At 48.8% G+C, this 103,738-nt stretch overlaps 2 protein-coding genes and 1 long non-coding RNA gene across 5 annotated transcripts; 2 read left to right on the plus strand and 1 right to left on the minus strand.

Moving 5' to 3' along the window:
* The first annotated feature begins 1,354 nt into the window (after positions 1-1,354).
* On the plus strand, positions 1,355-32,747 carry COL2A1 (collagen type II alpha 1 chain). The gene is made up of 54 exons (XM_046676928.1): positions 1,355-1,646; positions 5,775-5,981; positions 7,446-7,462; positions 7,695-7,727; positions 7,831-7,863; positions 7,962-8,015; positions 8,150-8,251; positions 9,250-9,327; positions 9,959-10,003; positions 10,102-10,155; positions 10,579-10,632; positions 11,377-11,430; positions 11,840-11,893; positions 12,020-12,073; positions 12,384-12,428; positions 12,984-13,037; positions 15,692-15,736; positions 16,193-16,246; positions 17,800-17,898; positions 18,183-18,227; positions 18,318-18,416; positions 18,590-18,643; positions 19,038-19,145; positions 19,538-19,591; positions 19,677-19,775; positions 19,979-20,032; positions 20,487-20,585; positions 20,951-21,004; positions 21,374-21,427; positions 21,783-21,836; positions 22,042-22,095; positions 22,334-22,378; positions 22,580-22,678; positions 22,897-23,004; positions 23,331-23,384; positions 23,700-23,753; positions 24,153-24,206; positions 24,599-24,652; positions 24,968-25,075; positions 25,695-25,748; positions 26,219-26,272; positions 27,016-27,177; positions 27,435-27,542; positions 27,684-27,791; positions 28,118-28,171; positions 28,343-28,450; positions 28,677-28,730; positions 28,885-28,992; positions 29,276-29,329; positions 29,773-29,880; positions 30,184-30,472; positions 30,927-31,114; positions 31,441-31,683; positions 32,232-32,747. Exons 1-54 carry the CDS (start codon positions 1,562-1,564, stop codon positions 32,376-32,378), a joined length of 4,464 nt encoding a protein of 1,487 aa, XP_046532884.1. The 5' UTR covers positions 1,355-1,561; the 3' UTR covers positions 32,379-32,747.
* A 3,455-nt stretch (positions 32,748-36,202) lies between these two features.
* Positions 36,203-41,673, minus strand: TMEM106C (transmembrane protein 106C). Of its 3 annotated transcripts, none has more exons than XM_046680116.1 (8): positions 41,620-41,673; positions 40,881-41,092; positions 39,935-39,998; positions 39,296-39,455; positions 39,063-39,203; positions 38,567-38,616; positions 37,825-37,878; positions 36,203-36,952 (listed from the first exon to the last, which is right to left on the minus strand). In XM_046680116.1, exons 2-8 carry the CDS (start codon positions 41,062-41,064, stop codon positions 36,856-36,858), a joined length of 750 nt encoding a protein of 249 aa, XP_046536072.1. In that variant the 5' UTR covers positions 41,065-41,092; positions 41,620-41,673; the 3' UTR covers positions 36,203-36,855. The 3 variants fall into 3 exon arrangements, with proteins under 3 accessions (XP_046536072.1, XP_046536066.1, XP_046536080.1); XM_046680110.1 differs by having other exon boundaries at positions 41,556-41,658; XM_046680124.1 differs by having other exon boundaries at positions 41,624-41,644.
* A 74-nt stretch (positions 41,674-41,747) lies between these two features.
* Positions 41,748-70,921, plus strand: LOC124249229 (uncharacterized). Its single transcript, XR_006891303.1, has 5 exons — positions 41,748-41,902; positions 58,680-58,899; positions 66,678-66,735; positions 67,811-67,901; positions 69,301-70,921. It is a non-coding gene; the product is annotated as an uncharacterized LOC124249229 (long non-coding RNA).
* Positions 70,922-103,738: the final 32,817 nt, after the last annotated feature.

Genomic DNA, 103,738 nt, shown 5'->3' on the forward strand with positions numbered 1-103,738 from the left:
AGCATGAGGAGGTGGGGAGGAGAGAGGAAGCCTAGAGCTCCCTGTGGAAGCAGCTTCTTCTAAGTGCCCTCAGCTTCCTGGAGAAAGGGCTGCGGAAACCCCACTGCTGGGGAGGGGAGTTCTGGTTAAGTCAGACCCCAAATTCTGAGTTTCATAAAACTTTGCATTTTGCCTAAAGTTCTTTGGGGGATCTTACAATTCTCAGGGACAGAAAATCATCTTCTCAAGAGGAAGAAGGTCTGTGTGGGGGCTTTTCCTCCTGGTATCAAAGGAGACACCATGAGTCAAGAGAGGAGCACACCGGAGTCCAGACGGCAGAGTTTGGGTCAAGGTGCCAGAGGGCGCTCACCGGGGAAGGTGAGGTGAGGTGGGGAGCCGAGGGCCAAGGGGCCAATTAGGAAATTCTGGCTTCTCCCCTGGCTCACAGAACTCGGTCCAGCTGGAGCGGCGGCCTCGCTCCCTGGCCAGAGCTGCTCAAGCCGGGCCGGCAGGGCCCACTCCCCCCGGGACTCCGGACTGGGGCCAGGAAGAGCAGACACCACGTCTGAGCCTGGAACTAGACAGTCCCCCACCTCGGCAGCGTGCACGGTTTAGTCTCGGCAGCCTCCGTCCTCTGTGGCTCCTCGAGCCCCCTTCCCGGGGCCTGCCCCGCCCCCACACCTTCACACAGGTCTCCCTCTGTGCTGTAACACACTGGCCCCTTTCCTGGCGATCGGCTTGGGCCAGCGTCTGCCGAGGCTCTTTCACCGCATAGCTGGACGGGGGAGGGGTTGGGGGGCTGTCGTTACGAACCTCCAGGTGGGACCCCCGGGGCCAGGTACTCGGGGAAGGGGTTAGAAGACAGGTCGGGGCAACCTCCCAAACTTGGCCTTGCTTGCCAGCCTCCAAGATCTAGGTAGGACTCCAGAGACCTTCGAGGTCTCCCCATGCGCCCTACCCCCCATCCCCGCCCAAGGTCCCAACGCAGTGCCCCCTCTCCTTTCCCTGCTGCTCCTTTCTACCACTTTCCCTCCTCCTTCCAGAGTCTTTTCCGTCCACGGTCTGGGGCTCGCGGCCTGCGCCTCTGCAAACAGCCCCCGCCCCTCCAATCCGGGCAGAACTCCGAGAGGAGGGGCCGGAGGTCCCCCTTCCCGCCTGTGGTCGAGGGGGCAGCGCTGCAGCCCCGGGTGGGGGCAGGACAGGGGCCGTCTCTGCGCCCCGCCTGATCAGGCCACTCGGCACACTAGGGGTGGGGGGCGGGAAGCAGGGCTGGCGGAGAGGGGGGTCCGGCCCAGGCAGGTGCGGGCTCTGGCTGGGCCTGGGCGGGCTCCGGGGGCGGGGTCTCAGGTTACAGCCCCGCTGGGGGCCGGGGGCGGCCCGCGGTTTGGGCGAGTTCGCCAGTGTCGAGAGGGGCCCGGCGCATATAACGGGCGCCGCGGCGGGGAGAAGACGCAGAGCGCTGCTGGGCTGCCGGGTCTCCTGCCTCCTCCTCCTGCTCCAAGAGCCTCCTGCATGAGGGCGCGGTAGAGACCCGGACCCACGCCGTGCTCCTGCCGCCTCGCTGCAGGCCCCGCAGTGAGCCATGATACGCCTCGGGGCTCCCCAGACGCTGGTGCTGCTGACGCTGCTCGTCGCCGCTGTCCTTCGGTGTCACGGCCAGGATGTCCGTAAGTCGCCCTCCGCCCCTGCCTGCCACCCTATCGTGCCGTCCCTCTGCATCCTCCTTCCCGGCCCTCTCCCGCTCTGAAGCCCGCGGGTCCCAATTAGAGCGGCTCCCGGGGGTCATAGTGCGCCGAGACTTGGGCGCAGGATGCGCAGCAGCTCGCCGAGCGGAGTTCTGCGGCTGGGGGGCTCTGTCCGAGCGTCCTCGGTGCAGGTCGCTGTTGGAGGCATTTGCAGGTCCCGGCGTTGCGCAGGAAAATTAAACATGTAAAGCGCAGGATCGGAGAGGTTTGCGCACAGATTTAAGCGCGCTCTTTTCCACCAGTTTGGCTAATTAGGCGCACACGCACACAACTCGCCTCGCTGAAGCACTCGGAGTTCAGCAAAACAGGTCGTGGCCCATGGATCTTGGGAGGAGTAGGAGAGCAAGAGCAGGAGCGAAGGAGCGAGTAAGCTCCAAGGGACTGACTTCGCAGTCGTGTCCAGGGGTTGGTGGCTAGGGGTTCAAAGGGGATTTAGACAAAGGAGATGCTCTGAAACTGGTGGGCTGAAATCCGAAGCCACAAAGAAAGGCTTCGGAGAGGCGCTCTGAGACCTCAGCACCTCTCGCGGGTTCCCTCCGCCTCCTGGCTGGCCCAGGAGCAAGGTGCAGCCCCCATTCGCATCTCGGCTTTCTCCCGGCCTCTAAAGGGGACAGAAACTTCCCGTAGGAGAGGCCATCTGAAAGGCGATAACATTCCAACCAGACTGCTTTTCAAACGTCCCGGAAAATAGCGCCCCCTCCCCGCGGTCTTTCCCTCCAAGCCGGCGGAGGTACTACAATGAGTTATTTTTCTAAGTTTTTGAAACTCTACGAGCCAGGCTGCGGGCTGTGTGTGTGTGTGTGTGTGCGTGTGCGTGTGTAGCAGGGGAGGGAGGCACGGTTGGTCGATTGCTATAACTATGTCAACTGAATATAGTTAGAGATGGCAGTTTTACAGTGTGGTCCAAAGGCGGCTCGGGCCGCACCTTTCCGTCGCCTCCTTTGGTAGAGTCCCTCTGTCTGGGATTATATTCAGGACAAACGAAGCCTGGAAAGTGTATTAGGTAGAGAGGATTTTTTTTTTTTCCCCACGTGTTTGGGCACGTTTCCTACGGGGCTGGGATTCCAGCCCTGTCTTTGTATGTTACAGATTGTAAATCAATCGCAGGGGAAACTTTTTTTGGGGAGGTAGTGGGGAATCAAACTCCCTTTGCCGACGAAGCTCTATGCGGTCTCGCCTGCCACCAGCTGTCTCCGGAGACGGTTTGGAAGGCTACGCGCCCGGGAGGACTTTCCGTTCATTAGAGCGGCTGACCCGGCGGGGGCAGGACTGGAGACCGCGGCGCAGCCTCAAGGAGCCCGGGGCAGGAGATTCTGGCCGGTCGTCGGGCGCTGCGCTAAGCTGGCGGCGCGCTCCCGGACACTTGTTGGAATATGGTGTGTCTATTAGTGGCCCGGCTAGAACTGACTATATTTCTTGTCCTAAATTTGCATGAACACATCCACAAAGCTGTCTTCTTGACTGACCTCTGCCTTAGTGCGCAATGGAATTAGCTAGGTGACGTTAAAATAATTCCCAAATTCTCCATCTGGTATTAGAGGCGCTCATTTAAGTGGCAGAGCGCTCTCACCGCCGCAGCTTTCTCGGGAGGGAATGAATTCCACCGTTCCTTGGGCCCGAATCTTCCAGTCGCTCCTCCTCCCCAGGGAGGGGAGCATCCGAGCGGCCGACTGTGCGCCTCGGCGAATCTCAGCTGCGTAACCCCCTCCCCAGGTCAGGGGACCCAAAGATGTGACGTGGGGAAAGGCGCAGTCTGCGTGGACGTCAGGAATGTCCGAAACCTAGCGCTGGGGCACGCCCCTCCTCCCCATCTTTCCACAAGGTTGAGAAACTTATTGGCGGCGGCGTCTTTGACCCACATCTGCCCTTCGCAGCCTTCGCCTCCGAAAGTGCTCCTCGGTTCAGGGGAGAGACCTCAATCCTCCTTTGTGAGGCTTGTTTGCGTTGGGAGATTGGCAGCGATGGCTTCCAGATGGGGCTGAAATGCTGCCCGTATTTATTTAAACTGGTTCCTTGCGGAGACCTGTGAATCGGGCTCTGTGTGCGCTCGAGAAAAGCCCCATTCATGAGAGGCGAGGTCCGGTGGGTTCCCCCGGACTCCCCGACCCCCTCTCCCACAATGCCCTCCTGTGCCCGCCCGCCGCCACCTCCCGGGCTCCAGCCCTGCGCAAAGCGGCGGCGAAGCAAAACAATTCCCCGAAAGAGGTAACTTTTTAATTGGCCTGCTACAAAGAATCACTTATACGGCGCTGCGATAATGAGCGGAACCCGATCAGGCGCGCCGGGATGCTATCGGCAGCCGTTTGGAACTGCAATTATGGTGGTGCTGGGCTCCTCCGTCCACACCTAGGGGATCCGGTTACGGTGCTGGCTCCTTTCTGGGGCAGTCATTTAATCCCACTTTTCACCCTCCCAGTGTCTGTGGGCGAGCCGTGTCCAGAGCCGCAGCCATAAAGAGTCACCCAGCGGCTCTCACACCCAGCGCTGCCCGGCCCCGCCCCTGCGCTCGCTCACCGCGGGGCCGCCCTTCCAAGGGAAACCCGATCCGCATTCGGGGTGCACCGCCCCCCCCCCAGCATTTTCCTCTCTTTCCGCCCAGTGCCCTCTTGGGTGAGGGTGGGCTCTTCCTTAGTCCGGACGGGAGACCATTAACCTCTCCTCCTTCCCTTTTCCCATCGCCTGCTTTCTACAGCTCCTTCTGTTTTAGCGGTGGGTGTGTCCAGCAGCTTCCGTACATACTCTTGGATCCCCTACCCTCCCCGCGATTATTTCGCCGAGGGGCTCAGTGGCTTTCTTCTAGTGGAAAAAAAAAAAAAAACGAGAGAGAGAGAGAGATTTATCTTTACATTTTTTAGCGTCTCCTTAAAGAATGAATGATATCTTTAAAAAAAATCGTTTTCAAGTTCTCTACGTTCGTGTCTTCTCCGCCCACCTAGTTTATGGCTCTTTCCTATATTCATGCCCTGCAGCTGCCACTGCTTTGGGGATTCTGATGAGAAAAACAGCGCTGGGCGCTCCCTAGCACGTGGTGCGGCCTCTTCAGCCCTTGGCCTCTCCGGAGCGCTCTTGTCAGCACAGGTTTCGTTTGCAGGGTGAATTCCAGACGGCAGGGCGCTTGTGGAGAGGAGCTAGTCCGTGCGTTCTTGGTCTGCATTCTTGGAGGAGGCCCGGCCTGGACTGGCTAGTCTTAGCCTAGGCCGGGCATCAAAGCCCCCTGCACCCCCTCAAGTTGGGGTGTTGTCTTCAGGTGGAGGCAGGGTCTCTCCAGGAAGGGCCACAGCTGGAGATCAGCACTTTGGTCTTGCTTGTGTCCCAAGGCGTTTTATTAGTCTGCTTAGGTCCCAAGTGTCTTGTTTGAAAGGGCCTATGCCCCTCCCCCAATTGGTCCTAATCCTAATATGGTTTAAAGAATGGGACAAGATTCTAATTCTAATAGCTCCTCCTTTCACCAACCCCCTCCTTCATATATCCACTTTTGGAGCCTGGCTGTTTATAGAGTCTAATTTTTGTGGGCAGAATTTTCTGCCTGCCTTCTGAATTTTAGCTGTCAGTTGTATTCAGCAAATCCCATAATTCCTAAAGGAAGGCAGAGAAAAGAAGGCCTGTGTTCCTGTGCCAGGGGGTCTCTCCATTTTCCCCTCTCCTCTATCTTACAGTCCCCGAGTTTCCGCTCAGCATCCCATCTCCTCCTGCTCCCACCCTAACCTGCCCCCCACATCATCAGGTCTCCCCCATACTGGATGCATGCATGAGGAGAATACCGTACAGTAGCCCCCCCTCCCCCACCTTCATTGCTGGGTCAGGGTTTTCACTGGTGAATAGACAGCAGAGTGCAAGGCACACAATAGGTCTTTGTTGAATATGTGGAAGAATGAATGATGTCTTAGAAAAATAATTTTCAAGATCTCTATGTTCCATTGGCCCAAGCCCACATTCTTCAGCATTTGAATTATGTCAAGTTGACTGCAACCTCTTTCTCTTTTTCTCTTCTGGCTTCCCACCCTCTCCTTCCCGTCACTCTCTGCTTCCCTTGCCCCACCCTTGGTGCAGAGAAGGCTGGCAGCTGTGTGCAGGACGGGCAGAGGTATAATGATAAGGATGTGTGGAAGCCCGAGCCCTGCCGGATCTGTGTCTGTGACACTGGGACTGTCCTCTGCGACGACATAATCTGTGAAGACATGAAAGACTGCCTCAGCCCCGAGACCCCCTTCGGAGAGTGCTGCCCCATCTGCTCAACTGACCTCGCCACTACCAGTGGTCGTAATTTATTTATTTCCTGTTCCACATAAATAAATTACTTGCAGGTGCAGCAAATGCCCTCCCATGGATGCTGGTCGTCTCTGCTGAGCAGAGGGACTGGTTATCCATGGGACCCCAGCAGCTGAGGCTGAAAGGAAAGGCCACTTCTCGTTTACAGGTTGAAACTGAGTGAGCTTGAGGCGTTAGAGGGGTCCTTCCTCATTTACCTCCAAAAAATACACTTCCGAGACACACAGAAGGAAGGACAGAAGTCATTCCACAAAAGTATCTTCTCTGGAATCATCCCTAGAAACTACTGGAGCCACAATGGAGATCGAATTCTCCATCTGGCCCAGCCACAGATTAATTCCTCCTCTGTTACCACACCTTGTCTTCTCCATAGAAGATCTTTAAATATACAGTTTTCAGTGTGGAGAAGCCTCTGCCAGCCAGCAGGGAGACCCAGAGGGCAGGCTCCCTCCCCGAGATGTGGAACATTGGTGGCACTTTCCTTCTGTTTTTACCACTCATGGTGTTGGCTGCCAATTAAGAATCAAGTTAATCGGAGCAGGAGGAGCTGGGCTCTGGGAGTGCTGGTGGTGAAGGGTGGAGATGGCGCTGGGATGGAGCTACAGGTGCCTGCGCTCCAGCGGGTAGTTACTAACTCCCAGCTGGAACCAGCACTGGTGGATGACGTGTGTGCAGGTGACCTCCCCAGCATTCAAACACGTGCCCTGTCCCCCTGCAAGGTGGGTGGGGACACATGTCTAGGACTCTTGGGTGGCTCTCACTATTCCCTTCGTGCTCAAGTAGAGAAGGTAGTTGAAAGAGAAGCGAGAAGTTGCCTTTCCTGAACACTTCACCAATGCCGGAGAGCTGCCCTTAAGGTCCAGATTCCCAGAGCGTTTCTGGGGGGCCTCTGTGAGCGAAGTGTTGATTGCCTTTACGGTTTCATTGTTACAAAGGGGGAAGGGGTTACTGATTTGGGATGGCACTGGCTGCAGTGCCCTTTATAACTCCTATGTCCTGCTGTTTCTTTTTGTGCTTGCTTCAAGGAGACCCAGCTTGAATGTAAGACCTTTCTAACCACCTAACTCTTCTTCTGGGAGGGCTTGGGCTGTGGGAAGGGCTTCCTACTCTGTGGGGGAAAGAAGAGATGGAACCTTCTGGCAGTTTCTGGTGCCTTCTTTCTCCAAGGCTGATTAGATCTTGAGCTCTTCACTCTGCTCCACTCTTTTGCATGCTGACTGCTTTTTGAATAACAAAGTCTGGGTCATCTCTATTCCTCCTGGGACCTCAACAACCCCCAGGACCCCAGTGACTCTAACACCCCAGCAGAGGGGTTCAGCCGAGTAACAGGAAGCTGCCTCCTTCCCTGGTTGTGTCCTTTTCTTTGATCACTTAAAGAGTGTTTGAGTGACAAGAGCTTGTACTTACCCATCTCAGGAATCTTACATTCTTCTCTGTTTTTTCCACTCGCAGGGCAGCCAGGACCGAAGGTAAGGGTTTGCTTTTTGTCTTTTGGGTTTTTTTTTTTTTTTTTTTTTTTGCTTTTGCCCTTATATATCCTTCCTTGGAAGCAACACTGTGCTCACCCAGCCTGTGAGGTCTTAGGCGTCAGTCGAGGTCTGTCTCAGAGGGCACCTGGACTCTGGGGCTCCTGGGCAGGGTTTTGTGCTTGGGGCTTGGTGGGCTTGCTCAGCTCAATCCTGCAAATGTGTCATGTTTCAGGGACAGAAAGGAGAACCTGGAGACATCAAGGATGTAAGTACAAATTATTCTCACACCACATTGCATCTACTTCTCTGATTGAGTCCTTTCCCTGGGCTCCCTCTAACCTGCCACCCTGTGGGTCTCTCTCTCACAGATTGTAGGACCCAAAGGACCTCCTGGACCTCAGGTGAGAAAGGGAGAAATCCCTTCCTCCGTCCCTTCCTCAAGTTACTGCTCTGCAGGCCCCTGGTCTGGCTGTCATCTCAATGTTTTCTTCACCTTCAGGGACCTGCAGGTGAACAAGGACCCAGAGGTGATCGTGGTGACAAAGGAGAAAAAGTGAGTAGAGAAACAGTGCTGCCCAACTCTTGTAGACCCCCCCATGTGCCTGATCACCTCAAGGGCAGCCCTTGGACAGATGGTTCTTGCATAAACACTGCTTCAAATTGGTGCCTTTTTCTCTTTCTGCCAAGGGTGCCCCTGGACCTCGTGGCAGAGATGGAGAGCCTGGGACCCCTGGAAATCCTGGCCCCCCTGGTCCTCCTGGCCCCCCTGGTCCCCCTGGCCTTGGTGGAGTAAGTATGCTTCTGTCCCCTTCCTTCAAGTTGTCCCTCCAGAAATGTGGCTTCTAAATTGCCACTCACACTTACCTGGCTGGCTCCAAGGGCTGCCGGCAGTGTGTACATAGCCTGTCCATGGGCTTCTCCCCCCGGCCTATAATTTAGTTGAATCACATATTAGGCATGAGACTGTGGTGCGAAGGGCTGACTTTTTTCACTCATTGGGTTTCTGCAAAGAAAGTCTTCTGTTACCTGGTTCCCTGGAGTCTGCACTATGTGGTTGATTCTTGGGAGTGGGTGTGGGGGCTGGGGGAGAGGATGACTGGGTACTTGTAGTTCCCTGGAAGAAGAGTGACCACTGTCCTTGGAAGACATTTAATCTTGGTCCCTGCCAAGTACATTCCAAGCAACTATTCATTCTCATGAAAGAGCCCCACTCAGTGAAGGTGTGTGGCGAAAGTCATTTTTGGAATCAAACCAATCAACAAATTATATTATTGCCCAGTTTATGCAGGTTTGCCATTTTGATGTTTGCTGTGTTTTAAATTTTTAAACTTAAATGGCTCACAGACACCTACTACATCCCTTGTTAAAACATTTCAAGACTATTGATTTTGGTCTTTTAAGGCTGGGCATTAAAGTCTTAGAAAATTTAAAAAAAAATCTCCTTTAAAAGTGATGTTTTAGTTCTATTTCTCAATATATGTTAAACAATGTATTTAAAATTTTAGAATTAAAAAAATAATTTTATAAAACGAAATGCAAGTAACTGATACTCCTCCAAATAACACTTCGTCTTCCAAGGAAATGATTATGCCTCTGTCATCTAATAACACATTTCTAAAACTATTTTTCAAGAATCTTTGGTAATTCTAATCAATGCCAGGTTAATCTCCAACAATTAGAGTTTATCTAAATAGAGTTTTTTTTTTCTATCCAGATATATCTTACCTAGACAAGTAGGAAAAACCTAGGGCCTCTCAAGGTCCTAATGTTGTTGGGTTTATTTGCAGAACTTTGCTGCCCAGATGGCTGGAGGATTTGATGAGAAGGCTGGTGGCGCCCAGATGGGAGTAATGCAAGGACCAATGGTAAGAAAAGACATCAGTTCTTTGCAGCCAAAATGGCAGGAGGTGGCCCTTAGCTGAGCCAGAGACTCTGACAACCTCACTTTCCATATAATTGCTTAGAGCAGCCCTTCTCCATCCGTTATGTAACCTCCCATTTAGTTAGCCCAAAGCATTTGGTTTTTAATGGCGATGGATGCCAGTTTTAATGATGCGCTGGAGTGACTAAGAAGAATGAGGATGGAGAGCTGCATATAGGCTGATCTGTTAGAAGGCCAGTTGCTATTGCTCTTGGAATGAGAACTGAAGAATGCAGACAGCAGCCACTGTTCTCCAGCATCCACAAGACTTCCAGCAGGAAATCTCAGCCCTGGAGCTCTGACTTGGCACATGCTAAATGAAACTCAGACTTTAGTAAACATGGCTGCTGTCCAGGAGAAAGCAAGGCCAGCTTCTCTGTCCAAATGGTGCCTATAAATAAAAATAGATTGTTGTGTGGGGAGGGGGAAATGAGAGGGAGCAGCCATGGTAGGCCCCCTGCCCACAGAATAGCTCCTTGTCCTTTGTCTGGGCTGTTGGCCGGGAGGAGGTGGCCCACTGGAGGCTGCTGTTGAAGCATTGCCAGTAAACCTCCTTATTTTCTGTTCCAACACAGGGCCCTATGGGACCACGTGGACCACCAGGCCCTGCTGGCGCTCCTGTAAGTACTGGGTCTTTCTTCTTGGCATTGCAGTTGCTTTCAAGCTCTCTGATGTCAGCTTGTGGTGGTTAACCTGGTATCCTCACTTTCCGTTTTAGGGACCTCAAGGATTTCAAGGCAACCCTGGTGAACCTGGGGAACCCGGCGTCTCTGTGAGTACCAGCACAGCCCTGCCCTCTTCCTCAGGAGCCTCCGATGATGTACCACTCAGACCCCAGCACTGTCACCTTCCCGGCTCTATCTGGTGCTTCCCCACAGCAGAGGGCCCAGAGGAAATCCAGATGTCACTTCTTAGCTATGGGGGAACTCTGACAGAACCAAAGGTGGCAAGGACCACCAGGAACTCTGTTCTACCAGTCCCCTTTCTAGGTCACACCGGTCTGTGCTGTCTGCTACCTCCCGCTATGATCTCTGCTATGATGTGTTTGCTTTCTCTCAGCACAAAGTGGTTTTTTCATCTTTCTTCCTTATAGGGAAACCAGCTTCCCAAAGCTATAGTCCCAAAGTTTTGTTCCCTGATTAGGTGCCTTCTCCCTCCAACTGTCTCTTAAACTCTCTTACTTTGTATTTCATAGGGTCCCATGGGTCCCCGTGGTCCTCCTGGCCCCCCTGGAAAACCTGGTGATGATGTGAGTATACCAGAGCCATCAAATGTGGGGCTGCCTCATCTGAAAGGGCCTGGAGAGGGTGTGTGCTGGGGCGGGGAGGTGGAAGTGCCCTTGGGTTGGCCCAGCAGAGACTCAGACTCTGTCTACTGTCTACATTCCCACTTGCAACTTAGCTTGCAAGTGCCCTGGGGATGGCTTTGGACCCGTTAGGAAGGGAAATAATTAAAACATCATTAGCTCCAGGAAGGGAAATTGAGAAGTGAGAGAAGGGAAGAGGGAAAACACAAGGGGAAAGATGTAGAGAAGGAAAAACAAAGAAAGGAACACTCGACCTCTCAGCGTTATCTTAATTGTAAATGAGTGAGGAGAAGCTCAGCCTGACTCAGGATGTCTGTGAAGGATGCAAACGAAATGAAGAGACAAGAGTTGGCACTGGAGCTGTTCTTATGACTCGTCTTAGACAGTAGAAGACTCTGGAGGTTAGGGAGTGTAGCCAAGTCAGTGGAGCCGAGGAGAGGAGACGGAAAGCCCACTAGGGGAGCTGAAGGTGGTGGGGATGGAGTAGGTTGCCCAGGCAACATGCAGCTGTCCGGAAGAATACATGGTGATGCAGGAAGGCATTCAGGGAAGTCTGGAACCTGAAGGAGGTGAGGGAGATGAGGAAGCAGGTGGGCAAAAGGCAAGGAGGGCTGGGAGGAGAGACTCCCTCTGGAGTGATGCTAATGTGTCTTCTGAGGAAGCTGAGGTGCGTCTCTCCCCCTTCAGGGTGAAGCTGGAAAGCCTGGAAAATCTGGTGAAAGAGGCCCTCCTGGCCCTCAGGTAAATCCCTATCTTTCCTAGCCTCGAACCTTATTCCCAGAGTCTCCCTCCTTGCAACCAAGGCAGTTGCCTCACGGCAGCTCATCCAAGTTCAGTTAGCTCACTTCTAAAACAAAATTCCAACAGTCCCAGCGTATGTCAGCCCTCCTGCTGATGATCAGGTTTATGAGCCTACCACAGGCCCATGTGGGAGGCTGGGCTGTTGTTGTTTATACCCACTTTGCATAAGATAAGGTGAGGCACAGGAGGGGGATTCTGGGAGGTACTGAAAGAGCTGTCCGGGTGCTGGGCTTCTCGCCTGCTCCTTGGCTGCCGCGGGGAGCTGGCTCTGAAGGCTCCCAGCAGCCCAGAGCAGCCTCTGCCCGGCTCTTCTGCTCTGGGCCCTGAACATCTCCTCTTTGGATTGCAGGGTGCTCGCGGCTTCCCGGGAACCCCAGGCCTTCCTGGTGTCAAAGGTCACAGAGTAAGTATCATGGGTGAGGGTGTTAGAAGGAAGGGAATGCCAGGGGAGAGAAAAGCATTTGGGGGCATGAATCTTCCTATTTGGGTTCCCCAGAAGTGTGATTGAACATTTTCTCTTGTCTCCTAGGGTTACCCAGGTCTGGATGGTGCTAAGGGAGAAGCCGGTGCGCCAGGTGTGAAGGTAAGGCCCGAGAAGCACAGGGCATGGGGGATGGAGGGAGACAATGAGGAGCTCTCTTTCCAGTCAAGGAGATGCTATTGCACTTAGTGGAGTTAGGTCATCAGAGCAGCTTTGGTTGGGAACACCCAGTCCTATATCCTGATGGATGAAGAGCAGGCCTGGAGAGCTGGAGGAATTGTCCCTCATAGAACAGAAGTTTATGGGTGTCAGTGCTAGCTGAGATGACCAGAGCTTTCAGCCTCTTCCTTGGGAGTTTTCTGGGGGCTGGCAACAGGGTCCCAGTCACTGACACTGTGCATCTTTTTTCCAGGGCGAGAGTGGTTCCCCGGGTGAGAATGGTTCTCCGGGCCCAATGGTGAGTATAAGCATCACCCCTGGAGGACCTCCAGATGCTTTTCAGATACCTCCGAAAGCCTAGCAGCTGGTTCCACTGTGAGCACACTGCTCCCTTTGTGCAAAGTAGATAGTTGATTTTGTAGATTTGAACCAAGTATGAGCAAAAAGTGAAATGTATCAAGTAGATGATTTGTTCAAGGTTTCACCAACACATCCTTGAAATAGCCCTGTTAAAACACTTTTAAGGTGGGCTTCAGTTTTTAAAAAGTCTGTTTATTCTCAGTATTTCGGGGAGCTCATCTATTGCAAGAAGCAAGATGTGCCTGTAACAAGGCTCCCAGTAGGTAATGCCAGGAGCATCTGAGTGTTCTCCTTGGGCAGAAAAGCCTTTGGTGTGAAAGGAGGAGTCCTGGATGAGTCAGGAAGGTGGAATCAGGGGCATCCGCACCTTGGCCTCCTGGGCACGTGCATGCTCCCTCCCCTCCTGTGTCTGGGAAGGGCCCACAGGTTGAAGTGATGGTGCAGAGTGTCATTGAGCCAACTCATGCTTACGCTGTCCTGGTGTGTTTTCCAGGGTCCCCGCGGCCTGCCTGGTGAGAGAGGACGGACTGGCCCTGCTGGCGCTGCAGTGAGTAATTGACACAAGCCACCATTTGCCCAGCACTTTACAGTTTACAAGGCATTTTCATGTAGTGTTATTTCCCTTGACCCTCAAAACAACCCCGTGAGGTGTAGAGTACTGTCATCCCTGAGGATTCCCTCTGAGTGTGGCCGTCACAAATTCCAGGCCGGGTCTGCACAGTCGAAGGAGAGGGGTGGCCTGTAGGAGAGTTGGTTAGTGACAGCAGACTCTCTCTTAACCAGTCTGGATTATTCAGGTAACCCCCTTAACAGCCCCCACCCACTCCCCAGTCAATCCAGTTTGAATTTATGGGCAGACTTAAATTGGCTACAATACTGTACCACCTTTTGTTGTTTCTCCTTGCTCAGATGATGCTCTAGAACACTATAGCAGCCTAGCATCCGCTCACAGGCCTTTATGCTTGATGCTGCTGCTGCTCCTGGTGACACTATGATATCACGCCAGGGGCCACCATCTCACAGGCACTTCCTATATTTAATAGCTTATATGCTTTGTCTCATCTAATCTTCCCTCAAATCCTCTGAGATAGATTCTGTTATTCTCCCCACTTTAGCGAAGAAGAAACTGAGGCACAGAAAGCTTAAATAGCTTATGAGAAAAAAATGCTTTGCAGCCTCAGACTCCAGCAGCCTCTCATTCATGTGGGAAGTTAAGAGTGTGGGGATTTGCAGCCGATGGAGGGTGCAGGTGTTCAGCTCTGGTTCTTAGCAACAGAGAGCCCTTATAGGCGCTTGGTCAGGCGAGTGATATGATGAAAGCATGTTCAAGAAAGATTATGCTTTCTGTGGATTACATACCCCAACCACCCAGGCTCTAAGGCCCCTCCCCACAGGTCCTTGCAGGGCTGGCCAAACTAAATCAGCTTTACTCAGTTGTGCTACTTTCCAGATAACGTATCTGTTTGGCAGAAATTTCCCTCAAAAGCAGATCTGTTAAATAACAGGCAGCCTCAACCTCCATTTGTCAGCCAGAGCTGCTGAAGTGCCTTATCCCCGGGTCACTTTGTGTGAGGGGATTAGAGAGTGCTGGGCCTGCCAAGAAACACTGCTATTTCTGCAGATTAGCAAGACCTGGCTCGTGGCTTTTTGGCCAGACTTGGAGCCACGGTGCCCACGCCCCATGAGGGGCAAAAGCGAGCTGCATCCCCTGCTCTGTTCTTCCTCCTTCTTGGGCACAGCGGGTCCTGCTTCTTTGTCCTCCTTGCTGGTTGCTGCCCCCATGGTAGTCAGGTTGGCAAGCTGTGCATTGGATTTGGCATAGAAGGTTGACAATGTCACGTAGTTCCGAAGGCGGGCCTGGTGTGAAGGCTGGGCCAGGGACTGGGCTGGATTGACCTCCGCCTGCTGCAGTCATGTGCCCCTGTTGGGCCAGACTGCTCTCTCCCCAGCCTTGCTGCAGGAAGAGCTGCGGAAGCCAGCCCAGCCCTGGCCTCTCACAGCAGTACTGCAGCTCCCCTTCGCTCATGCCCAGCCCCGGGCCTCTCCTCTGGCCAGCTCCTGGAGGGAGGGTGCTCCAGAGCTTCCAGAAGCAGTTAGGCCGGTCCAGAGGGGCTGTGGCCAATGCCAAGGCTTTATATTCCCTCTGACATTTTTTCTAAGTCTTCTCTTGCTTTCCTGTTTAATGCCAATCTGGAGAGTCTCAGTCAGGAGAAATGGACCATAGCCAGAAAGAAGACCTGAGTCTTATTTAAGACATGAGCTCCCCCTAAAGCATCCTTGATCTTCAGCTTCTGAGGAGGGGCAGAGGCAGGCAGGAGGGGCTCAGCAGGGGAAAGGTCTCCTTCTGGCCTCTCCGGTCCCCTGCCAAGGACCAGGTGCCAGGCCCAGCTCTGCCTGGCCTGATGGTTCCGAGTTTGAGTAGAAGTTCCTTAGGCCCTGAGGGGCCTTGAGAGAGAAACTTGGGGGTGCTCACCACAAACCTGGGGAAAAGACCCTCAAAGCTCAAGTCATATAGAGAAAGAACTGGCAGCCTTGCCTTTCTGTGTGAGGAGTCTCAGAGACACGAGCTCAGATATGGTTCTCGGACCATGCCCAGTGCCCTGACCCCATCATGAGGCCTCTTCCTGGGCTGGCGGCAGACATCCTGCGGGCATCTTTGCGTTCCTTAGGAGCAGGTTGTGGAGGTGGCAGAGGGGTGGAGGCAGAGTGCAGAGGCATCCTGGAGTTAACCAAGGAGAGGCGTTAACCAAGGAGGTCAGACAAGCCTTAACCAAGGAGGTTAACTAGGCCCTGAAAGTACTTCCCACTGTGAGCAGGCGGGAGGAAGTGAGTTAGGGTGGCTGCTTGGCTGTTTCGTTTTCTTTTGTCTCAATTTGTTGTCTTTAAATGATAACTCAGCCTTGGAACTGGGGATACTTGGGGTCTAAACGGAAGTTTAGAAATTACCCAGGCTTCGTTTAAGCTGAGAACAAGCCCGCCACTGTCCCTGAGCACCCATTCTCACAGCCACCGTGGAGGGGGTCTGGGGCCGCTCCCTCCAGAGGAGCTGTCCTGCAGCTCACACCTCGCCAGCTTCATGCTCAGCGCTGGGGCACCCTGGGCATGCATCTCCTACATTTTCTGTGTGGTTCGGCTGTGGGCAGGGGGGGACTGGATGTGTGGGCACCTCTCACATGGGTACTTCCTTCTTCTCCCTCATAGGGTGCCCGGGGTAACGATGGTCAACCAGGCCCCGCAGGGCCTCCGGTAAGTGCATTCTCATCCTCATCCTCATCCTCGGCAAGTTTTCTAGAGTCTCATTCAGCAGCCCAGTGAAGTCTGCAGTGTTTATTCAGTGTAACCACAGCAGTGCTCTGACTTATACTGGAAAGGAGGAAGAATAATGTTTCATTCTTACGTGAGCACGTTGATAACAAGCTTTGAAGCAATGGTTCTCTTTTCTCAGTTTTTCTGAGGAAGGATAGATAGGGAATCATATACTTACCATATGTAGTCAGAAACTTGCTTTGCCTTGTGAACCCAGGCTTGGGGACACTGGCAGTGGGGATGGTTTTCATCCAGGGACTTTCAGCCACAATGGATGTAGAGCAAAATCAGCCCAAAGGTGCAAGGAGTGTGAGGTGTCGGGGTGGCTCGCTTTGGAGGCTGGAGAGATTCTGCTGGGAAACGACATTCACCTCTCCACCCTCTCCCTTCCTCCAGGGTCCAGTAGGTCCTGCTGGCGGTCCTGGATTCCCTGGTGCTCCGGGTGCCAAGGTACGTGCCCTCCTGGTTAAGTCGGGAACTCCCCTTTCCCCATAACCCTTGCTGATTGCCCCCTAAATGATCCCCCCTTCCCTTCTGAGGATTCCCCGCCCCACTCCACCCTCCCACCCCCTCCACCCCACCCTCCCACCCCCACCCCCGCTGCTCTTCTCATGGAGGCAAGGGAAAGAGTCAGGCATTTCGCAGAGTCACCAGCTGGAAGGGAAAATAAGATGGAATGATAAAAAGCTGGAGGTACAGTTACAGCTTCAGAGAGGGGAAAGGCAGAAAAAGATGGGGAGACACCAGAGCGCTGGGAGGGAGCAGAGATGAGGAACCAAAAGCATGCAGAGTCGGCAGACCCCAGACCTGGCTAGACCCGGAAGAGAGTTGAGAGAAGTGGGCAAGGAGCTGTTCCATGCTTCCCCTTCTCCCCTGCTTCATTTGAGGGGCTTGGCTTTTCCAAACTGTGTTACTAGAGTTCTTCCGAGGATTAATAGAGGCCAGTGGGAGGCCAGCCAGTTCAGGGAAAGGCTCCTGTGGCCCAGGAGGGGTTCCAGTGCACACATCCCTGGGAATTCTCTCCCGTTGTGGCCAGGAGATGAATAAGGAGCCTCCATGTGGTCACTGGCATCAGGTTGCCTTTCCCCTCCTGGGGGTTTCCATGGCAACCAGACAGTGTCTGAGGCCCAGGGAGCCAGCCGGGTGAAGGAGACCCATTGTGAAGAGGGGCAGCGGAAGGTGACGGGGCCTGACCTTTAAGAAAATAATAATTACAGAAGTGAGGCAAGAATGTTCTGAGAGGAAACCTGAGGAGGCTCCGCCCTCCCTCCAGGTCGGCAGTCCTCCCCAGGGACTCTGCTGGTCAGAGAGCCCAGGTCTCAGCCAGTTGTAACTTTCAGGAAAAAATGGAAGTAAAAGCAGAGGCCATTTTGGGGGTTGGGGAGGTGACAGAAGCCGAGGAGCATTGGATGCAGACACAGCCGGGAAAAATAGAGTTGGGGCTCTTGTCCTAGCTTGTTTTTGCTCTGGCTCTCTGGCTCACTTCAGAACAGGCTTGGGCCAGAGCCTGGGGCCGTGGTGTTCACACATCACCAGATACAAGCAGAGTAGTGCCCTGAGCTGAGATGCTCGAGAGCCTCCATTTCCTCAGAAAAAGAGAAAATAGCTGCAGACGGGGAGGTAGAGGTGTTTGCCCATCTCAGCCGTCCATCCCTCTCACCACGATGCTAGGCCAGCAGGATCCCCCAGCACAGGCTTTTCTGTTGGTGCTGATGGGACCAGCACCATGCCCACTGCTGTAGCGTGTAATTGTGCATTTGCTTGAGGTGGTTTACAGCATAGAGGGGAGACGGAGAGTAGGGGAGGCAGGGAGAGGAAGTCAGCAGGTCGGCGAGCTCAGTCCTGTGGCCCGTGTGGAAACACGTGTGGGAGCAGGTGTACTCACGTGCAGGGTGGGGGCAAGCGCATGACGCAGCTTGTATACGTGCATGTATACTGCTGGCCCGCAAGAGGTCCATGTCCCCCTGTTGTCTCTTCATTCCATCCCTCCTGTCTCTTCCCAGGGTGAAGCTGGCCCCACTGGTGCTCGTGGTCCTGAAGGTGCTCAAGGTCCTCGTGGCGAACCTGGTACTCCTGGGTCCCCAGGGCCTGCTGGTGCTGCTGTAAGTGCAGCTTCTCTTTGCCCTGAAGGGTCTGGGGTCTGTCGCCTTGGCACTCTTGCCTCTGTGCTTAGCTGTGACGCCAGTGGAGCCCTAATCACCGGACCTTCCTTCTGGCCCAGTGCCTGCCCCCTGATCTCTAGAGACGTGTTTCTCTCCATTCCCAGTCCTCCCCTGGAAACATCCAGCGGGACCATGCCTGGAATGGACAGCTGCGGGGAGGGCTGGAGGTGGCTGGGATTTGTTCTTTGTTGTTTATTTTATAATGACACCATCTTCTTTTTCAGGGTAACCCTGGAACTGATGGAATTCCTGGAGCCAAAGGATCTGCTGTGAGTGTTACCTGGCCTTGGCTACTCCAGGTGGGGCCGGTCCTCCCTTGCTCCCTCTCCTGATGCCCTCTCTTCTGCCCACGCTGACAGGGTGCTCCTGGCATTGCTGGTGCTCCCGGCTTCCCTGGTCCCCGTGGTCCTCCCGGCCCTCAAGGTGCAACTGGTCCTCTGGGCCCGAAAGGTCAGACGGTAAGAGCCCAGAGTCAACCCCAAGTCCTATGGACACCCCTGGAGTCAAACCCCACCATCCCTCCTTCCTGCGCTCACACCAGTGTCCTCGTGGGCATCTTTAAGGGTTTCCTGAGGTGGGACAGGGCCATGGCGAGAACCCAGTGTGAGACCCTGCCTCTCTCTTTGTCAAGGGTGAACCTGGTATTGCTGGCTTCAAAGGCGAACAAGGCCCCAAGGGAGAACCTGTGAGTACCTGCCCCCTTGAGACCAGCCCTTGTCTTTCCACACTTCTGCTCTGTGGGCCCAGGGCTGTCCCCTCGCCAACTGCCCACCTCCTCTGTAGCCCCATCTGCTAATCTGGGACCTCTCGGGTTGTGCCCGGAGAAGGGGACGTACTAGGTTGAGAAGCTGATACACCTCCAGCTCCCATCTTTGGCTTAAGCAATTTCAACACTGTGAACTTTACACGCTCTCTCTTCCCACTGGGCCACTTCTGTTCTTCCCCAGCTTTCCCTTTATGGCCTCCCTTCCCCAAGTCCCCCCCCAGCCCTGAAACAATTGCCGAGGCCACGCTGGGCCAGTGCTTGCCCCAGGGCCAGGTGAAGACTCATCCTTTTTCTCTTTCGTGTCTGTTCTCAGGGCCCTGCTGGTCCCCAAGGAGCCCCTGGGCCTGCTGGTGAAGAAGGCAAAAGAGGTGCTCGTGGAGAGCCTGGCGGTGCTGGGCCTGTCGGTCCCCCTGGAGAAAGAGTAAGTGGTCTAGGGGTCCCCACTTTTGCTGGGTGTGACCTAGAGATGGAAGCCGAGTCCTGTGGCTTTGTGTTCTACCAAGTCCTGTGGGCTTCTAGATACCATACTTCTCTTTTCCCACCTGCCAATAGGGGCATAGGGATCCCTTCTCCTTATTTGTGTCCCCCACCCCCAGGATGACATGAAACAGTTTGAGCTCCTTCCCAGGAAGGTGGGGACAGGCTCAAGGAGTTAATCTCTCAGAATCTCACGAGCTGTAGCTACTGCTCCACAGAAATCGTGGTTGGTGCGTTGGTGGGATGGATCCCCTGGACCCTGGCTACACTCTCTGCAGCCATGGTTGGGTCAGGGGCCATTCTAACTCACTGCCTCTCCATCTCTCTTCTTCCTAGGGTGCTCCTGGCAACCGTGGTTTCCCAGGTCAAGATGGTCTGGCCGGTCCCAAGGTGAGTAGGGGAAGAGGGGTGGGGATCCCTTCCTGCATCCCTGTTAAATGGCCTCCTGCTGACCCCCTTGCCTCCTCTTGTATAGGGAGCCCCTGGAGAGCGAGGGCCCAGTGGCCTTGCTGGCCCCAAGGGAGCCAATGGTGACCCTGGCCGTCCCGGTGAGCCTGGCCTTCCTGGAGCCCGGGTGAGTACCAGAGCTGCTATTGCCCACGACTTCCTACTTTTAGAGCAGACCCCTCCTGTCCCTTCCCACCTGCTCCCTGCAACACTGTGCTTCCAGGATTGCAAAGTCTTGGGGCCTGCCCTGACCCATCCTGTTTACAGCCATACCACCCTGAACTCGCCCGAGCTTGTCTAACCCCATCGTCTTCTCTTTCCTTAACACAGGGTCTCACTGGTCGCCCTGGTGATGCTGGTCCTCAAGGCAAAGTTGGTCCCTCTGTAAGTCCATCATCTGGAGTCGTTGGAGGGGTTGGGGGAAATCCTTAGGGAGGCAGGTGGGAAAAGAGACAGGAGTTTGAGTGGGGGCAGCCTGTGCATTTTGAGAACTGGGGAGGGGGACAGATGGTAGGTACTGGGGCCAGTGGCTGGGCAGTGGCTGTGAGGTGTGAAAAATGCCACCCCCTTGTGTATTTGGGCCTTTCCTTGGGCGAAGATAAAGCCTGGTGTGTACTTGCACGGGCAAAACTTCTAAGCTAAGCAGTGCCTTGTCGCTGATAGAGTCTATGTGTGTGGTGTGGGCTGCTGGCTGCAACTTTGGTCAACCCTCATGCTGTGTGCCTGGCCGGTGCCTAGCCCTGTGCTGGCCTCATAGCAGGCACTTAGTAGATATTGGATGGACAAATGTGGTCAGAGACGAATGTCTCTGTTCTGAGAATGATGTTCTCTCTTTCAGGGTGCCCCTGGTGAAGATGGTCGCCCTGGACCTCCAGGTCCTCAGGGGGCTCGTGGGCAGCCTGGTGTCATGGGTTTCCCTGGCCCCAAAGGTGCCAATGTAAGTAACAACTTGCCCTTCCATTTCCTCCATGTGGCGCTTCCTCCTTCCCTGCCCCAGGGAAAGGGCTGGCTCCTGAACAGAGTTAACCTAAGGGCAGTGAGGGAGCCATCAGCAGCTCGGGCTTCCATGTCCTGCAGAGGTGCATGTGGCCTGGGGAGACCCAGGGCTGCTTAGAGCCTCAGGGCATCTCAGCCATGACATTGTTCCATGGGGCAGTGCTGTCTCACCTCTGAGCATAAGAGAAGGTGGTGATACTTGGCTTTAGCCTTTGCTGTGGCCCCAAGCCCCAGTCTTCCCAGTCTGCTCTACCCCCGACTCCCACCAAAGCCCTCCACCTCATGGTCCTGCACTCTTTCCTCTAGGGCGAGCCTGGCAAAGCTGGTGAGAAGGGACTGCCTGGTGCTCCTGGTCTGAGAGTAAGTACCCTCCCCACTGCCTGTGGCTTGGTGCTGGCTGACACCTGCGAGGGGAGAGGGGTCCCTCTGGCATGCTCCCAGGCTCCCTAGTTAGCAGTGTGGATGCCTGTGGCTGAGCCCATGCTGCTCTGGCTCTTTGGGAGTCCACATAGGGAGATGAGGAAGCTGCCCATGCTGAGAAAGACTTAGGGAAAATGAGGGTCCAACCAGGGAAGGAAGGAAGGGAATGGGTGGAAATGGAGTTCGGGTGGGGGATGGTGGAGACCGGAATCTGGAAACTCTGGACCACAAAGTGCACCTGCCCAGCCCTGGGGGTCTGCAGACTGAGGAAAAGTGTGTCCTTACACCACCCTTTTCTCTCCTCTCTAGGGTCTTCCTGGCAAAGATGGTGAGACAGGTGCTGCAGGACCCCCCGGACCTGCTGTAAGTACCTGGCCAGCCTCTCCAGGTGGCCCTGTGGGCAGGGGCTTGGTGGGATGGAGGTGGGAGGGACCTCAGGCCACCCAGTAATGAGCTGACAGACAGATGTGGATCTGGGCTGATCCAGGACACCTGACCACCCTGAGCCGAGGCAAGGTGGCCCAAGAGGCAGTGTGGACCCCACCCTCGTTGTCAGGGTTGGGTCATTGGTGGGAGAACAGGGAGGCATGCACATCTTGCTTGGGCAGTGTGGGAGGATGTCTGTCCTGCCCTCCTGCTGGCCACCCTGGGCCCCCCCAGCTGAGGCTCTCAGGTTCTCTGGAGCGCTGGCTCAGCTCACCTTTGTTTTCCTCTGCAGGGACCTGCTGGTGAACGAGGCGAGCAGGGTGCTCCTGGACCGTCTGGGTTCCAGGTAGGCGGCTGGACCAGGCTTTCTCTTCAGTCCCTTTCCACAGCCAGGGCTCTGCAGGGCAGCAGTGGGCAGCGGGCACCATGCGCGAGGGACCGGGGGATCGAGGCTTCCCTGCACCCCTGGCTCTGGCCCTGTGCCAGGCCTCCCTGGAGTCCTGGGGCAGCCAACTTACTCCTTTTCTAACGCATGTCTCTTTGGGTTCTAGGGACTTCCTGGCCCTCCCGGTCCCCCAGGCGAAGGTGGAAAACCAGGTGACCAGGTGAGTGTGGGCTATTTGAACCTGCAACCTGTTTAGATGGGAAGATCTATTCTGATGCCCAGGAGACAAGGGCAGGAGGGCACGAGGAGCCCCAGGAGGCCTGGGAATGTCTGGGACCTGCATCCCAACTCTCCTCAGATGACAATCTGAACTCAGTCCCCTGGTGGGAAGGATGGTCAGCCAAGGCTCTGGCACAGACAAGCCTTCACTCTCTCACACATCCTTCCTTGTTCTTCAGGGTGTTCCCGGAGAAGCTGGAGCCCCCGGCCTCGTGGGTCCCAGGGTGAGTGTCCTGTCGGCCATTTCTGGGGGTCTCCTTGGGCCTCCTCTCGCCCAGTGCAGTTCTGCCAGCACATCCCAGCAGCCCGGCAGCCCCGGGGCCTGGGGCCTCACTCTACTCCACACCTCCCTGCTTCTCCCCTGGTCTCCTCTCTCCCTGGGCCTCCGCCCCATCTCTTGCCTGATTTTGGTGTCTCTGCTGCAGGGTGAACGAGGTTTCCCAGGTGAACGTGGCTCTCCCGGCGCCCAGGGCCTCCAGGGTGCCCGTGGCCTCCCCGGCACTCCTGGCACTGATGGTCCCAAAGTAAGTGAGGCTGGCAGGGGTCTTCTGGGTGGGCCCGGGAGACCCTGTGGAGGGAGGAAGAGGAAGGGGAGAGGGCTCAGAGGAATGAAGATAGAAGGATGGAGGGTGGAAGACATGACACAAAGGTCTGGACAGAAGAGGAAGGGAAGGAAGGGGCCTTGGGGCACGTGGGTCCTGGCGGAGGAGCTGCCCACCACAGACTCCCTCTTCCCTCACAGGGTGCATCTGGCCCAGCTGGCCCCCCTGGGGCTCAGGGTCCTCCAGGTCTGCAGGGGATGCCTGGTGAGAGGGGAGCAGCTGGTATCGCCGGGCCCAAGGGAGACAGGGTAAGTACCAGGTTGACTGTGCCTCCTCCAAAGCCATGCTTCCCTGCCCCCACACTCAACCCTCTCCCCGCAGTACCTGGGGCTGAGGTTCCCAGGTACCCCTCTTGAGGAACTTGGAGACCCCCCTCCAAAGCTCTCTGTTTGCCTTTTAGTGACATGCTCCCCGACCTTCCCCTCCATCTCACTCCTGTTACTCCTGAGACCACAGTGAACCCCTCTTGGCCAGGGTCTGAGCTCTGCCTGGAGCCCCAGCCAGGGAGAGACTGAGCTGACAAAGGGTGGCTTGGAGTGCGCCCCTGAGGTGGCCCGTTTTCTCCATTCCACAGGGTGATGTTGGTGAGAAAGGCCCTGAGGGAGCCCCCGGCAAAGACGGTGGACGAGTAAGTGACTGCGGGTTGCAGGCTCCTTGGGAACTGGGATGGGGACAAGTGCAGGGGGCCCCATGGTCTCCAGCTCTGCACCCAGGGGAGAGAGGGGCAGTGTGTTAGTGCGGCCCCTGGTCCTATCTCAGTTTTGCAGATTGGGCAACCGCAGGGACTTCCCTGTCTAAATCGGGGGCCACAGGGTGACAGGGAGATCTGGGGGCCCTGGAAGGGGGCACCACGTCCATTGAGGGTGGGACCCCAAAGTCCCCGCTGGGCTCCAAGTCCCTGGCCGACTCTCCCTCACCTCACCTCCGCCGTCTTCTTCCCCAGGGTCTGACTGGTCCCATTGGCCCCCCTGGCCCGGCTGGCGCCAACGGTGAGAAGGTAAATGGTGGCTCCCTTCCATCTCTTTGCTTCGTCTACCCCATCAAGCTTCCCTCACATCTCCTGCCAAAGGCTGCTATTTCTTCTCCTTACTTGCCCTCACGCCCACGAGGGGCTGCCCACAAGAAGTGAAGGGTGGGGGTCTTCTTAGAATCCAAGTCATTGGCTGAGCCCTGTCAAGCAGTAGTTGGGTGGGGGTGGGGCTGGGGGGAGTGGGTGTGCATCCAGCAGGGGCCCTGAGGAGGGTGCAGGCTGAAGCGACAAGGAGAAGACAGGCTGTGGGGGGATCCAGAGCCCCCATCCATTGTCGGGGCTTCCTGGGTGCACTGTGCTCTTGAAGGGCCACACTCTCAACCACACCTCCTCACCCATGGCTCTTGTCCCCCCGCCCCACCTCAGGGAGAAGTTGGACCTCCTGGTCCTGCAGGAACTGCTGGTGCTCGTGGTGCCCCGGTGAGTATCTGCCCCTGGGCCTGGCTCTGTCCCCAGGCCCCTAGGAGCCAGGAGAGGCTCTTCCTCTCAGCCTGGCCCTGCAGCCGCCGGGCACTGGCTCTCTCGCTGCCCTTTGGGTCTGGGGGTGGGAAGAGAGATGAGAAAGGACGGGAGAAGGCATGTCACCCCCATGATGTGGTCAGGCTAGAGGGCCTTCTGCTCACCAGATCCTGTGACCAAGAGAGGCTTTCTGACCTGGGTCCCTTTATTTTGGACAGAACTTCCTGAAGGCTACTCTTCGATGCCTTGTCTCAGGGGTGGGGAGGTTACCGTGCAAGAGGCTGGGCTCACAGGAGGGAACAGAAGCGGGAAGGCAGCAGGGCCTTACTCTCCTGGGCCCCTTTCTCTCACAGGGCGAACGTGGAGAGACTGGACCCCCCGGACCCGCTGGATTCGCAGGTCCTCCCGTGAGTATTCCTGTCAACCCTCTCTACCACCCTCCCTCTCAGGCCAGGCTGCATCCCTCCCACCCAATGGCACCCTCCAGCCTGTGGGAGAGGGAGGGACAGAATCTAAAGAAGAGGGAAATGGCCTTTCTCGTCCTCTCCTTTCACATCCCCACACTGATACAACAATCCTGTCTTAGAGCCAGCTTTCAGGCCCTGGGTGACACACACACACACGCACACTCACACACACTCACTCAGAGCCTCTGGCCCCTTTGGGGAACCTCGAGTATTTGGCTTGCCCCTCCCTCACCTGCTTCCTCCTTCCTGGGACAGGGTGCTGATGGCCAGCCTGGTGCTAAGGGTGAGCAAGGAGAGGCCGGCCAGAAAGGTGATGCTGGTGCCCCAGGTCCTCAGGGCCCCTCTGGAGCTCCTGGGCCTCAGGTGTGTAGTACTGAGCTCCCCCAGGAGCTGTTCCCATGGGTTAGGGATGGCTGGGTGCAGGGTGAGGGGCCTGGATAGGCAGAGAAGGGCTGGGAGGCCTGGGGGACGCCCTGCCTGAGTGCAGGGCCCTCTACCCATCAGACTCTGGAGCCTGCTGCTGCTGTTGCCACAGGAGGGAGAGGCTGTGGGGAGGAGGACTTTGTACTCAGGGATGAAGGTTCCTGTAGCTGAACTGGCTTTCATTGTCTTGGCTGTGGGTGCGGGATGTGTGGTGGGGGTGCTGGGGGACTGACAGACACTGCAGGCTATGTCTCCCTGAGGACAGGCAGCCCTGGACGGAGCAGCCAGTCTCCTGGGAGGGGCAGGGGAGACCTTGGACTGGCTCCGTGGGTGCCTGTTGGGCTTCTCCTCCTTGAGTTCTTCTAGAACGCTCTCTTAGAACACGAGTCTCCTGTTGGCCAGGGTGGTCGGGCTGCCTGTGACAGCTTCTCCAGGCTGGGATTTTAGTACCAGGAAAGTAATATCTGTGAAAGCCTAGCCCTGGGAGTCCCTTATTGGGGCCCAGACAGGCTATCCCCCAGGGAGATCAGGTCTCACTGTTTCTCTCCTTCCTCCCCAGGGTCCTACTGGTGTGACTGGTCCTAAAGGAGCCCGAGGTGCTCAAGGGCCCCCGGTAAGTGAGGCCCAGGTTCCCTCCTGGAGGGTACTGTGGGGGCAGTGTCTTCTCTCCTGCCCCTCACCTCAGGCGTGGCCCTAGAGGTTCCTGTGGTGGTGGTCTGGGAGTCACCCACTTCCTTCTTTCTCAGCCCTGCTTTTGCCCCCAGCCCAAGCCCATCCCACAGCCAGGTGGGGGAGAGGGTGCCCCCTCTGCTGGTGCACAGTGATCCTGGGGGGCCCCAGGCCTGGCTTGGCCCCTTGCCCGCCTCCCCGAAGAAGCCCTGAATGCCCCGGCGTGATGGCCCCCTGCAGGAGCTGGAGGCAGAGAGGCTGCAGCCGCCCAGTCCTATGGCTGGACCCCTGGAGCGCTTTCTCCCTCTCTACCTCCCCTCACCCCTTTCCACACCAGCCTCTGAGACCCCCACGTTTGATTCTTGGACCTCCTGTGGACCCGAGGTATTCAGGGGCTCTCCTCTCTTCACATAGGGAGCCACCGGATTCCCCGGAGCTGCTGGCCGTGTCGGACCCCCAGGCTCCAATGTAAGTGCTGCTCCTGGCAGGTTCCTACCTTACTTCTGGTGTGCAAGGCACAGGCAGAAGCCAAAGAGTCTGGCCCGGTCCCCCGAACAGGGCCCAAAGAGCCCAGGCTGGCCTCCACCCCTTGTGACCCTTCCCACTCCCGGGAGGATAATTGGTTGACCATGGGATCCAGCCCCCTGTAGATAGCTGGGAGCAAGGGTGTGAGCCCCTTCTTGGCCAAGAGCAACCTTCCCTGCTGGCTTGGGCTCAAACCCTCAGACTTCTGACTCAGTGGGCAGGACGGGGCTGGAACAATTGCCTTCATGGACACGCATTTCTTGAGCATGCATGTGCAGCTGGCCCTGTACAAGTCGTGCACCTTGCCCTGGGGATCCTGCAGTGGAGGGAGGAGAGATGACAAAAAGTCACCCAAATCACCAACACCAAGTGCAGAGGGAGCAGGTGCAGAGGCTTAGGGGTCAGAAGAGAGAGGTTTGAGCTGTCCTTGAGAAAGGGGGGATTGAGGCTGAAGGGGAGGAGGCAGGAGGGGTTCCAAGTAGATCAGAAAAAGTAAAGTGCACAGGGGCTGGAACAGCTAGGCTGGCTGCCCGGAGCTCTCATATGAGAGAGAAGATCCAAGAGGCAGCCTGGGGTGGGTCAAGCCCCCAGAGGGCAACCGCTGTCCCTGGGGCCACGGCTTTGGCAACCTGGATGGATGGAGAAAGGTGAGATGAGTTCTCATTTCCCATGTTTGCTCCTTCTAGGGCAACCCTGGACCCCCCGGTCCCCCTGGTCCTTCTGGAAAAGATGGTCCCAAAGGTGCTCGAGGAGACAGCGGTCCCCCCGGCCGAGCTGGTGACCCTGGCCTTCAAGGTCCTGCTGGACCCCCTGGCGAGAAGGGAGAGCCTGGAGATGATGGTCCCTCTGTAAGTTCCTCACCAGGCCGGGCCAGCCCAGGGCCAACATCCCTGAGGCCAGGGCTGTGAGAGGCTTCTGAGTGACTCGAGCAGAGAGTGGGAGGGTGCAGGGGTTTTGGGGGTGCCGGGGAGGGAGCCCTGCAGGCGGAAGTGTCCTGTGAGGGCAGGAAGAGCCGATCCCTGTGGAATCAGTGGCCAGGCAAGTGTGGGCGGCTGGGCTGCTGTGTCACTTCTCAAATTCTCATCTCTCGCCTCTCCTCTCTTAGGGTCCTGACGGTCCTCCAGGTCCCCAGGGTCTGGCTGGACAGAGGGGCATCGTTGGTCTGCCTGGGCAGCGTGGTGAGAGAGGATTCCCCGGCCTGCCCGGCCCATCGGTGAGTGAGGGATGCCCCTCCCTCTAGACGAGCTGGGCCCAGCCTGGCTCAGGCCCGAGTGCAGCCTTTTCCCAGGAAAGGCCTAGCGGGGCCCTGGGCAAGGATACTTAGTGCGCACTCATCCCTGCCACTGTCCCTCAGGGCGAGCCTGGCAAGCAGGGAGCTCCTGGAGCATCTGGAGACCGAGGTCCCCCTGGACCCGTGGGTCCTCCTGGCCTGACTGGTCCTGCTGGTGAACCTGGACGAGAGGTGAGCAGTGGGACCCAGCATGGGGTGGCCCTTACTAGGGAGACAAGTGCCAGTGGCCAAGCCCTAGTGCCCTGGAGAGGGGGATAACAGGATGGGCTGATAGGCGAAGCACCTGGGGGCGACGGAAGGTCATGATGGGAGAGAAAAGGACATGGAGGCTAAGAACTGGGTGAAGGGGGAGGAAGGCAGAAGGAGGCTTGGGGAGAAAGCTTTGGCTCCAGTGGTTGGATGGAAGGAACAAGCCTGGGGCTTCAGAGGGGAGGACGAAGGAGCAGAGCGGGAGCTGGGTGGGCAGCTCTAATGGCGTCCTGTTTCCCTTTGCCCAGGGAACGCCTGGTGCTGATGGCCCCCCTGGCAGAGATGGTGCAGCTGGAGTCAAGGTGACTATCTGGGTGTCTCTGTGTGGTGGGACAGGGAGCACATTCCCTTGGGCCTAACAGGTCAGCCCAGGGTGGCAGGTTGGGGTCAGTCTTGTGTCAATCTGGAAGGACCTTCTCTCCTTGCCTCTTCTGGAACATTCTTCTCTGAGCCTGAGACCTCTCTCCTGACAGGGTGATCGTGGTGAGGCTGGTGCCCTGGGTGCTCCCGGAGCCCCTGGACCCCCTGGCTCTCCTGGCCCTGCCGGCCCAACTGGCAAGCAAGGAGACAGAGGAGAAGCTGTGAGTATCCTTAATTCAGTAACAGCTGGAAAGAGGAGGGCGGCTGAGTGAGCAGGGAGCTCTGTCACAATCCCGCCTCCCCACCCCAGGCCCTGGAGGCATAACTGGTCCAGGTGTCTCTGGGCCATGGGGGCAGCAGCCTCAGTGCCCAGCCCAGGGCAGACGCAGAGGGAGGGCATCCGTGTCCTGGCTTTGCTCTGACACTGCTCCCACTCTCTCCTCACAGGGTGCACAAGGCCCCATGGGACCTGCAGGACCAGCTGGAGCCCGAGGATTGCCAGTGAGTATCTGCGTGTCCTGTGCTGGGTCCCTGACAAGGGCAGCTTGGAAGGCAACAGGGACCATGGATCCTGGATCTCCTTGGCTTGGTTGAGGCCAGCAGGAAGCTCTTGCCCTGACCTGACCCAACCAGTGTCTGTCTGTCTTCTTCCCAGGGCCCTCAAGGTCCCCGAGGTGACAAAGGAGAAGCTGGAGAGGCTGGCGAGAGGGGACTGAAGGGACACCGTGGCTTCACTGGTCTGCAGGGTCTGCCCGGCCCTCCTGTGAGTGTTGCTGTCTGTGCTTGGCTCCCCGTGGCGTCCCACTGCTCAGAGCCCACTTGAGTTTCCCATGCTGCTAAGACAACTTGGGATGATCCAAAGAAATTTCCAGGACTCCCTCAGGGTTGGAGGGAAGAGCAAGTGGAAAAGGAATGGGGGTGGGACATGGATCTGCTCCCCAACTCCCAAGAGAGATATATATATATATATTCAAGGAGGCCTTCCATCCTGGAAGATGGAGCCTGTCTGTGCTGACGTCTGACCTTTGCCTCTTCCTTCTGCACAGGGTCCTTCTGGAGACCAAGGTGCTTCTGGTCCTGCTGGTCCTTCTGGCCCTAGAGTAAGTGAGATGGAGTGAGCCCCTCCTTGGAGGGGTGGGGCCGGGGCACTGGCCACATGTTCTGATGGGGAGGGAACCATTGCCGCTTCTCGGGAAGCCTTGGGCTCAGGGGGCCTCACTCTGCAGTGGAGATGGGACTGGCTTAGGGTGACTGTGGTCAGAAGAGCACCCACCATCACAGGCAGACAAACATGAGCGCAGCTCTCAGCTGTCAGACAGACTCCCTGTGAACAGGATTTTATAAGGAGGAGCTTAGGAGCCTAGGAGAGCCATGAAGCCATCCTGCTGGTTCTTGGCCAAATAGAGACCAGTTTGGGGTTCTATGACTGAAAAATGTGAAGAATTGGGAGCAAAGTGGCTGGTGCTATCAGGATGAACACCTACCCAGCCCCAGCCACTCTGACCTGCCCATTCTCACTGCCTCTCTCTCTCCTGGCCTGCAGGGTCCTCCTGGCCCCGTCGGTCCCTCTGGCAAAGATGGCGCTAATGGAATCCCTGGCCCCATCGGACCTCCTGGCCCCCGTGGACGTTCAGGCGAAACTGGCCCCGCTGTAAGTGTCCTGACTCCTTCCCTGCTGTCTGAGGCATCCCAGCATCGGAGGCTTGAGCGTCCTGGTGCCAAGGACCTCTTTGGGGCATCAGCCTGAAGCTAATGGCCAAGGCATCCTTTATCCTGGGGTCTCAAATGAAGAAATAGGAAAGGCGCTATGGTTTTCTTGGTCCTGACCTGCTGCAGCCCTCTCCACCCATGAGACTGGAAAGAAGACACTCCAGTACACTCTGGCACATGGGGATGGATGTAAGAGGGAAGTCTCCTCCCAATTCCTGGCTGATTTCTCTGTTTCCTGCTGCAGGGCCCTCCCGGAAATCCTGGACCCCCTGGCCCTCCAGGTCCCCCTGGCCCTGGCATCGACATGTCCGCCTTTGCCGGCCTGGGCCCGAGAGAGAAGGGCCCTGACCCCCTGCAGTACATGCGGGCTGACGAGGCGGCTGGCGGCCTGAGACCGCATGACGAGGAGGTGGAGGCTACACTCAAGTCCCTCAACAACCAGATCGAGAGCATCCGCAGCCCCGAGGGCTCCCGCAAGAACCCTGCTCGCACCTGCCGGGACCTGAAACTCTGCCACCCTGAATGGAAGAGCGGTGAGTCTAGAGGGCCGGACGCCTACCCCAGAGAGTAGAAGTCAGCCTGTGGGGCAGGGACCCCTTCCAACCAAGGGGAGAGATGCCCTTTAGCGCAGGGCAGAGCTAGGCCTGGAAGGTCCTGGCAGATGGTTACTCCTCCGTTTCACAGCAGAGAAACTGCTGCCATGGCTCCATAGGAGAAGTGACTTTAGTGCAGAGTCCTATCCACCAGCCAAAGTGCTCCTGTCCTTTTGCTTGTGTCCCTGGTTAGCACTGGATATTCCCATTCAGGTCTCCTTGCCCCTGGATCCCTTGTCTCCCCTCACCCTGGCCACACGTGGCCCTCACACCTTGCTCCTCTCCCCCTGGTGTCCCCGGAGGCCTTTCTGTCTCTCCCAGGCAGGCCTGGCCTTCCCGGGAGTATGTGTCTGTGCTTGTCTGAGCCTTGATGGGGTTGCCTCCTCCCCTGCAGGAGACTACTGGATTGACCCCAACCAGGGCTGCACCTTAGACGCCATGAAGGTTTTCTGCAACATGGAGACTGGCGAGACCTGCGTCTACCCCAACCCAGCGAACGTTCCCAAGAAGAACTGGTGGAGCAGCAAGAGCAAGGACAAGAAACATATCTGGTTTGGAGAAACCATCAACGGTGGCTTCCACGTAAGTACCTGGTTGCTCTAGGCCAGAGATGGAGCCTCAAAATCTTTCTCTTCTTTCTCTCTGGAAGTTTTTAGCACCTTGCCCACAGTCTCACCAGTTTTCTTTGGGGCTTAAGAGGAGGAATGGTACTCTTTCCCATTAGAGGTGGAGGAAGAAGCCCTAGGAAGCTTGGTTCACACCCTGGAAGCAAAAATGTCCTCCCAGCGACCCACTTCCCCAGCCCCCTTCAGCTGCCCTGACCCCTGGACAGTCAGCAGCCCCTGCAGCCCCCCCATTCCATTGAACGCTGGTCCCAGGCCTCATCCCACTGCCTTCTGCCCTAACAGTTCAGCTATGGAGATGACAACCTGGCTCCCAACACTGCCAACGTCCAGATGACCTTCCTGCGTCTGCTGTCCACCGAGGGCTCCCAGAACATCACCTACCACTGCAAGAACAGCATTGCCTACCTGGACGAAGCAGCTGGCAACCTCAAGAAGGCCCTGCTCATCCAGGGCTCCAATGATGTGGAGATCCGGGCTGAGGGCAACAGCAGGTTCACGTATACTGTCCTGAAGGATGGCTGCACGGTGAGTCAGGCCAGCTTGAGCCACCAGAGAGATGAGCTGCCTGGGACCTGGGGCTCAGACTGGAGTGGGCTGAGAGGTGGTCCACGGCAGGTGCCATAGTTCTAAAGTTCTGGGATCATGAGAGGCGTGAGTGTGAGGGATTACGTAGACAAGACATGCAGATTAACAGGAGAGGGAAAGGCGCATGTCGTCCTACCTCCTCCACTCCCTTGGTTCAGGGGAAATAAGACCCTACCGGGCATGTCCAGTGACTCTTCTAGGAGTATTCATGTAATGTGTCTTGGCCTGCCTACGAGATGGAGCGAAGAGGGAGTCCCAGGCAGGGAGCTCACTGTGGGGACTCTAGGGGAAGGAGAAGAAGGGCAGGGTGGAGGAGGCCCTGCTGCTAAGGACAGGAGTTACAGCGGAGGGGGCATTGGCAAGCTGATAAAGGTCTAGGGAGCCCCCGAGTGAGTTTTGTACTTTGTGTTCTATGATGCTCACTCAGTTCAGCTGGCACTGGATAGCAAGGCATCCACTGAATACTGACTGCTCTCTTTCTCCCCTAGAAACACACCGGTAAGTGGGGCAAGACTACGATTGAGTACCGGTCACAGAAGACCTCGCGCCTGCCCATCATTGACATTGCACCCATGGACATAGGAGGGCCTGAGCAGGAATTTGGTGTGGACATAGGGCCCGTCTGCTTCTTGTAATAACCTGAATCCAGAAACAACACAATCCATTGCAAACCCAAAGGACCCAAGTACTTTCCAATCCCAGTCACGCTAGGACTCTGCACTGAATGGCTGACCTGACCTGATGGCCATTCAGCCCACCCTCTCACAGTTTGGACTCTTCTCCCCTCTCTTTCTAAGAGACCTGAACTGGGCAGACTGCAAAATAAAATCTCGGTGTTCTATTTATTTATTGTCTTCCTGTAAGACCTTTGGGTCAAGGCAGAGGCAGGAAACTAACTGGTGTGAGTCAAACGCCCCCTGAGTGACTGCCCCCCAGCCCAGGCAAGAAGACCCCCCCTTCAGGTGCTGGGCGCAGGAACTGTGTGTGTCCTACTCAATGGTGCTATTCTGTGTCAAACACCTCTGTATTTTTTAAAACATCAATTGATATTAAAGACAAAAAAATTATTGGAAAGTACATATTGACCTGTGCTTTGTTCTTTATTTGCCATTAGTCCTTGATTCCATCTGCATGACCGAATAGCTCTCCCAGGCTGCCTTCTGTTGACTTTTCAACCAGAAGGGAGGACACTGAAGCCACACTGCCTGGTTTAGGGACCTCACCCAAACACAAACTTGCCTCTTTTTGTAAACTTTGGTGCTGTGTGGAAGCCAGGGGTGAACTGGGACCAGAGACCAAGATGTGGGAAGGGAGGCACAAAAGAGGGATGGCCTTGTTCTTGAGAGTAGACATGGAGCATGACTCTAGGGCAGATTGGTGGAAGAGAAGTGAGGCGCTCTGAGCTCAGGGGATGGGATGCTGGTTGGGAGAGTTGAGAGACGCTGCTGAGGAGAGGGGTGTGGGGTAGCAGAGGAGGGGAATGAACCCACAGGCGCCTGTGATAAGGGCACACTATCAGACGATCCTGGTGACCTACTTCAGTGTGTCTTCTTCTAAGACTTTCAGGGAAAGGTGGAAGTATTAAAGGCTCCCCATCCTTATTCCTTTGCCCTCCCTGTCCCTCTGGCCCTCATTCTTCACTTCCTGGGCCTCCACCTAAAGCTTCCATGGACTCCTTCTCAACACCAGGCTTATGAATGGACAGACTCCCATTTTTCCTGACCATCGGGTGTCCCTTACTTTCCAAAGACTTGTGTCTGTGTGGCAAAAACTGAGGACTCTGTCACCTCTCCACTAGAGAGGGCTAGTTTGTGACAAACTAAAAGAGTAAAATGAAAACATAATTAAGGACACATAATTAAGATACTATCTCACAATCTAAAATAAACAACCCTACTTCTACCCAGACAGCTAATGAGGGCAAAGGGGAGAGCCGTGAGGTGTGCAGACCATTATGAAATCCTTTCCTTAGACAACAGGTGGAGCTGAGCAGTTGCACAGTTGAGTTCCAGCCCATCAACCCCACGCAGAGCGCCCATCCAGCTTCCTAGCCCACCTCACTGCCCACAGCAGCATCAGAGCCACCTACCCTCACTAAAGGAGGTCTGTAGATTGTGACCATCTCCTCACACCTTTGTAAGAGAAGTCCCATTTGCCCTAGGATATCAAGGTGATCCCCCACCACCCATCACTTTCTGGGTACCTAGTAAAACCTAGAAATAATAGCACCTGCTGCATAGGTAATTGGGGAGTGAACCAGAAGGCAGAGCTCAAGGCAACTGAAGCAGTGGACAGAAAACCCTGCATCTGCGGTCAGATGGAAATGCATGACCCTGGGCAATACACGACCCTGGGCGGCAGGGCTGTACTGCTCCCTTGTCCCAACCTGGCCCCAAGGAGAAGGTGAGAGGAACCAGGTTCGTTGCTAATTCCCGTGATGCCCTAGGAAAGGCAGAATAACCTCTCAGATAAAATCCTGACTCCAGCAAGACCGAGTGGACAGACCTGGCTTACCAACTGTGAGGCCTCAGTCAGGCTACTTCTCCTCTCTGGAGCTTCCTCACCTCTATCAAAGTGTCCAGCCTCAAAAGGCTTTAACCAGGATGCAGGAGTCCGAGCTCCAGCTAAGACTTAGTCAAGCCCCTTGGATCCTGGGTAAACCATAGAACAACTTCTGAAATAGTTTCCCCTTCTGAACAAGCAAAGGAACACAGAATCTTAAGAGTGCTCTTTAGGTGATGAAGAATCTTACTTATAAAGGCAAAGAATAAGGATTATTTTGTCCAGAGAAAATACTTGGGACCCCTTAGATTCATGTAGAGCTTTGATAAACAGATTGATTCTTTTCATCGTTTGTCACACTTGGGCTAGAATCCCCAGAAGGACAGTTGACCCAGACATCTCGGGGATCCTGCTTTGGGGTTACTGGAGTAGGAGAATAGATGGTGGAGGTAAATTGTGGCCTCTATGGGGCCTGGTGAGCAAAGGCAGCTTGAGATGGAGTTTTAAACTTCTAGCTGTATCTCTGGACAAAACGCATCAGCAAATGCAATCCTTAGCATACAGCAGGTGCTCAATAAATAACGTTTTTGGAATGAGTAAATGAACAAATGGAGATTTCAACCAGGTGACATGGTGTAAGTAGTTTGAGAACAAGAAAGAGGTCACAGTAAGGCCAAGCCAGAAGCCACAGAGAAGAGAGCTCTCTGGCGAAGCCTCATCTCCAAGAAACACATTCTTCCCAAATCTCAGTTCACCAGAAAGACAATGGTGACATCAGTGACCCGTAAGTCAACCACTTCCCTTTTCTATTTTGGTGTTGCAGAGGGCAAATTCCATGCATGCGCTGAAGAATTGACAGATAGTATGATACAACTATGCAAAGCATCCCCAGGTGCTGTTTGGGATGCTAAAAATATAAAGAAGTATGAGAATTCACAGCAATATGAGATCAGACACTGCTGTATGTTTAAAAAATGTAAGCGCTGTCATCTGAATATCACAGCTGGATTTAAAGGTCATATTGAGAAGAAATGCTATTGAGGCACATGGCCACAAAAAATTATTCAAAACTGAAGTACCAATATGAGTAGCTTCTTCAAAATTATGAAAAACACGCTAGAGGCTCCAGTATTTAGAAAATGGGACAACTACAGAGAAAATGTAGCAATGTGAACATCTTCATGTGTGCAGGGCAATGTTCTCAGAACTGGTACATAGCGGCTTGCATACAAGTCGTGTTCCATCCTGAATACACAGAACAGTCGTTGCTATCACGTACCTACAGACCCTTAAAGGGTCGAGTGTAACGCTGAAACTCAGCTTTCAATCCCCAGCTTTTGGGTTACTTAATCGTGGTCAATATCAGCCAAGTAGTCATGAAATTTAGCCTTAGTTTGAAGATTCGGGGTGCAAAAAGCAACAAGCAAATATTGAAAATCAAGCTATGGGAATGGGGACAAAAACTAATACAGACCCCCTGTGTTGCTGTTCCCGAGGCCACCAGTGCTGGGGAAGGAGCTGGAGCCCACTCAGTCGAGTTCTGAAACCTGATCACTCAAGCTTTCCAACTAGATTCCCTGCCATCGTGGGGCTGTAGTCCACTTGGTGGAGGCCGAGACAGTGGAGACAGTTCAAGAAACTTTCAGCTTCAAACCAGGTCCTCTTCATCAGCACTACAGCCAGGGAAGCAGCTTCTCATTCCTCAGGCATCTCTGCCCTACCTCTCACAACCTCCAGGGGGCATTGATTGCTCTTTTCTGGAACAGCCATAGTGCAGCCTATCACCACTAGAGGTAGAGAAGGAAGGGACACTGCTTTGGCAGGAAGCTGCTTTCTGTGACAGGAGCTCACGTGACAGCACAATCAGGGCTCCTTCCCTTCCATCCTGTGCTGACCCACTCAAGCAGCAACTACTCTATGGTCCCCCAGGCATCCAGGCAATCAGAGGAGACGCAGATGAATCAAAAGCAGGGTTTATTTTTCTACCAAATCCCCAATCCATGTTCCAGCCAATGGATGAAGGGTAAATCAAAGCCCATAAAGGTTCTTGGTAAAAACAAGTGTAACTCTCTACAGGAAAAAGTTTGCTTTTTTTTTTCAAAGTTCCTAGGCATTTGGGAACACATGAAAAAACTTCATAGGCTGAACGGTCTGTGCTTGCTTCTACTATATATTCAAACGTTCCCTCCCCACTGCCTCTCCTGGGCAGATGAGGCCCCGAAGACAGTTCTGGAGCTGCACTAACTGTCCTGTCTCCATGTCACTCTGTGGTCTGATAACCTAGAACCACAGTATGATTTCAATTTATAACGGCCCAAGAACAGCTGAAAAGATCTGAATTACATTCTTCAAACCTTCTTGGAGTGCCTATTAATTTGCTGGGCATATGGCCAGGCACTGGGCAGTGATTCTGCTGGTTCTCAGAAACAGAAATGGTGCTAGAGAGAGGAGTTTTCCTCCCAAGTGGTAGGAGGATGTTTGCTGGGGATAAAAAGAACCAATTTCTCCTCTCCTTCTACCACCTGGGATAGGTATGGAACTCAGGTCCAGGGGGAACAGAGGCCGTGTTTCTCCTCACAGGTGCTGCCATGGAAGAACCAAGAGGACTTTCTAAACAGCTGTAGAATTTGCTCCACAATCCACATAGTGATGGGTCTCCAAGGAGCTCTGGGTCACATGGCCAATGTATGAAATCTTCACTGAAGTTCTACGCAAAAGAAACCAAGAAGAATTAATTCTGGTTTTTAGATGAAAAAAGTAAGAAAAATTACCCACATAATTTCTTGCAAGCTCAGGCAACAATATCCAAGGTCCCAGATGCATATCTTTATGGTTATGTAACCAGGGGGCCAGAGGATCTTTCCATATCCACAGAGCTGCTATGGCATGAGGTGACCTTCTGAATAACTGATTCTCAACAGGGGACTTCTAGCAACACCTGGAGACATTTTGAGTTGTTACAACTGAGGGGGAAGGAGGTGGTGAGTGTTACTGGCATCTAGTGGATAGAGGCCAGAGAGGCTGTTAAATATCCTACAATGCACAGCACAGCCCCAACAACTAAGAAGTGTCTGGCCTAAAACGTCCATAGTGGCGAGGCTGAGAGACCCTGCTGTAAACTCTCATATTTCAAATATCTGCAGCAGACCCTGATCACTTGCAAATTTAACAGTCATGGTTCTAGGAATAACCCAGAAGTTCTGTGACACGGTAATTTGTGTGGATAGAGTGCAAATCTGGCCAAATGCCCAGTACTTACGACTTGAGAAAGCTTTTCTGTTCTTTACTAGCCTCATTAGGATTCTTAAGGGGTCACAAAATTAGACCCCATTTCACGGAGAAAATTATATGCCTAGCTGTTCACTGTGAAACTGATGATTTGTGAAAGGGACTCGGACACTGCATCTAGAGGACACCAAGGGTCCTCTGTGTCTGTGCCTGGAAGGCATCCCCTCTTTGGCTAGGTGCCTCTGCCTTGTGGGTCACACAAGATCTTCAAGCAAAGGTGGCGAGCTCACACAGCCTGACGGTCCAGGCTCAAACACAAAGGCCATGGGGACAGGGAGAAGTGTGACATACCGCATGAAGATCACTATGTTGTGAATCAGGATATCCGGCAATGTGCAGAAGAAGCTACCAAACAGCAAATATGGAAAGGGTCAGTGTGATTTAAAAAACGAAGCATCAGCAGAAGAGTCCTGAGCTACACGGTCACATTGAAGAGCAGTCAGCCCTGTTTGGGGGCCTCCCCTCCCCCACATCTACCTTCTGATCTTAGTTCTGCCATGGCTCACTAGTTCCCTGTCCCCACACATGTCCTTTCACCCTCCCACATCATGATACTTTGGGTTTTTGTTTTTTCTTTTTTTTTGCTGAGGAAGATTCACCCTGAGCTAACATCTGCTGCTGATCTTCCTCTTTTTGTATGTGAGCTGCCACCACAGCATGGCCACTGACAGAGGAGTGGTATAGGTCTGCACCTGGGAACTGAACCCAGGCCACCAAAGCAGAATGCACTAAACTTAACCACAATGCCAACGGGGCTGGCCCAATACTTTTGTTTTTTCATACACATCATATAAATGCTGGAGTGTGGAAATGGAAATGTTTCCAGTGACCCGATGTTCTCTTTTAGAAATTCCAGCATTTCAGTTCCACATCAAACAACACATCCTCCAAATAAACCTGTAGACAGCCAAAGCCAGGGAACCTACAGGCCAAAGCCTGGGACTTAAGCCAGGACCAGCCCCAATCAATTGAGTATAATTCTGAGTCCCTTTCACCCAGTGGAGAGCACACATATAAAGAATATTGTCCTTACTACACATAGGAATACGGTCCTCCCATCTCAGCCTTCACGGTAAAATTCACCTGAAAATAAGACACCAGAGTCAGTCTGTGGCCAAGCGGGTTTGACACAGAACACTACTATCATTAGCAACCCAAAGACCTGGGAGCATTCTTCCATCACATATAAAATATTTCCCTAAGACTGTCCACCGTAGACTATGAGCTGCTAACAAATGCGTCCAGGCTCTCCCCTTTTGAGAGGCCAACGGACCTGAGACTATCATATTGCCTCTTCTTGATTTGCAGCAAATTGTTTCTCTTAGAAATTCTCTTGTTCCCTTAATACTTAAATGCTAGCTGATTTTTTTCCCTAATTTTTCATAATTACAGAGCCTGTCAGGTCTTCCTCATCAACTAGTTCCTACAAATAGAAATGAGGAGAGGAAAAGGAAAGTAACGAGGTTATGGCATCCCCACCACTCCTTCTCTGAGGCCTGTGGGGCAAGGATCCTAAAGGAACGGCATACCAGGTGCTCGCTCCGAGGTGGAATAAGGGAGACATTTGCTGTCACGTATGCCCCAACCACGGTGTTCATGTACTGAACCTGGGTGGACAGGCTGGTCACGGCCACAGAGTAGAAGTTGGAGTTCCTGATTTTCAGGGTGGCCTGGATCGGGGCAAAAGAGGAAACAAGTGTTAAGTGTCCTGGGTCTGAGACTTGCAGGTGCACAACCTGGGAAGGGAGGCCCAAAGTCTTACCGTGATGGCGAGGATCACCAGGGAGTCCTGCTTATTAAACGTGACTTTCACCACTTTGATGCCGTCGTCATCCACAAGGACTGAATGTGGAAAGAGGAAGAAAACCACCAACCCAGATGCCAGGAGACACAGCAGGACAGACAGGAGTACATATTGCTTACTGCAAAGGACACAGTACATGAACGACCCAGGCAGTCAGATATCAAGGTCCAATCCGTCAAGATTAAGTGCAAAACCAGGAAGGATGGGGGAGGGACAGGAAAGTACAAAGAGCCAGGAATCACAGCCCATGCGGAATGAGTGGAGTGGGCGAAGCCTCTTAAACCCATGTGAATGCCGTTTTCAATGTGGGATGAGAAGCTGAAGACAGGAGTTGTGTGGACAGAAACACTTCACCTCCCAGGCCACCCCTTTTCTCCAGTTCCTTCCAATTCAATTCCTTCACCTCAGAATGTTTCCAGCTTCAAGTCTTCTTCCCCAGATTGTGATGGGGGCAGAGACATCTTGCTTGAGCAAATAGTATTAAAGGAAATAGGGAATTTACAAGACTAGAGTTTTCAAAAAGTTAACGGGCATTTGTAAGTAGAAAGAGACTAGGGACAGGTGTAGGGATTAACAGGGGAGAGGCAGGTGACTTACGTTCTCTGAGGGCGCAACCTCTGATCACTGTGTGGGATCAAAGCCACCAATTCATTTACTTGCTCTAGAAAAGAACCAAACAATTATCTTGGTAAAATAAATCCCAAGTGTTCGCAGCACTTCCCTCCACATCGCACACCATCCTGCCACAATATGCCCGTCTGCAATTAGGCACTTCTAAGATACTAGCTTCACATTTTGGGTCTAATGAACAAGGAACAAGTAACTCAATAAAGAGTGTCAGAGATGATGTGCCAGAGTAGTGACAAGGACGCTGAGAAATCCTGGATCTTGTCTGGCTTTACTGCATGGCCTTGGGGAGGTCATTCCCTCCCTAGGCCACTATCTCCTCATCTGTAACACAGATTCAGACTACATGGTTTCTAAGGTTCTTACCAGCGCTAAAGCTCTGTGACTCTTCATCGAAACTGTTAAGACTTTCTGAGAGACAACTTAGTAACAGACGATCCTGCGCCTAATCCAGGCTCCACTCCTGAGCAGTTGGTTTTTCTCTTCCCACTTGATATATTTTTCAGACCTTAGGTTGTTAATGATTCACAATCTGCTTCCTTGAAAAGACGCTTCCAAGATGGTTCCCACCACCCCCAAAGCCGTGCCAGGCCTGACGAGTGAGAACAATAAACAAACGTGCCTGTCAACAAACCCCACAAAGAGAGCAAACCAAATGTTCCAAGCCGAGGAAACAAAGAACAAAAGAGTAGAAGTGAAGAAAAGAAAGGCTTTCAAATATAAGGAAATCAAGAGAAGTTGTGGAACCTGCCCACGTTTATCAAGTCAGCTGAGCCGGCTCCTGTTCAGGGCATGGTCTATGATTATGGTATTGCTGCCTAGAAGAAAACTCTGTCTAGAAAACAAGAGAAGCCCTGCGGTACCTTGGGATTCTCATTGGGGAATCATCCTTCCCCTGATCACCAAAGATTCTCACCTGTTGGAATGTAGCCGGTCCCTTGGCACGTGAGACAGGTGATGCTATCTCGACCAGTGAACTCCACATACGGAAACTGAGCGATGGCTTCTTCCTGCTCCCGTTCAGCCAGAAAATCCTCCCTGTCATCTTTCTTTCGCCTGCAGGAAGAGGGGCGAGCAGAGGCGGAATGCTGGGACCCCATGTCCGGGATGTGCCACTTGTGTCATGTCCTAGGATGCAAAGAGGAAGTGAGGGCCCGTTAGTGGCCACGCTGTGCCAAGAGAAAAAAAACTGCATCCTTCTACGAGAAAAGTGAGAACACAATCACGATCAAATTGCCGGCCTGCGTGTGATCCCAAACACCTGCACAATTTCTACCAGGACCCTCATTTTGTTCCAGTGCTCTCCACCCGCCTCCTACCCGCTACATACAGCTGGAGAAACAGGGCCCGCTTTCGCCAACCTGCCCAGCCTGGCAGCTTCCTGTCCACTACTTGCAAACTCTGTGCTTTCCTCGAGAAAACCTTCCTGGGCAAACCACCTGCACCAAACGGGTTAACAGGCCTTAGAGGTCCCCATCCCCCTCCACTCACAGCCCCGGGAGGCGGGCTCAAGTCACGCCCCCTGACAAAAAGCGACGCTCGGAGCCCACTAGAGTTGCCCAGGCGGGAGCGAACGCCGGACTCGCCGGACCTGCAAGGCGCGAACTCCCGGCAGCTTCTCGGCCCCCGCCACCTGTCCGCTTCGGCGGCTTTACCTGCCTCTTCGGTCCTCGGAGCTGCAGGCACTCGGTGCGCACGCGCCGAATGGCAAGCTGGCCGGGGTGGGGGGAGGGGGGACACGCCGGCGTGCGCTCGCGCGTGCGCTCTTCGCAGCCCAGCTGTCTGCGCCGGTAGAGGGCGGCAGAGAGCAGAGGAGACCGGGACCCCGCGCGGCTTGTGGGAGGGGGACTCGGGCGAGAGGGTGATGCTCCGTGGTTCCTCAGAAACGCTGGGAAAGGCTCCAATCAAGTGTCCGAAGCAGAATGTCTCTCCGCCAAGGTGGGGAGGTGGGGAGGTGGGGGGTGGGGTGTAGAGGGGTGGGGGAGGTGTGGCGGGGTTGGCGGGGGTAAGGAGCTGCCGGCGACCGAAGCCATTCTCAACAATTCTTTGAGCGCAGGGGCTGTGTAGACGCTCAGGGGACAAAGATGCAGAAGACAGAAGCTGCCCTCATCCTGCTTCAAGGCCTCCCCTTCCCCAACACTACACACACACACACACACACACACACACAATTAGAGATTAGAGAACTCTTTTAAAAGCGTGGGTTTCTTTGTACAGACTGCCAGGTTGAGCTTCGCCTGCAGCAGAAGGAAGTGCGGCAGACATTAAGCAGGTGAAGTTACTAAAGATGATGTTGGAGGCCGGCCGGTGGCATAGTGGTTAAGTCCGGCGCGCTCCGCTTCGGTGGCGGTGGTTCCAGGCGGGCGGCGGGCGGTGGCGGGGGCGGCGCGTATACCCACACCACTCATCAAGCCATGCTGTGGTGGCCTCGCACATACAAAATAGAGGAAGATTGGCACAGAGGTTAGCTCAGGCTAATCTCCCTCAAGCAGGAAAAAAAAAGAGGCTTGGCAACAGATGTTGGCTCCGACAAAGACAAACCAAAAAAGATGATGCCGGGGGGTGGAGGGGGGAGGAGAGAGAGATTCTTAACTGGGTGAGTGAGGGGCCTGCCTGGCAGGGCAGAGTGAGGTTGGCAATCTCAGAGGTCTCTCCCTCCTCATTCTCCTGTGGGAAAGGCTGGTGCCCCTGCAGCTGTCTAGCCACCTGCCCAACTGCTGGTCAACCCACTGAGCCTTTACAATAGAAAATGTTGAAGAGAAAAATATCGAATGACAGTTGTTGAAGATTGTAAGGAAGACTCTGTTCAAGGGGGCCATGTTAATAGTTGTAGGGACCAGGGCGATGGGGTCTTTGCAGTGAGAGAGAGAGATTGGGCTCAACTCTGAATACAGCATGAGCAAGTGGGAATTTATAGCCAAGGGTAAGGTTCAGTGGACGGAAAATTACTAAGAGGAAACATCAGGGGTGAGGGGAATTCTGGCTAAACCGACCTAACAGGATTCTTGCTGAAGACAGGCCAGGCTGATCAGATATCACCTGGGGGGTTGTGGAGGATGAGGGACCCAATCAGATATGGAGGGTGACGATCAGATATGGAGGGTCGGGGGTTCTTGCTAAAACTGGATTTTACAAAGAAGCATGCAGATGGGCCTAGGAGAAGATTCAGGCGCCTGACTAAAGTTTGGTCAAGCAAAGAATCTTCGTCAGAAGCAACAAGGAGCCGTTGCTCCTCTTTTCCACCTCCACCCCACACCTTCTCCTTCCTGAAATCTAGTCTTCATCTCGCTCCACGCAAACTCTATACCAGTTTATATTCCTTACTAAAACAAATCTGCTTTTCTTGGGGACAGCAATATGCTCAATTAAAGACACTTCCCAGCCTTTCTTACCATGTGACACAGTTCAAGCCGATGAGAGGTAAGCAGGGATTGTATGGGACTTCCAGGAAAGCTCTGTAAAAGAGACGGAGACTTAATTGGTGCTTTGACCTTCCTCTTCCTGTTTGGAATTTGGTCTTGATGTTGGAGATGGGACAGCCATCTCGTGCCCATGAGGCAAGAAGTGCATGCTAAGGAAGGCTGGGTGGAAGGATACAAAGGAGCCTGGGTCTCTGATGGCATTTGGAGCCACATGTAAGACCTGGATTACCTCGCTTCTGACTTCTCATTACATGAGAAAAATAACCACCCCCCAAAAATGTGGGGGTTTTAATTGCCTCTTTTTCACAGTGGGGTGCAATCCCAAAAGATACAGACACAGAGCTAGAGAAGGGGAAAGCCTGGATTTTAACACCAGGAGTCTGACTGCTTTTACCGCACGCTGTGTAGGCCACACTTAGGTTTCTGTCCTCTTCTAACGTCTGCCCTTAGGGCACACACCCTTAGAGAGAGGGGGGCCCCTTTCCTGTCCGAGGCCTGTCTTCCAAGTTCGACTGGCTTGTCTGAGGGGAAGTCACTGGGAAATCTGACGGGGAAGTCACCTGGGAAATCTGGGGGCTGAGCCCATCCTTCAGTCACAGGGGTGTCACCTCACTTTGTGGCCTCTGTTGGAACCCTGCCAAGGACGGAGGGCATTAAGCTAATGTCTACACTACAGGTGGACATTACAGAGGGTTGTCCAGGCTGTCCCAGAAGCGGGGAAGGTGAGGTGGCAGCAGCCTGATTCATTCCACCCTAACAGGAAGAGGAGGCCCGAGGAGACTGAGGGCTGTGGGTGCTTTGGAAAGGACAGGAAACCCGCTAAGGGCTTTGGCCTGTGGTGAGGAAAAGACAGGACTTTGCCTGGCGGGGACTGTAAAGGGGGCCTGGGGCTTAGCCAGCAGAACCCTTGAGGCCTTCTGACAGCCTGCTTCCCGAAGTGTGTCTGGGACAGTAGACTGTCCTCTCCAGTGTGGCTCTTGTTCCTCCTCGTCTCCCCAGCACCCGGCTCCTGGTCTGGTGCATAGTAGGCCCTTGATAAATGCCAGCAGAACGGCTCAGCCTGGAGGTGGGCCAGCACTGTGTGGGGGTGTAGTCCCAGCATCCGCCAGAGCCCTCCACCCGCATGAGCTCTCCATCCGGGAAGCAGTTTTAATTGGGCAGCACATTCCTGAGGAGACACCCATCACTTCTCGCCCGTGCCTGGCTTCCAGGTTTGTCTCAGCATCCTGGTTATGAGCCGTGGGGTTGCTGCAGCCATGAGCTCACTGGGGCTCTCCAGATAGGCTGGGGAAGAGTGGGGCCAACTGGGGACCCCTGCACTCCCAGCATCCTCAGTTTTTCTCCATAGGCATTGTGTACCGCTGGACCCTCAGACTGAGGGGAGTAGAGGCCCTGAAGGAAGGCCTGTGGTCCTGAAAGGCCCTGAGGGGTGGGGGATGGTCAGGGATGAGCTCTGCTCTGCACCCTGCCCCCTCACGCACAGGACAGGGCTGTGCAGGGGGATTTAGGACTGAGGTGACCTCCCTCTGCACTGACAGGGAGGCTGAGGGCTTAGATTGGAAGTGTTCTTCATGCTCTTCATTCTGCCTCCTTTCTTTATTCCACAGTTGGGAAAACTTGCTTGAGGTTAAATGACACCCGGTAAGTGAAAGAATCGGGATCAGAACCAAACCCGCCACTTCCTTGTTTGGTATACTTTCCAAAGTGATGGGGAGACTTGCGAGAGCTCGGGGACAGTCCAAGGCTGAGCCAGGTCCCAGCCCCATTGCTGCAGCCTCTGTGAGACACAGCTGGCGTGGAGGGGCACACGACCCTCTTTATTTAATAGATTCTATGTCTATTCTAATGTGAATCTGAGATCTCAGTGTGCAAAGCTCTGGCTCATGTGTTGTCCAGATAAACAGGAAACAGTCCCTCCCTCTGAAGTTCCAGGGCCAGTTCTCTAAAGGGGGCAGGCGCAGTCGGTCCCTTGCATTGAGAACCTCTCACAGCACTGGAGCCATTCGCCTCTCCCCATGGCCTCTCCCTGGTGCTTCCTTTCATGCGAAGCAGCTGTTATTTCCATTTCACACTGAGACCCAGGGAACCTGATTGCCCCGGCTCTAGTGGTCAGGTAAGAACGGCATCATGGGTTTTCTGCTCCCAAGTCCTGTCTCTTTGTACTTTACTGTGCTGTGAAGAGTGGTAGTGGGAAGAAAGTTTACAGACCTGTTGTAGGAAAAGGAGAGGCACAGGGGCTGCTTATATACGAAAGGGGTCTAGGCACGGGCTGCACCTGTGGGCTGTGCCTACAGCGTTGGTGGCAGGGAGCTTTGCTCAGAGAGGTCATCTATGATGGGGAGACACAGTGAGGGTGCAGAGGCTTGTGTATCCAAGGAACTGACAATCCACCACGACCTGGTAAAGGGGAACCCTGAAGCTACAGTCAACCAAGGTGGCCCACAAGGCCAGGCTTGCTTCAGCTCCTTCCCTTAGGGTTGTAGAGGCTGATGGTGGGGCTCACATTCACCTGGCTCAGGGATGCATCCTGGAACAGCCAACAAAGTGTTCTGAGTGCTGGCTGCAGTAGAAGATATGAATCTTCCTCCATAAACCCAGGTGGACAAAAAGATGTCCTATTTGAAAAAACATTGAGACCAACCTAGCTCCAACTCAGAGCCCCATGCTGACTGGTTGGCAGGAAATTTAATCCCCTCTGTTACTGAGCTGCCTTCCCTTTCCCAAGGTCCCACAAGAGTCCTAGACACTTGCTCCTAGAGCCCAGGAAGCAGGAGAAGGAAGGAGCTCTCACACTCAGCCGATCGTGTCACGCTCTCTCCTCCTCGTCCAGGGCCCACAGGCCTCTGATTTGGGTGATGTTGATGCTTCCTTAGGGCTCAGGAATCCTTGCCCAGGCTGGCAGTGTTGGTGTCCAGGGTCGGACATGCCCAGTGCCTGGTGCAGCCACTTCCCACGGAGATGCCAGGGCCAGGGTTTCAAAACCTCACGGACCCGCCAGCAGGCTCGACCACAGAGGTCCCTTCCCCGCCTGGTACAAGCCCCGTCTCCCCCTGCTCTCACCTGGTTTTCCTTTCTCTCCTCGTGGCACCTCAGGAATACCCAATATCATCTCTCCAATGAGCTGAACCATCCATGGAAGATAGTTCAAGGGGTGGCCTCAAAGCAATCTTTAAGAGATATTTCTACCCTATAGAAATCAAAGAAAGCAAACCAAAGGGCTAGTATCTCCTTGGAACAGGGGACAGAAATACAAGGAAAACCAAAACACAAACTAACACCTTAAAACAAACCCCTGAACCAGACTCTCTGGTGGAGGGACTTGCAGCCGAGGAGACTACTGCCTGGCCCCTGACTAGTGACAACAGTCCCCAGGATCCATGTGATGGCTGTGGGGGCCTTGGTCCTTAATAGTTGCCCAAAGTCCCTCCACAGCTGGCAACCTCAGATGAACACATGCTCTAAGTGGCACCCACAGGCTGCTATACACATGTAATGCAAACTGCGTGGCCTCCTCCCCTCCCAGGATTGCCAACCTTGAGCACCCCCGCCCAGAAGTTCTGGATGACGCTCTGAGTGGGATCTGTGTGAGGAGCTGGTGCCCTCGAGGCAGGTGAGGGAGGCAGGCTGCTGGGCTGGAGAATGTGGGAAGCCATGCCTGAGGGGTCAGCCAGGGGGGCCTGCTGGATTTTTGCTCTGCAGTGAGCATTTGATGAAACCAGGAAGAGTCAGCCAGCCTTCCTGGTGGTCCCAGCCCTGCCTTTCTCACCCCCTCTGTCAGCTTCTGGGACAAACCTGGTGGCTGAGCACATCCACATCTGATTGTTGTCAGGAACCGCCATTAAACTTCTGTGTCTGCTGCTGACCTGGGCCTCGTGCCTGGGGCCTCAGCCAGCAGAGCCTCTGCCCAAGCAGCTTCTGCTGAGACCCAGCCAGACAAATGAGGGGGGACAAGCATGGAACGAGTGAACACCCTGTGCAGAGCAGGCGGCGAGATGCACGGGACAATGATAGGAATGAGGAGCTGTGGGGCAGAGCCTGAGGACTGAAGGCAGAGATGAACTCCAGGGGGCTTTAGAAAAACAAAGTCCATACTCAACTCCATCCCCAAAGTCAACTGTCTGAACTAGCTCCTGGTGTCTTCTCCTCCCCACCCACAGTCAGCAGTTGAATTCAGGCCCTCTACATCTTTTGCCCAGGCAATTGCAATAGCCTTCTTAGTAGGCTTTCTGGCTCAAAAAAATTATAATTCACTGAGTATCTTTTATGTGTCTATTATGTGTGTTTGATGGATGAGGCGTCTGTGGCTCAGAGAAATGGAGTGGTTTGCCCTAGTAGCACCCAACTGGAATACAATTGCCACACCATCTCTGGCCGCTTGCCCTTTGGCCCTTCCTCCACACTCTACTGGTCTAGTGGTCTGTCTAGTGGTCCTTTCCTAAAATGCAGATGTGGTCATATCACACTGTTTCTTAAAACCTTCGGTGGCTCCTCACAGGCTGCAGGAAAAGACCCGAACCCTTTCCACAGCTTGCGAGGCCCTTTCCACTCTCCTGCTACCCTCTTCCCGCTAACCACACACTCCGGCCACAGAAGACTATTTGTAGCTCCCTAAACATGCCGGTACTTCATGTTCTCGCTCATTCTGTCCTCTCTGTGTAGGATATTCTTTTCTCCCTGCCCCACCCCACTCCACACCCCATTTCCTGCACCCAGAGAGATCCTACCCAACCATCAGACCAGCCCAGATGTTGCTCTGGAATCTTCCCTCAAACCCATCTCCTGCCACCCCTACACACACTGCTCAGTGTCGCTACAGCTGTTCCCGCATCTGTCTCCTCTGTTGGACTCTCCTCTGGCACCTGTGCTTTTCCACTATATTATAATTGTCTGTGAACCAGTCTGAATGCCCTGTTAGACTGTAAACTCCCTGAGGGCAGGGATGGCATTCCTGGTGCCTAGGGGAGAGCCTGGCAGACAGTCAGAGCTCCATAAATGTTTGTTGATTGAGTTGAGTGAATGAATGGGAAGCACCTCAGGACAGGGACAGTGTCACAGTCGTAGGACACAGTCTGTGTCCTCATCTCATGGCATGTGCCTGGCACCCAGTGGACGTGCAGTCAGGGTAAATGAATACAGGCGAGAGAGGATGGAGAGGAGGAGGGGAAGGGAAGGCTGGATTCAGAGGCAGTACAGGCACGGACACAGCTCTGTTCCTTCCGCCAGGGGGCGCGGGAGGCCCGGGATCTGGGACCTCCAGACTGGAAGTTCTCTTCTCCCTGAGGCTCAGCTTTAAAACCTGCGGAGGTTTGGGTTGTTCACCTCTGCAGAAAGGATCTGAGGGAAGGAGCCTATCCCAAGTTGGGTTAGCGCAGCAGCAAGCCCAGGACTGGCCTGGCCTGCCCGTGCCTGGTGGGATAGGAAGGAGCCAGCTGTCCATCCTGGGATCTGGATGCACCTGGGCAAGGCTCACCTTGGGACAGGTAGGTGCTTGCAGCTGGAACCTATGGCTGGAGTTGAGTTGGTCCAGAGCTGGGAAGGCCTCAGAGCCCTTCACACTGTGGGTCTTGGGGGAGGTAGTTTGCACAAATTCCTGGACATTAGCAACCCATTGGAACTCAAGCTTTGTCTCCCCACCACTCCATGCCAGTCGAGGCCAACCCAGTCCCCCAGGGAGTCAGGGCGGGAGACAGTAACGAGCAGGACATAGTCCCTGCCTTCTAGATGCTTCCTCTGGATTGAAGCCCCCATGTTCTTCCAGTGGCGGCTGGAGATAGGCTGCCTGCGTGGGAATCCTGGCTCAGCCCCTCACTTACTGTGTGACCTTGGGCATCATCCTTAACTCTTTCTGTGCCTCGGTTTCCTCATATGTAGCATTGTTGAAATGAGGTAATAAGTTATTCCATGAGAGCCTCTGAGAATCGTGCCTGTGAGGGCATAAGCATTCAATCTGTGGCAGTTGAGATCATGGTGATGCTTCTCTAGCAACAGGCCCTTAGAAGCTTGCAGTTGAAGGCACACAGGAGACCGGCCAGGGCTGCGTCCTGGCAGTCTTGCCACCATCTTTAGATCAGCCTCGAGCATCCACCCAGCTGGTCGTTCTTTGGCAAGTCGTTAGGCATGGAGAAGAGGACTGAGTACTCTGAGCTCACAGGGCTTTCAGACCTGAAAGAGAGCACCCCAAACTGATCCAGAGAGAGAACTGAGGCCCACAGATGCCAAGTGACCTGGAAAAGATCACAGAGACAAGTGGAGGGAGGGCAGGGAGAAGATGGGTCAGGTCCACATGGCTGTGTGGCCGCCTCCTGGGCCATCCATCCCAACCAGGGCAGCCTGGTGATTTCTGTCTAAATTAGATGCTACCAAACATTTGTATTACAAAGAGTTTTTAGAGTGCTGTGACTTTTGTCTTTCCCTCATCCTCATGAGCAGGTTTGCAAGGGACCAGTACAAACAGAGGGAGAGACTTGAGCAGGCAGGGAGGTGTCGGAGGCGGCTGAGAAAGCAGCCCGGGGTGCTAGATGGATGGACCGTGAATCTGAGTCACTGTCCACAATGGCTGAGCCTGGCCTGGCTGCTCATCCTTCCCCTCTGCTGGGCTACTGTGAGGACAGCCTCTCGAGTGATGGTGGTCACATGTTGGGAGCTGGGCCTCCTGGGTCCTGTTTTTGCCTCTGCTCCTGCCTCAGCTTTCTCTGCTATATGCCTTCTGGCCCTGGCCCTGAGCATAGGCACAAAATCCCCAAATTGCTTCCAGAAGCAGCACATATGTTACTTCCTCCGTGAAGCACTCCTAGATTCTGACCCTCTGTCAGAGACCATCTCTCCCTTCTTTGAATTCTCGTTAATTTGTTTATACTTCTCTCCTGGGGGATTGGCCCCCCTTGCATGATCCTACAGTGGCGGCATAGCACAGCGGCTGAGAACATGGATTCTGGCCTCCCTGGGCCCAGAGCCTGACTCCACCACTTACCAGCTGGATGATGGGGTAAGAATTTCTTAACTTCTATGTGCCTCACTTTCCCCCTCTATAAATGGGGAGAACAATAGTACCTTCTTTATAGAGTTGATAGGGCTTTACATGAGTTCCTGCATGTAAAGTGCTTAGGCAGGGACCTCGTACTGTCTAGGAAATCCTCTAAGTGTATGCTGTTGTCGTTGGCGTGTTTGTGTCTGTGCCTTACCTCCTCACTAGGCCTGCAGCTCCTTGAGGAGAGGGTCTGTCTCTTTAAATTAAGCCAATTTGTGTCCCCCCAGGGTCCCAGCACAGGGCCTGGCCACAGTGGGTCCTCACTGACTGTTTGTGGAGTGATGATGGGGTCCGGGTGCCCTCTCCCCTGGCCTGCTGTCTCCCGCGGGCCCCTGCAGAGCAATGCTGTCTCCGTGGCTGAGGCCCTTCCTCCCACAGCCCCGCCTGAGCTCCTTCAATTTTCCCTGGCAGCTCCCACGTTCTGGACTAACTTTAGGGTTGGTTTCCAGCTGTGGTTGGATTTTTCTGTTTGAAAAATATTTTAAGCAGCTGGTGGGGAAGGGGTGGAGAGGTGGGAAAAGAATAATAAATAAGCTTGTGAAAGGAAGATTGTCTAAATGGCTTGGAGCCACCACTGCCTGCAACTTGGTCTCTGGGTCGTGCCCAGGACTGGGGAGCTATCAGGTGGTTGGGGGTGGGGAGGGGGCACCCTGGTGGCTTCACAGGCTGAGGAGAAAGACTCTCCGCCCCTCACAAGCACCTCTTGGACATGCTTTCACTTTATGCCCCGCATGAATTCTGAAAATGCAAGAAATAGACGGGAAAGAGTGGTTCTGCAGCAGCCAGGATTGAGGTTAGACACTGAAAAAAACTGACTGTCAGAACTATCCCTGAAGCCCCCCTTTATTTCACCCAAGACTGATGTTTCTCCAGAACTCAGCTTCCTTCTTGGCTCCTATAATGAGACCTCACATAGCCTCCCACCCACCCCAGCTGCTCTTCATTCCCTGACAACATCCTCTGCTCCTGAACTTCCCTAAAGGGAGGGTCCCTCCTCCTGTGCCCCAGTTTTCATCAGCTTCCTCTAAGACCCTTTTGGCTCTGCTCTACCACTGAGGCCCTCAGGCTCTTTTCTGAAATCTTCACCTCCATCGCCTCCCTGGGTTGAGGTGGAGAGACCTCCTGAGCGGGCAGAGGCTCAGGCCCCCCCAGAGGCAGATGGAAGGTTCGTGCTACCCCTGTGCTGGCTGGGGAGGATGGTAGAGACAGAGACCCACAGAAAATCAGAGATGGGAAAGAAACTAAATCATAGAGTCGAACAGAAGCCAAGTCAGAAAGCGAGTCAGATGTGGGGATAGGGAGTTGACAGTCACCAGGCAGTGCCCCTGGCCAGGCCCGCATGGAAATTCCTGTGGACTCTGATGGCAGGATGGGCTCAGCCCTGAGGGCTGCCTGGTGCCATCGTGTGCTGGGGCCCAGGGGTCTCGGGCCTGGGCGGCAGGGAGGCCCTGCCCTCCTTACCCAGTTCTGCTGAGGACTCCCTCCACCTGAGTCAGAGGGGAAAGTGGGTGATGCGCTTGTGCAGACGGGGCTCTGGAGCCTCGGGGAGCTATTGGTGGCAGAGCATCTCACTTAGAAGTAGGCGGCTGAGCTTCCAGGGGCAAGGCAGGAGGCCAGTGGAGCCAGGAAGTGCTGGGCCTGAGGACCGAGGATGGGGCTGTGCTGTTGAGGAATAAGGAGTGATGGGTGAGGGTGGAAGGGAGCCTGTCTGGGGATCAGGGAGCTTTGTGGGGGCGAGGACTGCCCCCACCAGGAAGTCTGGGTGGGGAGCTGTGCCTACAGTCCTCAGCAGCCTGCAGTGGGGAGGAACCCTGGGGAAGGGCAGGCTCCGTTTTGACTGGATTGAGAGCTTTCTTCAAGGTCTCCCCAGTAGCGATCCACACCCCTTCCTCCCCTCTGCCCTCCTAGGTTTCCCCCAGCAAGGAGGACAACATGGGTCTAAATCTATCACTGACATCTCTGCTTATTAGCTGATCCTTGCCACCTGGCTAACTCCGACCACAGCAAAACTGAGAGTTCCGAGGGCTTCTCAGAGGGTATGAGAATGGGGGTTGTACTTCCTAATACTACTTTTGCTTATGCTGAATGTGAAACTTTCCAAAGCATTTTTTTCTTACTATGAAACATACCAGACATATATTAAATATAGATGTCCAGTTTAGTAAATAATTATAAATCACACATCTGTGTTTCCACAGCCCAGGTCAAGAAATAGACTACTGTCAGCACCCCAGAAGTCCCGTGTCCTTCCCTGATCACAGCCCCATCCTTCCGCCCTGGAGGGAACCAGTGTCCTGACTTTTGTGATCCTCATTTCCTTGTTTGTCTTCCAAAGCATTTAGTCTCTTAGATGTTATCATCTTTGAGTTTCACAATAACCTTCTTATTCCCATTTTACAGATGAAGAAACTGAGGCTCAGAAAGGTTAAATAACTAGTCCAAGGCCACCCAGCAAGTAAGTGGTAAAACCAGGATCATATTTGGATTGGCTGATGCCCAGGGCAGTTTCTTAGTCAAACCAGAATCCACAGGAAACCCTGAGACAACCTTGGTGTTGGAGCCCGACACCCCAGTGCCCCTGAGAAGGGGAGGCCACCTTCACAGCCTGCCCAGGTGCTCCCCTCCCAGATGTGTTGACTCACGTGACTCCGCAGGGTCCTGCTGTATGAGTACCTGGCAGGATGTGATAGAGCCCATTGGAAGTTGGGAGAGCAAGAGGAGCTGGGGGCTGATCTGGGACGGGACCGATGCCTAGAGAGAGCTTTGGGCCCTGCCTGACACATGCCCAGGGAACCCGGGACTGAGAGGATGTGCCTGAACCAGGTGTGTGCCCAAGTTTTTGCCAGAATTACCAGGTGCGCCCTCCTTGGTGGGCCAGGTGTGCTTGGTGTGAGCATGCAAGTGTGTTGTGCACCTGGCATGTCCGTGTGCATGCCCAGCTCTAGCTACACACTTGGATTGCTCTGAACCATTTTCCCCATCCTCATCTTTTTTCTGTTAATTATAAAATTATATGTGCTTCTTATAAAAAGTTCAAATGTAAAGTCTCTCCTCTTCTCTAATTCTAATCCAAATGATCCTAGACTTAATTTCTTTGAACAATTTGGCATTTATCCTTCTTTCTAAGCACATTCAAATATATAGTTATTTAGAAAGCCACATCCAAATGCAGTAGTTTTAGGTTTAATTATTTTTAACAAAATAGTATCAGAATCTACAGATTGTTTTTCAACTTTTTTTTTCACTTCGATTCCTTGGTCGTCTTCCCTGTCACTGTGTATGGATTTACTTCACTGTTTTTAACAGCTGAAGAATATTCCAGTAAATGGATGTTCCATCGTTCATTTACCTGGGTGGACCCCTCTGTGTCCTGGCTCCCCTGTTCTCCCAGAAGCTGAGAGAGTAGGTGTAAGAGGAAGGGGAGGACAAGGAGACTGGCCCTGCCCTGGGAGGCAGCCCATCCCAGCTGCCCTTTGACCTCCTGCAAGTGGATTCCCTTACAACCCCCCCACCCCAAGTCCTCATCTCCCTCCCCGTCTCCTGTCTCCGGTCCCCTTCCTTCTCCCTCCTGGCCCTTGACCTCTGCGCAGTGCTGCAGGTCTGCACAGTGCTGCGCAGTACTGGGCGAGTTCCTGGCCTCTGAGAGGGTCTGATCTCCGAGGACTGGGAGGAATTTGGCTTGGGGGACCCAGAGTTCAGGAGGTTCTGCACAGCCAGCCTGCAGGACAGGGAGCGTGCCTCTTATCAACGCTGCCCCTGGAGAGGGCACCATGCTGAAGGTGAGACTGGCACTGCCCCCTGCCCAGATGGCAGCTTCCTGCTTCCCAGAGGGCATGGGTGATGGGAACTGTGCCAGATAGGCATGGTGCCCCCACCCTACACAAGAGTCATGGAAAATCCAGAGCCTTGATCTTTGCTCTTGATCACTCCTCCCCAGTTTTTACAACTGGAAACTTGCGGCCTCTTTGTTCAGGTCAGCTTGAGAGGGAGGTATTGGGGAGGGGAGGTGGTTGAGTCAGCAGCGGGGGATACAGAACTTGGTGCTTCTGAGGACCAGCCACGACCCTTCTGTCACTCACATTCCAGTTTACCTGTAAACAGATGGCACTTCTGGGCACTTCTGTGCTGGGAGCAGAGGGGGCAGGGATGGGCACAGCTTCTGTGTCCTTGCTGGGGGAGTGGTCTCCTCTCATCCAGCATCGGACCCCCAGCTGTACAGAGCCATGATCCCCTCTGCTCCAAACACCGCTAATTCCTCCGACGTCCTGGTGGCACGTGGTTCCCGGCCCTCCTCATTCCTCAGGGCAGGTCCAGTGTGTCTGTTTGCCGTGAGATCCTATTAGAAGTTTATGGTAAGGAAACCACTTTACGAGGTTGCTTTCTTCCTCCTGCGCCTTGCTCGGCTCCTGCTGCCCTCTCCCCCCCCCTTCTCCCTCATAGCCAGAGTTCATGGAAACTTCTCAGGTCACTGATTCTCACCTTCCTTTCCTCCTCAGGAGAGAGGGCCCAACCCCCTTCTCTGGGGCCTGCCAGCTTCTTTCCCCCAAGCCCTGCTCTTCTTGGGGGGATGGCATGCCCTCGGGGCTGGGGGGCTGAACCTAGAGCAGAGCGGTGCCCTCGGCCTTACCCTATCTTCCAGCATTGTCTGCTGGATGAGCACATGTGTCTCTTGCTTCCTGTGATCTTAGAGGGGACCCTGGGGAGGGGGAGGTGAAGCAGAGAGTTGTGGCAGCCTTCACCCTGAGGTGAGGGGGGACAGGGGTGCTGAAGCAGAAAGGGAGGTGGCCCAGATCCTCACTCGGCAGCTTCTGCCCTCAAAACCGACCCATCACTCAATCAGTTCACTGATGCTGTTAGATCAGCACCCCCTCTGAGGAACCTGTAATCCAGCGGTGTGTATAGGTGTGGTGGGGGGACATGTGGCACAAGCTTGTGGACCTCCGAAGAGGGAGATCTGAGAGAGGCTGGAGCAGTCAAGGAGGGCACGAAAGTGAGCTAAGACTTCCAGCTGGTGTGGTCACCGAGGGGTGGTAAGTGGGGTTGAGGGAGGTGGTGCTGCTTATCTGGAACCCTCTGCTTAGGCCTTCCCTGCCTGGCTGGGGCTTGGTGGGGCTCTGCTCTGTCTGTCTGGGTGGTACGCTCACCTGGAGTCCAGAGCAGGCAGTGCAGGGCAGGGGCAACCGAGCTCACAGGCCTGGGCTCTGAGTGCATGGCCTTAACTTGATGCTCTGTCTACGGGGAACCTAGGCTCCAGGCCTGGCAGGAGCAAGACTGAGAAGAGCACTACTCGCCCCTGCAGGCCAGGGAGGGGCACTGGGGGCTGAGGGACCGCAGGCCGGGCCTCTCCACCCCCCACATCCGATCCGCCTGGCTGCCCAAGCGGGACAGATTATTTTTGCTCCTTCAGACTCTGCCGGTGCCTTTGCCCCCTTTACAGGAGTTACTCAGTTACCAGTGTTGGTTTTCTATTTCCAGAACAAGGCAGGGCCTCCCCTCCCAGCTTCCTCCACCCTGGGCCTCGACATTTCCCCTCCATCCAGCCTGGGGAGGAGCCCTGTGCCTGTGTCCAGGCCCAAGGGCAGGGACTCCCTCCTCTCTGATGGGGAAGGCAGCGGAGTGAGGGAGGGTTCACCCCCCCTCTCCTTTGTACCCCGCTCTCCTGCTTCCTCCCAGACCATTCCCATCGGCCAACGTGCTCTCTCTCTCTCTCTCTCCCAAGACCCTGGCCCCTCCAGCCACAGTCCCACTGCTCAACTCCTTTTGCAGCCACTCTCCTCACAAGAATGGTGGACACTTGCTGCCTCTGCTCCCTCTCCAGCCTAGCTTCTGCCCCACCACCCACTCCGCCGCCCCTGTTCATTCTAGATTCGCCTCCCTCCCTCCCTCTGTCAGCAGCATTAGCTCAGCCGCCCCCCGCCCCCCCCCCCCCCCCCCCCCCTGCCTCTCTGCCCTCCCGGCCCCCCCCCCCCCCCCCCCCCCCCCACCGCCCTCGCCTCTCTGCCTGTCTGCACTCAGGGCTCTCCTGGTTTCCTTCCCGCCCACTGGTGGCTCCTCCTCGGCTTCTTCTCAGGTTCCTCTTCAGAGTGACCTGCTGCGAGTGCCCTTGGTCCTCTCTCCACGTCTCTGTGGCTGTAGATACCACCCGTGGTGGCAGCCTGCGTTTCTGAGTCTAGCCCAATCCTCCTCTTTGGGTGCCGACCTCCAAAAGCTGTACCCCCCTGACATTTCTGCCTGGGGTCTCCTGGACGTTTTCAACTCAGCCTGTCCAGACAGGACCCTTGATTTGCCCCTGTTTCCCCTAGGTTTCTATCACCTCTACCTTCCTATAGTTACTAAGGACTGATCCCTGAGTCCTCCTCTTCTTTCACAGCCAATTTATCCTCAAGTCTAGCAAATTCTACCTCCAAAGTCTACTTCTAATTCCACCATTTCTTTCAATTGCCACCATCACCCTTTTTTTCTAAACTACCGTCATCTCTTACCTGGATTCTGCAGTGGCCTTGTAACAGGTGGTCTGCCTGCTTCCAACTTGAGGATCCTTCATTGCAACCTCCACGAAGCATTAAGAATTGTCAGGTTAAATGTCATTCAGCCTTTTAGTGTGCGCGTGCATGTGTGCGCGTTCATGCGTGTGTGCATGTATGTGTGGCTGCATGCGTGTATTCAGAACGTTCCTATAGTCTATTAGGCCCTGAGGGATTCTGGACCTTTCCAATTTCCCCAGCTTCATCCTATGCCCTCCCCACCCGCCAGGCACTCCTTCTTCTTTCAGTCAAATTTCTTTTCCTCCCTCACAGCCTAGAATTCCTCCCCTGATCCATAGCCAGCCCCCTTCTCATTCTTCAGGTTGGCTGGGGTGTCATCTCCCGAGAGAGATTTTCCTCACTGTCCTGTCCAAACCAGCCCTCTTCTTTTCAACAGTCCATTTAGTTTATTTTCATAATAGCACTTGTTACATTTGTAATCATTTCATTTATTTGTTCACTTACTTTTATTTTATTTTATTTTTTTTGGTGAGGAAGATTGTCCCTGAGCTAACATCTGTTGCCAATCTTCCTCTTTTTGCTGGAGAAAAGTTGTCCCTGAGCTAACATCCATGCCAATCTTCTTCTATTTTGTATGTGGGATGCCCACCAGTGTGGCTTTATGAGCTGTGTGTAGATCCGTGCCCAGGATCCAAACCTGTGAACCCCAGGCTGCTGAAGCAGAAGGAGTGAACTTAACCATTGCACCACTGGGCCGGCCCCCTCACTTACTTTTACTTTTGTCAATGACTAGAATGTAAGCCCCATAAGGGCAGGGACTATGACAGTTTCACCATTGTACCCACGTTGTACCCCAATGTTTAGCGGAGGGCTTAGTGCTCAGTAGACATGCAATACAAGTTTGTTGAATGAGTGAATGAATACATGAATGAGTGGTCTCAGCTGTTCAACTCAGTTAGGTCCTGGTGGGGCTGGAAGAGAGGTATGGAAGAAGGGAAGGCTATGGCTGGTAGAAAGATACTCCCTAGGTGGCATGGCCAGATTTAGTAAGTAGGATGCCCAGTGAAATTTGAATTTCAGATAAACAATCAATCCTTTTCTCTCTCCCTTTTTCTTTTTTTTTTTTTGCTGAGGAAGATTCACCCTGAGCTAACATTTGTTGCCAATCTGCCTCCTTTTTTGCTTGAGGAAGATTGTCCCTCAGTTAATATCTGTACCAGGCTTCCTCTATTTTGTATGTGGAACACTGCCACAGCATGGCTAGTGAGTGGAATAGATCTGCACCCTGGATCTGAACCCACAAACCTGGGCCACTGAAACAGAACATGCAGAACTTTAACCACTCGGCCATGGGGCCAGGCCCAACAAATCATTTTTGTATAAGTATGTCCAAAATTAAAATTTAATTGGGCATGCTGTATTTTATCTGGTAACAAAGTGAGTGAGGAGAGTAGGGTGGGAGGGGGCTCAGAGCCTGATGGTATAATGGGGCCGAGGGACAGTATGCAGGGAGACTGGAGTTGGCTGGAGCTGTCCTGAGACCTAATCAGGTAGGAACAGAGCACATCAACAGCACACCGGTGTGCAGGCCCTCAAGACGAGGGGAAGAGACAGCTCTGCGAGACACCGACTGAGACCTGGGCGGGCGTAGGGGAGCTGGTCCTGGGCTGGTGGTGGGGATTCAGGTCCTTGCCCTTCTAGGGTCACGGGCAGAACCTGGCAGACCCTCCCTTTTCCATGACCTTCTGACTTGTTCTCAAATTTAGTTCGTTTCAACACAGGTTTGCTGGATACCCTAGGGCATGCTGGGCACCGCGCCAGGTATTGAGGGCACAAAGATGGGTAAGACTTCCCCCTGCCCTCCGCTGTTCGGTGCCTGAGCTCAGGACAGCATGATCCGGCTCCGGGAGGAAAGCCATCACCAGCACCCACTGTTCCCAGACACAAGGCTGGGCGCCCTCCGTGCTTTATCTCATTTAACCCTCCTAACACCCCCGCAAGGTAAGGTGTTGCTGCTGCCATTTCCTAAACAAGGAAATAAATGTTCAGGTGATTCTGTGACTTAGCAAAGGAAGGGAGCGATGCGGCTGGATACAAACTTGGTTTTCTATCCCTTGGAGAAGAACTCATCCGTCGTGGAGGGTCTCGGCTGTCAGAGCCAGGGCAGAGTTTGGTGGGGCTGGAGGAGGCGAGTGGAGGGAGGACGCGCCCGGACGGACCACTGCTGTCCTGCAACAAGGGGCAGAGCACAAACTTCCTAATGGCCTCTTTACACGCAGGCCCAGCAGAGCTGCTGGACACTTGATAGGGCAGCACACATCCCCTGGTGTCCTGGTCTCACTGGCCTCTCCTAGTGACATTAAACATGTTGTCCAGTGACCTCAGTACCCTTGAGGCTTCTAAGCCTGTGGAGGAGAGGCAATATAGGGGAAGGCGCTGGTGAAATGCTAACCCCACCGGACCCCTTCCCACCCCAAGGGCCCGCATCCCTTCTGCCTCTGGGGCTACAGCTGAGCTCACATTCCTTTGCTTGGAAATCCCATGTCTCATGGACTGTCGGATCAGGTGGGGCTCTGAGAGGGCTCCCTTGCCCTTCTCCCTCCAGGAAGGCCAGGCCCTTCCCCACTTTGACAGGTAGGCTATGGTTCGCAGAGATCCCTGTGAAGGAGAGGCCGCACAGCCCATCTTGCTCGTCCTTCCCAGGGTCTTCTGTGCCTAAGGAGTCGAAACTTCTAACCAGCTTTGTCCCTCCCACTGGTATTTGTGGCAACTTACAAAGCCCAGATCTCTGAGAATCTCGATGACCTTGGAAATTGCCGTTCAACGAATTCTTTTTCTTTAAAATTATTTTATTGAGGTCATATCAGTTTATAGCATTATGTAATTTCAGGTTTACATTATTATACATCAGTTTCTCTATAGACTACATTGTTCTCACCACCAATAGTCTAGTTTTTATCTGTTACCATATATGTGTGCCCCTTTACCCCTTTCTCCCACCCTCTACCCTCTTCTCCTCTGGTAACTGCTAGTCTGTTCTCTTTGTCCATGTGTTTATCTTCCACATATGAGTAAAATTGTACAGTGTTTGTCTTTCTCTGTGTGGCTCACTTCGCTTAACATAATACCTTCAAGGTCCATCCATGTTGTTGCAAATGGAACCATTTTGTCTTTTTATGGCTGAGTAGCAGTCCATTGTTTTATATACCCATCTTCTTTATCCAATCATCAGTTGATGGGCACTTGGGTTGCTTCCATGTCTTGGCTATTGTGAATAATGCTGCAGTAAACATAAGGGAGCACGGGTCTCTTTGTATCATTGATTTCAAGTTCTTTGGATAAATACCCAGTAGTGGTATAGCTAGATCATATGATATTTCTACTTTTTATTATTATTTTTTAAAGATTGGCACCCGAGCTAACATCTATTCCCAATCTTCTTTTTCTTTTTCTTCTCCTTCTTCTCCCCAAAGCCCGGCAGTACATAGTTGCATATTCTAGTTGTAGGTCCTTCTGGCTCTGCTATGTGGGACGCTGCCTCAGCATGGCCTGATGAGCAGAGCTAGGTCCTCTCCCAGGATCCAAACCGGTGAAACCCTGGGCCACTGAAGCGGAGTGTGTGAACTTAACCGCTGGGTCACAGGGCCAGCCCCTCTATTTTTAATTTTTTGAGAAATCTCCATACTGTTTTCTATAGTGGCTGCACTAGTTTGCATTCCCACCAGCAGTGTATGAGGGTTCCCTTTGTTCCACATCCTCACCAATATTTGTTATGTTTTGTCTTGTTAATTATAGCTATTCTGACAAGTGTAACATGATAGCTCATTGTAGTTTTAACTTGCATTTCCCTAATAATTAGTGACGTTAAACATCTTTTCATGTGGATGTTGAATATCTGTATATCTTATTTGGAAAAATGTCTGTCCATATCCTCTGCCCATTTTTTTGATTGGGTTGTTTGGTTTGTTGTTGTTCAGTCGTATGAGTTCTTCATATATTTTGGAAATTAACCCCTTGTCAGATATATGATTTGCAATTATTTTCTCCCAGTTGGTGGGCTGTCTTTTCGTGTTGTTCATGGTTTCCTTTGCCTTGCAGAAGCTTTTTAGTCTGATGTGTCTCATTGTTTATTTTTTCTCTTGTTTCCCTTGCCCAAGTAGACATGGTATTTGAAAAGATGCTGCTAAGATGCTAAGACCAATGTCAAAGAGTGTACTGTCTATATTTTCTTCTAGGAATTTTATGGTTTCAGGTCTTACATTCATTTAAGCCATTTTGAGTTAATTGTTGTGCATGATATAAGATAATGGTCTACTTTCATTCTTTTGCATATGGCTGTCCAGTTTTCCCAATACCATTTATTGAAGACACTTTCCTTTCTCCATTGTACGTTCTTGGCTCCTTTGTTGAAGATTAACTGTCCACAGATGTGTGGTTTTATTTGTGGGCTCTCATTTCTGTTCCATTGATCCATGTGTCTGTTTTTGTGCCGGGATCATGCTGTTTTGATGACTATAGCTTTGTAGTATATTTTGAAGTCATGGATTGTGATGCCTCCATCTTTGTTCTTTTTTCTCAGGATTGCTTTTGCTTTTTGGGGTCTTTTGTTGTTCCATATAAATTTTAGGATTCTTTGTTCTGTTTCCATGAAGAATGTCATTGGGATTCTGATTGGGGTTGCATTGAATCTGTAGATTGCTTTAGGCCATATGGACATTTTAACTATGTTTATTCTTCCAATCCATGAGCATGGAAAATCTTTCCATTTCTTTATGTCTTCTTCAATTTCTTTCAATAATGTCTTATAGTTTTCAGTGTATAGGTCTTTCACCTCCTTGGTTAAATTTATTCCCAGATATTTTATTCTTTTCGTTGCAATTGAAATGAGATTGTATTCTTGAGTTCTCTTTCTGCTAGTTTGTTATTAGTGTATAGAAATGCAACTGATTTTTGTAAGTTGATTTTGTAGCCTGCAACTTTGCTGTAGTTGTTGATTATTTCTGGTTTTCTGGTGGATTCCTTGGCGTTTTCTCTATAAAAATTCATGTCGTCTGTACAGTGAGAGTTTTACTTCTTCCCTTCCAATTTAGATACCTTTTATTTCACTTTCTTGCCTAATTGCTGTGTCCCAAACATCCAGTACTACGTTGAATAGGAATAGTGAGAGTGGGAACCCTTGTCTTGTTCCTGTTCTCAGAGGGTTGGCTTTCAGTTTGTCACTGTTAAATATGATGTTGGCTGTGGGTTTGTCACATATGGCCTTTATTGTGTTGAGGTACTTTCCTTCCCATTTTATTGAGAGTTTTTATCATAAATGGATGTTGGATCTTGTCAAATGCTTTCTCTGCATCTATTGAAATGATCATATGATTTTAATTCCTCATTTTGTTAATGTGGTCTATCACGTTGATTGATTTGCAGGTGTTGAACCATCCCTGCATTCCTGGTATAAATCCCAAATGGTCATTGTGTATGATCCTTTTAATGTATTACTGGATTTGATTTGCCAATATTTTGCTGAGATTTTTGCATCTATGTTCATTAGCAATATTGACCTGTAATTTTCCTTCCTTGTGTCATCCTCCTCTGGTTTTGGGATCAGGGTAATTTTGGCCTCATAGAATAAGTTAGGGAACATTCTGTCTCTTCAATTTTTCAGGATATTTTGAGAAAGATGAATATTTACTTTCCTATGAGTGTTGGGTAGAATTCTCCAGAGAAGCCATCTGGTCCTGGGCTTTTGTTTTTTGCGAGGTTTTTGATTGCTGTTTCAATCTCTGTACTTGTGATTGGTCTGTTCAGATTCTCTGTTTCTTCTCGATTCAGTTTTGGAAGGTTGTATGAATCTAAGAACTTATCCATTTCTTCTAGGTTATCCACTTTGTTGGCATATAGTTTTTTATAGTATTCTCTTATAATCCTTTGTATTTCTATGGTATCCATTGTAATTTATCCTCTTTCATTTTTAATTTCATTTATTTGTGCCTTCTCTCTTTTTTTCTTAGTGCATCTTGCTAAGAGTTTGTCAATTTTGTTTATCTTCTCAAAGAAACTGCTCTTATTTTCATTGATCCTTTCTACTGTTTTTTAATGTCTCTTTCATTTATTTCTGCTCTAATTTTTACTATTTCCCTCCTTCTGGTGACTTTGGGCTTTGTTTGTTCTTTTTCTAGTTCTGTTAGGTGTAGTTTAAGATTACTTGTTTGAGATTTTTCTTGTTTGTTGAGGGAGGCCTGTATTGCTATAAATTTCCCTCTTAGTACTACTTTTGCTGCATCCCATAATAGTTGGTATGTTATGTTTTCATTTTCATTTGTCTCCAGGTATTTTTTGATTTCTTCATTCATCCATTGGTTGTTCAGTAGCATGCTGTTTAATCTCCACATATTTGTGCCTTTCCCAGCTTTTTCCTCATAGTTGATTTCTAGTCTCATAGCATTGTGGTGAGAAAAGATGCTTGATATAATTTCAATCTTCTTAAATTTATTGAGAGTTGCCTTGTTTCCTAACCTATGGTCTATCTTTGAGAATGTTCCATGTGCACTTGAGAAGAATGTGTATTCTGCTGTTTTTGGATGGAATGTTCTATAGATCTTTTTTCTTTTTTTGAGGAAGATTAGCCCTGAGCTAACTGCCACCAATCCTCCTCTTTTTGCTGAGGAAGATTGGCCCTGAGCTAACATCCGTGCCCATCTTCCTCTACTTTATATGTGGGATGCCTACCACAGCATGGCTTGTCAAGCAGTGCCATGTCCGTACCCAGGATACGAACCAGTGAACCCCAGGCTGCCAAAGTGGAACATGCACACTTAACCACTGTGCCACCAGGCCGGCCCTAAGTCCATCTTGTCTAGTATTTAATTTAAGGCCAGTGTTTCCTTGTTGACTTTCCATCTGGATGATCTCTCCTTTGATGTAAGTGGGATATTGAAGTTCCCTACTATTTTGTGCTGCTGTCAGTTTCTCCCTTTAGGTATATTAGTAGTTGGTTTATATACTTTGGTGCTCCTGTGTTAGGTGCATATATATTCATGAGTGTTGTGTCCTCTTGGTGGAATGTCCCATTTATCATTATATACTGCCCATCTTTGACTCTCATCGTCTTTTTTATCTTGAAATCTGCTTTCCGATATAAGTACGGCAGCACCTGCTTTCTTTTGCTTATCACTTGCTTGGAGTATCATCTCCCATCCCTTCACTCTGAGCCTACGTTTGTCTTTAGAGCTGAGATGTGTCTTCTGGAGGCAGCATATTGTTGGATCTTGTTTTTTAATCCATCCAGCTACTCTGTGTCTTTTGATTGTAGAATTCAATCCATTTATATTTAGAGTGACTATGATATATGAGGGCTTAATAGTGCCATTTTATCTCTTGTTTTCAGGTTGTTCTATATTCCCATTGTTTCTTTTCCCTTGTATTTCTGACTGCCATTTCAGTTTGGTGGTTTTCTGTGATGCTTTTCTCAGTTTTCTCCTTATCTATGATTTGTGGCTCTGCTCTGGTTTTCTGTTTTGTGGTTACCATCAGGTTGGCATAAAAGATCTCATAGATGAGATAGTCCATTTTCTCATAGCCTTTTATCTCCATTAGCCTAAGCAGGTTCCATCCCTAGCCTCTTCCCCTTCTGAGTTTTTGTCTTCACAAATTCTTTTTGTTTTGTGAGTTTGTGACTAAATTGAAGTGTTTATACTTATTTATTTATTTTTTGCTGAGGAGTATTTGCCTTGAGCTAACGCCTGTTTCCAATCTTCCTCTTTTTTTGCTTGAGGAAGATTAGCCCTGAGTTAACATCTGTGCCAATCCTCCTCTATTTGATATGTAGGTCTCTGCCATGGGATGGCTGATGAGTGGTGTAGGTGCACACCCAGGATCTGAACCTGTGAACCCCCAGGCCACCAAAGTGGAGTGCACTGAACTTAACCACCAGGCCCTGGGGCTGGCTCCTCTAGTTATTTCTGATGCTTTACTTCCCTTTATGTTTTATGTTATAATTAAGTGTTTGCTAACCTGTCCTGATAGAGAGCTATGGTTTTCCTGTTTTGTCTGTCTATTTATCTCCTTGCTCAAACCTTTGTAGACCTTTGCCTTTTTGTTTCAGGTATGAGGGCATCCTTCATCATTTCTTGTAAAGTATGTCCGGTGGTGATGAGCTCCCTCAGCTTTTGTTTATCTGGGAAAGCTTTTATTTCTCCATTGTATCTGAGGGATAATTCCACTGGATAGAGTATTCTTGGCTGAAGCTTTTTTCTTCAGTATTTTCAATATATCATTCCATCTCTCCTAGCCTGTAAGGTTTCTGCTGAGAAATCAGCTGAAAGCCTGATAGGGGTTCCTTTGTAGCTTATTTTCTTCTTCCTTACTGCCCTTAATATTTTTTCTGTGTTGTTGACTTTTGCCAGTTTTAAAAATTATATGCCTTGGAGAAGGTCCTTTTGCATTGATGTAGTTAGGAGTTCTATTGGCTTCATGTACTTGTAAGTCCAGTTCTTTCCCCGGGTTTGGGAAGTTCTCAGCTATTATTTCTCTGAGCAAGCTCTCTGCTCCTTTCTTCCCCCTTCTCCCTCTAGAATACTATAACCCTCAGGTTGCATTTCCTAATTGAGTAGGATATTTCTAGAAGAATTTCTTCATGTAAAAAGAATCTTAGTTCTCTCTCTTCCTCCACCTGAAGCATTTCTCTATTTCTATTCTTTAATTCATTAATTCTATCTTGCATGATGTCAGCTCTATTTTTTTTTTTTTTTTGAGGAAGGTTAGCCCTGAGCTAACATCTGCCACCAATACTCCTCTTTTTGCTGAGGAAGACTGGCCCTGAGCTAACATCCATGCCGTCTTCCTCTACTTTATATGTGGGATGCCTGCTACAGCATGGCTTGACAAGCAGTGCCTAGGTCCGTATCCGAGGTCTGAGCTGGCAAACCCCAGCCTGCTGAAGTGGAACATGCGAACTTAACTACTGCACCACTGGGCCAGCCCCTGTCAGCTCTATTTTTTATGGTTTTTAGATGATTTTTTATCTCATTAATTGTGTTGTCATATCCAGAGTTTTGTTTGGTTTTTTTTAGAGCTTCATTCTCTTTGGTGAAGTATTCCTTCTGCTCATTAATTTTATTCCTGAGCTCACTGAACTGTCTTTCTGAGTTTTCTTATAACTTGCTGAGTTTCTTTATGACAACTATTTTGAATTCTCTTTCATTTAGATTGTATACTTCTGTGACTTCAGGATTGGTTTCTGGAGACTTGTCATTTTCCTTCTCCTCTGAAGTGTTACTGTAGCTCTTCATGGTGTCCGATGAATTGAGCTTTTGCTGGTGCATTTGTGATAGTGTCAGATCGCAGATTCCACCTGCCACTGTTGAGGGGGCAGGAGCTGTGTTTTTTGATTCCACCCTGTCTGCTGCAGTTGTGCCAGTAGGGCCACTCTGCATTTGCACAGACTGGCCACAGTCACTTGGCAGGTTGCATTCACATAGGTAGGGCCTCTGCACTTGGTGGGTGGGTTGTGCACTGCAGGCAGGAACTCTGTTCTTGGCAGGCAGGTCGCTCTTGCGGGGGCGGGGGGTGCCATCTGCACAGGTGGGCCCACTGCACTCAGCAGGGGACCAGCTGAGCTGCAGCACTTGGCAGGAAGGGTGCTTTGCAGGGACAGAGCAGCTGCCACTCAGTGGGGAGCGTTCCCGTGGGTGGGGCCACTGTGGCATGATGGGCGCTCATGTGGGCTAGGCTATCCCTCCAAAAGCATTCATGCATGGCCTGTCTGCCCCACTCTCCACTTACAGTTGCTCCAGGCCACTGTGTGAGGATCCAAGACCTGGATTGCTGCTGCTGGGGAGTCAGGTGGGTGCACTCACCTAGTTGCACCACTTCCTGGGGATCCAGTCCACCCACCTTCAGATGTATGGCTGTGTGGATCTCTCAGCTGTCCTTGTTGTGCTGTGTAGGGAATTTTCTGTTATTTAATGAATGTCTGTTTAGTTTTAACTTGGAGAGGAGAGACAAAGGGAAAAACTTATTCCGCCATGATGCTGAGATCACTTCTCCAAATAATTCTTTTTCTGTCTCTCCAGTTCCCTATGGCCCTACTTCTTTATTTTCCTTTATATCTCTATGCTTTTTCACAATTAACTAATTAATTAATTAATTTTCAAGGAGATGTAGCTTGGGTGTGGGGGATCCCCTCCTTGAGGGCTTCATTGGGCTGACACATGGGATTTCCTGGCATTGGATCCAATACCTAATGAATGAGTCTGGACACACACTTTACACATTTTCCCAATCACATTTGGTCTAATCCTAGGGCTACTCCCCACATGTGTGTGCACACACAGTCACATATATAGATGTTTGCATACTCATATTCTCCCACACATGCTGGCACATATATTCACACACAGATACCAGCATCTGGATGCCGTCCATCTATTTATCCTGTAACAGAAGGCATCGGTGTATCAGGACAAGCCCTCTGCCATAGGCAGTCTGTGGGAGAATTCATCCTTGGGCGCTTTGTTGAAAAACATCATGATGGACAGTTTGGATCATGGAAGGCAGTCCTTGAGTGGGATGGGCTTGAATGAGATGAAGATAATCGACATAGGAATTTGTGGGTGAGGGCTGTTTACCTTAGAAGAAGTGTGGATGAGAAAGGAGCCACAACATATTAGGAGGCTTGAGCCCAAGTAGAAGACAATCCTCCATGGTGGGCATGTGGAGAAAGGGAATCATTGAAAGATTTTTAAGGACGAAGATTCTGTTCATCAACATGATGATCTATTTGATTTTGTGGCAAAGAACTGCGCCTTAGTTTCTTTCACATCTATAGGAAAAGTCTACTGCAGCTGCTTAACTTGGTGAGTGATGTTTTGGAGAAATCATGAAGACTGGACTGAATTAGATGTTTAATTCCATGCAGGTGGAGAGTGGAAACGTCCGTAGAAGGCAGGACATAAGAGAGAGAAAATTCCACAGAAGCAAGAACTTGGATCCACAAGTGACTATGGGAGGTGGGGACGCAAGGCCAATTGCCTTCCCACCCTAAACATTCCTAGAGATATTGGGAGAGACCCTGCATTTCCCACTGCCGTGGGATGAATGTTTGAGTGGATATTATTTCCTCTCGAAGAACAAAATGACCTAAGCTGAGTTACATGTCAATGCACATATTAAAACAAGTGTGTGTTCACACTCACATGATCATTTCTTTCTCCTTGATAGAGTGTGAATGAGGCAGTGATTTGGCAAGTGTCAGGTTATAAACAAAGAGAGCCAAACCAGAATATTTAGGTTCAAAAATCTACTGGTGGCCTGAATTATCCGGTTTGGCCATCTAGACTCAGCAAATTAACCAGAAAATTGCCAGGATCCTCATTTGTGCTGGACAGACACAGTTTTAGGGTGGCCTGCCTCCATGCAGATACATAGATATCCCTCCACACATTATTATTAAGTGTATCTCTCCACATGTTATTATATCTAATATATATTTGTAACCAACTCAATAATGTCCCAGATTATCTGGAACCAATCTTTCATACCAGACTGGTTTTCTACAGCTACCTATCGTGTGAGTGAACCAAACACTGAAAAACTAGGACATGCTAAACAAAGAAAAGGCCATTACTGCTTCTCTTCTCATTATTGTTTTCATTCTCTATTAACGTGAGCTCAGAAAATGCAATGAAATCTATTACCCAAATTACATATAACTGGCAAAGAAAGCCTACTTTGAAAACAGAACCCCAAATAAAAAACGCCAAATAGGAAAATAAAAAAATGAAGGAAAAAATAGGAAGAAGCCAGGTATGATGGAAACCTTTTGAGCCAAAAAAGAGGAGATTCAGGTTTGTACCTCCATTTTGCTAGGGCCTTGCGTTTGAAAATTTCGGTGTTATTGCTGTTACCCTGATGGAGTGGGTGTAGGTGCTTTTGAGAAGTTCCTTCCAACTCTAAAATACTGAGACCCCAAGAGTATAGAACTCAAGTGGATCGTCAGATGTTTGTGAGGAGTGGTCTGATATGGTGGAAATAATGCTTCTCAAATTTTAATGTGCATATTAAAAGTTAGTTGTCTGAGAATCTTGTTAAAATGCAGATTCTGATTCACTAGGTCTTACTTTGAGATTCCTTATTTCTAACCAGCTCCCAGGGTAGGCCAATGCTGCTGGTCCGTGGACCACACTTGGAGAAGCAAAGGCATAAAACATGCTGGGTCTGGAATGAGAAATCCCAGGTCTGCCCATAGTTTCTTATCTTTGCTGAGCCTCGGTTTCCTCTTTTGCAAAATGAAAGCAGTCTTAAATACATACTTCCCAGAGGATCTTGTGAAGCTACAGGAGATAACACATTTGAAAGCCGTCTCTATGTTGTAAAGTGCTTTACAAATGTTTGTTGTTATTGTTTCAGGGTTGCCGGCTTTACCGGGTGTGCTGACACGGCAGGTGGACTGATGGAGCGATAGTGGTGCGCATCCCCACATCCGCTGCATGGCGCACTCACGTGAAGCTGTTTCCTTGGAAGCTGTTATTTACAGCGCCAGATGCTCTGTGTGTCTCCTTCTGCCCTCTGATTGTCGGTCTGCCTGTGTTCCTGGCCCAGGACCCAGAGAGGCCGCATGGCTTCCAGCTGTGCTGGGGCATCTGTTTGCGTTCCTCCCCCTCCCTGCTTGTGGGTTCTCACCGCACAACCAGGACTGGCCCTGAGCAGAACTCTGCACTAGGCAGTTTTTCCTCCCTGATTTCCCCTCAGGCAGCCAGTGCCATCACGCCCTCATGCTCTCCTGTCCTCAGCTCACTCCACCCAACCCGCCCCCATCAAACCTCATGGCAGGAAAGCATCTGATGCTCAAACTCACCGAGTTAGCAATGGCTGATAAGGCAGGGTGACCTCTCCCTAAGGGACAAAGCCAAGCTGGGGGTGAGAACCACAAAGCAAGGGTTCAGGCCACAGTGCCTGGAAAGGGCAACAATTTTGGAAGGGGTTAGGAGGCCTCTCCAGTACCTCTGAAATCTGAGACTTCTGTGTCAGATCTGTACGCCTTGCCATTTTCCATTTCCAGCCAGAAATATCCCAACCTTGTGTTCCTGATCTTGCTCCTGACCCGCTTGGTTCTTGGCCACATAGAAACGTGGGCACAGACGTCCACGGGGGTTCTCAACAACCTCGGCAATAGGTACTCACGTGAGGGCACAGTCTCCTCCAAGTCCACTGGGCAATGAGTACCACCTCTCAGCTATAACTCTATCCTTTTCTTTCTTATTCAGGCCAATCTCATCCAAATAAGGGAGGAGAATATTATTGTAAAGATAACCTTGATTTGCTCTGATTATTAGTTTTTCAAGTACAGTGTTCCTAAACTTCGATGCTTTATTTAACATTAATAACAAAACGGTGACATACAAATACTCCGTGGAGAACTAGACTCTGTTGCTGAACATTGAGGCCCCGGACTGCCCGCTCGTGAAGGGGATTTGACTTGATGCAATAAACCCACTGCATATCTATTATGTGCCAGGCTGCCAGCCTTTAAAGGTACAAAGGTAAATAAGACATGAGCACAGTAGCCAGCTGGAAAGGGAGGCAGCCCTGCCCGCCCCGGGACACGGCATTCTCTCAGGCTTTTATCTTAGGACACTACCTTGGGTCGCCACTAAGGCTGTTTCTAACACCTCTTTCATTCTTTCTTTTTTCTTCCTTAATGGATCTTGCTATTTTATTTTTCTTTAAGTTTGTCAGGTTTAGAAATCTTCTCAGAAACCGGCATCTGAGTTTGTCAATTATGGCTTGTATCCGGATTCATTAATTTTTGCTTTTATTTTTATGTTTCTACTTTCTTTGGATGTCCTCTTGATTTTTTTAATTGAATATTAGCTCATTGACATTCAGTCTTATTATCAATGGATTTTAGACTATATATTTTCCAATAAAGACAATTTTCACTGCATTCACAAATTTTGGTGTGTATTATTTTCGTTATTATTGTGTTGTAATTTTCACAACTATAATTATTTTTCTTTGACCTGTAAATTATTTAGGAGAGCACTTGAAGTTTGCCAAATAAAAATTTTATTTATCTTTTTGAAATTGAATTTTTATTTTACTTCATTGTGGTCACAGAACATATAAAAAATTTTTTTGTTTTTTTTTGAGACTTGCTTTATGGTCTTTTGTAAATATTTTGTTATGTGTTCTTGAAAAAAATGTGTATTCTCCAGTTTGGGCATGCAAAATTTTGTATATGTCCTTCAGACCAAGACTTAATAGTAAGTTCTATTTTAATGATTTATGATTTCTGTTCTTATTCAATTTTTGACTTCTTAAGCTTTGAGTTTATGAAAAAGATGAAAGGAAATCTCTTACTCTGGTTGTGGGCTTGTTAATTTCTCCTTGTAATTCTGTCAATTTTTGCTTCATGTATTTCAAGACTATATTGTTAACTGCATGCAGATTTAGTTATTATTGTATCTTCTTGATATAATATCTTTAAGTAATGATCCTCTTTAGCCCTGTAATGGTTATTTTTTCCCTTGCTTTAAAATCTATTTGGTATTAATTATGAATTAATAATATTATTATTGCTGATATTAACATTGCTACACCAATTTTCTTTTTATAGCATTTCACTTTCAACACTTTTGTGTTATTATGAATTATGAACAAAATATAGGCTGACTTTTAAAAGTCCAATCCGAAAATCTCTGTCCTTTAGCAGATCCATTGTATCTATTCGCACTATATACATTTAACTTTTAGTTTCCTTGGGTTTTAAACAAGAGGTATCCAGAGGAACTGAGGATGCCAGTGCCATTCCCAGGAAAATGAATGTGAGTTCTTCTCTCACAACTCTCCCGAGTCCTGGCCCTGGAAGCTACCTTACCTTGCAATGATTTTACCTTTATCTTCCATCAAAGGTGCGTCATCTTCAGTCCAGTGTACCTCTGTCCCCTACTGCTTGGTTCACACAATCCACAGGAGGATATTTCACTGGGGTGTGTATTTCCTTCAGCACGTAGGAGGGATGCACAGATGGGTTGACTTGGTTCAGCACAGTGAGCCCCACTGGCATCAGCAAGTCTGAGCTAACCTATCGGCTCTCCCAGCTATTGTCCACCTGAGTCTTCTTCCATCCTCTTCTCCCTGTGTCACTGTGCTTTCTGCTATCTCATAGTTCCCGCCACAATCCTCCCACCTTGAATGCACAGGCAGACACACACATACACACATGTGCCCAAAGATTCTCAGTATAAACTGACTAGGGAGAATTTTACTCTGGTCAGCCCTGTTAGCAGGAATATCTCTGCTTTTCTTTGAAGGCAGCAAAGCAGATATTCTTGTTTAGGGGTGTGAGTGGAGAAAGGGGAAGTGTAGGTGGGGACGTTGATCTGTTGTCCAAATGATGTTGGTGGGGGAGATTTCAGAAGCACCCATATTTACTCAGTTGGGAGTCCTGTGTTTCCTGCCCACAACAGGGTTGAGCTTAGGGTGTCCAGGCTCTCTCCCCGTCCAACCTGCTCTTAGACCTCAAAAGGCTGCACAGAGCTTGAGTGGGGAAGTGGTATCATTTCTGAAAGTCCCACTCTAGTGGCTTGGGTGTTGGAAAGTGTGGAGGCTGCGTGAATGTCTGTGGTCTGGGGAAAGCCCTGAAAGGTAGGAGGCAAGGGCCCTGACGTGTATGCAGCACATCAGAAGTCTGCAGGTGATGCAATGTGGGCAAGTGAAGGGAAGCCCCAAGAGACCTTGGGAGCAGAAGAGCCACATTACCACTGTGGGTGGGAGCAATGACGGGGACTTTGTGATATAATCAGGGCCATGGCCACCATCCAACCTTCACAGAACAGGCAGGATCTGAAGATCAGCTCATCGTAGACCATACTGGGGGTGGGCACAGGGGATGGCTTCCATTGCTTAAAGGTCTTCTTGCTGGTGGGAAACATTCAAAGGAACCAGGTATTCTTGGTAAAAAGAGAATTCCAGAAACTCTAGCCTATGCTTAGGAACCAAAAATCCCATTCAAAATGTATGTTCACACAAATCAATGACCCAAATGATACATTGAAACAATTTCTAAACAATGTCCTATGGCCAATCATCCTCATTTTCCAAAACTCAAGGAAGGGATAAAAGACAGTGATGGTGTGGGTGGGCATGTCTGTACAATACCTTCTGCTGCTTGAGTTAAGGGATCAAAGCTTCCACATGAGCTGATGGCAAGTGAGCTCTTCGGCCCTCTCATCTACAACAGGAACGGGGGCGTAGTCTCATTTGGTAACTTCCTCCTTTACTTCTGTTCCTCCACAAGCCCACCCAGATATAACCAAGACATCTAGCATCAGCTGGTCAAGACTGACCTGGATGGACAGAGCTAGATAAGGACAGTGTTCTCGGCCCTGGGAGCAGGGCAGCAAGACCACTGGACTGGGGGCAGCAGCCCACAGCATAGGGTAGTATGGGTCTTAATTTTAGAATCCCTTTGTCACCGTGGATCTCAGGTTTTCTCCAGGCAGCTCAGCACAAACCCAGATCTTTTGATTGACTCTGTGCAGACGTCACCCCTGCGTCACCCACTAGCTCAGCTGAGACAGACTCAGATTTGTCTGTAGCATCTCGGGGCTGAGGAAGTTCTCCCCGTCCCCTTTGACTTGCCTCAGGTCCTGTCTCCTCTCGTAGGGGTGAGGAGGGGAGTTGCCGGGATCAGTGGGTACACTGAGTTCCCGGAGAGCACCCAGGTGTCAGCCCCACTCAGAGCTCTGGAAGAAAGTAGCTCAGCAGTGGGTGTGTGAGTGGGTCCCTTCCTCCCCAGCACCGGCAGTTAGAGTAATTGGCTCGATTACTGATTACTGCCATGGCAAGTGAGGTGTGTAATTGTGCTAGGGTGGGTGTGTGCTGAGGGAGGCCACTCCTGAACCTAACAAAGAGTTTAGGAAGTTGAAAGCTGGCTTGTTGACGGGGAGGGCACTGCTGCACCTGGTGCCTCCAGGAGGAAGAATCTGCTCCAGCGGGCCTTGGGCCCTGCAGTTGGAGGGTAGCAGGAGGATGGAGGTACTGGTGGTACCCAGAGGCCCCAGCTTTGGGTCACTTGCTTACAGTGGGTTTATCTTGCTTATAGTGAAGCTGATAAACTCTAAGTCATGTCTGGCCCTTAGTTCGCCTTTGGACATCAAACCAGGGAGGATCTGATGATGACTGCCGTCCCTGCCCAGCCCGCATCGCCCCACTCAGCTTTCCAGCCTGCACTTCATGGGTACAAAGTCTGGCTGAGGGCTTCATGCCAAGCTCATGGGCTCCAGGAGTCCCTGGGGAGCTGTAGAAGGCCTGGACAGCAGGAACTCTGACGCCTCTGTGTGTGTCTCGCCTGTGGTCTCAGGCAGGCTGCAGATACCACAGGACAGCGTGGTCTTGGGCTCAGCTTCCACCCTCCCCAGCAGCCACACTGACCCGGGTCTCCCACCTCCACCTTGGCTTGGCCTCCCTATGTCTGGGGACACAAGAAAGAGGGCCTGATTGTGCAAGTGTGGGGACAGATCTCTGCTGTGGGGGCTTTCTCTGGGCTCAAGAGGGAATTTGGACCGCGGGGTAGAGTAAATAGGCTGTGTTCCTGGGAAGAATTGCCCGGACCAGCCGCTTGAGGTTGAGGGAGAGGGCCCAGCATCCAGACCCAGAGAATCTGTGTCTAGGCCGCACAGAATCATCTGGAGTGAGGAGAGACTGCACTCAGCCAAAGGGTGAGTCTTCTCCTGTGCCTCACATTTGAGACTTCAGTCTGTCTTATCTTTGCACAAAATCGCTGACCTGGTCCTTAAAGTCCCATAGGGCTGCAGAAACTGACAACAGTGAGGCCAGGGACTGGGCCGGCTGTGGGGTTAGGCCGGAAGTGAGAGATAACACTTAACCTTTCTGAGCCAAACATGGAGAGGGATCAGGGGGTTGTCCAAACTGGGCAAGGAAGCTTGGTGGTGCGTGTGGTAGGATTTGGGTGGTGCAAGGGCTCCATCTGTCCTAATAGTACTGACTTTGACTCTTCACCAGAATTAATTTTTAAGTCTCTGGTTGGTCAGAAACTTTCCTAGGACCATTCTAAGCCTAAGGAGGGTATTTTGGGAAAGGAACGTCCTTATTTAAAGCTGAAAAAACCAGTGTAATTCTTGCTGTTCTAGTAAATTTATCAATCCCCTATAATTTTCTTGACCCAAAAGATAACAAGCTGTGCTCTTAAAGAAGGACTTAACCACATCCTTCCTCTGTGCAATCTCTTTGCTGCCCCTCTCCCTTCAAAACACAGCCTTACAGCCTGGCAGAAATGGTCAGTCCATCCCACAACTCTAAGCATGGTTTCTCACCACTCTGAGTATATCAATCCTAAATAGTTCAGGCTCCCATCTCTGGGAAGCCCCTAATGTCCTTTTGCTAGAAGCTCCCACAATGACATATGATACCCCTGTGTTTTTCCTCCCAGACTCTCTCCTGTTCTGGGAGGTGATTGCCCTCATAGAGGGTCCCTGAACTGGAGGGCCAAGAGGTGAGCTTTGCTGTCATGTGATCTTTCCCCCTTTCAGATTGTCCCTCCTCTGGGCCCCATCAGCAAGAGTATAGCCATAACAAGAGTCCCAGGGTTAAGAGTGGGTATGGTCGAGCCCATACATGGCCCAGGTCATGGCCCAAGTCAACATCATGGCAAGGCCAATGAGCCTCTTGGTTCCCTTATGTGCTGATCATTCTCTGTTCCTCACTCTACCTCTCCCCTACACCCACTCTCCACCTTTCTCTGCTCTGTTCTGTGTTGACCCTTCTGGACTCCGTTTTCCTGGGCTCCTGTGCCAACCGGCTTATGATTGAGTCCTGCAAGGGGAGGCACTTTCAGGGGATCAGAGGGAGGAGAGAGAGGTTGGGTATTTTTCCCTGCTCCTCCTTGTTTCAAAGTAATTCTTTGGCAATAGTTTCACACCTCCATGACTACAGTTCCTGCCACGTGGCCCATTCTCCATGGTTCTAGCTCTCATGGAGATCTGCCTACTATTTCTTCCCTCATTTCTCAGGCCATCGAAGTCAAGGTGGTAATGATTTCCTGCCATTCCTACACTCCATTTTCATTCCCCTAACCTTGCAAACACATCTGCCAATTGACATTTCTTCAAAATCACTTCATTTGAAGCCTCTGGGATAAATTGTGTTTCTTGATGGGGCCCTGACTGATACATCTCACCTCCTCCATTTCCTAAATAGACAATGCTTATCTGACTAATAGGATACTTGGGTCAGTGCTCCACAGCCTTGTTCCCCACACTTCTTCCAAAACTGCCTAAATGAGACACAGGATCTGGTCTACTCTGTTCTTTGCATCTGGAGAAGCTTATTCTGCTCCCTCTCACCATCAGCCAGTCCCTTTGGAAGGGCCCAGTGGTGTACTTTGATGGACATTGTCAAGGCTACAGCCACACAGCTATTCTTCTTTTCGCACCCTCAGACAGAACTCCTGGGCATCCTCCTACCTGAAGGGGACAGTGCCAAGAGTGAAGAGCAGGAATGATGTAGGTGGATATTGAACAGAACAGAAAAGAAAAACAGAAGCATAAAAAACTGTACGGACATTCCAGACATTAGTCAAATAAGAGAAGTAGTTCCATGTTGGGCAGGAGATGACGTAGCTGCTGAGGGGAAGGGGAAGGGAAAACCTGGTCCTCGAGAATAAAGCCCAAACTCCTTGACATGCATGAAATTCATGACTTTCCCAGGCTGGCTCAAACTCAACTTTGTAGACTTTCCATGCCACTCCTTCACCTTCATGCACCCCAAGTTTTCCAGTTATTTGCTCTCCCCTGAAGTCTCTGAGCACTCTAACATCGTTGTGCTCATGCTCTCCCCTCTGAATAGAAACCTCCTCTGCGTTATTTTTCTATTGCTGTGTCTTAAGTATCACATACATAATGGCTTAAAACAACACCATTTATGATCTCACTATTCTGTAGGTCAGAGTCCACATGGGCTCCACTGTGTTCTCTATTTAGGGTCTCAGGAGGCCAAAATCAATGTGTCCTCCAGGGTGGGCTCCTATCTGGAGGCTCTGGAGAAGAATCTGCTTCCAGGCTCATTCAGGCTGTTGGCAGAATTCATTTCCTTGTGGCTACAGGACTGAGGCCACTGTTTCCTTGCTGGCTGTGCACATCAGGTCTCTCTCAGTCTCACCCACGTCCCTTCTCATGCGGTCCCTCCATATGCAAATCTGCAGTGGCCCATTGGGCCCTTGTCATGCTTCAGATCTCTGACTTAGCCTTCTGCCATCAGCTAGATAAAAGCTTCCACTTTTAAAGGGCTTGTGTGATTAGATTAGGCCCACATAGATTATTTCCCTTTTGCCATATAATCATAAGAGTAAGGGGGGGGGGGGGACGGGGTGCAGGGTGAAGGTCATGGGGCTATCTTAAAATTCTGCTCACCACACCTTCTCTCCTTGGTTCAAATGTTACCACCACAGTGAAGCCTTCTTGATCGCTTCACTCAGCATTAACCACTCTCCTGGTACTTCACTAACATTCCATTCAACCTCTTATCACATTGTATTATTGACCAATTTGAGAATAGGAACCATGCCTTACTCATCTTTGTATCTTCTATTGCTCCAATGCCTACCCCTTAGGGGCTCCATAAACATTTGCTGAAAGGCAAGCAGACAGGAAGGAAGGCAGGGAGGGAGGGGGGGAGGGAGGGAGGATGAGGTAGAGGCTATAAGGACATAATGACAAGCACCTGAAAGGTCACGTGGTTTCTATGAAGCTACTGAGGATACTAGGATCACTTCATTTTTTTTTTAAAGTTTCCTCTTCCTCTTTCTCCTTCTTCTCTTTCTTCTTCTTCCTTCTCCTCCTTCTCTTTCCAAACTTCGTTTGGAAAAGTTTCAGACTCAGCAATTACTTACTACCCGTGGAAGGCAAGAACTAATGTTTTATTCCTTTATTTCCTACCAAAGTCTATAATCTGTTCATCAAAAGAACAATTAAAGAAATTCGTCCTAAATCGTATAAGCCCAGTGGTCATTCCCTCTCTCACAGGACAGGAACCAAGAGGACAGGCCACAGAGGAGAAAAATCTGGAAAGTGTGAGGATTTTTCCAGTTCAAACAGATTTGAATGAGGCGAGGTCTCTGAGTTTAGCACCAAGGTTTTGAGGCGAGTGAGAAAAATCCAATCCTTTCTATTTGGAGAATCATACATTTCAATAATACGGTATTAGATTTCTTGCTTGTATTCCACCAGTTGAGGTGTGGGGGCAACAATCCCATTAATGTGGTCCTTCTCTTTCTTTAATAAGAAGGCGTGGCCTGCCAGGTACTTCAGATAAGGCAAGTAGCACCAAACTGAAGGGTTTAGCCAAGCCCCAATTCCGCCTGCAGGAGTCCAAGTCGGCCCTTTCTGGCTCTTCCCATATGTTTCCAGTTTCTTCTTCTTGCTACCCCAGACCCAGGTACCAAAACGAAGAGAGGTGACCCAATTAAGCAAATGCATCCTTTTCATGCATTGACATGAAAAAAATAATAAATGTAATACATGTATATGGCAAAAACCCAAGCTAAACAAAAAGATTAGATGAAAAGTAAAAATCTCCCTCCACACATTGCTCACCCACCCCAAGTTCCTCTCTCCAAAGGGTGTCATTGTTGACAGCTTCTTATAACTCTTTCCAGAAAAAAATTTTTATGAACCTGCATTTTAAGGTCAGTCATAATACTTCTGCAGCAAGTACACAGTTTAATTGGGGCCCGATTTCCGTAAAGATCATTTTCTCTCCTCTGAACTATTAAGCCAATTTACAAGCATTTAGCAAAACCATTTTTCAAGCAAATTAAAGTATTGAACCTGTTTACAGTTCACATAAGATAAAGATGAGGTGTTATTTTTATTCCCCCAATGGCAGCTTCCTCTCTTCCTGCTCACCACCATGCCCTTCTCATTTCTCAGTTCATCTGTCTGCTACCCGGATGAAGGCAGTCAACAAGTTCAGAAAGACATTTTCAAAGACGTTTCAATATTTTCTCTCCAAAAGATAGAGAGTGGACAAAACCATCTCCCTGATGTTTTCCCTGTCTGCCCTGACTTCAGCTGTTGATGGATGCAGCAAGACGGCAATTACCGAGATATTCAAACAAGGAACAGCCATAATGTCGGAGAGGCAGGAATCCTCGCTAGTTACAAAACAACATCCTTGCTAGTTATAGTCTAATTTACCTGTTAGGATGTAATTTGGAGCATTTATTGAAGTTGTGTATGTTGTATGTTTCTAGCTGTTTGTACTGAAGGTGGCAACGTTTCTGTTTATAAATAAAGATTCAGCAGAAGCAAGTGAGTCCACCACTAGGACTAGCTGAGCTGGGGTGAGCAAAACTTTAATTCAAAGAAATATCCTAAGAGAGATCTAAGGATCTAGATGTTGGGGTCAACCGGGGGCAAAGGTGTCCATCTGCTACTTCTGGGATCTTTTCCATACCCACTCCCATTATCTGTGTACCTTCACTCTGTTTATGGCTTCACAGATCGTCTTGACTCTCCAGCCCTCTAAACCAGCATTCAGACAGAATCTAAAATTCCTTTAGGTATAGAGTCATTTACAAAACCTAAAGCAGTATCTCCAAAAGGATGAACAATGAAAAAGTTTTCAGTAGATGCTCCAGGGAACACGTAGGTTTGGAAAACCCTGCATACTGTGTCTCCTGCTTGAAGAGTTCCAATACAGACTCACACATGGAAGGCCCTGAGAAGTCCTATGTTGAACAAATCTGTTTGACATTGGTTCATTCATTCATTCAAATATTTGTTGACTTTCTACCATGTTCCAGGCATTATTCTAGACACCAGAGCTGTGGCAATGAGTAGGATAGATATGGTTTTTCATTTTAATTGGGGGAGCAGAAAACATACAAGCAAAATTGTTAAAGATTGTTATGAAGAGTGAGGTGGTGGGGGTGGCGGGGTATCTACATTAAATGGGAAGACCCTGTCAGGGGACGTGACATTTGAACTGAGACCTGAACAACCAGAAGATTTGATGTGAAGATCTGGGAAGAGCATCCTTGAGAGAGGGGCTAACAAATGCAAAGATGCTCAGGCTGTGGTGAGTTTTGCATGTTTGGGATCAGAAAGATGGGAAGCAGGTGCACCTGGACTAAAGAGAACAGAGTGGTACAAGGTGTGATCTGAGAGGTGCGAAGGAGCCAGATGAATCAGGATCTTGTCGTCTACAGCACGGTATTTAACTTACCCAGCATTTCCCAGCCTTATTTGATCAAAGAACTTTTTTTTCCTGATATAAAACTATCTGTTAACATCACATAGAACTACGGTGCTGTGCATCACGGTTTGCAAAACCTAGCCTAAAGCATTATCCCTCTCAGAATGTTCGCATGCTCCTGGAGGAATTGTATTCTAACAGTGATTTATTGTAACAGAATAAAGCTCTAAAAGTGTTTTAGATTCCAGCAGCACACTCCCATTAGCAAATGGGATAGTATTTTCTCTTCTTTCCTCTTTCGATTTTATTTTAATGATAATACATCTCCTGTTATTTAAAAAGTTTATAAAAGGTTATTTACATCAATTATTGTTTTTGCAAGTTTTAAATATTTTAATACCAATGCTCCTTGAATGTTGGCTTTTTTATTACATCCTAAAAATGTTTTGAAATCAGTATGATTGAACAACAGAAAGCGGGGGGGGACAAATAAGTTAAGATTCTCCTGTGTGGAAAAGAAAAGAGCAAGCAGGATGTAGAGTTTTCAGCTATTATCATAGAGTTCAAGATAGAGGTCAGTTATTCCTTATCCTCACTGAGGGATGAACAAGCAGATGGATATGAGCCCAGTAAAAGGAATTGAAATCAGAAATGAGGAAGAGCCTCAAGAGCAGCAGAAGAACGTGGCACTGTGAGGAATTACTGAGAAATAGCATAGAATGTACTGGCCACTCAAGAGCCTGTCAGGGCCTGGACAGGCTCCCCATCTGCCTGGGGAGATTTTAGTTTAACTTCCTGGATTCTCATTTTGATGCCAACACAGTGGAATTGACAGTAGGGGGGTAAGAAATTTGGAGAGAGGACTGTTTTAGGGTCTAACAAAGTTAACAAGAAATAGTTTCACCATGAGGAAGAACTCAGCTTTCAAAGCAAATCAATAACATTAAGACAAAAAGCAAAGGAATAATATCTGATATTTATTGAGCACGTGCTGCATTTCAGACAACCTACTAAATGCTTTGTATGCATTATTGAATTTAATGTTCATGATAGCTCTGTGAAGTAGGAAAAAAAATTATATAAACTAAGAAGCTAGGGCTTTGAACGGTTAAGTAACTAGCTCAGGGTCATGCAGTTTCTAAATGTCAGGTCTGAGATTCAGACTTAGCGTGAGTCTGGAATCATAATCCTTAATCCCTACTCTATACTGCTAAAACGTAGAGGCAAAACATTGATCATTAACTTCTTCAATTTGAAGGTAAGTTGGGGAAAAGAAACCTTTTTATCCTAGGTTGGGATACAGACCTCTAAACTAAATTTCTTTTCTTGTCTTCAGAGGAAAGAAACCATGAACAGCAGAACAATTAGAAGAAAACTGGGATGCTGTGGGTGGGCAAGATTCCCACCAGAAGTTCACATGAAACATGGAGACCTTCAGCCTCAGATAACAGGATGGATTTGGAAAGTAGAGCCTGAGGCCTGGGAATGAGGGTAGAGGTCCAGGCCTTAACAAATCCGGTCCCGATGGGAATGGAGTCAAGCAGATCTGACCATGCAGCCTCAGCAGGATGCATGTGCCCAGGAATGACAGGGAAGGTCAGAGAGTGCTGATGAAGGAGACATTCTGACAATTGCCTGGAATGACCAGATGGAAAATGAGAAGACTAAACACAAATTTAAAATGAGAAATTGAGTGGACTGGATAATGGAGTCAGCCTTAGTGAGGAGAAGCTGGAAAGGGATTCTATCCACTGAATGCTCCCAGCTCACTCCCACCACCAACAATATGACCTCATAGCTTCTGCATCAGCACACCTTTCATTGAGTGAGTTAGTATTATTGGCTAATGTGAATACATATAATACACAAAGAGCATATTATGATTACACTCACAGGTAAATACTAATATTACAGTGAAGACCCATATACCTAGAGTAAGAAAGAGAACAATATCAGCTCATCAGAAGCCCCTGTATGCTCCTCCCCCTACAGATCACCATTATCCTAAACATTGTGTTAATCATTTGCTTGTCTTTCTTTATGGTTTTGCCACCTGTGTATGTATCCCTAACTATTAGATGATCTACTTTTGCTTGTTTGAGCATTAAATAAATGAAACGATTCTGTATATATTCTTCTGTCACTTTCCTCTTTTGCTCAATATCGTATTTTTGAGATTCACCCACGTGGATGTGTTGTTGTAGTGACTTCATTTTTCACTGCTGTATGGTATTCCATTTTGGAACATACTACAAGTTACCTATTCATTATAGCATTGATATATATCTGTTTTCCTCCAAGATTTTTTTAACTTTAGCTACTATAAATAATTTTTAAGTGAAAATTTTTAACCTATCTCCTGGTACACACAAACAGGAGTTTTTCTAGAGTACCTATCTAGGAGTGGATTTGTTGGGTTGTAAGTTCTGAGCATATTAAACATCATTAGGTAGTGGTAAACTGTTCTCTATGGTGGTTCCAGTTTACCTTGCCGTCAGCAGTGGATGAGAGTTCTGATTACCCCACATCTTTGCTAAAAGTTGAGTTGACTGACTTTTTAATCTAGGAGATGGGGAGTGATTTGGTTTTAATTTGCATTTCCCTGATTACTAATGAGGTTGGACTTTTTCCCTCATATGGTTTATGGACCGCTTGTGTTTCCTCTACTGTGAAATGCTTATTCAAGGCTTCTGTTTATCTTTTTACATGATATTTTTTGGGGTTTTTTACATTGACTCATGGCTGTTGTTTATGTATCCTTGATACTGATCGCTGGTTGGTTATCCGTGTAGCAAACATCTTGTTCTACTCTTCGGCTTGTCTTGTCTCTTTTGACAATGTCTTTTCAAAAATAGAAGTTCTCCATTCCAATGCAGTCAAATTGGTTAGTCTCTTCCTTTTAGTTTACCCATTTTTTTTCTGATTTAAGAAATATCTCTTTCTAAACATTCAATAGACTTTTAATTTTAGAATAGTTTTAGATTTATAGAAAAATTGCAAGAATATTACAGACAGTTCTCATATAACCCATACCCAGATTCCTGTATCGTTAACATCTTGCATTACTATAGAACATTTGTCACAACTGATGAACTGATATTAATACTTCATTATTATCTGAAGTCCATATTTTATTCAGGTTTCCTTAGTTTTGCTGTTCCAGGATCCCATCAAGGATACCACATTACATTTAGTAATCATATCTCTTTAGGCTCCTCTAGACTATGACCGTTTCTTAGACTTCCCTTGTTTTTTATGATTTTGACAGTTTTGAAGAGTACTGGTCAAACATTTTGTAGAATGTCCTTCAATTTAGGTTTGTGTGATGTTTTCTCATGATTAGACAGGAGTGATGGTTTTTCAGGAAGAAGGCCACAGAAGTAAAGTGCCATTTTCATCATATTAAGCCAAGGGTATATGCTATTAACATGGCTTATCACTGATGGTGTTCACCTTGATCACCTGGCTGAGGTAGTGTTTGTCAGGTTTCTCCACCGTAAAGTTACTCCTTTCTGAACTGTACTCTTTAGAAGGAAGTGATAATGTGCACACCATGCTTAATGAGGAGGGAGTTATGCTCCACCTCCTAGAGAGGAGAGTATCTAGACATTATTTGGAATTCTTCTGCGTGGGAGAGTTGTCTATTCTCCATTATTTTCTTACTCAATCACTAATTAACATTTGTTTATTTATCATGGATATTCATTTATGAAATGTAGGGGGTGGAAGCCAAATTTCTCACTATTGGAGCGTGAGTTACAGATAAGCAAGGGACAAGGCTGGAATAAACCTTGTGGTTCTGGATTGAGATTTGGAGACATTAATATGAACTCATGTTTAGCTTAATATAGATCCTGATAGATATAGAAATAATTATAGATGTGGGTATGCACATGTGTAGTGTACACATAGATGTTTCCTAGCTCTGTCTGTTGAGAGGGTCTACATGGCCCAATAGCAATGAGCACACTCAGCACCCAGATCTTGATTTATAATACCATTCTCTAAAAAAAACGAACCCGAGCTCTTTGGAGAAATGGTGGATTCTAGGACTGAGCAGGAAATATATAAAATGAGCGTGGAGCATCTTATAGAGCCAGAAAGTAAGGAAGTGCTCAAAAACCCCATAATGATGAGAGTATGTCAAAGGGACACAGAAGCCTTCAGAGCTCCCTATGGCCAAAGCTGGAATAATTTGAGCACATAATAAAAGACAAAGTATTCGATTATAACCCAAAGTATAAAAGAAATCCTTTTTTAATATCAATATTCTCCTATAATATCTGTTGAGAATTTTCTAGGTTTACATTTTCCCTATTTAAACCCCTAATCAACTTAGAAGAGGTTTGTGTGTATTGTTTGAGATAGAGATCCGATCTTATCTTTCTCCATATGGATGACCTACTGTTCCAGCCTCATAAATTGAATAGACCATCCTTGCTCCACTAATATGCAATACCCACTCTGTTACAAATAAGTGTCCAAACATGGGTGAATCTGTGTTTCAATTCTGATTCACTAGTCTAGTTGTATTTCTCTTGCCCCATATCCCATGATATTAATTAATAAAGTTTTATACTATGACTTGGTATTGAGTAGAGTGAGCAAACCATCTTGTTCTTTTTTTAAATCAGGAGTGTTTTCTCTGCATTTGGCACTTGATTTTCCAAATACATTTTAGAACTAGTTTACCCAGTTCCAAGAATAACTCTGTTGGAGTTCTTATTGGAATTGCATTGAATTCATAATTCAATTTGTAAATAATTGACGTCTTTATTATATTAAGTTGCCTTGGCCAAGAACATGGTGTATCTCTCCATCTATTTGATCTTCCCTAATATATTTCTATAGAGTTTTATATTTTTCTCCTTGAAGAATTTGAACATCTTTTGTTAGATTTTATTCCTAAGAACTTTATATGTTTGTCATTATTGCAAATTGCTTCTTTTCACTCTTTTAATTTTTCCATCAGATAATTGATGGTACATAGAAATGTAATTGATTTTATATATTAATTTTGTATCCAGCAATCATACTAAACTGTTATTAATTCTAATATTTATTTGTAAATGATTTTCAGTTTTCTACACAGATAATCATGATCCCTACAAATAATGACAGTTCAGCTTCTTCCTTTCTAATCCTCATAGTTTTTCTTTCTATTTCTTGACGTACATAAACCGGCTAGTACTCCCAGTATAGTGTTCAATAGAACTGGTAATAATGGGCATTCTTATCTTGTTCTAGATCTTAGAAATCTTTCAAAGCATCGTTGTTAAGTATTCTGTTTTCTATGTGTCATCAGGTAGTTCCCATCTATTCCAAGTTTGCAAATATTTTTTAAAAAATCAAGAGTGAATGTTGCATTTTATTGAACTTTTTTTGCATCTATTTAGATAATCATGTGGTTCTTTCCCCTTTAATCTGTTAGTATTTCACACATTGCTGGATTAGGTTTGCTAATATTTGTGTAGGATTTTTCCATCTGTGTTAATGGGTGAGATTAGCTTGTAATTTTCCTTTCTTAGACTGTTCTTTTCTGGTTTTAGTATCATGGTTATACTGGTCTCATAAAATAAATTGAGGAACAAATTTTCTTTATTGTCTGCGAGTGTTTGTATAAGATTGAAACGATAGGGTCCTTGAATAGTTGCTAGAACTTACTATATGCATCAACTTTTGTGCCCCACCTCACATCCTTCTGTCTCCCCGTTTACTCCAACTATTGCAGCGACAACCAGCTACGTGTAAGCTGATGGCACTTGCCTCAGCTGCCCACCCTCATCTCTCACTTTCTGTCCTAGGGCTTCTCTACTACTGCTTTGAGGGGAGCCTGAAGAAACCCCTAGCACTCAAGAGTTTGCAAATCTGGAAGTTCAAGAGTGTTAACGCCCCATGGCGCAACCCATGACCAATGGAGGAAACAGCAGATAAATGCTTTCCTCTTCCATCCCTCCAGCAAACAATTCTAAGGTATGTTCCACCTGGCAAGACTGAGCCCACGCTGCCCATAGTGGGCAACTTTTGGGTTGGCTGTCCCACTTTCCCTGTTTCATTTTTCTCACTCCCTACCCACTCCCAAAATAAAACACTTCCCTTCCCAAAATAAACTGTCTGCACCCAAACCCTTGACTCAGGCTCTGCTTTCTGGGGGAACCCAGCCTGCAACACTCACATGTGACTAGGCAGTTTGGCCTGCTGTTTTCTTTGTAGGAACATTTTCAACTGCCAATTCAATTCTTTTTCTCTAATGCTTATACAAATATTCAGGTTTCTAGTTCTTCTTTAGTCAGTTTTGGTAAACTTTATTTTTCCAGGAATTTATCCATGTCTTTAAAACTTCAAATTTATTGGCATAAAGTTGTTTATACTAGTTTCTCAACTATTTAATTTCCACAGCATCTCTAGGTAGACCCCCTGGCCTCCCTTTTAATCCCTAATATTGTTTATTTGCACCCCCTTTCTTTTTGTCTCAATTTTAATCTTGCCATGGGTTTGTCTACGTTATTAGCTGTTTCGAAGAACCAACTTTTGACTTTGTTGATTTTCTCTATTATATATCTTTTTTGACTTAATTTCTACTCTGTTTATTTTTTTCTTTTCTTACACTGTTTTGGGGTCATTTTGCTTTTTTCTCCCTAACTTCTTAAACAAGACGCTTAGCACATTAATTTTGAGCCTTTAAAATTTTCTCACGCAAGCATTTGCAACTGTAACACGTGGACTCTGGAGCCAGACTGGCTGAGTCCAATTCCTGGCTCTGCTCCTTGCTAGCTGGGTGGCTTCAGTTCACCTCCCCATGCTTCAGTTTCCTTATTTACACCTGCCTCAAGTGTTGTTATGAGAATTAAATGAATAAAGTATGTAGAGCACATTATACAATGCCTGCTATATAGTAAATACCAAGTAAACGTTAGTAGTATATATTTCTCTCTAAGTGCTATTTTAGGTACATCCCTAAGTTTGGATACATAGTACTGTTATTATTAAGATCTTGGTATTTTTTCTTTTATAATTAATTTATTTTTCAGAAGTATCTTTTCAAATTTCCAGTTGTAAAGGTTTTTTTCCTGAACTTTTTGTTATTAACAACTGTGATGTTCATCATATTTCCAGTTCTCCTCCCGCCCCAGACCTTCACCGACCGCCGATGTTAGTTACAGCCAAGCGACTTGTTTTGATCAATGAAATGAGAGTAGAAGCATCTGAGAAAGCAGCGTGCAATTCTCCATGCTCTTCCTTTTCCGCAAGGATTGGGGAGACACGTGTTGAGATGCAGGTGCCCCCAGATCAAAGCAGTCTGAAATACTGATCCACATAGCGTGGGCAGCTGCCCTGGAATGCTGTCTGCTTGTGTGAAGCTACTCGAGTTTTGATGTTGCTATCACACCATAATTTAGCCTATTCTATTTGATATTATTTCTATTTGAATTGAACGATGATTCAAGAATGCAATCTGTTTGAAACCAATCCTTTCAAGTTGTTGAAACTAGCTTTATGACCTCCCATGTGTCCAATTTCCATAAACATTCCATGTAGGGCTTAAAAAGAATATTTATTCTCTAATTGTTGTGTGCAGGGTTCCTTCGATAAATATTAGGTCAAGCTTGTTAACTGTCTTCTCAATCCTCACTGATTTTTTATTTCCTTGATTTTTATCACTTCCTGAGAGAGATAAATTAAAACCTGGCATTGTGATAGTGGATTTATCATTTTCTGATCATCCTGTCACTTTGTTCTATATTTTTGAGGCTATGTTATTATTGCATACAAGTTTAGAATTATTTTAGCTTCTTGATTAATTGACTCTTCAAAAATGCGATCTATCTTCATCCTTTACTGGAACATTTATTTAATTACAATTTATTGTGGTTATTGATATATTTAGATTTACTGCTGTCCCCTTATTAAGTGCTTTGTCTTGATTTTTGTACTCGTTTCTTTAAATATACCTTTCTTGAGTTCTTTTATTCCCCTTTACTTGGTTTGAAGGTATCTATTTTTGATGGTTATCCTAGTTATTTCTTTTATTCATTCTTACCTTAGTAAAGTCTGCAGTTAATCAGTTCCTGCATCTTCCTCCTGAACCATACAAAGATCTTAGAACACATTAACTCTAATCATCCTTGCCCAACCCAGATGCTTCCATTACTCATTCTGTTAGGTCTAGCCTTCCCCCACCACTTCGAAATTAGACATTGTAATTACTATTTCAAATGGTTACTATTCATTAAGATTTACCTAGATATTCACCAATCTTTATATTCACCATTCCTTCTTGTATGTCAGATGGCCAATCTAAGACCATTTACCTTCTGCTTGAAATAACTCCTTGAGAATTTCCTTTAGTGAGGATTTGCTGGTTGTAAATGCTCTCAATTTTTATTGGAAAATATCTTTGTTTTCCCTCATTACTGAAAGACAGCTGCACTTGATACAGAATTCTAGGTCCACTGCCATTGTCTTTCAGCACCTTGAAGATACTGCTATGTCCCTTTTTTCAGCCCCATTTTTGCTGTTGAGAAGTCAGCCATATGTCTAATGACCATTCCTCAGTAGGTGATCTTTCTCCTTGGCAATTTTCACAGTCTTCTCCCTTTTTTGGGTGTTTAGTTTCCTATGACATTCCTAGACGTGAATTATTTTTTTACTCATCTTCTTGGCATCCACTGGGCTTCCAGAAGTTCTCCACAGTTCTGGAAACATCTCAGCCCTTGTCTCTTTGAATATTACCTCTTCCCTGCTCTTCTATTTTATTGTAGAACACAATTTGATTTTCTCTCTCCTTTATGTCCCTTAATCTCTCATGTTTTCCATGTCTCTGTCTTTTGGGTCTACAATCTAGATAGTTTTTTCAGCTCTAGCTTCCAGCTTACTAATTTTTTCTTTAACCATGTCTAATCAGCTATTTATCCGAGTTTTAAGATTTAACAGTTATTTTTTATTTCTAGAAATTCTTTTTGATTCTTTTCCAAGTCTAATTAGTTATTTATAGTCTCTTATTCCCTGCTCACTTTTTTTGAGCTTCTTTTTTGTTTCCTTAAACCTATTAAACTTAATTATCTTATATTCTGTGTCTAAAAATGTAAACATCTGAGACCTTTGTGGGTGTATTTCAGCTGATTCTCACTCAATGGGCTTTGTGTCCACGTGTGTTTTGTGACTTTGACTATGAGCTGTAATTTTCCTTGAAATTTCACCTGTGGCAAGTCTTTGAGTACTGGGATGAGGCTGAGTTCCTGCCAAGAGGATTTCTATTTGATTCAGCCAAGTTACCTGAGCAGTTCCAACCTAGGATCACTTTAAATTTTCTGCTTGAGTTTTTTGGATCACACAACCTATGAACTTGGACCACAAACCCAGATGAGCATGGCTTGCGGTTGTGAATTATGAGGGGATATTTATTATTTTTCCTACCATCAGAATGACCCAGGCCAGTTTCCTTCCTTTCCACTTTTATGAGGAAGTTTATTTATCATTCTCCTTACACAGAGAGTTCTGGGGTGTACCCTTTGAGGGCCTGACTTTATACAGAATAATCCCTTGGCCATATCACCTGCCCCCAGGCCCTGTGAAGCCATCAAAGGGAAAGCTCATGGTTCCCAGAGTTCTAAAGATACTCTGCTTTGGTCCTTGCTTGTTAACCTGTGTTCCTACTTTCACTTCATTTTGAGTTCTGTCGATTTCTTTCTTTTGTGCCTGCTTGGTGAAACATTTAAGATTAAATGTTGTTTAAGTAAAATTGTTGTTAAAATTGTTATTTCTATTGAGGGTGTCATTCAGGGTATCCAAGCCGTTGTCCTATTAGAAATGAAACATCTTTTTCAAGGCTGGAGTTGAGATGAAGGTAATTCAAACTTGACACATAAAATTCTTTGTCAATTGTTCTGATTCCAACACCACTTGTCCTCAAATGCCCTCTACTTAAAAAGTGTTTTGCTGTTTGACAGAAAGAAACATGGCAATAAATCCTTAATTACTGCAGATCAAATGTCAATGGATAGTCTAACACAGTAAGATAACAAGTGATCAGAGGGGAGACTTTTATTAATAACAAAGCAGGAATTGTGTCTCCTCATATTCAGACCTTTGATGAGGAAGTAAACCAGCTGTAGGTTCCAAATTAGCCTCTCTATTGGGCCAGATTGCATTATCACACTGACAGGTATAACATATCAGTCCAAAGTTTAAGACTCATGAAATGAGGGAAAGGATAGGGGAGGGGAAGGTGATGTAGAGATGGGTGTTTCTGTAGAGGTTCAGCTCCCAACATGGTGGAAGTGGTTGAAACACTTCAATCACCTCTAGAAAACAACAATGGAGATTTTGACATTTGCCTTTGAGATTTACTTCAAATCCCTGTCAAGATCAAGCATAATGTTCCTGGGAGGAGGGAAAGAGGACAGGGGATGTCAGCATGATGGTGGAGTGAGTTGTACCTTAGTCTATCCCCTCTAAGTTACAACTAAACAGACATTCATTAACCAAAGGAGGATTGCCTAAACAGCACAAGGAGATGCCTGAGAGATCCATGCACCCATACATCTTAAGGTGGGTGGACTGGATCCCCAGGAAGCAGCAGAACTGGGTAAGCTGACATCACCACTACCCCTGGTGGCAGAAATCCAGGTCATGGGTCCTCATACAGTGGCCATTGTGACTGTAAGAGGAGGAGGGGCAGCCCAGACAGTGCGTAAATTTTTTCAGGACAGTGGTCCAGCCAGCAGGAATGCCCACCATGTAGCAGCAGACCTGCCCATGGGAATGCTCCCCACCAAGTGGCAGTGGGTCGGCCCTGGATGAGGAGCCCCAGCCACTGGTGCAACAGCTCAGCTGAGCCACCTGGGAGCACAGAGCTTGCCAGCGAGCAAAATAAAGTGCCCATGCCCTCCCACAGTGCAGCAGTTTGGCTGGTCCCCTGCCCAGCAAAGTGGTCCAACCCACAGGAGAGTGAACCTCTGGGAGAGCACAGAGGCCCCACCTACACATGCATGCATGACCCACCAAGTGGCTGAGGCCAGCCCCCACAAACACTGAGCAGCTCTACCAGCAACTTCCAGCAGATAGGGTGGGATCAGAAAACACAGCTCCTGCCTCCACCTCCAGTGGTGGTAGGTGGAATCTGTGAGCTTATACCACCACAAATGCACTGGCAAAGGATAAATTCATCAAAGGCCATGAACCATAACACTTCAGAGCAGATGGAAAATGACAAGTCTCCAGAACCCATCCTGAAGTCACAGAAGTTTACAATCTAAATGACAGAGAATTCAAAACAGTTGCCGTAAAGAAACTCAGTGAGTTACAAGAAAACTCAAAAACACAGTTCAATGAGCTCAGGAATAAAACTAATGAGCAAAAAGAATTCTTCACCAAAGAGATTGAAGCTAAAAAGAAAACCAAACAGAAATTCTGAATATAAAGAACACAACTAAAAATAAAAAATAAAAATAAAAAATTATGTTTTAAAATATAAAAGATAAAAGAAAGGAAAATATCAAAAATAACTATAAACACTTTAATTTAGTCATAAATTCACAATGCGAAAAGAATAATTTGTGATAACAATAACTCAGAAAGAGAAGAGGAAAGGGATGGAAACTGCTTAGACTAATTGAGATAAGAGGCTGTCAGAAAATGGACTATCTCATCTATGAGATCTTTCATAAAAACCCCATGGTAACCAATTTAAAAAGTCAGATCAGAGCCACAAATCATAAATAAAGAGAAAACTAAGAAAACCATCACAGAAAACCACCAAACTGAGAAGGCAGTCAGAAATACAAGCAAAAAGAAACAAGGGAAATATAGAACAACCAGAAAACAAGAGATAAAATAGCAGTATTAAGCCCTCATATATCAATAATCACTCTAAATATAAATGGATTGGATTTTACAATCAAAAGACACAGACTGGCTGGATGGATTAAAAAACAAGACCCGATAACATGCTATCTCCGGGAAACACTTCTCAGCCCTAAAGACAAACATAGGCTCAGAGTGACGGGATGGAATATGATACGTCAAGCAAATGGCAGTCAAAAGAAAGCAGGTGTTGCCATACTCATATAAGACAAAGCAGATTTCAAGATAAAAAAGACAATGAGAGTCAAAAGGGGCAGTATAGGGCCTGGCCCAATGGCCGAGTGGTTAACTTCACATGCTTCACTTTGGCAGCCCAGGGTTTCACAGGTTTGGATCCTGGGCATGGACATGATACCGCTTGTCAGGCCATGCTGAGGTGGCATCCCACATGCCACAACTAGAAGGACCCACAACTAAAAATATATACAACTATGTACTGGGGGCTTTGGGGAGAAGAAGGAAAAATTTTTTTTAAAATCTTTAAAAAAATAAAAAGGGGCAGTATATAATGATAAAAGGGACATTCCACCAAAAAGACGTAACACTTATGAATATATATGCACCTAACACAGGAGCACCAAAGTATATAAAGTGACTACTAACAGACTTAAAGAGAAAAACTGACAACAGCACAATAATCGTAGGGGACCTCAACACCCCACTTACACCAATGGAGAGATCATCCAGACAGAAAGTCAACAAGGAAACAGTGGCATTAAATTAAATACTAGACAAGATGGACTTAATTGATATCTATAGAACATTCCATCCAAAACCAGCAGAATACACATTCTTCTTAAGTGCACGTGGAACATTCTCAAAGATAGACCCTATGTGGGGAAACAAGGCAAATTTAAGAAGACTGAAATCATATCAAACATCTTTTCTGACCACAATGCTATGAAACTAGAAATCAACTATGAGAAAAAAGCTGGGAAACGCACAAATAGGTGGAGATTAAACAAACTGCTGCTGAACAACCACTGGATCAATGAACAAATCAAAGGAGAAATTAAAAAATACATGGAGACAAATGAAAATGAGAACATAACATACCGACTATTATGGGATGCAGCAAAATCAATACTAAGAGGGAAATTTATAGCAATACAGGCCTCCCTCAACAAACAAGAAAAATCTCAAATAAGTAATCCTAAACTACACCTAACAGAACTAGAAAAAGAAGAACAAACAAAGCCCAAAGTCAGCAGAAGGAGGAAAATAACAATAAGTTAGAGCAGAAATAAATGAAATAAAGACTAAAAAGAAAAATAGAAAGGATCAATGAAAATAAGAGCAGTTTCTTTGAGAAGATAAACAAAATTGACAAACCCTTAGCAAGACTCACTACAAAAAAAGAGAGAAGGCACAAAAAAATAAAATTAAAGATGAAAGAGGATAAATCACAATGGATACCACAGAAATACAAAGGATTATAAGAGAATACTATGAAAAACCATATGCGAACAAAGTGGATAACCTAGAAGAAATGGATAAATTCCTAGACTCATACCACCTCCCAAAGCCCAATCAAGAAGAAACAGAGACTCTGAATAGACCAATCACAAATAAAGAGATTGGAACAGCAATAAAAAACCTTGTAACAAAAGTCCAGGACCACATGGCTTCTCTGGAGAATTCTACCAAACACTCAAAGAAGAGTTAATACCCATCCTTCTCAAACTATTCCAAAAAATTGTAGAAGATGGAATGCTTCTTAACTCATCCTATGAGGCCAACACTACCCTGATACCAAAACCAGACAAGGATAACACAAGGAAGAAAAATTACAGGCCGATATCGCTGATGAGCATAGTTGCAAAAATTCTCACCGAAATAATGGCAAATCAAAGACAGAAGCATATTAAAAGGATCTGACACCATGATCAACTAGGATTTATACCAGGGACACAAGGATGGTTCAACATCTGCAAGTCAATCAATGTGATACACCATATCAATAAAATGAGGAATAAAAATCACACGATCATCTCAATAGATGCAGAGAAAGCATTTGACAAGATCCAACAGCCATTTATAATAAAAACTCTCAATAAAATGGGTATATAAGGAAAATACCTCAATATAATAAAGGCTGTATATGACAAACCCACAGCCAACATCATACTTAACAGTGAAAAACTGAAAGTCATCCCTCTGAGAACAGGAATATGACAAGGGTTCCCACTCTCACCGCTCCTGTTCAACACAGTACTGGAAGTTTTGGCCAGAGCAATTAGGCAAGAAAAAGAAATAAAAGGTATCTAAACTGTAAGGGAAGAAGTAAAACTCTTGCTGTTCAGAGAAGACATGATTCTCTATATAGAAAACCCTAAAGAATTCACCAGAAAACTATTAGAAAGAATCAACAACTACAGTAAAGTTTCAGGCTACAAAATCAACTTAGAAAAATCAGTTGCATTTCTATACACTAATAACAAACTAGCGGAAAGAGAACTCAAGAATACAATCCCATTTACAATCACAATGAAGAGAATAAAATATCTGGAAATAAGGGGCTGGCCCGCTGGCACAGCAGTTAAGTTCCCACATTCTGCTTCAGTGGCCTGGGGTTCGCCAGTTCGGATCCCGGGTGCGGACATGGCACTGCTTGGCAAGCCATGCTGTGGTAGGCATCCCACACATAAATTGGAGGAAGATGGGCATGGATGTTAGCTCAGGGCCAGTCTTCCTCAACAAAAAGAGGAGGATTGTTGGCAGACGTTAGCTCAGGGCTAATCTTCCTCAAAAGAAAAACCCAAAATCTGGAAATAAATTTAACCAAGGAGATGAAGACCTATACACTGAAAACTATAAGATATTATTGAAAGAAATAGAAGAAAACATAAATAAATGGAAAGATTTTCCATGCTCATGGATTGAAAGAATAAACATAGTTAAAATGTCCATATGGCCTAAAGCAATCTACAGATTCAATGCAACCCCAATCAGAATCCCCATGACATTCTTCATGGAAACAGAACAAAGAATCCTAAAATTTATATGGAACAACAAAGGACCCCAAATAGCCAAAGCAACCCTGAGAAAAAAAGAACAAAGATGGAGGCATCACAATCCATGACTTCAAAATATACTACAAAGTTATGGTCATCAAAACAGCATGGTCCTGGCACAAAAACAGACACACAGATCAATGGAACAGAAATGAGAGCCCAGAAATAAAACCACACATCTATGGACAGCTAATCATCCACAAAGGAGCCAAGAACGTACAATGGAGAAAGGAAAGTGTCTTCAGTAAATGATGCTGGGAAAACTGGACAGCCATATGCAAAAGAATGAAAGTAGACCATTACGTTATACCATGCACAAAAATCAACTCAAAATGGATTAAAGACTTGAACGTAAGACCTGAAACCATAAAATTCCTAGAAGAAAATATAGGCAGTATACTCTTTGACATTGGTCTTAGTAGCAACTTTTCAAATACCATGTCTACTCAGGCAAGGGAAACAAAAGAAAAAATAAATAAATGAGACTACATGAGACTGAAAGTCTTCCGCAAGGCAAAGGAAACCATGAACAAAATGAAAAGACAACGCACCAACTGGGAGAAAATATTTACAAATCATATACCAAATAAGGGGTTAATTTCCAAATATATAAAGAACTCATACAACTAAAAAAAAACAAAAAACAGCCCAATCTAAAAATGGGCAGAGGATATGAACAGACATTTCTTCAAAGAAGATACACAGATGGCCAACAGGCACATGAAAACATGTTTAACATCTCTAATTATTAGGGAAATGCAAATCAAAACTACAATCAGATATCACCTTACACCTGTCAGTATGGTTATAATTAACAAGACAAAAAATAACAAATGTTGGTGAGGATGTCAAGAAAAGGAAACCTTCATACACTGCTGGTAGGAATGCAAACTAGTGCAGCCACTGTGGAAAATAGTATAGAGATTTATTTCTCAACAAATTAAAATAGAAATATCATATGATCCAGCTATCCCACTACTGGGTATTTATCCAAAGAACATGAAATCAACAATACAAAGAGATCTATGCACCCCTACGATCATAGCAGCATTATTTATAATAGCCAAGAGATGGAAACAACCCAAGTGCACATCAACTGATGAATGAATAAAGAAGATGTGGTGTATATATACAATGGAATACTACTCAGCCATAAAACTCTGAACAAAATGGGCATAGAAGGAAACTACCTCAACATAATAAAGGCCATATACGACAAACCCATAGCCGACATCATACTCAATGGGCAAAAACTGAACCCCATCCCCCTGAAAACAAGAACGAGACAAGGATGCCCTCTATCACCACTCTTATTTAACATAGTACTGGAGGTCCTGGCCAGAGCAATCAGGCAAGAAAAATGAATAAAAGGAATCCAAATAGGGAGGGAAGAAGTGAAACTCTCGCTGTTTGCAGACGACATGATCTTCCATATAGAAAACCCCAAAGAATCCATTGGAAAACTGCTAGAAGTAATCAACAACTACAGCAAAGTTGCAGGGTATAAAATCAATTTGCATAAATCAGTAGCATTTCTATACTCCAGTAATGAACCAACAGAAAAAGAACTTAAGAATACAATACCATTCACAATCGCAACAAAAAGAATAAAATACCTTGGGGTAAATTTAACTAAGGAAGTGAAGGACCTATATAATGAAAATTACAAGGCCTTTCTGAGAGAATTGGATGACGACATAAGGAGATGGAAAGACATTCCATGTACATGGATTGGAAGAATAAACATAGTTAAAATGTCCATTCTACCTAAAGCAATCTACAGATTCAACGCCATCCCAATCAGAATCCCAATGACATTCTTTACAGAATTAGAACAAAGAATCCTAAAATTCATATGGGGCAACAAAAGACCCCGAATTGCTAAAGCAATCCTGAGAAAAAAGAACAAAACGGGAGGCATCACAATCCCTGACTTCAAAACATACTACAAAGCTACAGTAATCAAAACAGCATGGTACTGGTACAAAAACAGGTGCACAGATCAATGGAACAGAATTGAAAGCCCAGAAATAAAACCACACATCTATGGACAGCTTATCTTTGACAAAGGAGCTGAGGGCATACAATGGAGAAAAGAAAGTCTTTTCAACAAATGGTGCTGGGAAAACTGGAAAGCCACATGTAAAAGAATGAAAATTGACCATTCTTTTTCACCATTCACCAAAATAAACTCAAAATGGATCAAAGACCTAAAGGTGAGACCTGAAACCATAAGGCTTCTGGAAGAAAACGTAGGCAGTACACTCTTTGACATCAGTATTAAAAGGATCTTTTCTGACACCATGCCTTCTCAGAGAAGGGAAACAATAGAAAGAATAAACAAATGGGACTTCATCAGATTAAAGAGCTTCTTCAAGGCAAATGAAAACAGGATTGAAACAAAAAAACAACCCACTAACTGGGAAAAAATATTTGCAAGTCATATATCTGACAAAGGCTTAATATCCTTAATATATAAAGAACTCTTGCAACTCAACCACAAAACATCAAACAACCCAATCAAAAAATGGGTTGGAGACATGAACAGACATTTCTCCAAAGAAGATATACTGATGGCCAATAGGCACATGAAAAGATGCTCATCGTCGCTGATCATCAGGGAAATGCAAATCAAAACTACACTAAGATATCACCTTACACCCATTAGAATGACAAAAATATCTAAAACTAATAGCAACAAATGTTGGAGAGGTTGCGGAGAAAAAGGAACCCTCATACACTGCTGGTGGGAATGCAAACTGGTGCAGCCACTATGGAAAACAGTATGGAGATTCCTCAAAAAACTAAAAATAGAACTACCATACGATCCAGCCATCCCACTACTGGGTATTTATCCAAAGAGCCTGAAGTCAGCAATCCCAAAAGTCCTGTGCACCCCAATGTTTATTGCAGCACTGTTTACAATAGCCAAGACGTGGAAGCAACCTAAGTGCCCATCAACAGACGAATGGATAAAGAAGATGTGGTACATATATACAATAGAATACTACTCAGCTGCAAAACAGAACAAAATCATTCCATTTGCAATAACATGGATGGACCTTGAGAGAATTATGTTAAGTGAAATAAGCCAGCGAGAGAAAGATAATCTGTGTATGACTCCACTCATATGAGGAATTTAAAACTATGGACCAAGAACAGTTTAGTGGATACCAGGGGAAAGGTGGGGTGGGGGGTGGGCACAAAGGGTGAAGTGGTGCACCTACAACATGACTGACAAACATTAATGTACAATTGAAATTTCACAAGATTGTAACCTATCAATAACTCAATAAAAAAAAAAAAGAAATATCATATGATCCAGCTATCCCACTACTGGATATTTATCCAAAGAACATGAAATCAACAATACAAAGAGATCTATGCACCTCTACAATCATAGCAGCATTATTTATAATAGCCAAGAGATGGAAACAACCCAAGTGCACATCAACTGATGAATGGATAAAGAAGATGTGGTGTATATATACAATGGAATACTACTCAGCCATAAAAAAGGCAAAAATCATTCCATTTGCAACAACATGGATCAACCTTGAGTATATTATGTTAAGTGAAATAAGCCAGACAGAGAAAGATAAACACTGTATGATTTCACTCATATGTGGAAGATAAACGAACACATGGATAAAGAGAACAAATTAGTGGTTGCCAGAAGGTGGGTGTTGGAGGGTGGGCGAAAGGGGTAAAGGGGCACATATGTATGGTGACTGATTAAAACTAGACTATTGGTGGTGAGCACAAAGCAGTCTATACAAAAACTGATATATAATAAAGTATAACTGAAATTATACACTGTTATAAACCAATATGACCTCAATAAAATAATTTCAAAAAAAAAAAAGAGGACAGGAAAGTGGGATATTGAGATTACTTCAAGGACAGCACCTTGCTCAACTCTCCATCCCAACGCTGCAAGGAGCCGACAGCTGGCATTTTCACGACTGGGCATCTGAACTACTTGCTTAAATGTTCTCCCTAGTCACATCCCCATCCATGTTTTGGGTTTCACCAGAGGGAAAAGCAGGCAGAATGCGGGGGAGTGTTGGCAGCTGGGATATTGTTCTCCTATCTGGGCATGTCCAAGTCATAGACTCACTGACCATCAGCTCTGGATGGCCCCTAAACTTCCCACAACTTGACAGATGAGGAGCGTGGTGATGAATAAGGTGCAGAGGTATGTGAGGTAAACCGGGGAGCAGAGGGAGGGCAGGAAAGAAAGTTCGAGCGGGTACTTGGCTTGTCCAGGCAGAGTAGAGTTGGGAGAAGACTGAAAGGTTAAAACATTCCACTGAGGCAAGGCCTGTAAAAAGGGTTAAGGGCCTCTTCACCATACTCTTTCTGGGCTTGGCAGCTGCCTCTCAGAAGTCAGTCAAGCTGGACACCCCTCTTTCCCAGGTTTCAGGAACCCCAACTGAGCGATAACTCTCCTCGAGAATGTGGGTTGAAGGAAAGTCCTTGGTGGTGGCCAAGCTAAGAATAACAGGCTACTCTCTTACTCCTAATTACCCTCAAGTGGCCACCACCCCTTTTCCTGCTGGTAGCCCCTGCTCAGAGAGCCTGTCCTGTTTGCCTCACTTGTTTAATCTGGTTGGGGGCCCGTGGCATAAGACTAATGGCAGCTGTGGTCTCAGACACAGACCGTAGTGAATTCTACCCAGATCTTGCCTCAGGCTCTGCTTAAATAAGCCAAGTGGGCCAAAGAATTTAGCTGTGCAACCTTCAAGAGATTTTCACCCACACATGATATGCTTCCATTTCTCCACAAAGCAGGGGGAAGAGGAGGTGCAGGGTGATGGAAAGAGTGAGACCTAGATGTCAAGGCAGTAGATATGGCTTCTAGTCCCTGCTTTGCAGCTCACCAATCATAAGTGTTGATGGATCACCTAAACTTGCTGAACCCTCTGGGTCTAAATTCCACCAACGTCTGCAAGGGAGGATGCGTAACATGATCCACTGGGTACAGGAGAACAGTATCAATGGTTTCCTTTTTTCCTTTTTTTTTAAGGAAGATTAGCCCTGAGCTAACATCCACCGCCAATCCTCCTCTTTGTGCTGAGGAAGACTGGCCCTAACATCTGTGCCCATCTTCCTCCATTTTATATGTGGGAGGCCTGCCACAGTAGGACTTGATAAGTGGTGCATAGGTCCACACCTGGAATCTGAACCCGTGAACCCTGGGCTGCCGAGGCAGAGCACGCAAACTCAACCGCTACACCACTGGGCCAGCCCCTTGATTTGCTTTCTATCTTTAAGAAATTAAGCTTTTATATGTTAAATATACACATGGACACTGGCACCCTCTCTTGGTCCTCTTAACAGAAAGTCATGGTCAGGTGTGCTGGATGAGGTCTCTGCGTGTGAAGAAGGAGTGTCAGGGAAGTCAGTAAAAAGTTTCAAAAGTATCAAGAACACCATCTGAAATATGAATTTACACTCATTAATGTTGAGGAGGAATCTCCCCTAACTGTGTAGTACGAATGGAGATATGAGCCAATGATAGAACTTTTAAAATCACATTCAATGTTTTTTTTGTCAATAGGGTTTTACAATCAAAAACCTTTAGAGACCACCTCTTGGCCATAGGACATGAGAGGATACAAAGCAACACAACACCACTGTCATCTAGTCCTGAGTAAACCCTGTTGGAAGTGGAGGTGGACACCTGAAACAACAGTTTTGACAATGATGACATGTTTCACGATATAGGAAAATGGAGGCAAACACGACAGAGAGGGGCATCCATGCTTTGTAGTATGTTTGTCTCAGGTTCGAGGCCAAGGGCAAAGGAGGAGAGCTGTCAACAACCACATCTTTCTGGAGCTGGGCCCCAGGGGAGAGTTTAACGCATTCTTGGGCTGCTGACGGAATGTCCGTCCTGTTCTTCTGGAGAAAGACGCAGGCATGCCAGGATGAGGCTTGCAGGCCTTCTGCTCATTGGTATGAAGAAAGGAGATCATTGCCCAATCGTCTTCCCTGGAGACTTTCCTGTGGGGCAAGGGGGCTTCTTTAGACAACAGTCAGTTTTTCCCTACTGATCTCTTCAGCAGCGATGGGACATTAACTGCGCTGTCATCAGGGCCCAGGGTACCTACCCCCATGCCACAGAGCCTCTCCACTTACCTCCCTCCCTAGGCTCTCCCACAAGACACTCTTGCCCAGAAGAGCAAAATAACAATTCCCCAAGGGCTAGGGGCTAGGGGTCACTTCACCTCCTGCTCGAGTCATCATAGCTGTTGCAAAACTTACAGCCACAGGCAGTTGTAGATGGGAAAGGACCCCAAGCCTCTAGTTTATTCTGCTGGTCTCTGTGGTTGGGGTTGGGGCCTGAAGAGTCATCATCGTCTGCTGGGGTTTGGATGGGAGCCCAGCAAATACCTGGGAGCCGGGGAGAGCTCTGGAGCTGCCCCTGCTTGGAGGTGGAGGTGGGAGTCTACACCTTCCTTTGTCCGGCCCCTAGGCTCTGCTTTACCATGCCAGCAGACGCTGTGTGTGGGCCAGGAGGCTGGCAGCCTAAGGCTCGAGGATTTGGGAGCAGGTGGGAAAGACAAGTGCCAAAAGCCCCGAGGATGGAGACATGAGCTGGGCTCCTGGGAATGGAGGCCTGGAGCCAGGCGGGTTTGGACTGAATAACTGGCCGTGCCCTATTCTTTCCAGGGCAGGTTGAGTCTGTGGACACTCACTTCTCATGGCCTTGCACACAACTCTTCCAGAGCTGTCTCGTTCTGGAGAAGTCAGGATTTCCGAGATGCCAGGAAGCATCCTGAGGCTGAGAGAACTCCCCAGAGCTGATGAATGCAAGAGCATGGTAAGATAACAGCTGAGTTAAGGCCACATAGGCAAACACTGGGTGGACACATGCTGCCTCAGTGACCAACCCTGACCACGTGGCCTTGGAGGTAGAATTTTCAAAAGCCCTGGAGACCCCATAGAGCCAGTATGGGGTTCTGAGGGTGCTCTGTGCAAACAAGGCTGGTCTCTCAAAGGCCTTTCTGGGAATCTCATGTTGCGGGTTCTAAATGAGGGGATCCCATGCTAAGAGGGACTTTTTCAAACTTCGGGTCACAACACATTGTGAGTTGTGAAATCAACTTGGTGGATCCCCAAAAGAAAGAGGAAGGAAGGAAGGAAGGGAGGGAGGAAGGAAACAGAAGATAATAAAAACCATTGCAGGACATTTCTTGTTTCATAAAACTTATATATATGCATGGAATACTAGGTCATGATAACAACTTATTTCTTACTATGGGTTGCAGTTAAAAAGTTGAAAAACACTACCCTAGGAAGAGCCTTTCGTTTGAGTTTATTTCATTGCTTACAGTTTCTTCCACTTATTCATCCCATTTTCACCATCTGGAACATAATCAGAGAGAACAGTCCTAACATGAGTTAGCAAAGATAAATGAGTTCACCTTTCCGAACTTAATATTTTTTTAATCTCTAAAAGGGAACCGACTGAGAGGATGGCCTGGTGGTTTCCGCCTCTAGGAAGCCATGACTCTGTGTCTTCAGAATGTTCTTTGGGAGTTTGCTGAATTAGAGTCTTCGCTTTATTCTCCAAAGGCCCATAACCATAAAATATTCAAGGAGAAAAAAAGGGCCCTAAAAAAGGGAAAAGCAAACAGTTAGATGGGAGTGCTCCAGAGAGAGCTCAAAGGGCACATTTTTACCTGGAGAGCAGCCTCTGGGCAGCTTATAAACCTCTGTCCATGGGGACAGAGTCTTTGGGACCCTCACAGAACAAGGTGATCCACTGCAGCTCTGGCACCACGGCAAGAGGTTCTGAGGGTGCCAGCCAGCCTTGAGGACAGCAACTAGGCTGCAGAAAAGGGGAGCCCATCAGCTGAGGATAGGCTGCAGCCCCGTGGCTGGACTGCAGCCTGCTCAGGCTGCCCAGACCACCCGCAGGCACCACCCAGAGTCTGGCAGAGAGGCTGAGAAGCCAGACTCTGCCTTTCCCCAGATTTTGTGAAATGAAGTGCACAGGGGTGGCCTCAGCTCTGGCACCTCTGGAATCTCTCCTCCCAGGTAGCTCACACCCGGGAGGGCTCTTCATTTCTATTCCGACTGTTGAGTGTATGGCATGATATCTTGTACATCGCGAGTGCTTAGCAATTACTCCTTGGTGTAATTTTTCAGAGATGAATACGGACAAAAACACGATCCAAACATCTGATAAGGAGCGCCACCCCTCCCAGGGACAAGTGAGAATACAAGAAATGTTAACTTCAGGGAGAAGAAAGAGAAGATTAGTGCTTCCTGCAGCGGTTCTGCTACATGTGTCATATAGAAGTCAAGCTGGAGGAGTTGAAAGCTGTTAATTCTGTAGCACAGGAATGCCGCCTGTCATCAAAATCTTCGAGAGAAGAGAGTATGGATAGCAACCTCCCTTCCCAGTCCTTGGCTAGGGAGAAACGGGATCAGGAGACAGTGAGTAATAAGAACAAAACCAGGAGAAGTGAATCTCCTCTCTTCTTGCTTTTCTACTTTCACAAAACAACGTTCTTCCTAAGAATAAAGCTGAAGGGAGAAATCCATCTTTGTTCAATATAAATACAAGATCGTTCATTATCAGGTGATAAACCATGCAATATAGACAACATATGCCACAAAGACCAGAGAGTTGACAGGTCATTTTGGCCTGGAGATGTGGTGAGAAGTTGATGTGATAGACAGGACCTGAAAGAGGACAGGGTCTGGAGAGACAGATGACAGCAACCAGTTCAGGG

This window comes from Equus quagga, chromosome 1, assembly GCF_021613505.1.
Source record: "Equus quagga isolate Etosha38 chromosome 1, UCLA_HA_Equagga_1.0, whole genome shotgun sequence".
In the NCBI taxonomy this organism is placed as follows: Eukaryota; Metazoa; Chordata; class Mammalia; order Perissodactyla; family Equidae; genus Equus; species Equus quagga.

Excerpts from the sequence above, each read along its gene's own strand:
- COL2A1 (XM_046676928.1), top strand. The coding sequence starts at position 1,562 with ATGATACGCCTCGGGGCTCCCCAGACGCTGGTGCTGCTGACGCTGCTC. Across the intron at positions 23,385-23,699 it reads CCGGCAAAGACGGTGGACGA|GGTCTGACTGGTCCCATTGG; the intron begins GTAAGTGACTGC and ends CTTCTTCCCCAG. Across the intron at positions 24,653-24,967 it reads CTGGATTCGCAGGTCCTCCC|GGTGCTGATGGCCAGCCTGG; the intron begins GTGAGTATTCCT and ends TTCCTGGGACAG.
- TMEM106C (XM_046680116.1), bottom strand. The coding sequence starts at position 41,064 with ATGGGGTCCCAGCATTCCGCCTCTGCTCGCCCCTCTTCCTGCAGGCGA. Across the intron at positions 38,617-39,062 it reads CACCTCGGAGCGAGCACCTG|GTGAATTTTACCGTGAAGGC; the intron begins GTATGCCGTTCC and ends TCTTATTTTCAG. Across the intron at positions 36,953-37,824 it reads AACATAGTGATCTTCATGCG|AACTTCAGTGAAGATTTCAT; the intron begins GTATGTCACACT and ends TCTTTTGCGTAG.